Consider the following 130,854-nt stretch of genomic DNA (forward strand, 5'->3'; position numbering starts at 1 on the left):
CTCACTCCAGCTTCCCTGTAGTGCATAGAATGACAGGCAGTACCCTCAAGCAGTAGCAGGAGAAATTCTGACAGGTACAAGGAAAAACGAAAAATAAAATTGAGAGTGGTTAAGCAGTGGAATATGTTAACCAAAGATGTGAAATCTCCATCCTTGCAGACACCTACAAGATGACTGGACAAGGCAAGAAATCCCTTCTGGACAAAAATATTCTGTGATTCTAAGGTCAAGTTCAGCAGAGAGGATATCTGTTCTTTCCCAGGAAAGTAATAAATGGCTACATTTAGTCACTGCTAAGGTCAGCAAAAGCAATAAATCCCTCCCTAGAGCAGCTGAAAATGGATTAAACACTGCCTTCAGCTAACCCAACATTAGAGCTATCACAATCTGTCTACTCTTTGCCACTCATTGTCCAGTGACACATTTTGGCAGTGATGATTTATCAGATAAATTAATCAATTGCAGAGCTGAAATTTACTTTGTTTAGTGAAACTTCCCTGAACATCTCTATCATCTACCTCTAACATCTCTAGCACTCCACCTACTAAGCTCACAATTAGTCTGCCTCAGAGATGAAGGAGTTTTGTGTATCTTCTATCTGTTTAAAACTATGACACATGCACTACTGTACTGGATTACACTGATATTTATGAATATAGGTCTTCATAAAAAAGTAAAATGTAATCTTGCCCTTATTGAAAGGAGTGGTTAAATCCCACTGATTGTAGTAAGGAATGCCCCCTGGTCCCTCTTCATGGAAATGGTGTATGGAGAAGAGTCTAGAGAGAAACACCCATAATTATTTCCAACATCTGAAATAAGGAATGAGTGATGGTTTTCCCAGTCATTTATTCACCAGTAGTAGCTGCAGCAGTTTTATAAATCAGACTCAAAATATCCCACTGAGAAGAAGTGTCAAAAAAATGCCACTGGAGACAGGATTACTGTACCACACGTTAGAAGTCAGAAAGCTCTGCTATTTACCTCTCAAGTGTAGAAATGAAAGGTTGTATGTCCTTGCAAGAATAAGTTTCTTGTTCTGTCAAAAGATACTTTATGCTTTAAAAAGGTTGAATAAAATATTCTGAGTTTAGCATTAATTTATGCATTATCTAGGAAATATTTCTTTTTCTGTATCTAACTTGCTTCTACACCTACAACAGCATTATGTCAGGAATGCCTTCAATTTGAATCTTTTCCAAATGATGACACAAACCAGCTGGATTGTATTTTCATTTCCCAGGAATACTTCCTGGCCCAAAGCATGACTCTAACAGTTTTATCTTTTTTAAATCTGTGAAATAAAACTTGAGCAAAAGGTAATTATTTCCAGGCAAAAATCCCTGCCACATACTATTCGCTATCCAGACAGTGACTGTGGCTGTCTGTAGCCCTGGAGCAATGTCATTTCACCATTTTCAGGTTACCTCCGAACACAGAAAGACTTCCGACACTCTTTAAGAGGACTTCTGTAAGGACTCCTCACTGACTTACAAAATAGTCAGTGTTTGTTTGTTTACTTTCACTTACTTTTCAGAGAGAAAAATGTGGGGCAACACTGGTTTAGCATACTTCATTCTGCCTTAAAGTTTCCTTCACTGAAAATAACCAGTCCTCTCTTCAGTTTTTTTTTTCGCTGCCTTTTTAAACAAACATTTTTATCAGCATTTACCATTAATCTTACCTGAGTGTGACAGTAATGAAGCAATTCACCCATCACTTTCACATTATTTGTTGTGCCATAATAAGGACTGCTTGCCAGATAGAGCTTTCCAGAGCTCTTTGTACTATCAAGACAGCCCACACTGCTCTATTGTACTCAATATACTACTCCAGTATCCTGAAACCGATTAAACCATGTGGTATGTTAAAAAAAGACATACTTTCATTCACATGTTGACTTAGATTCACTGAAGAAATCTAAGATAATTCTATTTGTCATTTGCTTTAGACCATGTTTCATAAAAACCTCAATATTCTTGAAACACATCTTGGATGTAAATTTTTAATAAGACAGGAAATAGTCTTTTCTAGTTTCCCCTCTACAGTCTAGATCTGCCTCTCCAGAGGCAGTCTGGATCTCATATCAAAAAACTCCAAAGTCTTCCGAGACCTGGAAAAGGCTTTGAGATCCAACCCCTGGAGAAGGCTCTCTCTTTCAGTGCCAACTATATGTTTGTAACAAAGATTTTAAACTAGTATTTTCAATTTAACTTTCCAAAACATACTGTATCCATTTACCAAAAGGCATCATGATTTTTAAATTAAGTTCTGGTAGGCTAACTCACCCATCTAAAATGCAGTGTCCCATTCCCGTAGATTCATATAACTTTTCCATTTTTATTGTGAACAGAATGTTTCTTTTACATCTGCCCAATTACTTTTTCTTGTTTTCCTTTGAAACAGAAATATGTTGCCAGTTCCTTGGCTTTGTCACATGTTTAACTATTCCTACTGTTTTTATTTTCCTCCTTCCGAAGATGCTTATTAAAAAGTGTGCTTTTATTCATCTATTATTACTCTGGTTTTACTATTGACAGCAGGAATAGCTCAAGGCAACAAAAATTCAGATGAATGCTTTTTCAGACTACAGAGTTTGCTGCATTTGAATTCATAGATAAAGCACCTGTTTTGATCTAGTTTTCCAAGTCCTTAATGATGAGACTGTCAGTGATGCAATATTTTGTTTTCTTTCCTTACATACACAATGGAACTTTTTTTTTTTTTTTTTTTTTTTTTTTTTTTTTTTTTTTTTTTTTTTACCAAATAAAGAATTTAAAAGCAGACCTTTTACCAGAGTATACTTTACATTTATCTGGCTCTCTTAACTCTGGCTATGAGCAGGACGCAGCAAAAAGGAAATTAGAAATGATGAAATAGTGCCTTAACAGGAGTTGATGTAGACATTCAACATCTAGAATTCCAGATGCTGGCTTATTTTTCCAGACAGACATCTAGTTTTAAAATGACGGTGAGCCAAAGCACACGCCCACTTCACCCAGAAGCTGTGATTTTCAGAAAAAGTAATGGAGTAAAAGAAAAAAATCTTTGGCCTTATCAAGATAAGATAATTAGAAATAAAAACAATGTTTCTTTATTGTCCATACAATTACTTTTTTTTTTTTTCCTGTTATCAACCTCTTCTTTCAAGTCTAATATGAAATGAAAGTGCAGTATGGGTCCTGTCCTTCTGTTGTACAAGTTCAGCTCTTAGATACCAGTAATCCCATTTATCTTTGAATTAAACATGTCACACCTTTCTAAGAAAATAAATAAAATTAGGTCATTAACATCCAAAATACTAAAACAAAAACATATTTAAGCAAAACTGCAATATGGATAATAATCCTTTTTATATGCAAAATATGTAACACCATAAATAACACCAGTGACCACAGCAGATAACCTTACACCATAAATAACACCAGTGACCACAGCAGATAACCTTACAGAATGTTTCCAATTATCAGTTATCAAAATCTTGTTTGCAATTACTATCTTTCACTGTCATCTAGTGTACAAAAATACTTTCTGCAAGGGCTTGGTGAAGAAGAAGAATGCAAGAATGCACAGAAGAATGAAACACTATTTTTTCCCAACTTAATTTAAAAACCTTTAATCAGAAAGTAATTCCTAAGGTTTACTTCTGTCAATCTAGTTACTCAGTCTTGAAAAGTCTGTACTGCTGAACATGCATGGCCAGCAAGGAAATATGAAATGGAGAGGAAATACAGAGCCTTAAAGACCAATACCATTACAGAACGTAGCAGAGCAAGGACTTCAGGGCAGTTGTATCAGGGCTCTAAGGGGTAGAAGAAAGTACAGTCAAAATACGTCTGTCACATTTGAACAAAAGAAATGAGTATCTAGTAAAGAAAAGCATAAAATATATTGCTAAATAAAACCCCAACCCCCCCAATAACTAAAAATTTAATAGCCCAAACAAGAACATACATTAAATATATTTCATATGTTCCCATGAATTGTTCATCTTTTCTACATAAAGCAGCAAGAAAGCAAAAATTTCATTAGCTAGCTCAAGTTCCTGAAAGTATTTTAACTCATTTTCTGCAAAGAAAACAAATTCTTCTATAAGTTTGAAGTATCATTTCCTTGCATTTTTTTAAGCTATGGTTATCTTTGAATAATGAACATGGCAATTTTCAATTGGAACATAACTTGGAATCCATTAAGCACTTCAAACAACTTCAATCCTCTGTGAAATTAAGTATATGTATCTAGCAAAATATCTCTTTATCAGTACTTGAATATTTGATGTCTTGCTGCATTGGACCTCTAAATTTCTGCTTGTTGTTTATTAGTGCATTAGAAATATTCAAGAATATAACTTCTAGAAATAGTAACAGACTTTCAGACAACTTTGCAATCATTTGACTGTAAGAGAAATAGAATAAAATTAAAATGACTTTCTGACTCTTTCTGAATAACTTTCAGTATATCTTCTTGTCTCTTCTGGGATGGCTGTCTTACTCCTAAAAAAAATAAAAGAACTATTTTAAAAATATTTCTTTAAAAATCCAAAAGGAACTGTGAAGACTTATTAAACCATACATCAAGAGTGGATATTCATCCCAGGCCTACTCTACACCATTCATGTTTAAAGAATTTTAAAAAGCGACTCCTATCACCAAACAGAGCTCCCAACACTCGCTTTCCGAGAGATTAAAAACGTAAAGACTAGCAATGACCTCTAGTGTTGTGGTTTCAGTACTGCAAAACACTCTTGCTAGAAATAAACCACAGCATTCTTGGAGCATCCAGGGAATTTCAGACTGTATTACTCAGTTATTAGTGCGGCACACAAGAAGATCCTTTAAAGAAGAGAAAATGTTTTGTCTGTTACCTAAAGCAGCTGAAATGTTGCTATTTCTCCAGTTTAAAAAAAAAAAAAAAGTAGTTTAATGTTTGTGTTGAAATGATGATACAGTGGGTAACTTTCTGTGCTCTTCTTTGCACCAGTTTCAAGAACAAGGATTATGTACCAGGTGAGATGCCACTCTGGCTGGCTTATAAGCCCAGGGCAAGTAGGACAAGGGGAGCACGAGATAGTGAATGAAATTCCAAGAGGAAGAGTAAATAAGAAGGCATTATATTCCACGCTAACACTGTGCACACATATATTGGACCATTTGCAGAGAAGGGACAAAGCAGTGTTACTTTCTAAGATGACCTTCATGCCATTACTGTCCCCTCCACAAGTCCATGTTTTATATTGGTCTTATTAGCCATAAGAGTACAAAAAATAGCCTAGTTACACAAATGTTGTTATAAAATGACAAAATGACCATACTGGGACCTAAACCAATTGCCCATTGAGGCTTGAGAGGAAATGTACTACTTGTCTTTGGTAACACCATAGAATTCTTGGCCTTACTCTTACAGCTCAGACCTTGCCTTAAGATTTTTTTTCTGCATTTATTTAAGAAGCAGGATATTTTTTTTCTCTACCACATATTGAACAAAAATGTCTATAGCTTCAGTGAAACATGAAAAATTGTCTTCAGGGACAAATTGTCATGGCAGAATTTAAAAGGTTGAAAAGATCATACAAAATTCGCTGTGAAATCCTTGTGTGAGTAACTTGATGATTTAGGGGTACTTCCCAAACACAGCTGAACTGAAATTACAAAGTGATCTTCCAAGGTTTTCCAGGGCTTCCTGTCATCACCAAGCACTGAAGAGAGTAATGTTTCTGTGTCTAATTCCACTTTTGGATCTTGCTTACTCTCACTTGTGCACAGATGGAATTTTTTTTTCCTTCTTAACATTTCCTTCATTTTTTCTCTCTAACAACAATATTTAAAACACTGCTGAGTTGTTCCTTTCAGTAAGAGATTTCATGCGCTTTTTATGACTTCGGTTTTGTCTAAATACCTCAATTTTACTGCTACTTTCTATATCAATATGGATATGGTGGTTTATTCAGAGTACACCTGGCAATACTCTGGCCAATCTTTACCTGCAATTTGAGATTATTTTCGTCACCGACTTTCAGAAATGTAATCCTGTAGTTAGACACCATTAAAACCCCAGCCACAGGCTTCACTCTGCTAGCTGTAAATTGGTAGCAGCACTGTGCTGCAAGAACAGAGAGCTCAGATTGGGTTGGTCCATTGTGGATTTTCCCCTTCGCTGGCTCTGCAGCCTTGCCTGAGCCACACAATGTTTCCTACAGAATCACAGAATCATTTGGTTGGAAGAGACCTCCAAGATCATCAAGTACAACCCAACTAAACATGGCACCTCAACTAAACCATGGCACCAAGGGTCACATCTAGTCTTTTCTTAAACACATCCAGAGATGGTGAATCCACCACCTCCCCAGGTAGACAATTCCAATACTTTATTACCCTTTCCGTAAAAAACTTTTTCCTAATATCCAGCCTGTATTTCCCTTTGGCACAGCTTAAGACCATGTCCTCTCATTCTGTCAGTTGCTGTCTGGAGAAAGAGACCAAACCCCACCTGACTACAACCACCTTCCAGGAAGTTGTAGAGCGATAAGGTCACCTCTGAGTCTCCTTTTCTCCAGGTTAAAAACCCCCAGCTCCCTCAGTCATTCCGCACAGGGTTTGTGTTCCAAGCCCCTCACCAGCCTCGTTGCCTCCTCTGGACGCGCTCAAGCGTCTCAACATCCTTCCTAAACTGAGGGGCCAGAACTGGACACAGCACTCAAGGTGTGGCCTGACTAGTGCCCAGTACAGGGGAAGAATGACCTCCCTGCTCCTGCTGGCCACAACATTCCTGATCCAGGCCAGGATGCCGTTGGCCTTCTTGGCCACCAGGGCACACTGCTGGCTCGTGTTCAGCTGCTGTCACCAGCACCCCCCAGGTCCCTTTCTGCCTGGGCACTGTCCAGCCACACCATCCCCAGCCTATAACGCTGCAGGGGGTTATTGTGGCCAAAATGCAGGACTTAGCACTTGGACTTATTAAACTTCACTTGTGTAAATCAAGTTCCCCTCTGCTTTGATGGTCTGAGATCCCATACAGAACATTAGCAGTGTGCGCTCATCCTTAGAATAGCTGCCTGCAGTAAAATCACAAAAACACCCCCCTTCATGCTAGAATACATTTCACAAGCAAGTTAATAGGCATAATGTCCTTAAGGCTATGTGGAGAAAAAAACAACAACAACAACAAGTTTTTTGAGATGGTAGTCGGGAGAATTTCTGAATTACAGATAATTTCATGAAATCCTTGAATTTCTATATGGCATTGGAGAGCAGAATGCAAACCCAAATTTAGGCAGGCTCAGATTATAAAAAGTATTTGGAACAGACCAAGGTTTCTCCTCTTCTGCATCCTAAGCAAACTTAATTGACTTAGCATGTAGAGAAATAATGAACAAATTTTTTATGACAGTTTCTCCAGCACTGTCTTTAAAAAACAACCTCATAACTAAGCTGGAAAAAACCACCAACAATTTCTTCTTTAGATAAATCTAGATTAACTGAATCTTTGTGACTGTTCAGTGACTACCAACAGTTTTTATTTTATATTCAAAACAGATCTATTTTATTAAGATTAGGGACATATGTAAACTTGGCAATTACTTTTGACCAACTTTTCAGAGATCAAAGTACTGAGAAAAATTAAATGAAAACACACATACAAATTAAAATGTAGATGAAAATTGAGTATCTTAGAAAGGATTTAATAAGCAGATAAAACCCCCCAAATTTCACAATCTAGAGAAAGCTACTGCTAAGAGCTTTTCCAGATTCACTACTTATATAAAAATACAGTTCGAAATTAAACATCAGCAGTAACAAAACTAATCAGTATTATGTAACAAAACAGAGGAAAAGAGAAACTGATAGCAGTAATGTGACCTCGGAGCTATGAAACATGGTCCATAGCCAGTCAAGGCAGGGGTCAGTTACGCTTTTTTTTCCCCGAGTCCTAGAACTAAACGCTGACATGAAAAATATGTGCTGCTAATTAAGAAAGTGACTGGACAGAGACGGAATTTAAGTAAGTTGAGCTAACTTGGGGTTTTACGCTGTGGTCCACTAAAGTCAGTATTAATAAAAATGTGAAAATCAGGGAAACTTCAGAAGATTGGAAGTATTTATGTTAGGGCAATGTTCAAAAAGGGCAAATAGATAAGACTGCTTAATCTATAGTCTGATCTGATACCTACAACACACTTTTTTCTTTATGATGCCAATGGTGCAATTCAGTTAATACAGACAGAAGGATTAAGAACAGTAAAAGTTGCTCAGAAAGGTTTTGTGAAAATGGACTCCAACCAGTAAACTTCAATTGACTCTAATTATGTATTTGAGTAAAGCACATACTGCTTACTGAAGTTAATTTATTCCTTGTTAAATAAGAAACAATGCTAAGCTTTATGTACAAATCTGATTTTGTACCTAGAGTATATACAAAAAAAAGAAAATCAATACCCCAAACCAGTATTCAAGGAAGTAGGAATATTGTGCCAGGAGCAGGGATTTTGGGCATCTCTAGCTGAAACCTCAAGCCACAAGCCAGCCAACATCACAGCAGTCACCCTGTAAATGTACATCAGAGGGCCCTCCAGTGAGCCAGACTTGGCATTACAGTTTTGACACAATTTTTCTTTCTTTCTTTCCTGTGCTCAAATAATTGGGTAGATATTGACCTCTATTATCGCTAACTTGCTTACTTCAGTAGAGAATAGTAATTTGTAATTACAAGACATTTGCATGCATCAGTTTCTATTTGGTTGTCCTTCATACACTGGCATAAAAATGTACTAAATGAGGTAATTTTAGAAATTTATTTCAGAAAGACATTAATTTAAGAACCTTGGTATTTCTAACCGCAAAATAGCCTACCACAATCTCCATCTATCTAAAGAATTCCCTGTCTATACAGATTTAAACAATCTATACATGCTTTTAAAATGCATAGGAAACATAAATGATGCAATCAAACCAGCAGCCATCTGAGCTGCTGTATTGGAAAGCTCAAGTGAAGAGCAGATTCCAAAGCTGCAAAACTCTGAAAGAGGACTCTACCAGCACCCACGCTTGATCTCATCAATGAATATAAAAAAGCTCCTAAGAATGAGTAATGAATGCAAGTGCTCTCAGAATAGTCAGTCTTCTTTTTTTCCTTTTTTTTTAAATGATTTAAAACCTATTTTAAATTAGTCCACTCCTACAGTATCTTTTAAAATAATGCAGCTAGGAATTTAGGAATATTTGAAATGTATAGTCTCTTCTGGAAATGCAAAGAATCCCATGTCAGTGTACTTAGTTTATCATTTCAGTTTACTCTGTTAATTGAGGTCAGTGACCTAGTCTTTGAATTGAGACCCTGGGAGCTGTGAAAAAAGGAAGATGATTTTGTTTCTATTCCATTCAGAAATAAAAGTGAAAGAAAAAGGACTGAATACTATAAGTTAGCGGAACAAAGAACAAATAGTATTCAATATGTTAATAGATGATATTTTCAGTCAGTAATCCATCGTTATGTAGGTACATAGTGGGTTTTATTTATTTGATTTAAGGCTCTTTGTAGTTTATTTAAATATATTAATAAAATATATTAAACAAAAATTTTTGGCATCATGAATTTCTAGTTTGTGTTAGTAGACAGGTTGGGAAGGAGAGGGGAATTTATTTAAAACAGGCAATTAGTACTTATTAACAAAATGTAAAAAAACATAAATGGCTAAATTAGTGACTCAGATTAAATGTAACCATACTTTTCTAGCCTCTAAAAATAGACTGCACATTAAAAGTTAAATATAGAAGGAGTGGACATAGTCTAGAAGCATTTGAGTTTAACTCTCTGGAGTGCCTGATGCAGTACATTTCCAGGCCAGCTGCTGTGATGCTGGCTGGCTTGTGGCCCGTGGTTTCAGCTGGAGATGCCTGCTGAAAATCCCTGCTCCTGGCACAGCACTGCCATTTGGATCTGGATTCCCATACTGTTCCATGGGTTATAGTGAGAGAGAAGTCCACTGGCATGTAGGGCTACGGGAGAAGCTGAAGCTTTGTATCCCTTGGTTTACAGATTCTGTCTTTATGGTTACCAAGCCAGGAGAGTGAATGATGCAAATGATGAAAGGATCAGAATATGTCATCTGTGAACAGAAAGATCATTAGAATGCTATTTTCTAAACGGAGACAGTATATTTTTTTTCATGACTGTAAAGAAAAAAATACATCAAGTTTCTAGAAGTACAGGCCAAACAAATTCATGGTATAACTTCTTCAACTGAAATATGTGCATTTGTAAATAATCTTTTGTTAGCAGGAATTAAACTTCAATTTTTAAAGTACGATTTTATATGTGAACAAGGAGAGCTGCATGGATTAACAAGGAGCTCCTGGACAAAAACAGAAAAGGGAAGCCTACAGAGGTGGAAGTGAGGTAAGCTGGAGGGAATACTGGCAAATTGTCCCAGCAATCAGGGATTGGGTTAGGACAACTAAAGCCCTGAAAGAACTAAACCTGCCTAGGGAACTCAAGGACAACAGTAAAAGCTTCTTTAGATACATAAGTAGTAAAAGGAGGACTAGGGAAAATGTGGGTCCTCTCCAGAAGGGAATGGGGAAGCTGGCTACCCAGGACATGGAGAAGGTTGAGGTACTTCATGATGTTTTTTGCCTCAGTCTTCACTGGCAAGTGCTTCAGCCACACCACCTGAGTTGCAGAAGGTAAAGGCAGGGACTAGAAGAATGAAGAACTGCCAGCTGTAGCAGAAGAGCAGGTTTGAGACCATCTAAGGAACCGGAAGGTACACAAGTCCTGATAAGTTGCATCCATGAGTCTTGAGGGAATTAGCACAGAAAGTGGCTGAGCTACTTTCCGTCATATTTGAGAAGTCATGGCAGTCCAGTGAAGTTCCCACTGACTAGAAAAGAGGAAGAAAACCCCTTTAGAAGGGGAAAAAAGGAATACAGGTCTCTGACTAATACCATTTTGCTCGCTAGTGTCTCCCCAATGCCAGTCCTTAGTAAGGCTCTAAGATATAAGAAGCTTTTTACAATGAAGGTTTTAAAATAATGGAACAGCCTGCCTGAGAGGTGGTGTGTGCCCCATCCCTGGAAACATTCAAGGCCAGGTTGGATGGAGCTCTAAGTAACATGGTCAAGTTGAAGGAATCCTTGCCCATGGCAGGAGGGTTGGAAGTAAGTGATCTTTAAGTCCCCTCGAATCCAAACCATTCTATGAACATGACTTCAGTGCTTTAATAGAAAAAACCAAAGCTGATGGACAGTAAAGAATGGGAATTCTATTCTCAGTAACACTAAATATTCAGTGCTGCTTACACAGCTATAACTTTCTATAAATACTACTAACAATATTACTGTTGTTCTACGTAGTCTGCACTGTAATGCTTGTTCGACCTTGCTGTACTCATCAGCTGAGTGCTGAGGAGAAGTGATGGTATTGGAAGGTCCCTTACACAAATGAAGCCTCTTAAATGAAAATGCACAACAAGGGATTTTTACATGATTATTCAGGATGTATGTTTTCCCTTGAGAACTTCTGTCCTTAACCACTTCTGAGGGTATGTCCATTCTGACTTTTTAATCTGAGATATTAATGTCCTTTACCTATTTCTGCAAAGGATCAAGAACTGATCTCATGACCTAGATGTTAAATTGAACCTAACTATCCCCTTCCTGCAAGGAGTTCTGGCAGCAAAGAAGAAAAATCACCTATGCATTCAAAACTTGTGCAGTCAGAACCACTGAAACATTGAGAAGCCACACAATGTTAAAATCACAGGTTAGGAATGATCCATAACGAGGTCAGAGGGAGTGGCATGCTTTCAAAATGGCATCAGCTGTTCTTGAGTCACTGACCATCCAAAAACAAATTAGTGATTGCTTATGGATCAGTCAGTGCTCTTGAAAAGAAGAAAAAGATGAGACAGGACTTGGTGTTTGCCATGGAATTCTGGGCTACATTAAAGGAAAATTGAACTTCTTGAAGTCTCTCTCAAAACATGCAGGAGCATTTGTGTTGTTGGAGACTGGTGTTCACTTTGCACACTCCAGGTCAGAACAGTATTTTGTCCTTTAAAAATATTGGGTTCTGAAGTGGTTGTTTAATTGGAGGAAGACTTAAATTGAAAAGAAATACTGGTTGAAGATCATTTTACAAGATGCTACAAAGCATCAACAGAGAAGGAAGGAACTTGGGTTTGAAGCATCAACCTGACCTAGTAGAGGAATTAACAGAGCTGTTTCCAGTATTTGAAAAGGGGGAAAAAGAAACAAACAAACAAACAAAAAAACCCCCACCCCCAACTAAACAAAAATCATGGGAAATTGATGAAGATAGCAATGTGTCTGGTTTTGACTGGGGCAGAGTTAATTTTCTTCTTAGTATTTGGTACAGTGCTGTGGTTTTTCTATTTCGTGTGAGAATAACATTTATAACACACTGATGGTTTAGTTGTTGCTAAGCAGGGCTTACCCCAAGTCAAGGACTTTCCAGTTTCCCATTCTCTGTTGGTGAATAGGTGCACAAGAAGCCAGGAAGGAGAATGGCCAGGACAGCTGACCTGAACTGGCTCAAGGGATGTTCCATATCATAGTGTCATGCTCAGGGTATGAACTGGGGGAAGTTGAGGCTGGGAGGGGCTGATCACTGCTCAAGGCAGGGCTGGGCATCTGTCAGTGGGTGGTGAGCAACTGATTTAGGCATCCTTGTCTGTTTCAGGTTTTATTTCTCTCTCTTCTTGTTGTCTCTATTACTATTATATTATTTATTTGAATTATTAAACTGTTTCCATCTTAACTCCTGTGTTTTACAATTATTTCCTGCTTCTCTTCCACATCTCACTGCAGAGGGGAGCTGTGTGAGCAAGCAGCTTTGTGGAACTTGGTGGCTGGCTGAGGTTACACCAAGACACAGCAGTAAGGGAAGCAGAAGTACAAAGGGTGAATTTCTGGCAAGCAAAGCTAAAGAAAATAGGAAGGTGTGGGTTTTGAAGTACATTTGGAACTAAATAAATACTGACACTATCAGTCTGTTACCAGCATGCAGATAACAATTGTACAGAAAAACTGCCACCAGACCTCTCTGATACTGTGGGACTGTGTCCCTTGTCCATGACAGTGCCCCTTGCTACCAGCCTTGGCTCCCAGTTTGCTTTCCCTTAAAGAGTAGCCTGCTCTTTTTGCTCTCTGACTACAGCTGCATAAATATGTAGTTTAAGGGACACATTCCTCAGTATGACAAATTTAGGCCTCCAAATTAAAAGCACACAGTGAAAAGCTCCTTCAGACTTCTTGGTTATTTTACAGAATGTGAAAAAATATATAGGTGGATCCTAAACAGTATCTTGAAAGAATAATAACCTACATTTTGTGCAGTACTTTGAAAATGTGAAGAATTCTCAGTAACCCTGATTCAATGCTTTCTTTTTGTATATCCTAGAGCAAAAATTTCTTCAGAAAAAGCTGCTTTTTTTAGGCTAGAAGTGCTAGATATAATATTAAATTTTAGGTTTTGTTCAGACAGGCTCATGAAAAAACCCTGTAATTAGTTGTTTGGCATGAAGTGTTTCTGGAACACTTTGAGAGGAGGCAACATAATGAAATGTTACAAGAACAAGCCAGAACAACCTGCTCTGCTAGCAGCACTTTGCTTACTGCCCAGAACTGAAGTTCTTGCTTCAGTCCTGCCTGAGCTGCCTCTCAAATCAATCAACAGTTGTCCCACACGTGCTGTAAAAACCAGAACCATGCTTTAAGTGCCTGAAGCCTCATTTTATGTAACTGTTGAAAGCCTGACTGGCAGAGGTGTTTTGCCAGAAAACTACAAGCCCTGTCGGCGCTGCTGCTTCAGTGTTTGAAAAGATGCTGCTGCTTCTCTTGCCAATGTCTCAGCTTCTCAAACTTCAGGCGGTCACTCTCAGGAGTTATTCCTCAAGAGAATTTTGATGAGACTTATTTGTGCTTCAGGCTTGCCAAACCTCAAAGATTTTTTTTTCTTTTGACTCCTGATAATAGCATGCATGTCATTTGTTCTGTCAAGTTCTATCTGGATATCATCACTTTCATACTACAGGTTAGTCCTTCATCACAATCAGAAAATTTATGAAGAAGATAGCTGTTTTAGGAGACACAAAAAGCAGAAGTCAACATCTGTAGAACTAAAATAATGCAGCTTTGACATAATCAGTGTTATATTACAGAAAGCTGCCTTGAATTGCTATGATAGAAACTTGTATTATACTTCCCATTACATTACATCTGTTTGGATACTGATGTCTTCCCAGCTCCATTTATAGTTGTAGCTTGAAGTGCTAAAGGTCTCTTTCAGAATTTGGACACATCTCCCAACAACCTGCAGAGCTGGGGAGTACTTGTTTATGGGGTGCCACAAGGTAGAAACTGGGGGCTCTCTTTAAAAGGGCAAAAAATTCCTGTCTGGACAGGCTGTGACTATTCAACCTAGCCTTAAATGTGTCAAACAGGCAGGAAGCTCTTCAACATAGCAGAGGTGGCTCCTACAAGTTTACTGTGAAAACCATAAGCCTGGTACAGCTTCTACCTTAATGTACTGTAAGGCTGCAATTAGGTCACCCCAAAGTCTTTTCTTTTTAGGGATGAACAAAACAAATTCTCTCAACTTTTCCTCATAGGAGAGATCTGCAATCCCTCTACCCAACCTGGTGGCCTCCTCTGGACAATTTCCAGCATGTTGTCCTTCCCGTGCTTGGGACCATGACATGCTTGCACTCTTTTTTGCAATCCTCCTCTTATGTACAGTGTATTCTACATCTGAGTATACCCTGGCTACAACATTATGGTTTGCCATGACCTGCTGCCTATGGTGTATGTTACGGAAGGAGAGGTGAAGGTAGGCAGCAGAGAAAGTACAATCCAGTTGTATGGGGTTCTCAAGGGATCTTGGCTAGAGGATCTCCTTGATGCCAGCATTGTGATCCTCTCCCACTTCTGTGAGTCAAACAAGCCTCTTGCTTGCATTCCTCTCAAATTCACCCTTCTCTGATTTATGTGGAAATGTCCTTATCCCAAAGTTCTGCGGGCCAAGCCCTGGGGCATGGCAGTCTGGCCTGGACAGTGAGTGCACCCAGGGCCACCCTCACTTGCTGGCACAGAGATGAACTGAACATTTGCTAAATTCTGCCTAGTAACTGGAAATGCAAACAGCCATCATTTTAAATGCTGAAATAACAGTCAATGTCTATGGCAGGAAAAGGAATATAGTGACAGAGTGCCCTTGATTCCCTTGCTATGAATCTTTCTCTTTTTATTTCTTTAGAGTTTATCCTTGCTAGCAGGTCTCAACTTTTAGTCTCAAAAATATTCCTGTGTGTTTGGGAAATAGACACTCCCTTTGGTTGGACTGGCCATGGTGATCCCACTTAAGTGACAGGTGATACCTAGAAGTTAGGTAGGAAGCAGTATTCCTGTAGTTGTGTTTGGTAAGTTTCCCTAGTAGAAGCTGACATTTTTCTGTTTGTGCAGAATGTAAGGAAGTTTTGCTAAAAACATCTTTTTTTAAAGATTTTTTTTATAATTCTAAATGCCAATGAAGCACCTAAGTAATTTCAGTTGGTTCTTTATAATAAAACTCAAAACACACTGGACAGATACCTAAACATTTCTGTAGATTTCCTAAACTTTTGATCTCTTGTCATCTCAGATTAAAATGAAATTGAATAAACCTCCTGTTTGGGTAAGGCCAAGGGCCTGACTTCCAAAAGCTGATCATGTCCTGGGCTGGATCAAAAGCAGTGCAGCCAGCAGGGCAAGGGAGGGGATTCTGCTACTTTGCTCTGCTCTGCTGAGACCCCACCTGCAGTGCTACATCCAGCTCTGGGGTCCCACCAAAGGAAGGACATGGACCTGTAGGGAGTGAGTCCAGAGCAGGCCGTCAAATTGATCAGAGGGATGGAGCACCGCTCCCGTGAGGAAAGGCTGAATGAATTGGGATTGCTCAGCTTGGAAAAGAGAAGGCTTCGAGGGCGACCTGATTGTGGCCTTCCGGTACCTTAACTTGGAGAAAACACGGGTCAAGACTATTTGCAAGGGCATGCAGAGACAGGATGAATGTGTTTAAATTGAAAAAGAGTAGGTTTAGATTAGATACTAGGAAAAAATTCTTTAGCGTGACGGTAGTGAAGAAACGAACTGGCTGCCCAGAGATAAGGTGGGAAGATCTTGATCGCATCCCTGGAAGTATTCAGGGCCAGGGTGAATCGAGCTCTGAGCAACCCGGTCTAGCGGTCGGTGTCCCCGCCGTGGGCAGCGGGGGCTGGAACCAGGCGACTCCAGGCGCCCCTTCCAACCCGGACCCCTCCCGGCCTCCGCGCCCGGCGGGGCCCTCCCGCCACCGCCGCTTCCGCCGCGCGGTCCCTCCCGCGGGCCGCCCCCTCCCGGCAGCCCTCGCGCCGGAAGCGGCTGACGACAACAACAAACACCGGCGGCGGCGGCGGCCGCGCCAGGCAGGGCTCCCCCGGTCCCCGCGGCCCCCAGCCCGCCCCCCGGAGCCGCCTCTCCTGGCCCGCCGCTTCTCCCCGCTCAGCCGCGGGCCCCGCCGAGGCGCTGCGCGCCCCCGCGGAGCCGCCGGGCCCGGCCGCGCGGCGCGGGGGGGACGCGCCGCCACCGCCGCAGGATGAGCGGCGCTGCCCGCGCGGGAGCCGGCGGTGAGTGCCCAGCGCTGCCCGGGGACGTGCGGGCTCCCCCCCGCCGCCCCGCTCAGCCCCTCCCAGCCGCGGGAAGGCGGGGACTCCGGTACCGGGAGGGCGGCCTTGGCGAGGGGCGGCGGTCCCGGCGCCGGGCGCGGGGCTGTACCCGTGGGGCGGGCGACAAAGAGCCGGGAGGCGGCGGAGCGGGGGTCGGGGAGGACCGGGATCCTGCGGCTGGAGCCGGTGCGCGGGCGGCGGGGTGACCCCGGCGCAGCTGCTCCAGGGAGGCGGTGGCTGCCAGCCCTCGGAGGGGAGCAGCACCGGGCGGGCCGGGGTGCTCCCTGCCTGCCCAGGGCTCTGTTCGCTGCCAGGGCGAGGGATTCGCGGAGAAGTTACTACAAGGAATGACTCAGCCTGGCAGCGCCTCCGTCCTCGCCGTCGGCGGCGGTCGGGCGAGCGCCGTGCAGAAGCGTTATGTGTTTACAAGCGTTGTTCTGCCTCTCCCTCGGTTGTTTACTTGGTCCTGCTCCCGAGGAAGCATGTGTCCTGAAATGAATTTCCCCTTCGGTTTTTCCTTACGGCTCTTTAGTAGACTTTCAGGATGTTCTGTAGGTCAGTGCTCGCTTTTCTTTCTCGCTGACCCCCCAAAGTAGTGGTTGCCAGTGATCCAGAGATAGAGATACTGATATAAGTGCTGGGAGAATTAAATGAGCTGACCTTTGTAATGCTCGTGTTTCTTAACGTCATCTAGACATGAAATAAAAAGTCACGTCTGGTCCTGAGAAACCCAGAAATGTTAGTTTAGACCTCACGTAACCATGGCTTTTTTTTTTTTTTCTCTCGTGTCATTTGTTTTTGTCTGAAGTAACTACCTGGCATGTCCTGACCATGAGCCATTTCTTGTGGTTCATATTTTAAGCTTTCACCTTTATTTCTTTACGGGAAAGAGTGAAGAGCTTGAGGGGTTCTTTTTTTTTTTGGTTGGTTTGTTGGGGTTTTTTTTGCCCCTTGTATTCACATATAAGTGTGTCAGAAGTAGTTTGTGCTGTCGGGTTTATGGAAGGACACTTCTGGAGGTGTGTACTTAATTGTGTGGTAAAAGGTACCTCAGCAATGCTGGAGAATAACACGAATGGAGAAACATGTTTCAGAAAGTTAAATTTTATACAGCTGAGAAGTACTATGAGAAATAACACTATAAATAGAATCGGAATTGTAGAATGGCCTGTGTTGGAAGGCACCTTAAAGATCATCTAGTTCCAACCTCTGTGCCATGGGCAGGGACACCCTCCCCTCGACTTGGTTGCTCAAAACCCCATCCAACCTGTCTCTGAACACTTCTAGGGATGGGACATCCACAGCTTTTCTGGGCAACTTGTTCTAGTGTCTCGCCATCTTCACAGTAAGGAATTTCTTCCTCATACCCAGTCTAAACTTACAATTTAAAGGTATTGCTCCTTGTCTTTTCCCATATCTACCCTCCTAAGAAGTTCTTCTCTATACATCATGAAAGTACATAATAATAATAATAATAATAATGAAAACATGCACTATTATGGTATATTTGAGTTGTGAATTTTAAGAGTATTTAGTATGTAGTACCTTGGGAAATTTTTAAAAGAGGAAGCACATGAAGAAACAATCTTACTCTTATCTCATGGTCTAATAGAAACTTTTGTGCCAGGAAGCAAATATTAACAAGAAAGAATTTAGATGTTCTAACATCATTAAGTTTATATTAAGGTGTGCAGAGGATACATTTGTACTTACTCTGAATGCTGCCTGGAACTCAAAATGCCTTTATTTTATTATGTTGAGAGTAGTAAAGAAAATTACTTGCTGAAGAACACATGGTGAGGGACTTCAGCTGTGCCAGTTTTAGAGCTGGAAATACCAACGGGATCTTTTGGGATAATGGATTATTGTAAGATAGACCTAATTGTGCTTTGGAAGTACGTTATTGTTGTGTACTCTGTGCAAGAAGCTGTGTGTGTGTTGTAGATCGTAAAACAGCAATCTGTCTTAGTCACAGTTGTGTGGCTCTGGGCTTGTGCTCAGTACAGATTTGGGTTAGTAGTTTCTGAGATCGTGTTCAAGGGGCTGTCTCTCTCCCCATGTCAGGTTACTCTATAATTAGAAGTGTATGCAGCAGACTTGTGGTATGGCTGGAGAGGAGGGCAAGGGTTATTTCGAGGTCTTTTGTGGTGTCCTTTTAAAAAACGATGTGTCCCTGCGTGTTGCCTGAGCACAGCTGTTGTGTAGCCTTGCAGAAACGATGGTGGAACACCTAATTTCTAAACTGAGCTTCAGTTATTTTGGTTTAATAGGGGACTGAGTGTATGTTGGGGATAAGGGAGTAGCACGTGTTGATTTGTTTTTGATAAGAGTGGCAGTTACAGTGGAATCACTGGAAAGAATTTTTCTGTATGTTATCAGTATGTCCTTAAGTCTTTATTTGCTTTTAAACTGGCAGGTACTTTCTTTGAAAGACTGTCTTAGAGTGGTGTGAGGGTCTTGAGACTTAAATTGCACAGGATGGGTTCATTAGCACGTTGAAGTAAAGTGAAAACAAGTTATAATGAAAAACTATAGTGTGTGTACCCAGTTGTTACATGAGCCACTTCAGTCATTTGGATAGGGCCCAAACAGTCATGTGTCTCCTTCTGCATTTGCAATATTGCTCAAGAAAGTTGTGCTCCTGATTTTTGGATCACAGCTCAATGACATTATATGAACAATTTTTGAAGATGAGGAGGGGACAAAAAAAAAATAATATCTTACTGCTTTCAAGGAGCCTATTAATAGTTAGCATTCTGATGCAAAGTTGTTACTCAGTATTACTGAGTAGCAAACACTTGATTACGAGATGCCAACTTTCATAATAATATTGTATTATACTGCAGGGTGTGATTGAATGCAGTGATACCAAACAGGCAAAAAAACCCCCATTAATATGTAAATTGCTAATCCAATTACAACAATTACAGAATGTCTGCTTTCTAGCTGATTTGCCAGACTAATGATTTTGGTGTACAAGTTTAAAGATCTTCACACGAATTGTGTGTTGTAAAAGCCTATAGCACGATTAATATTGATAAAGAAATTGTTATCAATTATTTTTGTGGGGTGATTAACATTCTGTGGTTACTGAGAAAGTCACTTGTCTGTTTAGGAGTTAATTCATAGTGCAGATCCACTCTTTAGTTAGTTTTACTTTAAATTTTAGGTTTTTTAATGTAGCTCAGTTGAAAGGGAAGTTGGAAGACATCATAGCCATGTACCAGCTTTTTCTGTCTTTTCTGTTTGTAAGCAGGGTTGGAAGTGGATATACTCTGTGTTTTCTAGTAGGTCTCAAGTATAACTGTATTGTTAATAATGCATGAATAATATTTCAATACTATTTATTGGAAGTTGTCAATAGAATTGTCTTAACAAATTTATTGATACCACATTTACATTCATAGATTGAGACAGGGCTGGTCAGGAGAAACACCAGGGCTGGTCAGGAGATCAGGAGAAACACCAGGGGTGTCAGGGCAATTCTTGGTTGTCTTCTGTCCATCTCCAGATGTGTATTTTCCCTTTGTTATTCAGGTCTGCACTCCATGATTTAGCAGGGTTCTGAGCTCCAAGCTACCAGCCCAAGCAGCAGCTCAGTGTAGCTTTTTATGACCATCCAAGATGTTGACAGTTTCTTTTGGAAACAGATTTTGCAGCTGGGCCTGCTGTCTTTATTGCATCAAAGTGAAACGATTAGGTGTGCTATATATATAAAGCTCCAGTAGTTTGTGCATCTAGAAAATAAGCTGTGTTAGAATGTGGTAGGCTGCTTTCTATAAATTAGTACAAATAAGTACAAAAAAGACTTGTTTGAGTGCTGTATGATTTTTTTCAGACCTGCGTTAATAGAAAGTAAAACGTAAAACTGCTTTGTTGACTAGTTGGGTTCCATATGTCCTGCATCTGTCTTGCTGTGTAATGCTCTAGGATCAATGAGAAGAATGGGGTGTGAATATCGGAGAGCAGCTCTGCCTAAGTAATGTTCTAATGGGTTTTTAACTGACTTCAGAACATGGATTTATTTTCTCTGTATAAAATAGTTCATGTTTTCTTACCTCTTAGGACTTTCTTTTAAAACAGTATTTTTGTCTTTTCAGGAGAGTAGGAAAGCTGTGGTGGCAATAGTGAAATAGTGTGTTCACTATTTCGATTGCATGTTGCTTTTATTTGGAGGGATTAGATGGAATAAGTATCAATATGATACATCAATCTTCTTTATTTTTCTTGGAAGATGTGTTTGATAGGCCGGTATGGTGTTTTCATTTTGAACAGATTGAAAACGATGTGTATTTTAGAGGTAGAATGCGGTATTGAAGAACTAATTATAGGTAGGGTTTTACTTACATTGTGATTCAAAAAAATCATACCACTCTTAGCAAAACAAAAATCTAAATTCTGTAAGAAGTGCTCTTTGCTGAGGTTGCATTTTTTGAATGTTTGAGGTAGCTGTTTCTGAGTTCCCAAATTCTATTTTGATTTAGTTCTGTGATTGATCATGTTGTGCTCTTTTGTGTTGTAGTTATAGCTGCAGTACCTTTTGCTCTTTATCATTGGAATGGTGGTGTTTTTTCCTGATATTGCAGGGACTTTCAATGTCAGTGGTTTATCTCAAACTTTATTTCCAGTTTGTTAATGCCAAGTAGCTGTGCTGGTATGTCAAAAGTGTGAAAATTTCACCCTTAATTATTGTAGTTGGTTTAGGATAAACAGTTCATACTGACAGAGTGGTGCTTTTATTTATACAGTTTTTCTTCCATCCTCCACAATGTGTATCTTTATTAAATTCAGATGAAGTGAAGATTCTTACATAAGAATATATTGTGTAACAAGACTAGAAACTGTCTTCTAATACATTGTGCTTATGCTATATTGTAAGTGTTCCACTAGTAAATTCAAGCTGACTTCTCTATTTAAAAATATTCTTTACAAGTCCTTGTGTTGTCTACTGATTGAAAGAGACTTTCTCACCCAGTGAATGGCTTGAAAATATGACTCAAAATTCTCAGTTCTGTCTGAATGAAGGGGGGAGGGGTAGTGTGTAAACTTTCCTTTTTATATGAAAGGCTTAGTGGCAAAATAGCTATACATTTCAAAAAGCAGATAAATGTATTGTGACAACATGTATTTGACATGCATGTTGTGGCTCTAAACAGCACAACCAGGGTTCAGTAAGGCAGGAATATAATTGTAATCCCTCAGTCATTGTAAGTTGTGGAGTTTTTTTGGTTTTCTTGGGGTTTCTTTGGTGGTTGTATAGTTCTTTTAGTTGGTAAAACTGCATGAAAGAATTTATCAGCGCATCTTGTTAGCTGTTATAAGCTACCAAAGATTTATAATCCAGGGAAGTAAAGAAAGGCAGATGAAAATTAGAAAAACCTTCTTGAGATTAGAGACAATTTAATATTCTGCAAACTATCCTGCAACTTTTCTCATTACTCAGCACATTGCTGTTATCTGCTTTCACACTGTTGCCAATAGAGATCTGAAGGTGATTTTTAAATATGTGATATGCAAGAAGAGTTAAACTGATTTGAGAAGAATCTAGACACTTCTGAATATGTGTTCCTGGGGAGACTGTGGGGTTATTTCAGCTCTGCATCTTGCTGATGGTCATTCACTTTCAGATACCACTGAAAATACAAGAAGTTTAATGATGGAGGAGGAGGTTGGTGGGTGACGTGAGTTATAAGTTACTTGAAAAAGAGAAATTTAATAAATTCCGTCTTCAGATCATGAAAGTTCAAATACTAATTTTATAATTAATATAGGATAAGAAAAATTTGAAACAAATTTGAAAGTTGCAAACCAGTTAAACAGTTTACCAAGATGGTAATGGATTTTCTTATTACTAGAAAACTTTAATTTTTTTTTTAATCTGATTGATTAGGAATAGAAATTAAGGAAGAACCTGTGACTTTTATGTAGGCAGTCAGACTAAATCAGAAGGATCTTTACTTGCCTTACATTTCATTATTGTCAATCTTTGGCTTTCTTTTCCATCTGTAGTGTTTTCATTCCTGTGAAGTAAATGCCATTTAATCAGTCTTATGTTCTGCATTTTCATCTTTTAAGTAGTTCTGGCCAAGATTTTTCTCTTTTCCACATAAAAGAAAAGAAAAAAAAAGTTGTAGCATTAGGATGTTGTATCTGAAGAGGGAAGAACAGGGGAAATGTCCTCCTAGACTATATTTTGAGAAACTCTGTCCTTGGTTGCATCTCTAATAATTGCAAATTATTAAGTTATCTTAGCCTGCTTTTTAAGAGGGTACTGGTTTGGGTTTGGTTTTTTTTTTTTTACTAGGTTTCCAAGAAGTGATCTATTAGTAACTGAGGATGGCATGGGCAGTTAGAAATGTGAATGACACCTTCTGAAAATTTTCACTCGTCTTCTTGAATGATAATTCTGATGTTGAGTATCCTCTGTATTCATTGGCCTCTTTCCAGCTTTAGTGGAAGTGTAGTTTTGTGGAGTTATGTAATGAGCCAGATCATGGTACCAATTTGAGCTATCAGTATCCTGGAGAGTTGTGCTGTTTCTAACTTATTACAGCAAAGTCATCCAGTTTATTCCACAGAAAAATGGGTAGTTGCACCACTGAACGTTGGTGCCTGGAAAGGATCAGGAGAAGAGCTGGCTGGGGAAAGGGATTCATAAGTCTGGTGCTCTTTCTGTTTGACGGAGTTTGTGGTCTTGGTTGATCAGAGAGAGTGTCAGTGGGAGAAGCGTTGGTGCCGACTTGTCTGAGTTGGGCATAAGAAAGAATGGAATTCTTGTTGTTTGTTTCTTGCAGAATTGTTTGCAAACACTGAAAGATTTTACATGCAAATTATTTTAAAGAGTATGTACCTGCAGGAAGAACCTTCCCACCACTATGGAGTCAGTCAGTAACTTGAGTAAAAACCACCTGAAGCTCCATGCACCCGAGTAGCAATCTTTGCAAAGAGAATGTACCAATCTCTGTAATTCCAGGGAGGCTTGTACTCCACCAGTGCTTTCAAATGGCAAAATTATACATTAAAAAAAGAAACATCTGGCAAAACCTTCAGCTAAATTTATCAAAAACTAAGGCCCAGACAGCTGTGGAAAGACTTGTTTCCATCAGTTAAAAACAAAAGGAAATGAAGAAAAGGGATACTTCTACAGGCTGTGGGCTGTTTCCTAGCAATGAGACTGTCAGAAATCCTAGATTTGTTTTCTGGCTTGTACCTGTTATCTGAGGCACAGAAGTTTCATTTTCTGTCATGTAAGATATGTGAGGTTTTGAAAAATGGGGTAAAATTGTATTTACTATTGGAAGAGGAGAACTTTTGTCTGAGCTGTTACATGGACTGTGCTTTGGCAGCTCTTCACCTCCGTGAAAACAGCAGTGTAAATAGATGCCAGCCGTCAGATTTGAAGCTTTATAATCATGTCCATATGGAATCATGACACAGTGCCTGATAATGGGCTTGTTGCTTCATGAACATGTTTGAAACTATTGCGTTCCTAGAATTCACACTGTAAGTTTTGTCTGAACTTGTGAGAAGCTGCATTGTTTTGGGCCACACCAGTTTCAAAGCCACTCTTTAATGCTCAGTGTTTTCTTGACTGCTCAGATTTGCTTTTGATCTGCTCTTTCACCCTTGATGTTGTTGAGGACCTCTGAAGGTATTGCAGCACCTACTTAGCTGAAGGAGGAGCTTCCATGTAATTCAGAGTTGTAGGAGCAACTCTGAATATGATGGCCATATGTAACTGAAGTATTAGGTTAGTAAAATATAAAATGATTCATCTTAAAGGAGGGGAAGGGGGGATGAAGCCTCTTAGAGTATGAAATACTGAATTACTGACTTTTGAAATTCCTCTTTAGCGAATTGGGAAGTAGGGGTTTAGGAGTGTGCCCTGGTTGCTCTGCAGGATTGCAGCTTGGCTCTTGGGTTGAGTGCAAAAGACTTCCTTTGCTGACCAGCAGCTGAGTTTGAGAGCTGTTCAGAGCACGGTGACTGTTGGAGATGCTGTAATTAAGTAACCGCCTCTGTGCCTGATGCACATCCCAACATATAAATAGAGCTCCAGATGGCACCTTACAGATGTCAGGGATTGACAGCCTTTCTTTAAGACTGCAGTGTGGCTTCAACATGAGGTTTATAGGCTTTGATATAAGGTGGTAATAGGAGATAGGATCTCTACCTTCAGCGATATATATATATATCTTGGTGATTAAATGTGGTCATCTAGTTAAATTTATTTTGGAGGAGTAGGAGAATTAGTCTCTGCAGCTGGGTCAGGAGGAGCCCTACTACTTACTCATCACACCGTTTAGGGTGGGTTTTTTTTATAATTTTTTAGTTTTTCTTTTAAGTTTTTTCAGTGTCTTTTAAAGCATATTTCCTTTCAACAGTTGGCTGTCCAGAAAATGGTATGCATTTGCACTGTATTTTAGAAACATAGCCATTTCCGTTGCATAAAGCATTACTAAAGAACGTGCCCTCACAATGAGGTCATTCTTTCTGTCCTTCTGGTGGTGGTAGTAGTAATGTTCTGCAAAATTAAGGTATTTCTCGTTAGATGCATTAGGTTGCAGTATTGAAGAAAGATCCTTGGAGCCTACTTTTAGACAGGGTCTTACAACTGACCTTAAGAAAGGTGTTAATTGCATTAAATTTAGCTTCAGTTTCTATTTTCATTTTCCTTTGAATTATGTGCTATAAAATACTCTGCTTCTGGGGTCTAAGTTGGAGCAAGAGAGCCTTTTTTGAGAAGGGCACTTGAAAAAAAAACAAAGAAAGTGGAGGTAGAAGGCCAGTTTATAGAAGAAAACAAAATGAATTTTAAGGAATATTCTGCATTGGTCTTGCAACTTTGTCTTTTACAGAGTTGGTTAAGTCAAGCTGAAGCAGAAAATCATGCTCTGAAAGGTGAAATCTCAGGAACTGTAGCATCTGAGAGGCAAACCTTAAGATTTGCGGTATGGAAATGAAGCACAATTTAATAACATGGTAATGTGCTCCGAAGTTGACTCCATCTCGAGAGGTCATAAAGGTACATTGGCCTTGAGGGGAGATGTTACCCAGATAAGATATTTACTGAATGAGGAATAGCACTTGAGTCTTTTTAAGCATGTCACAGACTTATCAGCCTTTGCCTCAGATGAGTTGCCCTTTTGACAGGCAGAAATTCTGTGGTGGTGTCCTGTGAGATTCCTGACCGTGGTAATTGGGGGCAGCATTTATGACTCATAGAGGAGACGCTCTTGCTACCTGTAGTGTCGCCTCAGCGCTTCTGCAGTAAGGGAAGTGAAACTTCATCAGCAGCACACAGAGGGTGATCACACAGAAGTATGTGATTGTCTAATAGCAGTGTGGGAATGCAGGCACTGTGTGAACTATCTTGCCTTGATCAGGTAATTCAGCTAGTTCTGTCTGCTTTCAGGCTTGAGCCCATTTTGACCTGGAGGTAAACACAGAGGGAAAAGAATTTGGGCCTCTTGGTTCTATATCACCTGGCAGATGTAGCATTGATAAGAACAACACTTAGCATACAGATGTGGAGCAACACTTCCCTGCTCTTCCCTGGGAACAAAAGGCAAGATACTATATACTGCTTGTGTGTTGCTGTAGTGGATGGAATTTTACACCACTGGGTTTAAAGGAAAGCTATTACTTTGGCATAGTTCAATTTAAACTTTGTGGTGTTAGGGAAAAATTTATCAGTACCTCTGTTTGCTCAAGTTTAGTTTGTAATCCAGATTATAAAGAAAGTATGGGAAACAAGATGTCAGAAGCATGAGTGTGGACCATTAAGATAAGGTAATACAGAGGGAACTTAATGGCTAAGGTGAAGTCGATTAATATCCCATTAAACCCAAGCAGCATAAACGTTGATTTCTGTCTTTGTCCTGCTCTGAATGCCATGATTCAGTGTTCGAGTTTGTGAAGTTGGAAAGAATTGTACCATGAAACAATGGAGCAGTCAGCATTGGGTAATTAGAAGCAGAGATACTGCATTTAAGGGCAGAAATGGATGGTTAATGTAGCCGTAGGATCATTTGTAGCGTGCTGTGAAACCTATGATGCCTGTGCTGTAATGAGAGAAAGAGTCTGTAAACAGACATTAGTTTGCTTTTAGAGATGTAACAATGAGCAAGTTCTGAAATGAGATACATCTCAAAACTTGTAAACAGCAAGTATTTAAAGTGTTGAAGGTACTGATCAACACTGACTTCAAAAGTAGTTGGTTGTTGAAGAGTTTATATTATATAGGAAAAGATTGCAGTAATTGCATTGCCGTGTAAATAGTGTTTAGAGTGGTGAAATACATGTTACAACCAGCACAGTGTATTCATGGCTGGTTTTGGTGTTTTATTACCTAATGTGACAATATGCATATTTTCAATTAATTATGGGAACTTTTTATACTTTGTTCCATTCTTATATTTTTATCATCTCATTTATTTTCTTGTATTTATATCTACCATATTCTGTCTGATCTGGCGGCTGTTACAGAAAATTTCAAATGTTCAGCTATTTTTTAATGGTGTTACTGATACTTCATGGCAGTTGGTCATACAGACTTCTATCCCATTGTGTGAAGGATTTAGTTTATATGATAGCATGAGTCTAATGCTGCAAGTCACACAGTTTTAACAAATAATCTGGGTGGATTAGTAATTTGTGGTTTTGTTTGATTACATAGGTAGCAGCTCTGTCTTTAGTAGCTGTCAAATTGTGTAGTTATTGAAGCTCTATTAAAAAAAAGAAAATAATTTCAGCAGCATAACACTAAAAGCCTTGAAACTTGTAACACAACGTAAACGTTTAAAGCTAAAAGTAAATAAAGCCTGATACTCTCCTAATGGCTGTTGTGGTAATACAAACAGAAGAAGAACAGAATGTGTATGGGTATACTCTGTTGAAGCTTGATGGTGTGACTTATGCTCCAAGACAATGTTAAGAACTTGTGTTACTGCTGGATGATGACAATATTCTGGAACATTGGGGTCAATCTTAAAGGCTAATTTGTGATATGTGGCTGACCTTGTCTGTAATAATCTGCAATAACCTGACCTTTGAAAGAAAAGAAACTTAGGCAGCTGTGGTAGGTTTTACTCACATCCCCTGTAACTTTGTTTACAATCCAGGCAGATGTTGTCCAGAGACGCAAGACTAGGGAGAGCTCTCAAAATTAATTTTCTTTCAGTGGTGAAGACAGGCAGCTGGAGAGAGGCACTTGACACAGTTCTTGCTGAAGGGAGGAAGGGCTGCAGTATGTCTCTGTTGGACATCAGTGAATCTGCAAGAGGTTGCTGTTTAAGCCATGTGTTCTCTGGAGTCTTGCTTTATGTCATTCTCCTCTTCTGAAAGTGTTCACTGAAACTTGTAACAGCCTTTAGAGTGGGTGAATTCTGTGGAATTTTGTGAATTCTACCTTCTTTTTTTTTGAAGAGTAACTTAATACAAATTTGTCCTACCTGCACTAGTGTAGTTCTTTTCCCCCAGCATTGTCTGATGAAATGTTGGGTGAAGAAACACCACTTGGTTTTTTGTCTTAGTGGTTGCAAAGGAATTATAAGGCCAGAGATTGTGTTGTGTTCCAAATTTGTGGCAGAAGTATTTCAGTAGTTTCATGTTAATGTGCATTACTTTGACCTAAAGCAAGTATTCATAAATTAATTTTGCTCCTGGACAGCTTCTGACAGCTGATAGCTAAACGGGAGGAAGACACTTCAGTTACAGTTTTTTTTTAATGGTAGCACTTAAGCACACTGGGTATTTCCCTTGTATTGTACCTTTGCTTCTGATAAAATGTCATGTGTGCATTTTGCATAGAAGTGAAGAGGGAGTGGACAAAAGGGAGGAAGAGAGTCCTTCTGTTCCATGACCATTAAATAATTTTTTCATTTATTAAGGTTTTCAATTGTGGAATGGAGTGTTTTTGCGCTATCTGTAGTAGCATAGGTTGTATAAAATGGTTTACATGTTCTAACGGTTTTCAGGCTTCAGCAAGCCTATTTTTAGTAATGGATTATCACCCTTTATAGTGCCTGATCATCTTCTCAGAAAGCTTGCTAGGGCATTAACATGATAGAAATAATGTTTGCTTGCAGTTTGGAGTTTGTGCACTTACTTCACTGCCCTGTGCCAAACAGTTCATCCACATGTTTTTTTGCCAAGGCTCCTTCTCCTTTGGCACTGCTCATTAAGTGAACACAGTTAAAATGGACTAGGGTAGCCTGAAAAGGTCACCTTTGCTGATCTGGCTCATTTTGGTTGTTGTAGTTTCCATTGTAGTTTAAAAAGCAGCTTTGGGAGAGGAAGCCCCTGGCAAAGATGCGGTGACAAGCAGCTGGGGGTGGTTACATCTTCAGTTTATTTAAAAAAAGAGATAGAATAAATAAATATAACATATCTTCAAAGTAGTTGAATGGCTTAGCAAAATAGGTTACTTTTCAGGTAAGGAAGGTGATACTAATTCCTGAAGGAATCTGTGGGAGACAGCTGCTGGATAAAGTTGTTCATTCAACAGCAGTGGCATGTATACCTTCTAATGCTGGATTTTCTTGGATAAGTTGCATTGTTAAGACTTTCTGTATTGCTCTCAGCATCACTGTATTAGCATTCTGCATCAGTTCTGGAAAATAATTTCAGTTAATGGAAAAGCGAGAAGTTCTTTATAGTGAACTAAATTTCTCTCCTTGTAAATACTCAAAAGTATGATTAACAGTTACTTTAAACAAAAATGATGGGCAGAAGTATTCAGATGTATAACAGATCTGGACAGACTTGTGACTGGATAGCATTGTTAATTAACAAAACCCCAAACAACTACCACATAATTATTCTTCTGGCACTAACATAAGCTGATTTCTGTATTAAATGCAATTATGATCATAAAATCCTGACATTTTAGTAGTAATTGCATTCTGAATCTTTTCTTTGCAGATCTTCTCTGGCTTTGAACAGCCATGCTACTCTGTTGCCAAAAATCAAGTAAAGCGAATGTGTGCAGTTACTCTCCTCTTGAATTTGAAGAAGGTGGTAGCTCTGTATAATGCCTGAAGGTAATTCTTTCTTTGTCTGAACCTAAAAAATGTTAGAGACTCCTGATGTCAGGCAGATGCTGTCATAAATATTGTTCTTAATTACGTTTCTTTTTTCTGTGTTTTAGTTAGGTTTAGTGTTATGGTATGGATGGCTAAATGCTTGATTAAAGTTTTGCTTTGTATCTGTCTTGGACACATTCTTTCTTAAATATTGCTTTAGCTTGGATAGTAATGTTCATATGAAAACTAGGTACTATACAAGCCTTTTACTATGCTTAGATGGAAAAGAGTTTGGTTTTTTGTTGTTTTATTTTTTGGGGGGTTCTTTTTCTGCTGTGTGGTCTGTGGTGCTTGCTTGAAACATTGTATTATTTAATGCTGGTTTCTAATGCTACCTGGATCACAGTTACTATTACTCTTTGGGACAAGAAGGGTGCGTGAGACTGATCAATTCTGAAACGTGGTCCAAAGAATTTATTAATAAAATAAGGAACTTTTAGCTTGTTCTTGGTGTTCAGCAGTTTTTACCTGTCTAATAACTTAGTTTACAGAGTATGTTGTTCTTTTTCTAATTCAAAATGAAGTTGATGCCACTGAGTACAGTAGAGTTCAGGTGTAAGGACAACAAAACTCTCTTCAGATAAAATTATTTAATTGGTTGTCCTTTATTTCATGTGCTTCTGTTTCTGAAGCCTTTTTGTGAAAATGCCTGTTTTAAATAGGACTATAATTAATTCTTGAAAAATGTGGGGATAACTGCTCTCTTGTAAGCAAACTCGTGACGTTCCGGAATAAATATTCTGATAAAAACCTCTCCCCCCCTCATAATAATGGCATGTTTGTTGTTTTTCTCTGTGGTCTGTCAATTTTTCTGTGTGTGGACAAAGAGATAAATGCAAATTCAGACTAATTTTTGAGTAATATGATTAGCTGCATGGACCCTGTGTGAGTGTCCTAATAATATTTCAAGGAAGAAGGGATGACTTATTTTGCCTGTGTAGTAATTTAATCCAAAAAGTCATTTTTATAATGATATAAAAATATTGCTTAGTGGCTAAAATTTACAGCTTTTTGTAATTCCTTCCACGTAAAAGTCTCAGGTCATTAGTGACTGCAGTGCTTGTATTTCTGCAGCAGCTTTGGTAGTGTGGTGGAAATTACTCATAAGCTTCCTAGCTCCTAAGGAGAAGAGAAAAAGGCTCGGAACTATAAAGTGCTTCAGTTATAGAATCTCAAATTAAATCTCAGTCTTTTATGAGGTTGAAGTTTTTCATCTGTCACATACACTGGAAAAACATGTGCAGGGAGTTACTCATCCAGGTTCTTGTTAGGTACAGGACTGAAAATGTGTGTTAACCTGCACATTCTTGTTTGAATACTTCATGTTTGCTGTTAGTAACAAAGAAAGAAGCTACAAATCTGGCTATCACTGATAACAGAAGAAAATGGTTTTTTAAGCTATTACTTATTGTAGAGAAATACAAAAAGGAATTTTGCCTTTTTTTTTTATTTTTTTTTATTTTTTTTTATTTTTTTTTTTTGCCAGTTCTTCAGTTTCTGAGGGAAAAAATATGGTTAGGGGTAGCAGTGAGCAGCTAGAGTTAGTAGCTGTAAGTTGAGGAATTACTAGGTTGTGCTGCTGTTTATAAAATCTAGAAAAGATGTCTGGTAATTACTGTCTGGGGCTTTAAAAAGGTATGTATCTATCTATCTATATATATATATATTATATATATATATATATATATATATATAATTGAGAAAAGCCAGGTAATGATTTGGGATGATGGCTTCTGCAATTGAAAGTCGTATTTTCTTTTTTATTTTTTTCTAATTTAGTTTCTTTTATTCTTCTCAGTGTATTTTCTCATGTGTTCTCCTAACTCTCTGTATATGCAGAGACTTACCTTGCCTGTGTTTCTGGCTAGAGGAACAGCATCTCTGTCTTTGGTAATGAATAAAGAACTCTGGAATGTGGGCACTGATGTATTCATAAACTATATGTCTAAAAGTGTTTTTGAAAGCGTGTTTGTCTTTTTCATAACTCCTATGAAACTAACACTTGACATTTTTGTTTCAGTTTCTAAATGATTTTAGCAGTGGAAGTTATAAACTTCAGAGACCTAAAGAAATCATCATGAAGCTATATGTGTTTTTGGTCAACACTGGAACTACCCTTACATTTGATACTGAACTTGCTGTACAAAAGTAAGAGAGTAAATGAATTGTGTATTGTTTGTTTTAAATTCAAAAGTGTGTTTACTTTTACATACTGAGTGTTTGATAGATTAAGATTAGATTGGGTTTTTTATTATGTTGTAGTTTTCCTCTAGATTTTCTGGTATTTCAGTGAAATTTGGTTGTGTGGGGTTTTTGTTTGTTTGTTTGTTTGTTTGGGTTTGTTGGTGTTTTGTTTGTTTTGTTTTGTTTTGTTTTTGTTTTTGTGGTTAGCATTTTCAACACCTTGCCTGCGTGTGTGATTCCATGAAAGAGTTACTTACTCTTTCCACGAGAACTTACTTATTTTCTGGGACAGTGGCAGAGAATGACCTGCTCCTCACTGAGTGTGGTGTTGAAAAAACTGTCAGAATGACTTCTGATCTTTTCTTGAAGAGTATTTTTATTTGGGATTTCTCTATAAAAGACTTATTTTTTACTGTGTGTCATCATAGAGGTTGTTCTTTCTCTTGTCAGTTATGCTTATTCTGAAAAAAATGTGTTTCGGAATGGTTTTAGATTGGATGCTAAAGAATTGGCATGAAGGTTTTTGTTTCGTGGCTAGATGGGTAAAGTTGGTTTTGTGCTATGTTGTAAGAAAGATTCCAAACTGTTAAATGTGATTTCATGTGTAAACCATGAACTTCTGAGTGCCCAACTGCCTGAAGCCTGATCACTATTAGAGGATCACAGTTAAGTCCCAACAAATTTACTGTTTGTGGGTTTTTTCCACTACATACTAAAAGCATCTTGCAAATGTATAGATGCTTTTTTAGAAAATTCGTATTGTATGCTTTTTCATTGTTCTCATGTGCAAGACACCTTGGGGGTAGCAAGAGCCAAGCTTACCTACTCTCTTCATATTCTGTCAGTGGTTAGTGTGTTGTAAGTAATTGGGCAAGAAAGATTTCTGCCATGGATTTTTTTTTTCTAATTCATTGTTTCCTTTCTCCTGAATTCCTATTTGTAATTTTCATGACTGAAGAAAGACTGTCCAGACTGTTTTTGTGTGCTCTTCTCTGAAGCCAACTGACAATCAGGCTATTACTGAGCATGAAATAGTGTTTCAGCCGTTCTGTTTCTATTGGGTCATTTACAGATGTGCCCACACCCCTGTAAGCTGGCTGATACATTTAGGCATTACGTTTCTAAATCATGGTGAGTGAAATGCAGTATCTAAGCTGCCATGCCAGGCTCTTAATAATTTGTTATGGGCCCACTTTTTGCTCAGTTGAATTGTTTTTTGAGAAAGTTTTCCAACAACTGAACCACACAAAATCAAATACTCTTCAGCTGAACAGTGTAACTGCTTATTCTGTGTATCTGCATGTATAGACTTGCTCTTTCTAGTAAGACTAACTTTCTTGGGTTCTTCGCCTGTCTCCTTGTACATGGGCAGGCCAAGTTATCTTCATAAAGACCATGGAGGTGATAGGTGAATGGTTACTCTAACACAGCTAGCAAGTACAAGCTTGTGCTCATGAGAGGTTTGTAATACATTTATGATGTCATGCTGAATCATGGTTGTTTTAAATAACAGATCTTTATGATCTTTTTCAAGTTACAGTAACACTGTTATGTTTCCTGCCAGTTATATCAAAACTATTGATGCTTATATTATTCACTTCATACTCTGAAGCTTTTTTATACCTTTGCACAGGTGCTGCCAAAGTGTGTTATGTTAGCTGGGGTCAGTAACTGTATCAGATTAGTAAATTCTTGTTTACTTTGCTGTTTACAAGTGTCTTAATAACAAAGTCTAGAGCTATCTAAAATATGCAGTAATGTTAAGATGTCATCAGTTAGAATTAAGTGTGTGAGGCTGGTGAATTAAAATCTTAAATGGTCTACTGATACACAGTTTCTATGTTAAAGTAATAACTATTACTTTATATTAATTTGTTGTATATATATCGATTGTTGAATATCCTGTTATTGCTAAGTGCTTTATGGTACTTCATGTACAGTGAATCAGTCAGAGTTTATTAGGTGGAATTGTGGTCATGTTATGAATAATGAAGTGTTGATAGTCTTGACTTCTAGGGCTTTAGCAAGTCAGCTGTTTGGTCATAAAGTATAAATTCAAGGTAAACAATATGACTTAGAGTTGTTATCCTAAATGCTTTGTGTGACCTAATACAGAATTTCCGCATGCTAACAGATCTTGGAAAAAGTATTGCTGATGACTTATCAGCAATGCAGAAGCTGTTTTCTTTTAGCTGATAGCTTATTAACTGTATATCCAGAATGCAACACATCACAGCACTTAGAAATATGTAATTGTGCAGGATAAAAGTATTTCTTTTTAAAATGTTCTGCTTTGATACAGACAAGTCACCTGTGTCTCTTACAGAAATATGTAAAATTAGAGACAAAAGTAATCTGATAGCATCATCTTCTCTTCCCATTTTTTTTCAGTGTGGCTGATCTGAAACATGCAATTCAAACAAAGTATAAGATTGCCATTCAGCACCAAGTATTGGTTGTCAATGGAGGAGAGTGTATGGCACCAGACAGAAGAGTGTGTAGTTACAGTGCTGGAACAGTAAGTATGCTGCTCATGCTGCATTCTTAGACTAAACTTTCATTTATAGGGGAAGAAAAAGATTCATTACTAAGGGATTTTAAGTATTTTTCCATAGTGTGTTATTTGCTGGATTTCTTTGATTTTAAGAACAGATGTTTATGTATTCAGCTTCTAAGTGTAGATTTTAAATTGTTCTCAAGAAACGTTAGCCACATGAGGAAATAATTGATGATTCAACAGTAAGTTGCCTTTACTCAGTGTTTGGTTTTGTTTCCTTTTTGAGTGTAGGACACCAACCCAATTTTTTTATTCAACAAAGAAATGATCTTGTGTGAACGTCCACCAGCTATCCCCAAAACCACATTTTCAGCAGAGAATGAGATGGAATTGAAAGTAGAAGAATCTCTTATGATGCCTGCAGTGTTTCACACAGTAGCATCACGAACACAACTTGCTGTGGTAAGTAGATTGTTACTGGATTTGCACACCAAAGGAAAATATGTCAGAGGGAAAGCTTGATGTAAAATATGAAGTAGTTTCTTCAAAAGGTGGTAAGAATGTTGTGTTAGTGATGATGTACTCTTCAGAGCCTTTGTCTCAGAGTTTCAAGGTAAGTTTTGAAATGTGCTTGCTTCTTCAGCATGTTCAGAGCTTCTTTCAGAACTGCAGTGTAAGACACCTTTTGGATGTGTACGTTTGTAGTATTTGCAAAACTAAAGCGATCAAGTTGCTTTGGTCCATGCCTTAATGCACTGCCTTATTTTCGGTGTCCTCAGTCTGCCTCAACCTGATATGAGAAAAGTAACTTTGGAAGTGTTGTTAACTCAAGTAGAAAATTAGCACTGTAATTTTTAAAAGCATCTTTCCAAGCTTCTGTTCCATGTTTTATGTCTAAGCAGCTGGTGAGGAATTAATAAAACTGAAGCTTTTTCCCACAATTTAGGTTGCTTATTATTGAGTACTGCCTCTTACTTGCATATTGCGTATATTTACTTGCAAACTGGTCAGAAGTCAAATTTGATTATTTCTGTGTTGTTTCGATGGGGAAAAGTCGCTCCCTGCAACGTGGTCAGTAAGATATCAAGTGTGCATGCAGTGAAAACGAGCTGCATGCTCAAGACACTGACACAATGCCTTCAGTAGCTGGACTGATTATGTTTCTGTATTAAAAACTGATCTCATTTTCTTTACAAATTTTACCTTTAAATGGATTAAATATTTTTCGTATCTCTAAAAAATATTTAAGCTTCCAGTGGCTGGCAGCAGGAGAACAGTTGTGTGGAGCGCGTCACACAAAATGCGTAGTGATACGTTTTTCGTCTTAGTAATAAAATTTCTTAGTTTCAGTGACAACTTTAATGCAGTCAAGGAGAACATTTAGCAGTTCAAGTGGCTGGGGTTTAATACTATACAGCAGAATTTAGAGAAAAGTGTTAACTGTTGCATGTAGAACAGGGATTTTCGTTTCCCCCTTGGCATCCTGGCCTGTCAGGAGGGGGGAAGTTCTCCTGAATAATGTGAAATAATGTGACCTTGACATACTGTCTGATTTAAAGCAAGGATTGAGTCCAGTAAACTCTCTCTCTCTCCCCTACCTGTTGACAGTTAGAGCTGCCTTTGTAAATAGGACCTTGAGTTTTTAGGTATCTGAGTCATATGACTGTCATAGAGGAGAGAGGATATCAGTGTGCATTCAGCTAAGGAGTAGGAGGTTTCCACTTGTGCTCTGTGAAGAGTGTGAGGGTTCTGGTTTTACCAGCTGAAACTGAAAGTGCTTTAAAACTGTTTTCTGTGAAGTATTAAGAGGAGATTATAAAGTAAGCAAAGAGGTTATAAAGATAGTTTCTAGATACTTAGCATGGTTTGATATGAAGGGGGGGCCATAGTAATTGCTACAGTGTTTGTTTTGGTGAGGGTAATGGAAGTGAAAGATGATGATACTCAGTCTCATGTTTCTCACTGATGTTTTATCTGTTTCCTCTTTTCTGTGCCCCATTTTCTGCTCTTAAGTTCTTAATTTGGCTTTCAGTTTGGTAAAATCACTATACAATGATGGAACATGTTTAGTCCCTCTGAAGTAAGCTTTTTTATTCCAAAGTTTTATTAAAAATACTCCTATTTAGACTTGAAAATAATTGTTGGTGCTGCCTACTCTTCCCCCTTTGATTCTGAAGATTGTATTAATATGCAGTGCATGCAAGTTTATGGCAGTGTTTATGCCTTTAAATATGTTACCTAGATCTTTACTGGCTCATTCTGGTGGCAAGTCTATAATACTGTTAATACTTAGCTACAGACTCTGGATAGTTTATATAGAGAGAGTGATTGTGAGGTAATTTGCAAGGAAAAAAGAAATCTTTCCATACTTAGTGTTGCCTATTAGTAGTATTGCAGGATGGGGGGGAGGAATTGTCTTTAAACATGGATCCAAGTAGAATGGAGGTGTTATTTTTAGCCTGCAGGTTTATTTTCAGGAAGGTTATTATTTGTTCCCCACTTTTGACTCTTCTTCCCTGCTTATAAAATGGTTATAGTGATGGTATTTGTTTTCTCATTAGAAACTTGGAAATTTATTTAAAGATTAAATAGGTAGTAATATTCTTAAATCTGATTTACCTTTAGATCCACAGTTAATTTTATCCAAGATTTTAAATGTTCTAAAGCTATAGATTCTGTGTTAGGCTGTGAAAATGAATTGAGTTCTTCTCGGTATGTCGGGAGACTGACAAATCTGTCACATGTGATAGAAAATTAGTAAATAGTCTGTTGTGATTTTTAGATGTACCAAGGTGCAAAAACTGTATAAAGAAGTATTGCAGTATTGTACTGAAGTTGTTTTTCATGATGCCTGAATATGATGCTTGAAAAATACAGAAGAAACTGAGGGAGGACTGGGACTGTGGTTGGAGCATTAATCTTCTCTAAGGTTTGCCGTAAGCCTCTTGCCTGGGAGGAAGAAGGAACGTGGTATATTAATCCTTCTCAAAATTGATTAAGATCTGGAGAGAGGTAGAGAGGCTCTGAACCTCTATGGTTGTGTGATTGATGCACCCAAAGCCACACTGAGAGTACTGTATGGGAGAGTTCCTGGAAAACAGACAGGAAAAATCCAAGCTTTGTTGTTTTATTAATTCTAGAGAAATGGTAACCTGCTTTACCAAAAAAGCAGTATGGAAGTACTTGATGATGGAGAGGTTTTTGCCTGTCATAATTTAGAGCATTTTAATTAATTAAATTTGATTAATTAATATTTACTACTAATACAGGTGCTAATACATGATGATAATGTAGTATGTAGTAGGAAAATAATGGTTGCATTCTAAATTATTGCTCATGAAAAAGTCTTACCTGTTCTTGTCAACAAGAAGCAGTGATATTAAGAGAAGGGGGAGAATATTTGATAGCTAGTTGTTTCTATTTAATCTGATATGTGCTGGGCCCAGAGACTATAGGATATGATCTTTAAAATCAGATTTGATATCAAGATGCAACCATACAGTAAAATATGGTCTCTAATTTTTTTTCATCTCAATGAAAGTAGTTCTAGTGTCTCCTTTAACAAGTATTTTTATGAATCCATGCTATTGTGGCTTCTTCATCTTTTTTTACATGTCTCAATATAATTGACCATTATTGACTTAAATTATGCTTTTGCTTTCTGCTTCTTTTTTTTTTTCCATAATCTGTTATTACTACTCAGGTATGACTAGAAGTCATATTTTCATTCATTGTGGAGGTCCTGGCATTCTTATGGCCTCTTGCTTATATATTTATAGGATATAAATATATGTAAAAGCAGCCATTTAACCCTCCCAATTAACACTAATTTTTTGAGTTACATGTAGCCTTTTTTTAGATTTCATAACTCACAAACAAAAATTATTCCTGTGGGGAACTTACCTTGCATTTGGTTTTCTGTGGCACTCTGTCATATCAAGATACATCCATTTTCTGTTTCTTTCTGTTTTCATGATTTAAACATCTATTACAGATTTTCTTAAGTTTCTGTTCACTAGCCATGATCTCATTGTGCAGAATTCACAGCATAAAAATTAGGTAGCTTTAAAGAAGCTACATCTGTTCCCTTAACTTGTTCCTTTACCATTTAAATTGAAATCCCTGCCATAGGTTTTTTCCTTTGCAATATGATGTCTTTGTTTATATGTTTTTTTAAAAAGCTCAACTTCATAAAGTAAAATCAACTTTCTAAGCCTGCTTTCATTTTATGACTTGGCATTCTGGTTTCTCCTGGGCTAAAAGCTTACCTTTTAGATGTCTATGGCTGAAAGGTTCCAGGTTGCCTTTTTTACAACTAGCCTGGTCTCTCACCTTTCTTGCAGTTGAGCAGTTCTTTCCTTGAGCTGCAGTACATGGACAATGAGATGCACGCCAGCTGAGAAGGCAAGCTGTTCTCTACACAGTATGTTGTGCAATAGGCTGTGTTGTGTCAATCTTGTGGTCTTTTAACACCACTGCTTAAAATAGCCTTTAGGAAAGGATTTTTTTTGAAGTGGTCTAACTGAAGTTCCCATGTCATTTTTCTGAGAAGGCTATTGAACTTTTTGTGGTTGGGTATGTTTCACATTTCATGGGATGCTGCTGCTGTCATGACCAAACTCAATTCCTGTGAGTTCTTCTTTGAGAACAGGAAATGAGGATGAGAAACTATGTGGTCATTTCATTTGGATGCGTAAAACCGCAGCTGTAGTCATAGTACATAGTCACAGATCATACTCAGTTTAGTTTCAAACACTTCAAATGTTTAAGCCAAGAAGTATAGTCATGCTTCCTGAAAGCTGTGGATCTACTGTTCAGAGAAATGCTCTTTTCTCTAGAAAAGTTACTTTGAGACTCTCTGGAAAGAATTACTTTAAAATATTAATGTTCTTCAAGGCGTGTAGTGTTTGAAATAATTGTGTGGCCAAATTAATTTTGGCTAAATTATTCATGTAATTGTCAGACAAACTTCTGGCTCCTTCTTAGAAGTCCAGTTTTCTCTGTAACTCAGATTAGTGATCAGTCTCAGTCTTTTAAAGTAATTGAGCAGGGTGAGGTAGAATGCGTTTTAGTTTATCCTAAGATATAATGGAAGATCTGCTCCAAGGTAGATCTTTCTAAATGCTTCTGTAGCTTTTTTTTTCTTTCTTTTTTTTTAATTTTTTTTTTTACCTTTGTAACCAAAACTTTTAAGCTTTTCAAAAATTGCTCAGAAGGAAAAGAGTTGGGTGACTTGGAATCAAGGTAGTTAACACTTGGTTAACGTGGTTAATCAAGCAAGTTAACACTTGGTTCGTACCATGGTTTGACTCCCTGAATGTGGTGGTTTATGTCACTTCTCAGTGTGTTTTTGATGGTAAATTCTGTCACTTGACTTCTCCAAACCTGCTTATAATATCAGAGAGAACTAGTGAAAGCAGTACTGAAGAAAGTCATTAATCTGTGGTTTACAAAATAGCTTTTTCTGTGCCATGGTGGTGAAATAAGTACTTTCTGGATAGGAAATGAGTGGACTGTGTGGACAAATGTCCAAAGGATGCAGTCACCAAAAATAACCAATATTTAAGGAGAATGGAATAATCAGCTATCTACTGAAAGGAGAGGAGTTGCCATGAAGTATCAGTCTCCCTCACAGTGAAGCTAACTGCTCCAATTACAGGTTTTAAAAACTGAAATCTTGAACTGTGTCTTAATCTAGTGGGTTCACTGATGTTATGGCTGTGTAGGTATTAGAGATAATGGTTGCTACTTGTGGTAAACAAGGTAGCAGTTTCTTGTGGTGAGAGCTTTGTTTGCTGTTACAGTACATGAATTTGTGGAATTTCACTTTCAAGGATCATTTATATTGGTCTGAGGTTGATTTTTATGGTGATTGAAACCTGTAAGGAGTCCCTTTTACAGGATTTCAGACACATGGCAATAGAGGACTTTGATGACTTATTTCCTTCTGCCACAGGGTTTTAGAGAATGGAAAGAACCCTTCATTTCCTGAGAACTTTGTTCTTTAGAGGTAAGTCAAAAAAAACAAAAAGACCTTTGTCAGATTTTGCTTATTCAGAAGACCAGAATTCTGACAGTAGGATGCAGAGACAGTCTTGAAATTGATCCTAAACACTTCACTAGTTAATTTCTGCTTTAGATAAAACAATACTTCATTGCTTCTACTGATTTTGGTTGAAAACTAGAAAACAGAATTCATTATAATCAGAAGAATCACCTAAATTTAAGTTGCAATTCTCAAATGAAATAAGTCAACTAAACACTCTGTTACAGCACCCAGCCAAAGATTAAATGCGTTCTGGTGGCCCTGTGGATTTCTTGAAAAACTGGGTAGTGAAGATGTCATTATTTACTCTTCAACATAACAGCGTATGGAGGTTAGTCTGGGGCTCAGTACTCATCTTCTGGTAGTGGTGCTCTTTTAGGTCCTCATTCCAGTGGTGCAGTGAGGCCGTTGGTGTTCTAGGTATGCTGCTGAAGCCCAGTGGGATGAATGTAGCCCTACAAGGCAACTGAAGTTAACTTTTGTGCTCTGTGAAGCATTGGGCATCTGCCAGTAAGACTTGAGTGCGTCTGTGAATAGTCAATGACAAAAGCAAGCCTGTTGTTAGTCAGGCTTCATTTTCTATGCTGGAGCTGGCAACCTTACTCAGAGGCATTAAAACATATGTTGGTTGCAGGCCTTTCCTTCTGTGCCTGATATAATTCAGTTTTTAGACTTTATTCGTTTAGCAGAGAGCTGCTTAATTCTTTCTTTGCATAGAGCCATACAGTTATATGAAATTGGTCTAGATCCTTCTAAAGTAGCCTCAGTATCTCACAAAAATGTTGTCTATGGAGGTAGACAGCAGGTAGGAAAAACAAGCCACATTACCTGAAGGTCTACTTCAGAAGTGATGGCAAGATAAGAAAGGTACATTTGTGTAGCTTTTAATTTCATAACTTCAAAGAAAATAGTTAAAGTTATAATTTATATAAACATAGATATTACAAAGGAAGCAAAACAACTTCTCTGTTTTTTCTTGCTGCATGTTTTCGCATTCTGAAAGCAGGATTGACTAAAATAAAACTAAATATTGGTTTAAATATTGGTTTATAGTGTTCTAGTATGCACTAGTATCTACTTAGTACAGTCTAAGACTGAAAGAGTTCTGGCATGTGGACAAATAGTTACTACGTGTGGTTTGACCTTCATCTGAAGGTCCAAACATCCATCTGTTTGGAACCTCCTGAATTCAGAGTAATATTCTTTACTATTTGAATGTAATGAGCTTATTTCATGATATGGCTTAAGAAACCAGCATCAGAAGCAGTACTGTGTTTCTGTGGACTCTAATTGCATTCAGGTTCATCCACACTGACAGAATTCTCCTGTTTGCCTCCCACTACCTAGACAGAATTTCTTAGGCACATGTAAAAAATAACTTTGAGAGGATGATAATATGGGATGCTGTTGTAATACCTTGCGTATGTGCCCTGAAACATGTCTGTTCATTTGTACAATCTGACTTTGTAGTCTGTTAGCATATGGGTAAGTTTGAAAACATGTTACTTGAAAGAAACTGAGCTAATAAATTTTGGTCTCAGAGTTACCTCAGAAAAAAAAATCTTTCATCTCTGAGAGACATAGTATGTCTCAATGCTTATGATTGAGATGATTTTTGAGCAATATTTATGATGGCTTTCATAAGGGGATTTTTATTTTAATGTCTTTGTCTCCTATGTATACATTAAGAAGCTGCAGCTCATCTGACAATGAATTCCTGGTTGAATACTTAGATGGTATTGGGGTATTTTTATATAATGGGGTATGGGTATGTATCTGTTTATACGAGAGATTCTGACATTTATTAGATTGTCCTTTTGTTACATGGTTTCAGAAAAATGAACAAATATTAATTTGCTACCTGGAAAATACTGTTTGCTCTTGCTTTTCTAAGAGCCAGACTGCTGGGATAGGAGCTCCTGGTTTGTTTAAATTTGAGTAAATTGCCACAGGTTACACATGTAGATGCAGAGTATCAGTGAGTTTTCAGTTGTGTAACAAGCAATCTCAATTGTGAGGATTTTTTTTTTCTTCTTGTAACTTCTGTTTTGTGTTTGAAAGTGTTTTGCTGAGGAAACAAGCTTGTTAAAACTAAAATCTTAAATTAGCAACACTTAGGTTCTGAAAGGAGTATCAAATGTGACATATAATAAAGCTTCATGGGGCAGCTCTAACTTGTAACTTTTGACTTCAGTTGTGAACACAATAAATAGATCTAGCTGAAAAAGCAAACATTGCCCACTAGTTAAGAATGTCTCAGGGTGGAAAGTTTGGTCATATGAAGCCTAGTACATACTTTAACGTGTTAAACATTTGAGCTGTGCTGTGCTAAGTGAGTGTGTTCAAAGGAAAATAGAACTGGCAAAAACCTCTACTCATGGCATTTAAAGAAACAGCTGACTCCAGTCTTTACTTTGCCTGGTTGATATTCGTTTGGAGGAAATGCATAAAAAGACTTTATGATTAGTTTTGATTTTGTAAGTTGCTTATGTTGTTTTAAACTGCTTGAAACTATTGTGTGTTTTTGTATATGCTCTCACTTCTGGAATTGTGGCTCATAGTGGTTTGGAGTGGTATGGCTCCTCATTCGGAGGAAGGTTGAACTTTGAGAGAGAATAATTTTTGTGAATTGAAAGTAAAGTGTTTGTGTACATTTCCAGGATGTACATTAGAATGCGGCAGAGACATTCAGTTACCTTTTCATGTTCTTGGTATACTTCTTTAGTGTATCTTAGGGTAAAACAGCCTGTTCTTTTGGTTCTTAATATGATAACTGAGGAGGCAGTAATTCTGCTTTTTTTAATATGTTGTGGAATTTGCCTTTGAATAACTTGTATACAAAGTGAATTGAAGACAGTAAAAAAAAAAAGTTTAGATGTTCAAGTTAATATTGCATTAGTCAACTTATGTACATTTAAATTGTATAGCCAAACTGGGGATAGTCTGGAGAAAATAACTTGCAGGTTTCAGCATTGTCTGGATACCATTCAGTTGTGTTATTGGTTGATTTTTGACTTAGGAAGCAAGAGGTTCTGCAGCAATTAAAATAACCATTCTTTTCAAACTGGAAATCATCATTCTCACCTGCACAGGAAGCTGCCAAAGTTCAGAAAACAAGAAGAGAAATACTATCTTTGCTACAAAGTGGTAGGAATTTGTAATAACAACTTTGGATTTCGTTGGAGTTCATATATAACTGTTTTGAATATTCATTGTTCATCTGCTGATAGCTTAGCTATTAGTGATTTGAAGGACAGTAGAATTTTGTCATGCTGCTTGAAACAAGGCTTGGACTTCTGAAATAGGGAGGATGGTCATAACTTTCAGGTTTTGTCAATATCAATTGTGAAATATTTCTTTAAAATGCTGTACAATCTTCTGGCTTATTTCAGAATGTAAGTATTGTTGGTCCCTAAATTTTTTTTGAGTGTGCATATGTGCTGCTAACCAAGTGTTCAGCAACAAATGCATTATGGAATATACACGTGTTAGGTTTTTAACATTGCTTTCTCACTGTATTTTGTATAACTTATTTTTCTATGCATGGTTTTTTCACATGTATTTCTCTCCTGTAGCACAAGAGAGTTGTGTTCAATCCTGGTTTAACAGCATGCTCAACTTCCAAAAGTGAAAAAACCTTTTTCACGTAGGTTAGATGGATACTAAAACCTAAAGTACAGCTATGCGCAGGAAAGTACTTTTCAAGGAGACTGTGACTTGTGATGTTTTGAGCTGAAAGATTTATTGTATGACTTTTTTATTACTTTCTGATGTTTTAGTAGGCCCTTTGAGGGGAACAGCCTTTTTCTTAAATTCCTAAACTTAAAAAGAGTTTCTCTTCATACTAGTTGAAACTTTGAAATTGATTGTAATGGGCATTGCTGTTAGTACACTTTTATTAATATCTGGTAATTGCTGTATGTAGATCTCTGTTTTAACTTTGCCAGGTGGGCTGGTAAACTCTTGAGGCAGTAAAATGTCTCTGTGTCATCCAGTATTTGAACAGAAAAGCTTCCACGTTGGTTTGCAGATGCCAAGTTTCAGGGTATGTTTTAGAGTTTTGTGGACACTGTACTGCTGCTTGTCAGGTTGCATCTGGGTTATTAATCAATGAAAGACTGAAATTATTTGCCGTGCTGTTTCCTCATGCATCTCTTCTTGCACCTGGTCCACCTGTGCTTTTCGCTGACTGATTGTGCATTTTATTGCCTTCTTCTGAGCTTCTACTTGGCTCATCAAAAGTGTTCTCCTCATTGGACCTTGATCTCCAGTTTTCTTCTATCATGTTATTAGTACAAGGGTTATTATTTGTGTGTGTGTGCCCTGAATATTTTATATTATCTGTGTTTAATTTTATAGGGTGGTTTTGGAGCTATGATTTTCACCTCTCTGTTATGAAGATACTTCCCAGTAAATAGTGCATACTTTTTTGTCATGTAATTAACTTCTTTTATTCTTAAATTTTAAAAACCATGTTAATTTTCTATGAAGTTTTCAGGTGTGCAAATTTTTAGCTGTCAAAATTTCAAACTTTTATGTTAATATCTTCAATAAAGTTACAACAATAGCCTGATTTTGTTGATTGTTTTTCAGGAAATGTATGAGGTTGCCAAGAAGCTTTGCTCCTTTTGTGAAGGTCTTGTACATGACGAACATCTTCAGCATCAAGGCTGGGCTGCCATAATGGCCAACTTAGAAGATTGTACATACTCGTACCAAAAGCTGCTTCTCAAGTTTGAAAATGTGTATTCAAGCTATTTGCAGTCCATAGATGATATCAAATTGAAACTTACACAGTAAGTTTGCAATTAAATTCATTCTTAGTCTCCAAATTTAATCTATTTTAAACTTAGGTTTTTTAAGTGTTTTGTGTCTGGTGCTTCTTCTGCTTAACCAAGCATGTATTTGTTTAATTCTGTGTCATGGAGAACATTCTTTTTGTTCTATGCCAGTTACTTTTTTTAACTGACATTTTTCCTTGTATTTGTCAGCACAAAGAAACCTGTATTGAGTTATGTGGAAGATAAGCTAGTTAATGAACAGCTGCTTAAGAGCTGGAGTCATTCCAAATGTGCCCTACAAAAAGCTGGATAACAAATTTAGACATTAACATTTTTAAACAACCATTTACACTTTTGAATTAATTGGTTTTTAATAACTTGAACTGATATTTAGAATTACAATGTGTTGAAAGTATGAAGTCATAACACAGACTTTGATTTAATTTGTATACCTTTGAAAGGGATAAGGGGGCATGAATGTAGATATCTATATAGAGAAAGAGATAGGTACATATATATGGATGTGGGGGCTGTGTGTCTTTACTTGTGTCCTGCAAACTCTTTAGGGTGTTACTTCAAAGAAAATCTTTTACATCTTTGTAGCCACTGTAGTATTATGGTATTTCTGTGAATGCTTTGCTTAACAGAATATAAATAGAGATTGGGCCCTTAAAAAATTAAACATAAACGTGTTTGTCTTTAAAAAAAAAAAAAAAAAGAGTGGAGCTTCCTAGCTTTTACCAGATAGAAACTATTCAAACTCTGCAAAAGTAGTCAGGCAGAGGACTCTCAAAGCTCTGATAATAAGCGTTAATATCCATGCAGATAGGAAACGTAAGTCCCAGTTGTGTGTTTAAACAAAGAAGTAAGTGGATGTCTCTCAGTTTATCAAACTGTCCTTTTTTTTCATTCAGTATAAGCTTGGAAGTGTAGAAGATGTCATATTCAGCAGTGGAAGAGAGCAAAAGCTCTGACTTCTTTAGCTGTCCTTCCATGATGTTGATATTCAACACAGAAGTTTTAGAGGGTAGTTGCAAAATAATTTTAAAATCTGCTTCAATTCTAAAATTAATAGCAGTTCATATTGTGGGTGATTTTTATCTGGGATTTTTTGTCATGTTGCTTCTAGATACTGATGGATTTTTTTCTTTTGACTTTTTAAAAAAAGCTTGGGTTCTGCTGTTTCTATCATGGCCAAGATACCACTGCTGGAGTGCCTAACAAGACATAGTTATAGAGAGTGTTTAGGAAGACTGGAGTCTTCACCTGAATATGGAGGAGCAGAAAGTGAAGAAACTGAAGACGGGAAATCTGCTGAACTGGTGCTTTATCCTGATGGATCTAAAGTGAACAGTAAATCAATGTTAGCATCATTTTGCAAGTCAGTTGAACATTCAGCTCTGGAAGGCACAGATGCTGAAAATGTAAAAGATGATAAGGAATCTAGTCAAAATGCTGCTGTCCAGGACAGTGAAATGTCGGTAGAAGTGAAAGATGATGATCAGCCTTCCTTCAATGTGTCTTTGTTAGACTGGATAAATGTTCAAGATAGACCTAACGATGTTGAATCCCTGGTCAGAAAATGTTTTGATTCCATGAGCAGGGTAAGTTAATAATTTGTTTTAAAATCAAATTGCATTGTATTGAATGCTGCTGCTCTTTTTCCCAGATGCAGGTGCTTTTGAAGTGACTGACTCAACTCTTCTGTAACTTGTTTCTTGGATGACTTTCTGAATAAAAGCCAAAGCAGAGACTGGGGTGGGATAAGTGTGGGGAAAGTGTTTTATGAGTGTGGATGTTAAGAATTTGATCTTTAGGAAGATGTATAATTTTATGAATGCTTGTTATCTTGCTCATTTTTCAAATAGCCATTTCTTTTGAAAGCCAAAAGCTTCTTGTAGCATATAAGCAAAATGACACTACTATTATTTCTTTGCCTTTTCTATAAAAACTACATTTATAATAAAAATAAAGATTTTCCTGGACCAAAACTAGTGTTGAGTTCAAAATAGTTAAGCCTTTATTAAAATATAGGAAAAATCTATATGGTCAATTAGGATAAATTTATATTCTGTATCTCTGCATTCTTTATTAGCTGATACAGAAGTTCTCAGAAGGACTGACAGTCAGTTTATATTTCTGCTTCTGGAACAATACAACAGTACTCACTTTACTTTCAAAATTAATATTTTAATCAGTGAGCATTATAACCTTTTAAAATTCTTTTGCCTATAATTTTCCTTCTCTTTGCTTTCACTGTAGCTGAAATTTCTTACATTGTCTAGCGTTTTTTGCATAGGTATAATATACTATTACAACACAACATACCTTGATCAAAGAAAACAATTTCTATTGTCTTTGATGCTTTATTTCCTCTGTAAGTTAGGACTGGAAGACTGGATCATTGATAGCTAAAACCCATCCCCATCTGTTGTAGGGAATATCATGGTGTCTCTATGCATTGATATTTTGATTCTGTCTTAAAATTAATTGGAGAATTTGGCTTACTTTTAAGGGCTGTCTTAAGATTTTAGTAGTGCAGAAAAGGCTGAGGAAAAGACTGGACATTACAAGTTTGTTTTTCTTTTCTTTAATAAAACACAAGAATTGATTTTTTTGTGTATGAGACTTCCTAATGGCTGAAGTCTGAGACAGTCCTCTGTCCTGTTCATTCAGTAACACTGTAAGGCACTTTCTACTATTTTAAAACAAGAGTAACAGAACCCACTAGAAGGGTTGTGAGATAATAAATTCAATTTCTACGTAATACTAACAGAATACAAATTAGGGAGTAATCCTGAATAGGATGGCAGTGAAGATGATCCTGTAAAATCAATCTGGTTAAATCCTTCTGTTACTGTTTCTTGAAGATGGACAAGTGACTTGAGAAAAGACCAAGATTCATAAGACATTGCATGCGAAAGGTTAACCTTTGTTTTCAGAGAATTTAGATGTATTTTGTCACATTAATAACAGCACTAATTGTTCATTTGAAGGAGTTCTGGGCTAATGACTAGACTTCAGTACTTTCCCATGAAGTTTTTGGTTGGCTGGTTGGTGGGTTGTTGTTGTTGTTTTGGGGGTTTTTTGTTTGTTTTTGTGGGGGGGGGTGTTGTTTGTTTGGTTTGGTTTTTTGTTTGAAGTAAATGGAAGACCTATTCTTTATAGTTAGTCCTTAATTTTTAATGTTTCCCCTCTCCAGATTCCTCTCTCTACCCCCTCAGAAGGTTGTTTCCAGAATGAAGTGCTGTATGTGAAAACTTAGTTAAATAGTAGATTGAGGGAAAAATATACTTTTACTTACGTTACTATGGAGTCAAATAAATGCCTTTTTTTTGAGGGTGGGGTTGATTTGTGTGCTCTGTAAGTGGCATAAACCCTGCGTGTTGATGAAATAAGGCAGTGCTCACAAATAGCATCCTTTTCACTGGGTTTTCTTGTAAGAGATGGCATACCATAACCATTTTGGATAAATCTGAGCAAATTTGTTCATCTTCTGCTATCACCTAATGGTTTTTACCATGTTCTTAACTAATGTATTTCAGATTTACACTAAACTCTGACCTTTGTAAGAAGTAGCAATTACCTATGTTGTTTCTAGAATTCTTATTTTAATTTACTATGCTTATAGTGAAGCTTGAAGAGCCACCCTTAATATCTGTGGACATTGGTAGACTCCTAACGTTTCAAATACTTCTTTTTTGTGGATAATGGTGTGCAATGGAATATTATGAATTAACTTTTAAAATATGTTTCCGTTAGGAAAAAACCTCTAGCTAAAAGTATGACAAATATGCTATTTTTCCATGGGGTCTTTTCCAGTTGCTTAGAAATGATCTGCTTTTTTAAGTAGTTGATTAAAACACTCATTTAGTGGGAAAAGATTGATGGTTTATGCAGCTTTTTCTCACTACCTCCCTCCACACTTTCCATTGAGACACATTCATTTTTGGTTTTGAATGTATCTGTATGGACTCTGTCACAGGTTGGACTGTCTATTAGCTATAAAGTGCCTCTTGCTCTTGCACCTCACGTTGTCATCTCAGCCAGGTTGAGATCCAGGTTGCTGTGATGGTCTACTTGGAATACTTCAGAAAAATTCGTGCTTTGATATAGAATCCATAGACTCATTTACTCAGAATTCTGAAACTGATGATAGATGTAGTCATACATTAGATTAAAAAAAAAAGAAAATACTGAGGTTAAAAAAACCTCATTTAGCTAACTTAAATCACCTTTCAGTGTGTCAGCTACTAATAAATTTCTTTATTTTAGCTTGATCCAAGGATCATCCAACCCTTTCTGGCTGAATGTCGCCAAACTATCGCCAAACTAGATAATCAGAATATGAAGGCTATTAAAGGTCTTGAGGATAGACTCTATGCATTGGACCAGATGATAGCAAGCTGCAGCAGACTGGTGAATGAACAAAAAGAACTTGCTCAGGTAATACACAGTTTTGTGTGCAGCACTGGAAGATGGTAGGTTTTTGATATGTTTGCTGTTAAAGTTACAATGAATCAGTTGCATGTCTTTATGCAAGATAGTTTTCAACATATCACACTTGGATTGGTCAATAAGGTGCTATTTCGTTATAGTTTGACATTTAAATACTGACAGTTTTTACATCTTGTCATGTTTTCACATGGTTTAAAGCTGCAGCTAGAAAATCAGAACTTTAGTTAGAGATATGGAGTGAGACTTAAGTAGATCGATTTTAATTTTGAAGGGAAATACTGAATCCTTGGTAATTTGTCACTCAGTGATGCAGGATCAGGGAATAGGTTAATGGTTGATCATCGGTATTGTAGTAAGGAGAAAAGGTAGTATGCCTTCACTGGACTGTGTCATTGTAAGTGATAAGAAATTTAGTTAAAGACTATATTTAAAATACATATTTTATATGTAGCTCCTATTTTTAACAAACACTCCAGTATCATATGAAAGTTATTTTAATAAATACACTTTTTGTAAAGAGCGTCAGTTAAATTGATAATTATAATTTTCCTTTAATGTCTTGTTTGGTGCTGAAAATAAATGAAGGTCTATTTGGCAATACATGATGATGTTCAGATTTTCACCATGATCCTGGAGTTGAGACTCTGAAGAAAGGCCTGAGTTTCTTACTCCTGCTTGCACACTGATATATTTTTAGTAGGAATAAATGAACAGTCTTGCCTCCCTATTTTGAGGGGGGTTAGAGGCCCCTTTTGAGGAGGACAGTGCTGGGCTGAGTTGTATAGGATCATGCTCCCTGTTGCCTCTTTGGTCTGATTTGTGGAGGTGGATACAAGCAGTACTTCTGGCAGCATTGTTTAGAGGTGGAGCCCATCTCTAGATAAATCCAGTGAGTCATTTTAGAAGTAAGTTTGTGCTAAGTGTTTATATTGTAGGCCAGTGCTAAACTCAAGTGAATTTAGCATGGTGGCTAAGCTAGACTTCCCATCCCTATGCTTGGTTGCCCTATATTGTGAGTAGTGCTTTTAGCTATTTTTTCCTTCACTTAGAGCTTACCTCAAGTTTGCAAATCCCACTTTGGAGTGAGAAGCCTAGCAGTCAGCTGGAAAGAGAATTTGTCACCTCACTTAAATGCTACTGTAAATGTAGAATTTGTACCTTTTCAGGACTTGGCAGAGACTTAAACTTACAAATCTTCATCCTTGCCATTCGTTTATTTTTTCGAATTGTCTCTTCCTTTACTTATGATGTAAGGGTGCATTCTGCCTGCAAATAAAATATGTGGCTCTTGAGAAGATTTCGTTTCACATATGAATTTCTTTATGCAAGAAATATAAATTCTTTAGCCCACAGTAGTATTGAACATGATCTAGGTTGATGTTAAGTCTTGCAAATGCCAGAAGTTAAGAAGATGGTTGTTAGCAGAAGTTAGAATGATGGTTGATCCCCTCCATCCTAATAATTATTTTTCTCCTTGATTAAGTTTTGTGGTCTGACTGGTGTTGGTTAGTTGTGTAATGTTCTAATAGGGTTGTGTTGGTAACTATTTGGGAGTGAAATATGGAACAAGATGGATTTGGACTGAGTTACAGAATGGAAAGAAAGCAACTTTGACACTTACTTTCTTCATGTATCATTCTGTTATACTTTGAAACAGTTACAGTAAGTTTGTTAAAATTCTTGTATTCTTAAAGAAGATGTATCACTTTCATGCCTTTTGATTGTCAGGAAGCTTGTGTAACAAATGTCTCTCTTCCTTTAGGGATTTTTGGCTAATCAGAAGAGAGCTGAGAACTTGAAAGATCCTTCTGTGCTGCCTGATTTGTGTTTGAGTCATGCAAATCAGCTGATGATTATGTTAACTAATCACAGAAAACTGTTAGATATTAAACAGAAGTGTACCACTGCCAAACAGGAGCTTGCAAATAATCTGCAAGTCAGACTGAAGTAAGTTAACTTTTCAACTTTATATTACTTCCACTTGCAGTAAGGCTGTGTAGGGAATATGTCTTTTAAGGAAATGATTACTGTGAAAACGTAAAGAATCTTGTAGTGTCTCTGTTAGTATATATTCCGAATTACTCTCTGTTAGTATATATTCCTGATTGCTTAATGTCAACTTGTTTGTATTTGTTGTTTCAATTTGGGTTCACTTCTGTCAATGAAAGAATTTTTTATGTTTTTTACTATTTGTGGGGTATACCTTCACCTTAAGTCTTCTCTGGTGGCAAAGTTGCTGCCGTGTTTCCCCTCAAGCACACCAGTTCATCACCTTCTCAGTAGTTATCCTGTGGTTTAATTATATTGATGTATGTGCTTGATATTTATCTATTGATTGTATGATAAAGGAAATTGAAGATGTGGTTACAAGATGTGAGAATTTGTTACAGAGGCCATTTGCTTGTAGTGTGTGAGGGCATTGTGTTAACTTCCCAAACAATGTTGTGTTCCTATTTCTTTGACAGCATTCCAAGCTTTATTACTTCTTGCTAAAGCTTTTCAATGAGTATTTTATAAATAAAACTAGTCTTTTTTTTGCTCAGGATATATCATCTTTTTTTAATTCTACTGGAGAAAGCTGCATTATTACTGCTCCTAGGCTTATTTATGCTCAGAACTTGTCAAAAGCATGTCTTGACTGAAATGGTGGTGGGTGTTCATTTTTAATCACTGATGTTGATATTCTCTATTATGACAAATTAATAGGAAACTGTTTGGTGACCACTCAATTCTGAATAGCTTGGCGCTTTCAGTTAGCCTGTTGTTGTCCCATGTGAAATGATGTCATTGTTCATTTCATCCAGACATGTTGCTAATCTAATTTGAATGGAAAAAAAAACATTGTTAAGATGTGGTCATCTGAAGTGCAATCTACTTTTGTAGGTGGTGTTGTTTTGTGATGCTTCATGCTGACCAAGATGGAGAGAAACTACAAGCACTGCTTCGTCTTGTAACAGAGCTCCTAGAAAGGGTCAAAGTTGTAGAGGCTCTCAGCACTGTTCCTCAGATGTACTGTTTAGCTGTTGTTGAGGTTGTGAGGAGAAAAATGTTCATAAAACACTACAGAGAGGTAAGTAAATAAAACTTTGAGACTGAACCTTTGTATCAGCATATAAATTAACAACTAACTATGTATTTTCCCCTTTCATAGTGGGCAGGTGCTTTAATAAAAGATGGGAAACATCTATATGAAGCTGAAAAAGCAAAAAGGGAATCTTTTGGTAAACTCTTTAGTAAGTACTTTCTCTTCTGTGAAGTCGAATTGTGTTAGAGTATATCTCTTTTCTTTGTAGTTAAAATAATTTTCATCATATTCTAATTTCAATACCTGAACGTTTTCTTTTACTTAAATAGGGAGTGCATGCTGGTCCTATTACAAAGAAATTTTTTTCTATTAATCAACTCAATTAACTATTTCATATAGATTATCCAAAATAACATGAAAGTTGTGATTAATGGTTGTAAAAGACATGGTTTCTCATTATCACATTTAAATACAGTTTGTGCTTAAACATGCCTTGTGAGCTTTATTGTTCTTTTAAATAACACTTCTAAAACTGTTACTGAATATTTGGGTACTCCTATGACTTCCTCTGTACTACTCCAGAAAAATCCAAGAATTAAGACCCTTGTCTCTTAAAACTTCATCAGAAGTTTTAAAATAATAATTAAAAATAATCAAAATCTTTTTAGTAGAATCTTTATTTTTTCTGCAAAGTCTGCAACTTAGGTTCTGCACGAACAGCTAAAATAAGAAAACTGAGTGAAAGTTTATCAATTTTTTTTGGAAAGGAGATGAGGAAGATTACAGTGAAAATTTCTAAAATAAGTTGAGGCTTTTGCCTATGTGAACATTAAGCAAAAAGAGGCTTCTGTGAAGGGAGTTCTGCTTGAATGGTGCGTTTTGCCTGAAGTTCTGTGGTCATTTGCAATTTTATCTAGCCATCAATATAAGTAGTGATGCTTCCAAATGTAGTTCAGCTGTTAAACTGCAGTAACTTTAGTTGCAACTTGAGATGTTGCATTTCTTCCTTTAAATAAGTTGTTTGTTTGGATTTCTTTCTTCAGGGAAGTCTTTTCTAAGGAATCGTTTGTTTAGAGGACTTGACTCCTGGCCTCCATCCTTTTGTGTATGTACTCATATCTTTGGGTTTATTTAATTTCTATATAGTTTCATAAATTAAAAACCTGGGCTTAATTCAGTGAAGCTATGTCTTTTGCATTGCTCTGACACAGATGAAAAAGCTGGGAGCTAGTGTTCTCTGCCATTTCAAGTGACCTGTATTAACATTGGTTTGTAACTTACAGTGCAGTGGGAGAGGAAATGTCAACTCTCCTTTTTAGCAGTCCGTTTTTTAGGCTGTGGTATTGAAAAGAAATTACTCTTAATGGTCAGAAAAAAGATGCCAGGAGGAATAATTTGATCATCTAATTGCCTTGTGAATAATAGAGCAATAAAATTAATTGGATGGTGAAAGCAAGTAAAAGGTTTCCATGTAATCACTGAATGAGTGGAAAAGCATTTTTGCCTCTTAATTGGCTGATAACATGAGGGCACTGTAATTAAGCATTGCCTGTTAGCTTTGATTTCATACAGTTTGGTTAACCTGAAGTAAGATAACTCCCTGATTCTAATGTTGCCATCTCACTTTGCCTTTTTAACGTCTTCAGCTTCTCCTTTTCAGCTTTTTTTTTTTTTTAATTGGATACTTGGAAAATAAGAATGCTACTTGTCAATGTTTCAAATACTGAACTGAATTAATATTTGTATCTGTAGCAGCACAATTAATAAAGCTTCAATGCCATCTCTCATCCCTTAACTTCTAAATGCATCCTTAATCTTTATGAAACTTGGAAGTAGGGAGGAAGTTGAACTAGATGCTCACTGTAGGTCCCTTCCCTGGAATACTCTGTTCTACTGCTGCCCAAGCACTGTGGATAGTTAATCGTTACAAGTGTAAGGGGGTTTTTTAGGGGCACAGGACCAGACATGGTTTCCTAAAAATTAAAAAGCCTTTGCATAAGAGATCAGTTTACTGCTAACGTTTCTATGTTATTTATTAAGCTCTTTTTAATCCTTCTTTAGTAATCTGATACTTTACAGCATTGTGTAAATTAGTATCTTCTTTACAGACACGAAAACCTCGCAGATTTGACAGTGAGCTTCCAGATATCTCGTTGAGTGACTTGCAGTTTTTGCAGTCTTTCTGTCCTTCAGAAGTACAGCCATTACTCAGGTAAGGCACCTTTTTACACTTTGCGTATTATGGAAATAACTTTCTTGGGGATCCCACCTCCCTCAGTTCTCCACCCCCTTAGGTCATTTTACGTAAAGAACAAACAAGGTTATTTTCTGATCTCCTATCATTCTTAAGCTATGATCTTCACTAACTTAATGCAGGTAAATATGTGCTCAAGCTCTGATGATTTGAACATAACTATTCTGTATTGAGATGTAAAGGATTTGGGATGTTCCTTTGATCTGCCTCAGAGCTAAAAAGCAAAAAAAAATTGCCATCAGTTTTAAACTGAAATAAACTCATAACTATGTTTTGTCAGATCAGAATGAGATTTGATTCTTTTTGCTTTTGCCCTTTCTTCTGTGGTATTCTGGAGGAAATAAAATAAATGTCTTTAGCTCAGCATGAAATCTTAGAGATTTTCTGTATTCAATTACTACTTTTTCTCCGATTTTATTAAACTGATTTTGCTAAAAAGTGTATTCTCTTAAGTGCCTCTGCTGTCTATGGAAATCCATCATTTTGAGTAGAAGCTCTAATCCTATGTTTCTTACTTCCTAACAATGAGGCAGACGTGCATATGTAGACAGGAAAGCTACTGGTTTGTCTCACAAGCAATTTACAGGGCTAATTCCTTATCTAGAACTTGGAGATATCTTTGTGAAAAAGATGACTGTAAGTGTGAGCTTCCAAACTCAGAGCAGTCAAGGTGGAGAAATGCCAACCAAGATAATGGGCCAGAAATGGGCAGTAGCAAATTCTGTGTAAGGTTCTGCCTAGGAGAAGCTCTATCAGCATGACCACAGTCAGATGTTGTCTGTATCATTATCCTCCTCCTAAAAGAGATCTCCAGTTAGAGATTTGAGATTTGCTGTGGTTCCTTTTTTTTGGGTTGTTTTTGGGGTTTTTTTTTTAAGCCCTGGGGCCAGAGTTCCACAAAGTTGGGATTGCATTTACAAAAGTAAATGCAAGAGGAGAATGCTTCACTGCCGTCTGTCAGGTTCACCAACAGTGTCAGCCTAATACCTGTTCCTGGTGCATAAGGCAGGAGCTGAATTCACTGCTTTTTTTCTCCTGTATTTTGGACTGGCATTCTTTTTGATTCAGAATTCCTGACTATCTTTATGGTGGTCTTGGTGGAGTTAACAGGTGTAGTGAGCTTAGTCAGCTTGACAGTGGATTTGCCATAGGTCATTTTTTAACTGATGTACTCTTTTAATTTCTCTTGTTCTGCTCCTTGGCTTGCTCCTTACCAATTTTGTGGGGAAAAAGGTATTACTATAGGATCTTATTCCTAATGTTTGCCTGATTTTTTTAATTCGTGAGAATTTTACAGCCTTCTTGGAAGTTTATACTGAGTTCAGGAAGAAATTTGCCCCGCTACTGTCAGAAAATGAGACACTGACTTAAGATGTTTTAGTTTGAATTGTAGTGACATAACTTTCCACTTGATGGCAATAGAGGTGGGATTATGTCATTCCTCCTGGTTTCTGGGCTCAGGGTTGCATTTGGTGAAAAATACAGAGGATAGTGGTGAACTTGCAGCTGGAGTGGGCAGAAGCTGTTGCACACCTTGGGTAGATGTTGATCTTCAGAAGAAACTTGATAGCATTAATATCTTTGGAGTTTTCATTTAACATGTAAAGAGCAAGCAATAAGCGAAACTGAGACCCAGCACAAAATCCTTTTCTATCAGCACTAAACCTCTCAGCTGTGTAACTAAAATGATGTTTTGATTTACTTACAATGCTTCAGTCTTCTGAAATTATGGGTTTGAGCAGTTACTGAAATCTTAATTCTGCAAAAATACACTTGATGCCAGTTGCCCTATATATGGAATAGAGAATGCAGAATACATGAAGTGTAATCTACTTTTACTGTATTGTTAGTCTCAATGAACTCTTGCTTCATGTTTTCAGCTTGTCTTGCAACACTTGAAATGTGATCAGGACACATTAATCAGTTGTTTAATTTAGGTTACCTATAATGAAAATAAAATAGTAGAGAATTAATTGCCTCTTCAAAGGAAGAGCTGGGTTGGAGAGAATCCAACTGGAGACAAAATATAGTCATTTGCCAACACAAGTGCTTCAATTAGAGATCCAATCACTTCTGTTACTGTCATTGGAACTCTAGGTACTACTGACAAATGCTTTCCTTGGGAGAAAAGACTGGAATTACTTGCTCATCACTGTTTATTGTTATGGACTCCTTAAAAGTGCTCAAGTTTCTCATTTTAAAGAAAAATACCAGGGAGTCCTTGTAGACTTTTTTTTTTCTATATAAAATAGATGAAATTAAGTACAGACCTTATACAGAGGGAAGCTTAGTGTTTTTGAAATACACATATTATAATTTAATAGATTGGAGTATTAAACTAACAGTGTGGAAAAAAAGTAATCCTGTACTGTTTTTAAGGGTTCCCATACTTTGTGACTTTGAACCTCTTCACCAGCATGTACGTGCTCTACATAACCTGGTCAAGGCAGCACAGAGTTTGGATGAAATGTCACAAACCATTACAGACCTGCTGAATGAACAAAAGGTATTTTTGCTTTTCTTTATCAATCAAAAAGACAATATTATATTTAAAACAGTAGAATATTTTCATAATATTGTTTTATCAAACACTTTAGAATGCATCTTTGTTTTTCTTGATATAAAGTTTAACTGCGTAAGTTTCCTTTCTAATCATGAACTAGTAAATATTCTGAGAATATGTAACAGATGTTCGTATTCCACAGAAATTGTAGAAGTAGAATTGCACTATTTATATTCCTGTTTTATGTCATATTCAAATCTTCTGTCTGCAGAATGTGTGCATTCTGCTTTCATTGCTTTAGTTTGTATTCAGTGAATTTTTTACTTCTCTAGATTTCAGCATTGTTTCTTAGGCCCTTTTGGCGCAAGCAGTTAAGGAGATTTTAGGGCTTTGGCTGGCTGTTGTACAGTCTTTTTCTTTGAGTATAGAAGGAACAGATGGTAAAAAGATTTCTTCTTAGCTTTACTCAGCCTGTCAAAAAGATTCCTTCCCCTAAAAACTGTGTTTCTGCCAATCACTTCTGCTTCTGTGTATGCAGCCTCTAATTTTTATAATACACCCAGTAGGTTCCTTTTAGCTTCTGGCTGTGGCCTCTCTCAGGGAAATGCTGGGTGAATTAAGCAAAGCTTAAGATTTTTTGTGAAGTTGACTGCTTCAAACTGGGTTTATTTTGCTGTAGAAAATCAGTAGGTTTTTCCAGGGACTGGGTTATTGTCTGCAGTATAAATTGTTGTATGCACTTGCCTGACTGGAAGCATCTTATATAACAGATAAGGCTGTGAGCATGTTTACTTTTAAATAGCAATTTCCTGCTTAAACAGTGACATGAAGTTCTCTCTTTATTTCTCTGGGATTTAGATAGGAGATTTATTGCAAATCTTTTATTTGTGTAAAATATGAAATCTGGACTGCTCTTTGTCCTGTAATATAGAAAAGGTGTGTCAATTTCCCAGCTATTTTCTCTCTTTTTGAAGAGTGTTTTTCAAATGAACAGCCATTAAGAATGAGAATATTAGGGCCTGAATGCTGTAACAGCCATTGAAATTGGTGGAAGTGAAATTCTGTGAAATCTTGACATTTTTTGAATATGCCCTTACAACAGACCTTGTTCTCAAATGTAGAAGTTTGCTCCTAATATGGAACATCCTGAAATTGATCTCATAAAAGATCAGGAATAATGACAGTTGTTCTGATAAATTAATTTTTTCACTAAAGTTTGCAGTGTCAGAAGAATGTGAAATTTAGGTTTTAATTCAAAATATGCATAATAACAGTAGAAAGATAAACAGGAAATATGCCGGAAGTCTTTGTAGTTTCTCCTTCTTTCTTCAGACATGCTTATCTGAAAAATTTTTGTCAGTATCTGGCTGTACAGGAAAAGATGTGTGCCAAATCAGGAAAATACACTCTTTTCTTTTACTTTGGTTTGACTAATTTGGATTCTTCACTCACACAGAAATGTCAGGTGCTTAGACAGATTTGGATAATTGTCTCTTTCCTTAGAGTAAATTGCATTGCACAGTCAGAGCTGGGCCATTCATGATGTCATCTTGAAAATGCCCATCTCTGTATGTCATTTCAATGATTCATTTGAACTGTTTTTGGAATTGAAGCAAACAGATTTCTCAGAGATTTTTTTCTTTTCAAAGGCAGTGTTCTTGTTGCTACTTGATGAAAAACACAAGATCTTCCTCTGTGTTGCTTTGCTCTGCAGATAATATAGGACTGTTTTTTTAAATTATAGTGCTTTTGCCTGTGTAGAATTACTGAAGTAATTTTTAAAATGCTCCTTTTTGTATCTTCCATATTGCTGGGAATTCACAGTAAACAATCAGAAGGATGAATAAACATTTTAATAATTGTCCTGATGATGCCTACATCTTCATGCATCCACTTGTTCTGGTGGTGAACTGTCCCAGCTTGGTGCAGAGTTGGCAATAACTGTGCAGGTGCTGAGTGTTGCCCATATTATTACTCTCATACTCTCCCAAGGAGACACATTCAACCCCAGTGTTTCCATACTTCTGGCAGCAGAAGCCTGGTTCTTCAAATTTGACTGGGATCCTTTCCCTGGATTGTGGGTAGTGCAGCAGTTGAATTTTATCTGGGTCAAGTGGAAGTTCATCCTACTGCATCACCGACAGCAACTGTCTTTTAATAGTTGCTTTAGGCAGGAGGGAAAAGTTGTGACTACAAACAAGTGAGGAAAGAGCAAGTCAGAGGAGATGGAATACCTTAGTGGGGGTGTTGAGACTATTTCTTTTCAAGTGTCTCCATAACTCTTACTATTTCAGCTTTCAAGTTCATAAAACGTTAATGATAACTTTGCTTTAGTATTACATCGGAGTAGTTAAAGGACATTTTTGTGGCTATTTGTTTAATTTGTTAATACTTCAAAATCTGTTTGCATTTTTAAGACTTTCTGCTCATTCTTTGTTATTTAATACCCTCACATCAAAGATGTGCTGTGTCCTCCTATTTCCATAATACAAAGTTTAGCAGATCAGCAATTGGGTTAAAGATGTCCAGGAAAAGCTACAATGCTCATGGGCAAGATGATTAAGGTATCTTCCCAACAGTTAGTAGGTAATTAACGTTGCAATCCTTTGGTATTAAATTTTTGTTTTTATAACAGAAGCTGGCGTTTCAAATCAGATCATAAATCTACCATTTCTTCAAGCTGAGTTTGGAATTGAAACACCGCTTGTAATCTTTCTGAGAAATTTACCATTCCCTGACTATTGTTTTTGTAGGAACATAATTAGAGCAAAGCACGTAATCCAATAATACCTGAGAACTTGGAAAGTAATTCTGCTTTTCTGTCTCTATTTTTTTATTGTTTGCTCTTGACTCCTTGTCTTGGTTTAGGGCGAATTTGGGAGAAAACTCCTGAATAAGGTTCTTTGGGGAAGCAAATTTAAATGACTTCTCTACTTAACTGGTCTGGGAAAAATCTTCTTCGGAAAAAAGTGAAAAAAACTGTTCATTTAACTAACAAAGTGCCTACAAACACAAAAAAATTAATAATACGAAACAATAAAACCTTTCGTTGTTGTAAAGTGAAATTTAATAAGTCTTTGCTATGGGTAGCTCAGCTCACTGAGTCTCTTGTTAGTTCCTCTGGTGCTGGAAAAATGCTGTCCTGGGCCCTGGTGGGCCACAGGTGCCAGCTTCTGGTGCTCTTTTAGGTTTTTCAGTTCAGAGCAGGTTTAAACAGTCTTAAGAAAGAGGAAAAAACAGTCTAGGGAGCTGCTGTGCTTCAGCTAGCTAAGGCTAATTAAAAGCAAAGGAGATTTCTGTCCCACTGCCTGTCTGTGCTTCAGATGAACAGTCTCGAGGAGGAATGTAGAGGAGTGGATGCTGTTTTTTAAACAAACTCTGCTTTTTTTTTTCTCTCCTTTTGCTCTCAGAACTAGTTTTAAAGGTACAGAACTTAACCTACAGCATAAACAGAACAGACAGTTGGGGATACAAGCATCAAAAAGTCACCCCAGCACATTCATCTTCCTTAGTCATTCCAAAAATTAGTGTATGACATGTGCACATATTACTGCCTGTAGATTGTAAACAAGCGAGATGGCAGGCATAGGCTTATCAGTAAACAAAGTTTACTTAGTTGCAACCACTCAAAATTTGAGGTTTAACTCTTCTCTCACAGTAATCTGGTGCTCTCATTAGACACCCAGCACACAGCAGCCACTGCTGAGGCATGTAGTGTGTTACAGCCCCAGGTCAGGAGGAAACAGAGTTCGTTATTGTTCCGCAGAGCGACAATTTTTTTTTGCTTTATGCTATATCCTTACTCTACTTTCTAGGATGATTCTGCAGGGTTGCCAAAAGTAGATACTATCATTCCTTTGCATGTGGATTTATGGATTTCCCATATTCAAAGTCTTTGAAGTGTGTGCTTCATATCTGTGATGCTAGTTTTTGTTATTGTGAAAGCTCTGGTTTAATGCTAATCTAATGCTTGATGTTTGTTGCTTAGAGGATGCTTTGAACCCAGGCATGCATCAGCATACACAGTACCCTTCAACATCTATTTTTGTAAGCTTTCATAGACAAAAAACAAGTTGAAATTAAATCTGAGGGAAATGCTTCACCTGGGTTAATAGAATCATTTAAAACGGAGCATTTCCTTTTCATTTTTTTGTCTCATGTCCTGTTCACTTTTCATAAATACAATATTCTGTATGCAATGGCCGCAAGTTTTTTTTACAATGTATTTAAAAATCTTTATATGATTTAGTTTCATGAAGTTGCAAAGGCTAAGGGAGCTGAGGGGCAAATGCAACTCTTCTAAATAGGTGAGCGTTGAAACTGGAAATAGATTATTCTTAAATCATAACTGAGAATTGTTAAACACGCTACATCTCCATTAAGAGAACATTTGCTTGGTACGGAGGAAGATAGGATCCCTTTTTGAGTAACAATCATTTTTACAAGATCAAGAAAGCAAAAACCAGCTATTTATATGGCAGCAGATCAACAATGCCTGTCACTTCTGGGATTTTTGGAGTTCTGTTGCTGGACATTTATTGCCAAGCTCCTCTAACTGTCGCCAATCAAGTAGCTGAATTCAATGGGTGGCAGAAGTTTCTTCAGTAATAGGTAACATAGTAAAGAACACCAGACACGCATTTTAGGTGCATTGAGGCAGTGTGGATGGTTTGGGAAAGAGGCATGAGCAGGATTACAGAATTATCAGCTTGGAGGCAGTGTTGGCTTTTTGAAGAGGAGCACCACAAGATTTCCAGCACTTTGAGACTGAACATCTTATGGGAATTTTCTACTGGAAAAATTCCCATGAGTTTTTCTTCAGGTATTATTTGTTTTCAAGGTGGTCACGTTTCTGAGATGAATAAAATCAAGTTATTAGTGATAAAGGATGGGGGAGTGAGGTAAAGGTTGAGCCATGATGTTACAGAGAATACACCTGGGATCTTTCAGTGCATGGATACGTTCAGAAACTTTGCATCTCTTCCAGTTTGTGTTCCTGATGATCCTGTGCAAACTCCTTCATTCTCTGTGTCACAGCTACTTGCCTTATGTATTTTAACTGTGTGTGTTTCATTGTAATTTTCCTAGAAAAAATTGCTTTGCTATCCATCCTATTACAAACTTTCTCAGGAATGCGTCCTTGGTGGATACTAAGGCTGTACATTGCTTTTTGGCTTACACTGGAATGTGTTCTGTACTTGCTGAAGTTTAAGGTTTATGTTTTGTCCTAAGAACCTACAGATGTATCACTGGCATTAGGGCTTCCATATTCCATGTTGTATATGATAGTTAATAGCATAAGGTACTAAAGGAGTTTTGAATAACAGTATTGGCAATAACAGAATGAAAATATTTTAGTAGCAAAATTATTAGGAAAACTGAAATAAGTAGGCTGTAAGGAACCAAAGCCTATGTCTGACTGGTAAGATACAGTTGGGTATGCTCTACATAGGACTTTTGGCTAGGTGAACTTTTAGTATTTATGTGTTTACAAATGATGCTTTTCTGAAACTTGATGGAAGATCTTCTTGACTTTCTGCAATTTTTACTTAAGTTTTAGTTGCACATAATTTGGATTGTTACAAATAATAAGGCTGATTTTTTAAAGTTCTCATTTTGCCTGGTGGTTTTGAATTAATTTTCAATATTAACAGTTCTGCTTATCAGTTTGTGTTTATTTCTTGTTTTATAACTTGCAGGCCTCCAATAGTCAAGCATCGCCACAATCTGCTACAACCCCAAGGATGGAAAGTACTACAGGAACCGCAATTGCTACCTCTTCAAGAACTCCTCCATCACTCAGTCTTCAGGGTCCCCTGTGTCCTCCTGTGTGTCCCCCAGCTCCATTAGAAGAGTTGTCTCCAGACAGCATTGATGCTCACACGTTCGACTTTGAAACAATTGCCCATCCGAACTTGGAGCAAGCTCTTAAGCAAGGATCGTTAGACTTGGATTCATTAGCAGAGAGTCCAGAATCTGACTTTATGTCAGCAGTAAATGAATTTGTAATAGAAGAAAATCCAGTGTCTCCTAATGTCATAAGTGACCCACAAAGCCCAGAAATGATGGTGGAATCACTTTATTCTTCAGTTATCAATGCAATAGACAGTAGACGTATGCAAGATACAAGCTCTTGTGTAAAGGACATTTCAGTAGAAAATGCTTCTCTCAGTGTTTGTGTGGAGAAGTGTAGGGTTATTGCTCTAGACTCAAAGGTACATTTAAGAGGTATAAAAGAAGATCTTTGCCATTTCAGAACACTTGTACAAAGAGAACAGTGTGACTTTTCTAATTCTTTAAAATGTACTTCCTTAGAAATAGTAAATACAATTGAAAAGGTAAAACTTTCACTTGAAAAAGCACTAAATGATAAGCATCAAAATGAATTACAGTCTTTAAAAAGTGAGTATGAAAGTAAAATTAATAAATTATTGGAGGATGGTGAAGAAAATAAAAAGAAAATCAAAAAGTTAAAAGGTGACCTGTTAGGCCTTGAGGAAGTTATTCAGAATAAGAATGATGAATTTGCAATAGTAAAGAATGAGAAAGAAGCTGTAGTTTGCCTTCAGAATGAAAAAGACCAGAAATTACTTGAATTGGAATGCCAAATGGAGACACAAAATTCTGAAATCAAGGAACTGAGGCAGTCACGTGAAATAGTACTTGAAGACTTGAAAAAACTTCATGTTGAAAACAAAGAGAAGCTACAACTCCTGAGGGCAGAACTTGAGAGTTTAGAGCAAAGCCATTTAAAAGAACTGGAAAGCAACCTACAAGCCAGGCATTTACAGGAATTTGAGAAGGTCCTAGCTGAGCACAAGGACTGTTTGGATAAATTAAAAAAGGAGAACCAGCACAGACTTGAACAAATGCAGGAATCTCATGAAGTAGTTATGCAAGAGAAACAACAACAAGTAGAAGAGTTACAACTCAAGGTTTCAGATCTGTCTGATTTGAGGTGCAAACTAGAAGTTGAACTTGCCCTGAAAGAGGCAGAAACTGATGAAATGAAGCTTCTTTTGGAAGAAAGCAGAAACCAGCAACAAGAGACCTTGAAGTCTCAGATTGACAAGGAAACTGAAAGCTTAAGAAAGGAGATAGATAAATTAAATAATAAAATACTAATCAGCAGTGAAGAATATCAAGTGGGCTTATCAGAACTAAGGACTCTGATGACAATTGAGAAAGATCAGTGCATTTCTGAGCTAGTAAATAGATATGAAGAAGAATCAAATTTGCTTAGAACTGAATTAAATAAAATAACTCTTCTTCATCAAAAAACTGCTGAGGCAGAAAAAAGACTTTCAGAGCAAATAAAAGAACTGCAAAGTAAGTTAGAGTTGGAAATGAGTGCCCTAGAGAAGGAAAAAACAGAAAAATTGTCTCTCTGTGAGCAGCAGGAAAAATATGAAGCCATTATCCATAAGCTAAAGGAAGAGAAAGAACTGTTAGTATCTAACCAAGAACAAGACAGGCAGTTGCTCATTCAGAAGCTCAATTGTGAAAAAGAGGATGCAGTTCAAACTGCTTGTAAGGAGTTTGAATTACAGAGGGAAGCTGCTGAAAAAGGGCTTTTGGAAAAAATACAACAACTTGAGATGCAAGTGAATCAGAGGTACTGTAAGAATTAAGTTACTGTGTTTTCCTAGTATTTTAATCAATATGGTATATTCATGACAGGCTGTGCAGTAACTAAAATTCTTGTATTTGTAGTAACGTTTATCTGTATTGGTTTCTATATTTACATTTCAAGTTGCATCCATTTTATAGGTAGTGATGTTCCCACGTCTGTAGTTCATGTCAAAGATTGTATAATATGTTATACAGGACAATTTCAAGACAGCAATGAAGGTTTTATATTTTAGTCACGTGAAAGGAGTGTTCCCACGTGAGAGCATGCAGTGGCTGGCTTTTAGGGTAGCCTGATAACTTTCTTGGCTAACTGTAAACCAGGTTGGTGATAATGGTGGCATGAAAACTTGAGTGAGAATTTATACGGGATTGACTGAGAGCTGTCCCATGGCCACATGGACTTCCATTGACTTCTGCTGCCCCACTTATGTATTTCAGGTCTTCAGTTTGAACTTCATAATGAAACACAAAGGTGCAGCATAATCCTAAAGAGCATCCTAACATCACCATTTTTCTTTGTTAATTTCTGCTGAGGTTTTCCATTTTAAAAATATATTTTTCCCTTGCCAAGAATGCATAAAATTATTCTTTCTGACTTCTCATATCTTATGTACTTACAAGTTTGTAATGCCTGCCATCAGCCTAGATTATGTTGTTATAGAATGGAAATATTTGAAATTTTCAATGCGGTTTAGGCTCAGCAACAGTATTCTTTTTTAAATGCTAGTATTTATCATTTATGTTTTTGTAGTGTGAATCAATGCAGCAGATAGATCTTGTTTGTAAAATTTCTTCATAGAGGAATTTTTTTCCCTGGTATTAGGCTATACCAAGTACATGAAATGGGAAAAGATCAATAAAATGGATTGAATGGACTTAAAAGCAAGAATACTGCAAAAAAATGATTATAGACTTAAGTTAGCTTTTAAATTTTGAGCATCAGTGTACTGTTAAAAAAAAACAACAAAACAGTAGGAGAAGGGAGGTTATGCAGTGTCCAACAGCATAGTCCAAGGGAAATGGGAATATCTGCTTCACTGGAATTGTCTGCTACCTCAAGATTTTCACATGCAAGCAAATCCATCATTACGTGATGCTTTGTTAGTGCCTGTGTTTGCTTCTCAGTGTATAAAGGAATGCATCAAGAAAGTATTGCTTCTTTGAATTAAGACTGGGATGTAATGAAACTTAAGAACAGCCCTTCTTAATTGAAGAGAATATTCTCTTAATGAAATATGGTGAAATGAGAAGAAAAATGTTAAATTCTGCATTCTTTTCCTTTTCTGTATATTAATGTATTGTAGGAAAGCTTGACTCAACAGGAAAAAGATGTAGCTCTGTCATCAGACTTTTTAAAAATCCGCCTACACTTAAATTTGAACTTGTGAGCACAGCTGTGTATATTCTTATCCAAACTGGATAAAACAAATAATGTATTTCAAAGAAATATTATCTACTTCAATCTAAAGAAGTGTTGTTAGTTTGTTACAAGTTCTGTCAAGTAATTTAATTTTTAGTGTGACATTGAAATATATTTTGCCTCCTAAGGCTTCTTTTTATGCCTTTATTCTGCTGTTAGTTTTTTTGCTCTAGGAATCAAGATACACTGTTTTATCTCCCAAGGGCATATATGTTAAGTAAACCTGTCCTAATATTTCAAACTCATTATTTAGTTGTTTGATTTTTGAATTCCTAAAACCCCAGGCTGTGTCAGTAACTCAGGTTGGTTTGTTATCCTCACTCACTGTTTAGCAGTTAACTTGTAATGGTAGGAAACAACTTTTATTTGGCATGTGAGTGTATGTTTGGTGGTTTCTGCAAGAGTAATGTTACGTTAGCCATTCAGAAGGTACAGACAGATAGAGGGATTGTTAAATTTGATGTGAATATTGCTCTGGTGTCAGGAATTTAGTTTTTGAACTTTCATGAAAACTAACAAAAATATTTAGAGGCCGCAAAAAATGTTTGCTATCCATGCATACAGTATAAAAATTAGCATGGTTTGGTGTGTCTGAAAATCAGGTAATTTTGATTAGGAAAGATAATAAAACTGCCAGGCATTTGTAGTTCCATTTATTCTTTTTGCACTATGTAGTAGTGTAAAACAGTAGAGAAAACCATAATATCTTTAATGATTTGTTGTTGAGCATTTTGAAACAATTTTATGGTTAGGTAAAATATCTATAATACTGTAAAGAAGATTAAAATTAGAATAGGAATCCCAACTTCTTTGAAGATGGATTACTGCTTTGGTATCTTCCAGTCTTGGTATTGTCCAGCCACTTCTGTCAGACCACCATAAGCAGTGAAGCTTCTCCACAGAGGACATGTCCTCTCTCTCTCTTAGCTAGGCTTCATTTAGAAATAAACTGCACTTTATTCAATCACAAAAATGTTTTCTCAGTGGCACAAAAAAAGATTTGCCTGAGTTTTTCATGATGTTCTTTTCTCTACTTATTTTTACTTCTGACTTCAAGAACGTCAGAGGCTGTTTAGCCGCTCAGAGAACTTCAGTTGGCTTTCAGAGCTCTTTTATTGAAAGCTTCTTATGGGCTTTTTGAGTGCTTAGCTGCTGCATAATAGTTTGTATATTCAGTATATGCCCATGTGGTAGATCAGTTGCAGTACTGTTAAGTACATCCTTTGTCACTTTAGAGCAGTGCAAGTGTTTGCTTGCAAAGAAACCCCAGTCTGAAGATACATGCTTTAGATATCTTGAAAACAATAAAGTTACACGTTGTCACCATTGCTATAGTGATAAGACCTGTTCAGATTAAATATTTAAACCTACTGCCTGGTACAGTGATGAGGTATAAAAACTGGTAATGTGCTAGCATCCCTTGCAGAACAACAATATCCTTTACTTGGCTGTCATTTCCAAGCAGTAGTCCAGGCAATCCATCTGAGAGGCAGGTGATTCCTGCTTTGGTTTAGTTCAGCTAAGAGCTTTGGGTTTAAATATGAATAATTTTAATATCAATATGATTTAAATATGATTCTGCTGCAGATGGATAATAGAAATTTTAAATAATGCAATTTTTCACAATTGTTACCCAATGAAGGGATTTCTCTAGTCTAAAGTTCTTCAGGGGGGTTCTTGATAACTCAAGCCAAAACACAGAAGAGTGTAATTAATTTTTGTTTCAGTGGTGAAAAATACTTGGCCTGTGTAACATTGTTTCAAAAGCCATTTGAGGTCATTATCCTTCCTGCCTTTGTGACTGTTGATGGTTTCTTCATGATCATTACTGCTGTCCTCCAGATTTTGCGATCCAGAGTTTTGAATTTCACGTCTGGATTCCTTAGCATCAGATTTACTGCTGAATTGTTTTCCTTACGTGATATTTCTGAAGACTTTGCACTTTGACATACTAAGTATCTTTGTGAAGTTGATAATTGTTTGTTCTTTTTGCAACTTTTCACACCTTCTGTTACATTAGTAAAAGGATAAACAAAAGTCCTCCCCCACAACAAAACTTAAACATTGGAGCCCGCGTGCCACACTAAAAACATAATGCCCGAGAGCAAGAACTGGTGAGATGCTCATGATTAAAACGTAGAATTGAAGTTAGAAATGCCTTAATTGTAATATAGTATTTATTGAATATTTCAGAAATAATGTCTCAAAATGAACGTCTGACTTTTTTTATGTGTGCTTATTTCATGTATTGTGGGGCTTGGTATATGCTGCACATTTAAAGCCTAAACGTTTTCTTTTAAGTCCTCCTGTGGAATCATCTGCTGAATCAAACTTAGTTGCTGAACTTCAGGAGAAGCTTCAGGAAGAAAAAATGAAGTTCTTAGAACAACTTGAAGAGCAAGAGAAAAGAAAGAATGAAGAAATGCAGAACATCAGAACATCACTCACTGCAGAGCAGCAGGTAAAGCTGTTTTTTTTCTAATTATTTTTGCTCCCATGACAATTGTGTTCTTTTGCTGCTTTGAAGTTAAGAGTACAGTTTTCTCTTTTTCTCTGTAACAGTTCCACAGTCTAAACTTGTGTGATTATCTGAAGCCAGGATAGGATGTGTTAATGAAATTAAGCATTTAAGCATTTAAAAAAAAACCAAAACAAAGAAACGAACAAAAACCACTAGGAAAAAAAAAAAAAGCCAAACCAATTACCAAAAACTGGCAATCCAGATTCAGTTTTTGTGACTTCTTTTGCTTAAGTGCTTGAAATTTATATTCATTCATCTCTTTAACTGCAGAAAGATATCAGGTATCTCAAAATTTGTGGACAGCACTAAATTAATTATTTGAAATACTAATTGTTTTGGGATGCTGCTTACTGGCTTTGAAAGTTTATTACCATGGATAGGTGGTGTTTTGAGGTTCAAAGCATAAATATATTGTATTTTGAGGTTCAAAGTATGTTGCATTTTGCATAATAAACCTAAAGCTGTGTACTCTTTATCTTGATAAAAAATCACGTTGCACTGGATTAATATTTTACGTCTGTATTCATACATTTTTTTTTCCTTTCTAAACACCTTCACCTTTTAGTTTCTGTAGATGAGTCTTGAGTTCTTAAATTAAATCTCTGTTAGCAACAGCTATTATCTGCAGCTTTGTTGCATTTAAATACTGAGAAAGGATTTTCTGTTTTAAGCACTTCTCCTTACTGTAGCTGTGATAGGATCAAATAAGGACAAAGAGACAAGGGTGGTGATCAGCCAGCTTGGTGAATGAATGCTATGAATCACTTGGTGCAGGGAACACAAAATTGCTGGTGGCTATAAAGAGAGGAGTATTATTGCAATTGGGCTGCAAGCATTAATACTGAAGTTAGCCTTACTTAGTAAATTGAATAGGGAATTTTTCCTACATTGCTAATCATTAGATTTATTTTTCCATCACATTATTCCTTAGTATTCCATTTTCCTCGTTATCTAATAGTATTCTTCATTTTTGCAGCAGAGCATGGAAGGGAAGGTTCTGAGGCATTGACAGCAAATTCCAGGGAAAGCTGGAGCTTTTTTAAAAAACAACAAATGACCTGCCTCCCCCCCCAAAAAAAGACCCCAACCAAAGCAAACAAATACCCCAAATCCAGAAAAACATTGTATCAGTGACTGCTGACAGTTTACTTCACTGGCTCTAGTGATTACTGAATATTTTGGGTATTTAGCCTTGCCTTTGTGTTTTTTGGGTTTTGTTTTCTTTTCTCTGTGAAGTTTCCTTAGAGGTGTCACTTATGCTTGTGGCAGGAGAGTTTGGTTGTGCAGGCATATAACGAAAGCTGCTCTGCCTTATATAAGGTGTGTAGCCCACCAAATAGTTTGCATTTTAAGGCTGAGAGTTGATAGGCACATACCAAGACAGTCTTCAAATTCACAGAAAAATTAAAATCAATTAGAAATGTCCTTTTAATAGGTAGTTCTTGGTAGGTTTTGTTTGTCTCAGCAGCAGCACTTCAGGAGTAAAAGGGCACAATGGTCAGTAGAAGGATTGAAGAAGTGGAGAGCTTTGTCAGACTGGTACTGAAGGCTGTGCTGGCCTCTTTTTATGTTCACCTATTTCAAGCTATTAACCATGATTCCCATGTATCTTTTGCAATAGTTAATTGTTCACTGAAGAATTAATGCATGACTTGAAATGTATTTTTAATTCAGTTTATAGTGTATTGATAATGGTATTTTTTTTCCATTGTATGTAACACATCTGGATGCAGTTCAGCTTAATATTAATAACTTGAACCCTCCAAGTAACTGTTTTAAATATAGAATGTTCAATTATTTTACATTAACTGGAATATAAAGTATTATATTTAAAGAAAAAATGACAACTTAGGATTTTGAAAAATTAGTTCTTTATTATTGTACTACTTGTATGTATCAGACTTGAGGGAATGAGATATTTAATAAAATTAATGTTAAAAAAATTTACAGACAAACATAAAAATAAAATTTACAGGCATTTTATCTCTTCACCAAAGCAATAAGTAAAAAAGTTTTAATTTCTTGTTTAATTTTAATGTAGAAAACTGAAATGCATGCTGTCTTTTGTAATATTTTGCATTACATTTTTACAGTACATTCATTATTTCAGTAATAATTCCTTTCTGTTTTCAGACTAACTTTAACACTGTTCTGGCAAGAGAGAAAATGAAAAAAGAAAACATAATTAATGATCTTAGTGACAAATTAAAAGTGCTTACACAACAGCAAGAAAAAGATAAGGGTAAGCAAAGTTCTGAAGAAGTATTCATCTTTTCTAGTAGGACTGTTCCATTCGTTGCAGATTGGTTTTGATCATTAGTGTTGCTGTAATTAAAAGAAATTCTGTTTATTTGTGTCACAGATTTGATTGAAACACTTTCTGAAGATCGAGCTCGCTTACTGGAAGAGAAGAAGAAGCTTGAAGAAGAAGTTAATAAACTGAGAAGTAGTAGTTTTTCTCCATCAGCCTACTTGGCAGCAGCGCCAGAAGCTTGTGGAGCCTGTGCAGCTGATGTGCCCGCTGACGCAGAGAGATTGGTTGCTGACCTTGGGGCTGAAGGGAGGATGGACTCCACGATGGAAACCAGTATGATGGCTGTGCAGTAAGTATGGGCCATTAGAGTAGAAATGCACAAAGCATGCTCTCATTCCGGAAGTGTGTGCTCTTGGGTGGTGTGAAGTACAGATGAGCATGTTTAACTCTCCTCCTGCCTTTGATGCTCTTCCTGAAAATATTCTTCTAAACATACATGTGTATGCAATTGTGATGTGGCAATCATTAGGAATGTGTGGGTTTGATGACTTTGAAGTATGCAGCTTCAAGATGAAACTTGGCCCCACAATCATGATGTAAAAGAATATGCCTAAGTATACAAAGTGTAAGTCAAACAGAAGGAAAACTATAATGGTGAATGAGCTGGGAGGCTGCATGTTAATGACGCATCTTTTGAACAGTGTCTCACTTTTATGCTTCTGGAGTTTTAAAGAACTCCAGAATACCTTTCACAGAAGTAAAGAAACCTGCCTGGGGACCACAAAAGAGGAGCAGCAAGGCTTTTACCAGAGGAGCAAGAGCAGAATTTTTAGATGTACTTACATTGACCTTAGTCGGTGTCCATCACAACCAATGCTGCCCTACCCAGACCGCTTAACAGCTTGGTGGAAGTGAAGATGAAAACAGTTTGTTCTTGTCAATCTAAACTAATGGCACTGATAATAAAACAAGGAAGTACCCTATCTTTAGAAAAAGAGCTGTTTCTTATAATAATCATTTTAGTCCTGCATTCTTAAAACTGATGTACAAAAAAAATTAAGGTGAGCTTGTGAACAAAAAAAATTATGACTCAATGTATGATCAGACAGAAACTTTCACAGGTTTCTGTTGACTACTTCCTATTACATGAGAGCTAAACAGCCTTTTAACTGAACAGAAGTAATGATTAGTATGGTTTAATTATAATCTGTTAGCTTTGCTGAGTATTTTGATTGGATTTATAGCATGTTTCCTCCCAACACTTGTGCATTTTCTCAATCAAATCAGTTTGGACCAGAAATTACATGGTTTCTTCCTTATTTGAACTGCTTTTAAAGTACATTGTTAACTGTTCTAGGAATTACTGTTTATGTTCTTAAGAAATTACTTGGATGTTAGCATTATTTTATCATGCCCCCGTGCTCAGTTTATCCCACAGATGAGGCAACAAGTAGCAAGTTCACATTAGTGTCTCTACCAGAGAGCACCAGGGCACTTCAGACTACTCCCCAGTAGCCTTTGAGCTACAGACCAGGAAAATGGGACATAACAGAGCTTAATTGCAGTATCGGGAGTTAACTGTCAAAGCGTGTGGGGTGTATCTTTCATCCTGGTGTCTTGAAAACAATGCAAAATGCCCCCATGCAAGGTATGCCCCCATGTAGCTTGATAAACTAATCAATGGCTGAAAATTCACTGCCTTGTTGCAGCAAGGAACCTCCTTGGTTTAAAGAAAAGAAAAAGTAATCCAAAACACCAGCCAAAAATATTGATGCTGATTTCTAATCTGTCTTTCTATACTGTTCCCTTTGTACTAGCAAATACACAACACTCTTCACAGTGAAGATGGCCAGTGGGTGTGGGAAAAACAATTTTTGATTATGAAGAAAATGTTAATTTTTAACCTGACCATTTTCTTTCTCTTTTAGTGAAAATGTTCATATGTCTGAAGAAAAGCAGAGGATAATGTTATTAGAAAGAGTGAGTAGATGTTTGTTTGTGAGGTTAAATGTTATGACTAACTACATTAAAAAGTATGTACATGTGAAGTTGTGCTGTGGTCAGTTACATGCTCTGATGCAATATAGTGTCTGCAAGGACTATAAATATTACTTCAAGGAATGTTTTTCCATTGTACTCTTGGATCACTGTAATTCACTAAAGTAATTCAAGATAACTTAAAACACTTTTGGCCTATCCTATGTAGGCTTTAGTATGAATGACTCAGGTGTAATACCCCTTCTTAGGAGTGACAGATCATTGTTTCAGAGAATTTCTGTAGAACAAAGGTTACAATTTTTTTTCTAATTAAGACATACAAAACAGCTGGACAGGATTTAAGATTGATTTACCAGTTTCTCATGAAAATGGGTAATTTCTCCTCATAAGCTGTATTCTTGGTAAAATATGAGATTAACCCATAGTGGTTACACTGGAGTATATCAGATTCTAGTAATTTTTAACTGTCCAGTCGTATCTAACTTCATCTCAGTTGTCTTTTTAAAGTTGACTTTTTATTAAAAAAAAAAAGTGTCCCGGATCACTTGAGCTAAAATCTGGGACCAAATAAAGAACAGGAATGCTTTCTGTTAAGGATTGTGACACTGCATAATGCAACTATCTGGATGTTTCTGACTATGAGCGCATTTTTTCTATCATCTGATTACAAAGAATTTGTAAGCTATAACGTAGTAATATATTACATTTCTATTGCTGTTCCAACATTGACATGTTTTTCTAACTGAAAGAGAAGTATGAGTATGGAGGTAAAACCTTAGCAATGGGATTTGTAGCACTAGTATAATTACTAGATTTAAGGGGGTTTTTGCATGTCTTTGTTCAAAAGATGTTTTAATAGTTGTTTTAGAACTGAAAGATGTTGTATTGTACTAGTTGGGCTCTAGTCATATCAGAACTTCCTAAAAAAATCTTTGTACTGTATAAGGTATAATACCCAGTTAATCAGATTAAGATTTTCTTTTAGACTTTGCAGTTGAAAGAAGAGGAAAATAAGAGATTAAATCAAAGATTGGTGAGTATTTGTGCAATCCATTTTTTAAGCCTCATGAAAAAATAAGAAAAGCTTAAAAACGTTAAGTTTATTAAAATCCAAGAATGTTTTTTATTAATTTAAAAAATATTTTAAGTGTTAAGGCAAGTGGTAAATAGGTAACCTGATAACCTTCTAGAGGTACTTGAGCTTAGTCTTCTCATGGAAAAAGATTCACAGGACTGGAGAGTGACTTCTTCCCAAAAAACACAGACCATCCAAAGTTGGGGTATAAGGGGGTGTTAATTTCCAGGGCATCGTGACTCAGTTTTCAGCAGCAACAGATTGAAGGCCAGTTTACAAGAATATAAATATGTCTGCATTTTAAGCACAATTGTTAGTTAACAATAACTTACAGATTGTTTTGGGAAAACTGCACCTCCCAGCTTTGCAAGGTGTGAAACTGTAATTCTGCCCAGCAGCTGGAAATACAGGCAGCCACCATACAAAATGCTCAAATACAGTAAATGCCTATGGAAGGAAAAATAATTTAGGGACAGAGAGCCCTTGATTCCTGTACTCTAAATTCTTATCCTTTTATTTATTCTCGCTTTATCCTTGCTAGCAGGTCTCAATTTTTAGGTCTTAAACAATTTCCTGTGTGTATAGGAAACAGACACATCCTTTGGTTAGACTGGCCATGGTGATCTCACTTTTTTTTAAGTGATAGGTGATACCTAGAGGTTTGGTCGGAACTACTGTCTGTGTAGTGAGAAGTTACGCTTCGTACCGGGCCTAAGAAAGGATTGCAGAACATCAAAAAGTACAATTTTTAAAGGATTATTTTTAATTCAGAATGTCAGTGAAGTACACAGAATTTATTTAAGTGTAGTTTTTACAGTACTACTCAAAATACACCCGGACAAGTTTTCTAAACCTCTCTGCAGATTTCCTGAATCAAACTCTTGATCTCTCATGTTAGAGTAAAATAAAATGGAAGAAACACTGTGTACAAGACAAATAGAAGATTATTCTTGTTATGATTAATGCAAAGCCATGTAAGAGAAATTGGTGGTTCATTGTTCTCTAAAGCAATTCAGATTTGATTTCTAAATGGGCATAGGAGATTCATATCTTTTCAATTCCTTATGTATAAAATGAGTTTTTACATAGATAAGTTTATTATTTGTCTCTTTGTCCTTCTTTTCCTCATCCCCTCCTTTCAAATGCACTTCTAAAATTGAAATGTACATCACAACACTTAAATACCAATGTTTGTTTCTGTTGAGGTACTTCAGATAAGGAGCTCAGGAGGCATTCTGTGTGGAAAAGAGTATCTTCATAGGTCACTGGCTTTTGCAGAATTGTGAATTACTTCTACAAGGAAAAGAAAGGGACTCCTTTTAATACTTGAAATATTATTACAGTATTTTGGTCACAGTAAATGAATTACTGAGAAAAGGAACCATTTTTTCTGTATAAAGGCTATTACAATTGGACTCAAAAAACATTCCTTACTAGATTTTAACGTAATTACTCTCAGCATTCTAATTTGTTCTGTTTTTCTTGAAGTTAGAAATTAAGGGAAAATCAGAAATCAAGCTATTTTATGTTTTCACTTAACAGTTGTTCCAGTTTAAAAAAAAAACAGCAAGAATATATCTGGTCTGTATATCTGAAGAGAACTCTCACCAAACACTTTTGTGAACAGTCTAAGCAAATTTGACAAATTTCATGCTAGCTGCAACTTTTTCAAGAAAGAAAGGTAGCCTCTAAAAAAAAAATCTGAAGTTGGATCCTGTAAAGAAAACTGCTGAAAATGTCATTAGAATTTGAGAGCTTTGTGTGATGTACTGCATTCAATTTGGACCCATTCTTTGAAGAAATTAAGAAAATGAGCTGTGAATAGGCTTCAAGCTTGTATGAAGACAGGCTGGTACTGCCTTTGGGGAAGGCAGGGGGCAAGATTGACAATAGAAAGGAAATTTGCTGTAGGGAACAATATCGGAGTTACAGCTGAAAAATCACGTGCTAAACTTCAAGTGTGAGCAATCTAGGTTTGAATAGCACGTACAAATGGTCCGGGAAGTAGGAATGGATGGAAAATCTGCAGGACCTCTAGTCAGAGTTTCTGTGGGGCAATTATGAATTGTCTTTTGTAAGGAGATTATCAGAGGGTAATGGAACTGATACATTTACATCTGAACACCTTCCCCAGCTACTTGCCTGCATGTGGGATAGGTATTCATTTGGAGATAGAAGTAGCATTAATTACCCATTATCATTTCTTGTTATCACAGTTATTGTAGAAACTTCGTGTGCGCTTATATTTATTGTTAGGTCTAGTTTGTAATACTGAAGTTAGTCCATGTCCCAGTATTTTATTAATTTAAACAAAGGCAAATACACATATAGAAGATAATTCTTATGTCCAAAATCTTAGAGAATTGAACCTCTGTTTGATCTTAGTAAATTTGACTCCAGTTTTGTTCCAGAGAGCGTTACCCTATTGATTACAATAAACTTTAGATTTTGTGGTAGTTTGTAGAAAAACCGAGAGACTATGTTGAGCTCAACATCTAGAGTTTAAGTGTAACAAACACGTTTAATCCCTGGTGTTCTACCATCAGCCCTTTCTAGTGCCAGTGACTTCTCTGTTAGAATGGACAGTTTTGTCATAAGTCTTGCATATGCCTAGACTAAATATTCACTGGCACTGATATAAAAAGCCCCTCCCAGTTTTAAATAATGAGGGAGAAGTTAGTTATGCAGGAACTTTTATAATCAAAGGTAGCTATTAAAAAAAAAATGAAGTACAATAATAAAAACCAAAACCAAATCACAAACAACCAAACCCACTATAGAACAGGATGACAAAAGTATGGTGGGTTTTCTGAGTGAATATAAAATCTGCAAGACTAGGCACTGTTTGAAATCAATAAAAAATCATCTTGCTATATTCTTACCTGCAATGTAATTTCATCGTAGCTTGCCAGTACTTTATAACTTTTCTCTTTTTCATAGATGTCCCAAAGCATGTCGTCAGTATCCTCAAGACATTCTGAAAAAATAGCAATTAGAGAGTAAGTACATGCTAATTTTCATATAAAGGAATGGATATGCTTTTTTTTTTTTTTTTTACAATTCTTCTATTCTTGCTCTGTGTTGAAAAGATGTATAGATCGCTATAATTTAGCCATCAGCTATCAAACCATCCCAGTTGAGCATAAATCAAATTTTATAAACAATATAATGGTCTTTTTTAATTCTCTTCAGTGACTTTCTTGAATTCTGTACTTCACCATGGGATTTCTAGAGTTCTGAGGCTTTTTTTAGATTACATTTTTGTTTATCTGTAACCTTGAAGTCATGCTAAGAGAAAGGAAATCTATTCATCCTGAAAACGCATAGTGCTGTATTATATTTCAAGAGAAGTCTTACCTTCCTGAAGTCCTCAAAGTTCTTGTCTTACTCTAACAGAACGAAATAAAATTAACTCGAACATTTTGCTAGGTATTATCAATCTATTAGCAGCTGCGTATAGAATTGTTGCAGGAAAAAAGAAGTATTCTTGTAAAATGTGAAAGCTAAAGACAACTTCTTCATTAATATTAATCTTATAAATTACTTGAGTATTATAAAAAATCTTTTGAGAATTAAAACCTGCACAGATTTTTCTGTTAATGTTTTCTAAATTACACCAGTTTCCATTTTTGCTGTAACAAGATCAGCAGGTGAAGAATGGGTTTTTTCCCTCTAACATCTGAAAATTGTCACAAGTGTCTTGGTAGTTTTTGAGGAGGAAAATGATATGAAAGAAGAATTCATCTGTCCAGTAGAGATGTTTTTAAATCAATGTAGCCTGTCTTCATAGTAAGTCCAGGCAGAAAAGTTTGGAGTCTTGTTTATTTAATCCAAAAATGAACTTTAAAGATGATGACCTAAATTTCTCTAGATTTAATCAATTGACTGACTGTGTATCTGTAGTCTCCTTCTATGGAGAAGTTTTTCACTTTCTTTGCACTTCCTCCCTCATCATCAGAGAAGTAGTAGTATTTATTCTTAGAGCTCCCTTGTGATCTAATTCTTAATTTGTAGCTATTTTAGACTTAATTTCATTAATGGGTAAATAATTTCCTTGCAACACTTTACACCCTGGAACAAGAAGTTTGGAGACAGAAGCTGTTCTTTGAATTCTGTTACTGAAACTTGGCATGAGAACTTGGTGGCTTCTTGTGTTACCTTGGTGTCAGGAAGAAGCAGAGTTTTAAAGCTTTTTACACACAGTCACCACAGTGTTATTTGGGTCTTCATCATTTGATCAAAGATGAACAGTTCATCCTTTCTTTGTCTTATATGCTTAAACTTTTAAAATTGAGAGCTTCATAAATGTTATTGCTATGTTTTTCTGTGTTCAAATTTGCTTCAGTTTAAAACAACAAAGGAATATTTGTAAACACTGCTACAGTGGTGGTTACCTTAAGTAATAAGGTGAATAAAAAAATACAAAATTGAAACATTACTATTTAGTTATGTAGTTTTGATTATATTTTAAAGCAAAACCGAACTGTTCTTTTGAAAAAAATAATTTGAGCTGATGGGTATAGAAAATTTCAGAAACACTTTTAAAAGATATCCTGCTTTTATTGACTTCAGAAAATAGGAAATGTGTATGAGTTGGCATAGCAAATGGAAATGTCTTGCTGCTGTTCAACTTAGTCTGTCATGTAATAGATGGGGGAAAAAATGTAATGTCATTAATATAGTTTTAAGCTTCTGTGCTTTTTTTAGTTCAATTCTATGGTTTTTTTTTTTCCCCCCAGTTTTCAGGTTGGCGATTTGGTTCTCATTATCTTGGATGAAAGGCATGACAACTATGTGTTGTTTACTGTTAGTCCAACCTTGTATTTCTTGCACTCAGAGTCCCTTGCAGCATTGGATCTCAAACCAGGTGAGTGTGGTAAGTGTCAGTTTTTTTTCTAATTATTGTCTCCTCTTACAACTAACACTCTTAACTTTCTAACACTAAGTGATTTTTGTAAGTATGTATGTGATAAATATAAGAAGTATGTAATAGTTGTCAGCTGTCTTTGCAGCTTTTGCTGCTTGTTCTGATGCAAAATATTTTTCAAAGCAGAACATTTTGAATTAAAAATTTATGTAGATGTTAGTATTTTGGAAAGCTTGGGGAAAATATCTGCATCTTCAAAGTAAACTGTAAAAAAAAAAATGAAAAAGGAGAGTATGCCAATTTGGTACACACACAGAGTATGTTAACATTCCCATCAGGCTGCTTTAACTACTCAGAATAAATAATAAATAAAAAAACATAGACAATAGTATATGCGAATTTGCGAGCAATATTTTTGCTCATAGTTTTTCCACCAAATTAAAATGGTATTTATTCTAAATTTTCAGAGAAGACTTTCTGTATTATTTTGTTTATGTTCAAGTTGATTGCACATTTACTTTTTTTTTCTCCCTTAATTTTCAAGGCTTTTTGTTGACTTTTTTTGGCATCTATCTAAACTTAGATAAATCGAAATCTTTTTAAATGAGGAAAAATAACAATGCTTTGCACTAAACCATGAGCTGCATGAAGTGGATTCATGGAAATGTCTTTAAACTATCATGGTTTTTTGCAAACCCACCTGTGCTCCCGGCTTCATAAACACATCTGAGAATATGCATCAAATGAAAATTTGTATTAATTCCAATTTATCAGTAGAAGTTTATATGCTATTGCATATCACAAACTGTCAAATAATTTCACTGAGCAAACTTACTGTGGATTGCAGTTATGATAAAAGATGATAGATCTTGAATAATTGTGTGGTCTCCAGAAGACCACTAAACCCTAACTGGATTCGGAGTTTGCTGAAGGATATGTGCCATGTGTCGTCTGTGAAACATAAGGGGAAAATGCCTGTCTTGCTTCCAGATGTAATATATTGTGAACTCTGGCATTAGTAGTGCATACATAACTGTGTGAAATATGGTAGACTCTTCTTACTAGTTTTTTACATATATAATGTAAAAGCCATGTCAGTTTGTACATTACTGTGAGTACTTAGTTCACTGCCCTGTCTGTTTTCAAATGGACCAGCTTGCTCTGGTCCTTACCAATCCCTGAACAGAGTTAATCTCAAATCTGGGAAAACTGCACATAAAGCAAATATCAAGACTTATCAATTCAGGAAACCATGTCTTGATTCTAGTCCTGCATCGGGGAAGTGGGGAAAATGAAATTCGGAGCAATAGTTCTATTTGTGATAGGTCAAAATTGGTGTTGGCCTAGGTACTGCAAATTATTGTTCTAAGGGCCACCAAAATGTTGCATTTAAACCTGGCCTTACCTAGTGTTTGTTCATTTATTTAAACTGAGTTTTTAAAACAAATTCTGCATTTAATGAAAATATAATGTAATATCCTGGTGCTTGTAGTCACTTATCCAAAATATTAAATATGTTTTTCCTTTAGCATCAGGTGCATCTAGGAGACCTTGGGTGCTGGGAAAAGTGATGGAAAAGGAATATTGCCAGGCAAAAAAGGTAAGAAAATAGTAGTGAGAAATCATCTGTGATTAATAGAGAAGAAAGTCAGTTTTAGTATTTCCAATAATTGACAAATTCTCTCTGCATAAGAATTTAGATGAAAATTGTTCTAAGTTCTGCTATTCCTGCTTTTCTTTTGAGTCAGTGATTAGCAAGAGTAGGGGAAGCAGAAGAGTTGAGCGAGTAGTGGGTTGGGTATTTGCATCCACACTGTCCAGAGCCTTTCCAGACTCCTAAGGGACTCCTGACTACTGAGTAGTGGCAATCAGTTTGAGCTTAAAAATACAAAAATCAGTAGAATAATTCCATGTTTTAATTTTTTTATTCTTTTTTTGTAGGCACAAAACAGATTCAAAGTTCCTTTGGGTACAAAATTCTACAGAGTGAAAGCAGTACCATGGAACAAGAAAGTATAACACAACAAAGTTTTAGTTCAATTCTGTCTCCATTCTTTTTTGACTTGTCCTTCAGTGCTCGTTCATCGCTCCAAATACCAGGCCATCTTTTTATACTGAGGTCATGTGACAAGATACGTCATTGATGTACTGCTTTTACTTTTTAACAGGTGACATTTTAGAAATTCATCAAAAACTCTGGCCCTAACTGCTTCGATTTTTTTACCCAGATAACTTTAAGAGTGTGGACCAAATGAGTTCATTTTCTCGAAGGGCAACCACATGAAACATGGTTTGTTTGCCATGTTAATTGCCTGTTAAATATACATTAGCTTGTATTTAGATGTTAAATGTTAGTTACCATTATTACCAGCATATGTCCTTTTGTGAAATCATTATCAAAGTACTTGCACTCTTTAACAGATTCTTTATATGTGTAAAATTCATCAACTATTTAAAGAGGGTGTTCATTGCATGCAGATAATCATATAATTTTTCTTCAACATGAGTTTGCCTCAGTAGATGAATAAAAATAACTACTGCAGCTTGTTTCATTACATGAAAATGCTCTTTAATGTTAAAAAACCCTTGTAATTTGATGGACTGATTTTGATAATCAGTCACAGTTAGATCTGCAATCTTCAAAAGCACTTTCGATGGATTGATCACACAGATTCTGAAGGGAAGACACCTGTGCTCTTTATTCAAGGTGAAGCACTTGTTCTTCCCAACAAAACAGAAGTCTTGTATTAATCTATTTAGAAAAATCATATTGATGAAATTGTATTTCATGGTTGAGTTTCAGGAAAAAACTCATTGTACATTAACCATACAAGAGTCATTTAAGTAACAAATTATTGTAATTGTAAAAGACATGTAGAATTTTAAAACAATAAAGATTTGAAACTGTATGTGTTTGAAGTATTTGTGTGCCTTTTAAATGCTATCTCTAATATTTATTTCATGTTAATCTGTTGTATCTTCTCTGTGATTTCTCCAGTGGTTTGGTTACATAGAAATACCCAAATTTTCTATGAGAGGTAGTAATTTTCAAAACCATTTGGGAATTACAAGAACTACCTTGTAATCATAAAAATGAATTTAAGTAGACTGAAAATTTAATTTTGTCAGCATATTAAATGGATGAAGGACTTTTTTTAGTAGTTATACTGCCTACATTTTTAAAATGTAGTTTTATTTATTTTATTTTTAATAACAGTATAAAATGTATTATAAATATGTAGCCAATGGGAAATGAAATTATGAGTTCAGCTTCAGCTATAAGCTTATGCCTAGGATTCAATCCGTAGAGTTATTCAGCTGTGATTTATATTCAGGCGTGGAGTGGAAGAGGAAGAGATAAAGAAATGACCACATGAAAATCTCAATGCTTCTGCTCGTATGTTGCAAATAATACTTCTCCAGACTAACTAGTCCAGTTGACTACCCAGAAACATCTGTATATGCTTTATTTAAAATTTTGTTCCATAAAAATTTTAAGTTCAAATTTTTATGAAATGCATGGGCTTGTAACTGTATCATATCTTTGATTAAATAAATCTGGAGCAATTGATCTGTGAAAAACAGAATGTCATTTCATCAAGTTGTTTTCTTACCTGGTTGTTAAATTTACTAGTTGATGTACTGACTTTTTAAAATCAGTTTTCAAATGTGCCTTGTTCTTCAAGAATCGTATTACCATAGTTGAGTACTGCCCAGTGTCAAATGTGTAAATATCATAGATCAGTAGGACAGGTTTATTGCATAAAAAAGCAAGCCAGAGAAACGACCCATGATACAATGGGTTTTTTAATCATTGAATTTTTTACCTTCAGCAAAATGGGAATTCAGTTCTGTCTGCAATTTGGTGAAGTCTTTCCTTAAGTCGGCTGAGTCACAAGTGGTAAGAAGTTGCATACATAGTGTAACTCATTTCTTTTAAAATGACAAATATTTAGAAGCCTTGATGTTTTTTACCCATTGACAAAACTTTCCCAACCTCGCATACTACTGCTGTGAATATTATAAGTCTTCCAGGGATTAGTTTTCTCTTTGAAGCCATCAGGCTTTGCTAAGAGGCACTGAATCCTTCCATTTCTGGGAGGGCAGTTGTTCCTTCAGTAGCAGTAATGAATCTGTGTAGCAATGGGCAATCCGGTGCTGTAACCTAAGACCCCACTCTTTTGTTATTGAGTAGTCTACTTCAAAGGTAAGTAAAATACTGCCTAGAATTTTCTCTGTGGAGGATGGATGTGTTGTCAATCTGATGCCTTAGGAAGGCTGATTGAAACAGAAACTGGACAGAACTAGAGAATAAAGGAAGTATTTATTGAAAGGCCTCTAGGATCCACCTTGGGTAGGACAGGAGCCTGACCAGGGCTACAGCCAAGGTGGACTTAGAATGGTGACAAAATGGCTAACTGGTCATGAGATCTTACACTTTTATAAGTTTTGGTCTATTTACATATTGGGGTTTTATTGTCTGATTACAGCTTCAGGTTGTGAGGCCTCATCCTTCTTGTTTTCTCTCTTAGTTCACCGTTGTTTATGCTGTTGGGCTGAAAGTTGTCCTTGGTCCTCAGCAGGAAAAGCATTTGTTTTGTCTGCCTACTGTATGAAGAGAGTTTGCTAGCACTTAATATGAGGTTCAGAGCTACATCTAAGCAGTACAGAATCTGAAAATATGAAGGCTAAAACTTAAGGCATCATTGCATACACATTTAAAGCTCAAGGCATTAAGTTCTTCCAGGTTGGATAAAACTGCTGATTTGAGGATGGCCCTACAAGACAGAGTACCTATATACAAAAATAGGCATTTTTCTTATACCGTGAGTCATTAAGCACTAAGGTTTATGTGACTTTCTGCTTTGTGTTTATGAGATACAGTGAAGTTCATTTGTTGCAGGCTCTGAGATGGTGCCCTGAGTGCTGAAGTGAGGTGAGTACAGAACTCATGCTGAGAATTAACCTCCATGCCAAAAAACTCAAAAAACCTCAGGAATTCCTTCATCCTTGTCTGTAAAAACATCTAAACTTTCTAGTCTTGTTTTACTGTTGCCTAGGGCAAAAATACATGCTTTTAAGCTTATATATGGACAGTAGCAGTGATGATTCATGGTACTATGAAAGTTGGCTTGATTTCTAGTTTAAGATAAAGACATGACTGAGGTTTATATAACTCAGAAACACATGTACAATATATGAAAGTGAACTTGGGAAGCACCTAAATAAATTGATTAAAATAAAGTGCTCTAATGCAAACTATGAGGGAAGAAAAACTCCTTCCCTGCTGATATCTGCCACTTAAAAGAATTCCAGGATATATCTGTTATTGTTACATGACATCATATTTAAAAATATAAATAAACAGCAGTGGCTTTGGGTTTTAGGAATATTTGTCATGTGTTTCATTTTATAATCTTTATGTATATTCAGAATGGAAATTCTGTCAAACAAACTCCTAACGTATTCAGTAATGATTCTGAACAGTCATTGAGAAAAATGTAGTTTACATATTTTTTGTATGTCACAGCCTTACTAGTTCTTGAAAGTATGTTTGTTATGTACCACCTATGTGCTTCATCTTGCTCCATAATAAAACTCTGTGTATAGCTGTATAATTTGGATGAGGAGCATGGTCAGGAGGGATGGGGGAGAAGTTGGAAGATAAATTTGATTATCTCAGATTTCCCTAATTCCTTTGTAGAGCAGCATGTTGGAAACTAAGCAAATACTTACAAAAAAAAAAAAAAAAGCCTCTTGTGCTACTGCTAATACATATTTATACCAAAGTCTGGCTTTGGAGAGAGGAAACTTATTTTTCTGAACTGTGGAAAAGGAAAATGAATGGTAGAGAAAGTTGATTGAAAGCAAATGCTGTCCTGCAGACTTAACACAGAAGGGATGTGATAATTTAAAAGGGTTTTTTTCCAGTGTTCCTGGAAAGCTATATCCATTTGAATGCTCTGAGAAGCATATCAGTTTTTGCACTGCTCTGCAGTTGGTCTCCTGTCAGGAGCTTGTGCTGTTTAGAATTCAGCTGTGTTGCATTTGAATCTTAAGATGGTCTGAGCAAGACCATTTTTACACTGAAGTATACACTTTTCCCTAAGTTACCTATGTTGCATAGTAGAACTGGGAAGTCTGCCCTCTGCAAAATTATTATGTGCCTTTTTGCAGCGCTAGTTTTCTTTGTGACCTACATTTGCACCCTTGTTTTGTGGAGTTTAGCTTGAAGCCAGATTGGCTGTAAGTAGCTATGGCAAGAATTGATTAGTGATCCTTGTTATGGCAAGAATTTGGAGTGCTGTTTCAGTCCTATAATCTTTTTCATTAATAAATTGTAATGCAGGGAATTACTGCTTAGTGCCAGATTAATAATTCCAGGAGTGGAGCATTCTCCATACAAGAATTCCCTTACCTTCTCTAGCCTTTTATACTTCGGTGATCTGTCTCAGTGCTGCATTTTAAGGTCTTTCGCTCACTTTCAAAGCCATTCTGCAGTCCTGAAGCAACAATGATAAATGATAAAGGGTAAACAGTTACTTCCTTTAGCACTCACTCACATTAACAGCATCCACATAAAATACTGGGGAGCATGCGAAAGTCTAGTCCCCAGTCTCCAAATGCTGGCTAAGAATTGAGTTCATTGTTGAAGCTCTCAAGCAGCATCAGATTTAGAGAACAGTTGAGGTTGTTAGGAGCCTCCTGAGGTTGTCTTGCCCACCTCTCTGCTGGGGCTAGACTTCTGTGACATTTTTAATAAAGGTCTTCTGTTTGCAACATTCAGTTTAGTCCTTTGTTTTGAAACCTGGATTGAAATGGCTGTTTTAATTTGAGTAATTTTTAAATTCACCCATATTTCTGGCTCAGTTTTCTGAAATTAATCACGGGTGGCATCTGTACTTTCCTTTTCCTGACTTTTGCTTCTTGGACTTAAATTCACTGTCTGTTAGACTTTTTACACAAAATAAATTAATAAGTTGCAGATTTTTCTTCTGCAGTGGGAAGAGCTAGTTTCTTACCTCCTAGTCAAATATTGGTAATGTTTGCAAAAGGGTGTTAACAAAGAACTTACTTTCATCACTCTCAGATTAATAAGTTGTGTATCTGCCCCAGATCTCTGCGTGAGATCTACCTGTTCTGAACACATGGGTGCATGCTTGTACACACAACTTTAGCAAATACTGCAACAAGCAGCAGTTTTGGGCCTGTTTTCCTGTGCTGGGAGTACTAAAGGTGCAGAAAGAATTGATAGAATAGGTAATGCCTCGTTTTAATTTTTTAATGGAGATTAGGCACAGAGCTGTGAACTACATATTACCAAAACATTCTGCTCTGTTGGAATTTTACACTTACAAGTTGATGCATTGCATAGTCATAATCAAGGTCATCATAATGTTTATGTATCAGTTATAAAGGAGGGACAAAACAATGGCCTGAAGATCCTAGATCCTTTAGGGGTAGCAGTCTGTTTTAAGTACCAGTCCATCTCTGAGCCTGTTAATTTAAGCAGTTGAAATACCAGCACTTAATGTCTAATATAATCAAAGTGCTAATGAGGAGACTGCTAAGCTATGCTTCTTGTGGGGTGCTGGTCAGCATTAATTGTCTGCCGCGTCTCTTGTGAATGGTGGGATGTATTTTTAGCAATGATTTAACAATGATTGAAATGGTAGAAAAAGGATACACTTACACTGAATATAGTACTGGATACAAGCGATAATTTTGTAGACAATGAATAGCTTTTTAAGCTTCAGAATAGACCTTTATTTTATGTAACTATACAGAAAAAAAAAGGTATTTATTTTCAGTTGAAATCAGCTGACTAAAACCAACTGTCTGCTTTAAAAGGCTGTAAGCTAGAAATAGCCTTTTTTGGTATATACTAAGATTTCTTGAATTGGACTGAAGTAATTTTTCAGAGATTGTATTTTTAAAGTATTTAATCAACAAAACAGCTAAGCAGTAAAATATTTTCTTTTAATTTTAGACCATGTAATACTAATAATATTTCTGTTCCTTATGTTTGTCACTCTTACTTATAAGTGGATTTTTGGAAGGTCAAATAATTTGCCCCAGATGTGATACATGCAGTCAAATATGCTTCTGTTGACATTCTAACACTATGTTGTAGAGTTTGAAAAAAAAATCCGAATTAACAGTAGAATGTAAATATATATACAGTGTTGTTGCTGCTCTGGAACACCAGATCTTTTGAATGTAGGTATAGGATAGGGTGACTGATAATGGTTTTAAACTAAAAGAGGGTAGATTTAAACCAGATAAAAACAATTTTTTATGATGAGGGTGGTGGAATGCTGGGACAGGTTGCCCAGAGAGGTGGTGCGTGCCTAATCCCTGGGAACATTGAGTGTCAGAGTGGATGGGACTCTGAGCAACCTGATCTAGTTAAAGATGTCCACTCACATTGTGTGGGTCTTGGACTAGACATCCTGTAAAAAGACCCTGCCAATGCAGAATATTCCACAATTCTATATATGATTACAGTATGTGTGTATATACTGGGAAGGCATATACTTCAATTTTCACAGTTTTTAAGCACTGAAAAATTGAGAAATGTTAGCTTATGACTGCTTGTCATACTTGGATTTTATATCCCTGAGGATGCGCTTTTCAATTAGCTAATGAGGTGCTCTTTTCCTGCACTTGTGCTTCCACATCTGTTCTCAGTTATGCATTAAAACCTTGCCTTGAACATATGATTACATTCTTGTCCTTTTTACGGTGGTAGATTGTGAGTAGAATGCTTCCTATGTATCTCTCACGTAAGACCTGATTTTCTCCAGATAATTTACTTACTTTTGGTACCTGACAACCAGGGTGACCAATTTGAGATACTTGGGCTGCTCTTTCAGACCATAGCAGTGTTATATCTTCAAATCCTGTGCTTTTGGTCTCTCCATTAAATAAGCGAGAAGGTAAAGCAGTATGTTCAAAGCCATGTGACACCTCAAGTAAATTTTTCAGCCTTGTTTCACTGCCCTGTTTGACACTTGTGATGCTCAGGCACCTCTGGAAACTGTGTGTTGGTATCCGTGTGAGTCAGTTCTTACTCTGTAAACCAGTTTTCCATATTAATACAAGACGCACAGTTGTAATGTGGTGTGTTTGTGTTAAATCACATACTTAGTTTTTTTCTTTGACTGAGACCTAATACACAAAAAAATCAACTTTTTACAATTGTGTACCTGAAAATGACAACTTCTATTTGATTTCTGTCTAGAGATCTGCTTTATATTAGACATCCATAATGTATTAAAAAAGAAAAAAAAATCAATTTTGGTGCTTCTCCATCTACCAGATTATTTCTTTGCTAAGCTACAAATGTAGTCTTGAACTTTCTGTTCCTATAGTCACCTAGAAATCGCCTTGAGAAATTTTGTTTAAGTTATGACCCAATACTGCACAGGAATCAGGATAAGCCATGATTATTACATGATGCCTTTCGAATGGCTATTTTAATCTTTCTTCTGCTTTTTTAGTGTCACTTGTCCTCTTCCCAACTCTTCAGTGAGTTCAGAAAGAAGAACTTACCACTGGCAAATCAAGTCTATTCCCAGTATCTCTCTATGGTTAAATGAATCAAATGTGTTATTCTCATTGTGTAGATGAATCACATTTTCCATTGCATGTAGGTAATTTAACCTATTCACTGGTGACAAAAAAAAAAAAAAAAAAAAAAAAAAAAAAAAAAAAAAAAATGCTGTGCAGAAGCTTTGATGCCCTGGTGCTGGAGTTAGTTGGTTAGCATGTAGTACAAAGTTCTTTTTTGGAAAATTTCAACTCTTAGGAGCTTGAAAAGTTCCAGATGTACATGGAAGCTACTGTGAGTAGAGATGCCACAGTGTGGTCTGGCCTGAAAGGGGCCATATGCTCTTAAGGGAAGACACCTCACTACTAACTGCTGGGCCATTGATTAAATAGTTTTCTCCAAGGGGTCTTAGTGTTTGAGGTTTGGTTGGGGTTTTTGGGTTTTTTCTCCTTTACTGCAAGAATTAACCATCAAGAAAACAATGCTTTCTGTGCAGAGAAATAGCTGTTTAGTAAGCATTGGTAGCATCAGTCTCCTGCCTACAAAACATTCTTGTAACCAAGTATTTTAATGGATACGTTAAGAAATTATGAGAAGGAGAAATGTTAAAATGGTTTTATTTTCTGTAATGACAAAAAATAGTGTATTTTAAACTTTTTTCCCAATTTATTTTGTTATGTTGTGTTCCTTTACTCATCAGACAGTGATTTATTTATTGGTTTTGTGTTTCTCAGGCAACTGTAATCAATACATCTGTTATCTATCTTTTGTTTTAAATGGGCTACAACAATTTATTCTGCAGGAATATCTTGGGATGTCACGGACTCTCAGCCTAGCTTAGGTAATTTTGTAACTTCACTGGCAATCAAATTTTGAGACAAAAATCATTATTTTAGAGATAGCATTGTCTGTTCCCTCTTTGGTTCCTATGACAGCTATGGAGGATGAAATCATAAACCTATTCAGGTGTTCAGTGCATAATTTGATTTTTTCCTAACTACAGAAATTTTTGTTCAAACATCCTCAATATTGATACAGAGAACCAAAATTATACTAGGAAGTATTGTTATTGTAAGGAAAACAAATCTGTAAAGTATGTCTTGTACTTCTAAGCATAGGTTACTATAAATAGGAAGAGAATCTAAAGAAGGGATTGTTCAGTCATTGCCCAGTAGATGTTCTTGGAAAGTTGATTTAAAAGATGAGGTGAGAAAAATGACAAATTTGCTATGTTGTAATGGCTACATTTCTCATTTGCTGAACTTGGCATGTGGACCAGTGACAGAAGAATATCCCTAAGGGTTTATGATAACCATCTTCACTGGTGACTTTTTGCTTTCTGCTTGCCATAGAATTTAGATCATCTTCCATAAATACTCTTTACCTGCCTTTCATGTTTTCAATTGCTCCAGACTTGTTATATTTAACCTGTTTTATTATTTCTCTGGGTTGGTGGGATTTTGTTTTTTTTCCATGGGGGATTTCTGCAGAAACCGAGTTGCTCTGCAATGTGCTAGATGTTGTTTTCCTTTATGGCCACACCTTATTGTGTCAGTAAACATGTCACAGAGGAGGAGTGCTGGATGTGTGCTCAGGAGCAGTGGACCTCAGGGGGATCAGAGCTCTGATGCTGACAGTGGCCTGTGATCATACAGCACAGGGTCACAGGCAGGTTCTTGAGGATGCTGTTTTCCTGCAGGTCTTTTCTTGCATTGATCCAGGCTTCTGTGACTGTTCTGACCCTGGATGTAGGGGTGAGGAAGACAACATCAGGAAGAGGAGGGGGTTAAAATAGGTGTGCCAGAAGCTTCCTGTGATTCCTCTTAATGTTAATCCCAGAAATTTGTACCCAAATGGGAAACCCAGTTTAGCACAGGTTTTAGAGCCTTGGCCAGGGGAACTCAAAGTAATTTCTGAAAATGTTCTTGAAGTTTAACCCTGAAGCATGTCCTGTGCAGGATTACTGGTAAAGCAGTTCTGCGCATGTTCTCAAAGAAAGTAAACTCAGGACACTGTTTAAAGCTCACCCCCTTTTTATACAAAGTATGATGCTGCAAGAGGTAGAGATTTATGAGCCCCCTCAAAACTGCAGCTCTGACATTTCCAAATCACAAATATTCAGTTCCAATGACTTGGGCTTGTGGCATTTCCATATCCATAACACACCTCCAGAAGTCTCCACATTTTTAGCTTCCTAAAATAGTTGAATAGTTTCAACAGGATGCTGTCTATCACTGTTGCATAGCCTCCATTGAGTTCTTTCCGAGAGAATTTTTTTTTTAAGGCTATGATCACGGTTATTAGACAAATGACAGAGCAGTGGTAGCACTTTCATTTCTGCATACTTAGTTACTCCTTTTTAAACAAGCATGTGATTATGCTTCCACATGAAAGTGGAAGGAGTTGATTTAGTGGTTATTTTCATTTGAAAACCTTTTTAGATGTGGGGGGGAAAAAAAAAAAAAGGAAATTCCAACTCAGGGGAGGTCTATTATTAAATTTTGAATGCATAAAATGAATTGTGGTAAGTTGCTATTTTAACTGTGTCCCGAGAATCCAGGAGTCTTTTTATAGCACAAAATCTGTGGGTTACTTCAATAAAAAGAAAAAAAAAAGGGCATGCTAGTATTCTTATGCAATTGTTTGACATAAGTAATGTTTAAATTACTTTTTAAATATATAGAATTAGGTACTTTCTTATTTTATTCTTTATTAGGTGCTTTTTGCTTTTAAAACCAGATTTAAAAAAATAAAATTCTCTTTTCTTGTACTGCATCCAATTGTGTATGCAGGGTAGTTAAACAGTCATTTTGAGGGTTTGAGACAACTTCTGGTTGGGTTTGGTGCTCAGTAAAAGTAGACAAAAAATGTGGAAATCCCCTTCAATGGAATTCCCTGCTTTCTGCGCTTCTTCCTTTGACTAAGGCAATATGAGCCATGCCTCTAACATATGTTTCTATATAGTTTATGTAGCATGAAAACAGCAGTGCTGTGTGGATGTCTGTGTTACTCTGTGGTATTTTGAATGTGCTTAATGTAAAGCTGATAATTCCCCTTGTCTGTTTCTGTCTGACTTGAGATTAGTCCTTTCATCACACCAGCTTCCTCTAGGCCTGCTTTTAAAAGTTGCATGTGTTGAAGACAGACATAAAGAAAGAGTAATTTCCTGCAAGGAAATCATTTAGCCTCTGTTTCCTCTCCACCAAGTTCTAGTTTCGACTTGTGATTGAAAATATATTCTATTTTGAAAGTTATATAAAAAGAATCATAAGGGAAGAATGGGTCTACACAATCTTTGTGCTTTGGAAGGAGCAAAACCTACAGCTTTTTGAGAAATAAAGAGTTTTGGAGCAAATTCCAAGGGGAGAGCTACACAAAATGGATAAAGTAACTTGCTGACTATCAGACTAGAAAATACTTTCCTATGAATAAGTAACAATATTTTAGTATACTTAGAGGATACTTTCTTAAGGATAAGAAACACTGTTTTACTATACTGTAGTTTCACTTCTTAAATCTGTTTCTCATCATTCCAGTCACCTCTCTGTATGACTTTTTGGTAGGTGGAAATAAGGGTCTCAATTGAGTTGCTTCTCCAGGTCCCTCTTTCATAAAAACCAGGCCTTACAAGTCTGCAGCTGCTGAGCATATTTTTCCTGTTCTCCAGTTTGACAATTTTTCCACCTTCTTAGCCTTCATTTCTTTTCCTGGTCTCCTGATTTCTCATCTCTATTATTTGATTCTGTGAGGAAATATATATTAATTTTTTTTTTTTGCTTTGAAGAAATTGTAGCACTTGCTACCCCAAAGTGCTTAACTGTGAAAGAAGACAACAAGCAGTGCCCTGCCAGGCAGCTGAGGTCATCTTCTGATGGTTTGCTTCTGACCTGAAGACTTCACACTCTTTGATGGCAAATTTAAGGAGAAAATGGATGCTTGCATTTCAGTTTTAACATCTATTAAAACTATGAAGAGCAGGGAAAAAAAAAAAAAAAAAGTTCGTTTTCTTCAAGGTAAAAGTGAAAATTGATTATATTCATAGCGTTAACTAATTGGAAAAGCTACAATACTTGTAAGAAATACCAGAGTGGAAATAATGCTATTCAGGTTTGAGGTAAATATTACCAATGTATTACAGATTCTAGAATGACCCTGGAAGTTCACAGATAAGATGTTTTGACTTCGAAGGAGGAAGGAAATTCTCATTCATTTTTCCGTGGCCCAGAAGGAGAATTGAGGGAAGGTGGCTGGGTACAGACTGGTGGGAGAAGTGAGGGCAGTGGTGAGTGGGACCCCAGGGTGAGCCAGGGGATCTCTGGGGGCTGGGTGGCACTGCTGGTGTGTTCTTCTGCACGGATGGAAAGATGACATCCTGAAATATCAGCCACGTACGCGGCTGTAGCACTGCTCAGTGCAGGCTGTGCTGCTTTTTGCCTGTGCTGAAGGTGAGGGATGTTTCCTGAAGGCTCCCAGGTGCTTCACTGAGTATTCCAATGGATTCTCATTTTCCCAGTGTCTCTGGTTTTCTAGTATGGAAGAAGGTTCCCATAATCCTCACTGTTCCTAAGGTACAAATATATAGAGGAGTTAATAAAGACATCTGATCCTTCACGGGGCTGTCTCTCCAAAGCAGAATGACATTCCCTCACATGTTACATAAAGTTACATTAAAATAATATGCGGAAGTCTCTGACCTGTTCAGAAGTTTGAGGAGGTCTTTCCAAATACAGCTTTGGCTAGACATCCTGAAGAAATGCTCAAGGTTCTGCTGTACATGTTAAAAATATAAAGATCAAAGCAAGCAAGAAAATCCCAGGCTAGTGGCTTAGGAAAGATCAGTGTTATGCTGACTGGTTTGTGGGCAAAAACGGGTCCTTGCCTTACACTTTGACCTTTAATTTCTTGTACTATTACCCTTGTTTAGGCTTTGGTGAAATGTTACCTACTACAAAGAAACATCACTAGGACTTCAGATGAAGGATAGTCCAATGTTTGTAATGAGTCACAGTTCGAGCACGAAGTACAGGGCTTTGCAGAGAAGTTCAGGCTTAGATGTGTGATTCCTTTGGGATTCCTCATCCCAAAGCAATGGGGGGAAGAAAATTTCCATAGCCTTCAAAGATCTAGGATCTGTACCCTCAAGTGTTTTTTTGCCATTTTCTGATTTGTTTAAAGGAAAACCCAGAATAACTGTGTTTGAAACCTACCCATCTGCAGTTCATCTAACACTCAAGTGTGAAAACATGCAGTGGGTAAAAGTTTAAAAAAAAAAAAAGGATCAGTCAATCCTTGGTTTTTTAGGATGCCAGCAGCTGATACTGTGACAGTAGCATGATGAATGCAGAGCGAAAGGTGGTGCTTTATGATAACAGTGTTTACAAATAAGATACCTTCATTTTCTTATGAGATTATCTTCAGAGAAGGGCAAACAGAGGATTAAATTGCTTCAAGACACACAAGAAAGTGAATTAAAAGTGCCAGATCTTCTGTCCTGCTGAAGGAAAGCATCTCTCTTACTTTGAGGCCCAGTGCCAAATGCAATTAATGTAATGTCTCCTGATGGCAAAGCAGTGCTATTTAAATAACAAATCCAGGCACCAGCAAAACATCACCTATAAACTGAATTTAGAAGACTGATCCTAACAATTCAGAGTTTGGAATGTTTTTGTCAATTTTTGGGTGGCATATAATTACCTTTTTTAAAAAAATCTCTTGCCTATAATAGGAATTAGTAAATTTACACAACTGTTTCTTTCTTAGTGGGAGAAAAGGGTAGAGATTATTCTTTGGGAAAGCAGTCACAACTGGATGGGCATCTGTGAGAAAAGCAATTTTTTTTTGATGCTTTATAGGTCTGAATATCACAACCACAACAGTGAGAAATTCCCATGGAGTTATGGAACTAATATTAAAACTGCTGTTTCTTTGAAATACTGTTTTCCAAATTAGGAAAAAATTGTCTGGGACAGGAAATATGAGCCAAAAGACAACTGATTAAATTGACTTTGATATTTTTTTTTCATTATTCATGAGAAGCCTTATCTTTAGTAAGAATGGTTTCTATTAGTGTCTTGCTGAGATGAACCTTTGACTGCTCTAACATCTGTAATGCCATGGACAAGGTTGTTTGTTAACTGATATGGAGTGTTCTGCAAGAATTCAAGCAGTCCTGGATATTAAACACACCATGGGAGATGTTGCAAGATCATGCAGCTTGGTCAGAAAAATGGTGCAGCAGCCTTTCTCCAACATCTTTAAAACAATGAAGGAATCAGCAACCATTTACAAAATAAATAGATGCGCCAAAATAAAAATACTCTTGGTGAGAAAGACTGTCTTTTGGAATTTTATAAAGCTGTATATATGCTTTACCTAATTTAATATTTGTTTTTTCAAAAATTTAAAAAAATCGAATCTCATCTCTGAAAAAGAATTTTAAATTTACACAAAATATGTTCTTAAAAATCATCCTGCATATCTCATACTTGAAGAAAGGTATTGAAAGAGGAAAAGAAAAAGAGAAGAAAAAAGCTGATGATAATTTATCTTGGGGAAAAATAAAACAGTCATGTAAAAATCTCTTGGCATTATGTTGTGAGATTAAACAAGTGCACATTCATTATAATGATCTTAAGCATCTAGATAACTATTTTGGGAGCTGACCCTTCAGAGCAGTCTTCCACTACAAGATAATTAGATGAAGTGTCTTCAGAAACAAAAACAGCCATGGGGCAATGAATGTTAGCTAGAATTTATGTCCTTGGAGTAATCTTTGTGGTGAGAAAATGTCCCAATTATGGAAAAATATGAATTTATCGTTAGTAATTCAGTAGAAGTCCTTGTGTTAAAAAGTAAATAATGCAAAACATAATAATAGTTTTTTCTTTAGACTGACTTATTTCTACAGTGTTCAGGAAAGGCTTTAGAATAACTTTCTTCAGCCAGCATGAGGAATTCTTCCATCTGCCAGAAAAGCAAGGGATAACTTTTCTTGCTGCTGTTCTACTGAGTATTTTCATACTTATTTATGCACTTTTAATTTTACAGTGTTTAAGTCAAAAAACTGATTAGGTCACTTAATTTGGTCTTAGTTTGGCACTCTACAGGCCATTATATTTTTTCTCTATTAGGACGGAACAGAACTCAACTTGCCTAAATAAAAATATCTTTAAGCATGAGTCTGTCTTCCATGGGGACACTTGGACTTGATGTCAAGGCTGCCACTAATTCATAAGTATTTGTGACAGTGATTAATCCTACCTTCTAAAAATAAGAGAAAAAAAAATGGGCCTGACTTCTAAATCCAATGCACATGGCTTATTTTCCAGCTCATATTTTAGTTTTGCTGTCAGTGGTCCAGGGTATTTTAGAGAGGGCCTGTTGCACTCACAAAATGCTTGAGTGATCCTATGTTGAGCAGGAAAGCATCTCCCCTTCCTGAAGGTCTTTGTCTTATTGTGGTTTTTTGACTGGCTTGCATAGATTGATCTCTAGAAATATGTAAGGTATTGGTGGTTTTTTGTTTGTTTGGGGTTTTTTTCTGTCTGTGGAAATCTAAGATACATTCACAAAAATCTACCAACCAGACCATTGCTCTAAGCAGATGCAGCTCCAAGGGCAGAGAGTCCCCCTCTCTTGGGAGGGTCATGTAGTCTAGTTCCTGTGTCTGCTGTGTGTGCCTTTGCCCGTGCTCCTTTGGTGTTTGTACAGTCTCCAACTCTGTGACTACAAGTGCCAGAGCTGACTGCCAATCCTGAGGGTGGATTTCAAACCATCTCTAGGGCAGATCTGCATTGGCTCAGTGCTCTGTTGCCAGGGGAGGAAATAGTTGAAGGTGCTCCCATTGTGTTGAATGTGCAGACGTCATACTGAAGTATTTATTTAGAAATGATAGAAATTAGAATATCTTTAAAATTAGTCTCTATTGTATTCAAAAGCAGTATCTAAAACTGATAATACTGGCAATATACAAATACTGACAAAAAGTGACTCTAAGTGTCAGTACTCACCTGACTGACAAACCAATCGGGAGATTTTTTTCCCCCAAGTTCCATTAGATGTGGTGGTAAAATTATTTATCAGTCTCTTCATGCTGGCCTTCTTGAAACATGATGAACATGACAGGCTGGGTTCATTGTTTGGGTTTTCTTCCCCTTAACTGTATTTGAAGCTATATTTACACTTTTGATCTTTCTCTGGTTGGTTTTGTTAAGTAAAATGAAAAAAAATTGCCTAATTATTGTGATAGTATAGGGAATATTCAGGAGCCACTTAAACACAGATGACGGGCTTCTTGACAGCCAATGAATGCCAAAGCTTCCCAGACCTTAGGATTTGAGCCTTAGTGGAACACAATGCCAATGCTGGGAAGGAGCAATTGAGTGGGAGGTAGTGTGGTTCTCTTCTGTGAGCATCTTTGCAGCTGCTGCAGATGTCAAATGTGCTGAGATCTCCAAACAGGCTACATCTCCTGTGACACTTATGCTGTGGGAGGTAAAAAATATCCAGTACAATATGAGAGGTTCCTAGAAGCTGTGAAAGATGAAAATATGCCTTTAAAAAAAAAAATAGTTCTCTCAGATATTAATCCATCCAGAGAATTTGTCACTGGGGTAGCAACAGCCCTATTTAGCAAGAGATAAACTTCCCTTTTTCCTAAACATCACGGGCGTTATGGAATTTGCAGCTTAAACAGCTGAAAGGAACAGCTGAGGTATTTGAGGAACTGCATTGCATAGACAAGTAGGGTCATAACTTATTAAAACATTTGCAAAACACATTCCAGTGAGATGAAGTTAAACAGTTGGAGCATCTTCCCACATAAGAGAGACATCGCGGGGCAGAATGGGTAATCATGGAAATAGGCTGCTCAGACACATTCCTCGGATTGTTGAATCCACTTTTGATACCTCTGAGCTCACTATCACTAGCTTTTAGGGCAAATTCAATTGGTATTACAGGAAGTGATGCTGGAGCTTATGTAAGAATGTTTCCCCCCCCGGCATCACACTGTATGTGATTGTAGGCTGCCTTGAAAGCATATGTTTTGGTCAGAAATAGAGCAGTGTGCAACATACACTTCCTGAACATCCTGCATATATATAGCACAGGTGGGAAAGATGAACTCAGTTGTCCTCTAGTTCAATGGCAGCTTGAAAACTGGTCTGGCTGTCCTAGTGCAGTGATGTAATATTGGCAATGGTAAGCAGGAGCAGAGCCAGAGGTTTCAAGATAGCACACCAAGAGCTCCAAGTCTGCTTCCCTGTGCCCTATCCAATGCACAAACAGTGCAGCAGCATGGTAATTGCTCTCTCCCCTTCCATCCCTGTTAGCTATGGCATTTTGAGGGGATAGAGCACTGGATGGTGTATCCTCCAAAGAACAGGCAGAATAGGTGGGAAGATTCTCTCCCTCACTTCCTAAGAAAACAGTGCAGCCTCATGTAGTGAAAGTGCTTGCCCTGCAATGGCAAACGGCAAATGTAATGTTCACAGTGGTGCAGAAATATGTCCTGTTGGTGAAGATGAGAGTGAGAAGTTCTCTGTAGTCTCAGAGGTCTTCAGCGTGCTGAAAACACAAATCTCTTCAAAAAGCTGCAGGCACTGTTCTGAGGGCATGTTAGAGAGATTTCCTTTATTTGTCTTGTGTCACAAAGTTGTTCTGAATATTAAATAATAATCACTGTCCTGCACAGAATATATTCCAACTCTATACTCTTCACAATTAAACATTTAACCACATTAAATTTATTTAATCACCTCATTTCCTAACTGCAGAACACAAGTGCATCATCATTGCTTGAACGCTTAGTTGAATAATGCTTGTACACAATAATGAGTAAAATCTGCAAAGAAATCAATGAATACTGTAACTGGAAGTGAACAAAAAAGCAGAGATCCTGGTTGTAATTGGCCAGTTCCTTAAGACGTGCAGAGTTAGGATTAGTTGCTCTTAAATCAGCAATACACTTCTGCAAGGCTGGGCGCTGATAAACGTCACATGCTGTTGTATTATGTGTAAAGAATTGATTGTTTTTCTGGCTCTAAGGCTAATTGCTATTAGGCCAAATGAGCTATCAAGGTGATATGATAGAAGCCCTGTTGAATATTTATACAGAATTAAATTAAATACGCATGTGCCACTTCCTCTACAAAGAACATAAGGGAAAATATGACTAATACATAGGAGCAAAGATTAGTTTACTCGTCAGTTCTTGATCATGATATAGATGGAATTTCCTTCCATAAAAACAGCATGACAAAGAGTTCATGAATATTTTCATCAGTAGTTAATGTTTCCATTCCCAGAGGAGAGCTCTAGGCCCACAAAAAAGAAAGGCTGCTACATTTAAGGTTCAAGGGAATGTCATCACAAAAGGTAAACTGTCTGTAAGAAACTTCCAGCTTTGATAGTTTAACCTCGTTAGAGACAAGTGCATCCCAGGTGTGAAGTGCTTCATAGTACAGGCCTGACCCGTATTTATAAAAATGTTCAGCTAATGCAGCACTTTGTTATATTGGAAATCTATGCTGGGCTCCACTGAGAGCAATGAGAGTTTGTAGGTGGGGGGCAGTATTTTGTTTCCATTTTGTTATCATTTTTCATGTGGAAGGTGAAACTTCTACATTTCTACAAGTGCGGGGACATATTTTCAGAGAAAGTCATGATGAACTTTGATGCATTTACTGTCTGACATTTGGATTTTTTCATAAATATAATAGATTCAAATATAGGTTAGTAAGTAACATGCAGGTGCAACATATACAATTTGATTTTGGTTGTGTCATAAAAATAATTGACCTGGTTTAATAGTTTAAAATAATAGAATAATGATAGTTCTCATGAGTAAATATGAATTAGTTAATTACAATCTGACTTTGAAGCCTTGTGTAAACTGTTTATGCAGTAAGCTGGTTTGAAATAGCATTATCAAGTATTTGGAGCTCTGTTAGCTTCTGCCAAAATGACTTATTTTTGATCATCCTTGTGTATTTTTCTCAGGCTTTTTATACCTTCCTCTTGAAACTGGGAGGGATAGGCAAATAGAATTGGAAGGAATTTACCCAAATATGGCTTATAAATAGTGCTGCAGTAGATCTGCAGAAACTAGCACGTAAGTGCTAATACTAAATGAAGGAGAAGGGTGAGAGTAAAGTTGGAACAATATTCTGGAAAGTGGATATTTAGCAGAATGAGCTAGAGATGACACAGGTGGGGGGAATAGTTTTACAAATGTATTATGGGAAAAGCCTGGCAGCCTTCAAAATGTGATAATGAGAAAATCAGCAAGTTTCTATAAAGGGAAAACATCCACAACCATCTAGAAATATTTTTATTTTCAGTTGAGTGCTGTGACATCTTTTCCACAGAAGGAGTACAGAAACTGAGGAAGTTCTTATTATAACTGCTGAGCAAACCCAAATGGGCAAACCCTTTTTTTTTTTTTTCCAAATACATGCAAACTCTAATGGCAAACAGCAAAGTTCTAAAAAATTTAGATAATTAAATTATAGGATCACAGAGAGTTCTAAGGCAGTCTTAAGGAGCATTGTGCTACATTTCCATTGTTTATATTATTTTAATATCTCTACTTAAGAGACAGCTGGCCTATGTCTGTAGACCATGTTAATACATAGCCTGTTCCTATTCTGTTTCACGTGCAGTGTGGTCCCAGAAGCAGCCAGAATATATCTGGAGTGGGATACAGAATAAATGTATCCAGAAAAAGCAGGGGGTCTCTGGGCTCCCCTACTGATGCAGTGCACTGTGACATGAGCACTCATGCCCCTGATGCCCACTGAAAGTTTATCCTGCCTGTTTGTCCTGCCTGTTTGCCCAGGATTCCCAAAAGTTCATGAAAATAACAGTCATGATGGGAAATAAAAACCGTGAGCAGAATGATATCTGGGCTCCTCTGGCTGGGTTGCTGGACACCAGTTGAAATCTATTTTCCTTGTCTCAGTTTGGAGATATTTTGTTGCTAAATGTTGCACTATGTGAGTGAGCAACAAGGCCCAAAACCAGAGCATGAAGGAGTAGAACAGAATCACATCAATACAGTTATATACAAATACAATCATAAATTATTATCTTGCTCAAAATCAAATAATTGTAGTGGATTTAATTACATACCATTATCAGCCACTTGAGGGCTAAAACATTAATTTTTTTATAAATAAGAAAGATGCTGCTTTTTGCCTTCTTGAGCAGCAAGAATTATCTAGGTCCACTGCAGTTTTGTTTGCCTTGTAAACCCTGGGCACATGCACTGGAAATATGCTTTATTTGCAGAATCTGTATTTTTGAAGCATCTACTGAGAAAAAGCAGAAACTAGCTGTAAATGCTTTTCCTGCACTTCATAGCCTAAACATACAGACTGTTGTCTTGATTGAGCAGCAACATCTGTTACTCTGGGCAAACAGATGTGTGAAGTATATTAGCAGTTGGGAAGTATCAAAAAAGGTGAAGATAAGGCTTCAGCAGCTTCAGAGGCAGGAAAGAAACTGGGCCAAATGAACAAGGCATGCAAAAGAGAAAAAAATATACTGTGCGAACTGGTTAATTTGGAATGATAAAGGAAAGTTCTGGGAAGAAAAGCACAATATTGTGAGGCCTGGCTTATATTCTGTTATCTTCAATCACATTCCTTATTTCTAAGAGAGCTGACAACTTAGAGGTTTCCCAGGAATCCTTTCATAGTTCTGGGTGCTGATTTATGCTGAATCTCAAGGGTTTGCTATGAAGGAGATGTTGGATTAGTTGAACAATAGCTGGGTATAATTCTTGGCCATGTTATAACAATTTATGGTATGAAAGTCTGGCTCCAGGAGATCAAATAGTAAGTTTTTATTTGATATCAGGACTTTGCTCTGTTTTTCATTTTTTTTCACAGCTTGATCAGAGAAGAGGAAGAAAAAGAAAGAAGTGCTGGTATGCCAAATGTTTGCAGTGTCATTAGAACTGAGAACTGCCAACCCTTGTAATCTTGTGATTACTTTAAACAAAAAACCCCTTGAACTGTGGAATTTAATGCTTTATGGGTGTTTGTAAACCTGGAAAATTAGCTTGACTAAATGTTTTCATTCCAGATTAGTAGATTGAAATTTAATTAAGAAAAAAATTATTATGCTTTTAAGTGTATGAAGGGATGCTGATCCATAGTACTGGAATGCTTGGAAAAGACAGTCTTGGATCTCCCCAGGATTCTCAAATCCTGATGTCTTTCAAAACAGTCTTCCTGGTGGTGCAAAAGGTTGGCTAAAGGTCTTTGTCTTTCTATCCAAGTCCAGCATGAAAAACTTAGTGTTCAGACAAAATTATCAAATCAGTAAGTATAGCTCAGAACTTCTAAAAGTTTTGATCTGTTCTGTTTTCCCTTTGCAGTGCTTAAAAAAATGAATACTGGGAGATATTTTGATACATTTCTTCCTTGGGGTGAGGATTCCTGACCCTTATATGATGCACTGGTTCTTTGTGTGTCTTTGAGAGCATTTTAGTCTCAAGGCTGCGAGTTAGAAACAAATGCTGGCAATAGTTGCTCTGCTTCTGGGCACCCTGGAGGGGGTTAGCAGAAAAGTTAAAACTAGAATTGAGCTGGCATATAGGAAATACATCTTGGATTAGGTCCAAACCTTACCTAATCCCATACCACATCTCCAGCAATGATTAATGTCATATATGTCAGACAAAAATGGGATTACGTGGTCTTGGCTAATGCACAGACATTTGAAGGCTTATTCTGAGTTGTAATCATTTGAAATTTGCTTAAATCCTGAAGACTATGGTTTAATGTCTCAGTTGTAATGAGTGATACTGTGGATGTTCCTGTCATCTGCAGAAATGACCACTCTCTCCTCAAACTTTGTAGATGTCTTGACCCTAACAGTTTTTCATTGCATCCATACTCTAACCACACTTGGGGTGAAAACAGTTTTGGAAGTCTGCTTTGTCCTGTATTAACAGTGAAGGAGCAGAGAAATTTCTTGACTACATGCTCTAGAGCACTGGTTCTTCCTGTGATAGTCTGTATGCTGTTACAGTGGCACCAAATTTTCCTCTTGTTTTTAGGATATTTCATATGATCAGGGGGTTTTATTTCTTGTTTTATCATTTGCAGGGCATCACTTAGCCTTCCTATGTCTGTCTGCTCATGTCTGACACTGATTTTCAGGATTGTCTAAGGTGGGAGGAATTTGTTAAGCCAGGCCCATTGCAGATAGATTCTGCAGTGTAAAGGCAGGTTTTCAGGTACCTCTTCAAAGGCAGAATAAGGGCTTTTTAGCTCAGAAAGAGCAGCGAAAAAGGTCTTGAAGACAAAGATGTGGGAGAGTGAGAGGCAATTCAGTGACAAGAACTCAGAGCAAGGATGTCTCTGGTGCTGGGAGGGACAGAGCAAGCAGAAAATTTTACAGGCACCCAATCTGGGATGAAAGATATGAGAAAAAACTATTATAAAGTGTGATGCTGAAGTAAATTTTCATATTATTTGCTTTCATCCTCCTGTAACGGTTCCCAATTTCATACCAAAAAATGTACCCCGTTTTTTCAGGAGTCAATAAAGACTATAAATAGTGCAATGTTTTATATTATCAAGATAGTGTTAGACAACTGCAGATCACCAGCTACAGAAAAAAAAATTCTAAAACTTCTGCATGAACTTCATTGACAAAATTTTTAAGTATGGTCTTGAGAGGTGGCATTTGCCCTTCATTGATTTGAAAGCATTCAATTAGGAAATGGTAAATGGCTTCTCCATTCTGAAGAACAGTGGTTTTTCAGGCAGCTCTTGCATTTTGGTCTGTTGAGCTATCTATGCTAATTTGTGTAAAAAGGTTTGTATTGTCTCATTGAAATACAACCAGCAGTTAACTGAAACCATTTCCAACCACAGTCAAACTTTTGTTGCCTATTTTTTGTATAATAGTTACAGCTAAGGGGCCGTTTTTGTTTGTGGTAATGTTTCAGCCTCTTTCAAAGAATCACACGTGGGTGCCTGGGGTGTCTGAAATTGGTTTTTAGACCATGTACAGCTATTTGAATAATTTCTTTACTCTTTCACAGTAGGAGAATGATACAGGTTAACATGTGGCCAGAGTGTAATGAACCACGTGTAAATGTATGAATCTCTGAGGGTCCAGCCCTTGCAGATTGGCTTAAAATAATTTTAGCCAGACTGCTCTTCAGAGATGTTGTGTAAAGCAAAAGGTTTAATAAATGAAAAATAACAAAATAACAAATGTTACAGAAAACAAAAGAAAAGCCCCCCACAGGTGTCTGAGAAACCTCTGACATCCTGCTAGAAACACTCCAAAAAGCCCCTTACTTACTTTGTGCTCCTTCCTAAATATTAAATGTTTTCGGAGGAAAATTTTGGCTTGCTGCCAATAGGGAGAGATACAGGATTTGAAGAATGGCAAAAAGGTTCAATGGATGCTTCTCTCTTGGCACTGAGCCAATCACTGTCAGAAGGATATTGAAGTTCTTTACCTTGTAAGAAATGCAAGGGGTGAGTCTTAAACTTTTCCCTATATGGAAAACACTGGCTGGGTGTGGGAAATGCATTCCTGCAGGAGAATGCTATTCCCAGCAACCCTGAATGTGCCTGAAAAACTTGTCAGGCCTGTCACATGAGGGTAATTGCAATGCTCCTTGCTTTGCAAACCACTGTTACCAGCCAGGTGGGTGACTTGACTGGCCAGTCTTGTGACACTGTGATGCATCTGAGGGCAGCAGAAACCTGTGTCTAAGGCTGCTGTAGAGCTACATATGGGCAGCAATTATTCACTTGGTTTCTTGTTCCAAAATGCAGGACAACCAAGTGCAATTAGGAGGCAGCAAATGTAAAGCAAAAGCAAGTATGTTTCTCTACATAAAGTGTAGTAAAATTGTGTTGTTTACTGCAGTGAGATATGTCTGTACATAAAGGTGTGAATACAACTGCTCTGTGGGGTGCTGGAAATTAGGCAAAGACAGTGTTCATACTTAAATTCCTTCTCTTCTTTTTTGTTACTGGCCATCATGAGAACTAACTGGGGCAAAGCACCTGAGCAAAGGACCTTTGGACCTTATGTTTATTCCTAGTTTCTTAGCTTGACAAGGTGGAGCTTTGCAGGAGTTTAATTATTTCACACACGACCATTTAAGAATTATTATTGGCTTCTCTGGTTTTTTTTCACAAGTGTTTCACCAGATAAGTGCTTGTGATTCTCTATAAAGTAAATTAAATGAAACCAAGCAAACCAACCAACCCCCTTCCTCAAAGTACCCTACAAAGTACCCCTCAAAGTATCCTGTGGTTGCAGCTATACATTAATTATCTTCTCACTTGTGTTGTAGTGATGCTATGGGCACAGAAGCAACTGCCCATCTGACAGTTCAGGATCCAACAGTGCTCTTTCAAAGCACCAGTGAAAGCACCTGCAAATAATAAAGGTGAAAACTGCCTACCTAAAGTATGTAATATTTCTAGGTACCCAGTGAGGTGCCATGCTTTATCTGGAAGCAATTTAGTACCAAGCATTTTAAAGAGGAAACTTCTTTCTCTCTTCAGTATCCTTTGAAAAAAAAAAAAAAGGAAAAAAGGAGAAACTCTTAAAACAGTAAATTCAAATAAAGTGTTGTGCAGTTTTTCTCTGATCTATTGCTCTCACAGCATTTTCCAGATGATTCTCAGTGTGAAAATTACTGCACCCCTATGCTTATCAAATGTCTTGCTTTTACTTCAGTGTGGGTCCTGGGTCAGTTAGAACAATCTGTAGGGCTCCAGGCAGCAATGAGATGGGCTGAGTTTATGCTTATCCAGTGAAACCAGCCTAAGTCAAAAGTTCTCAGACATCACCTGAGAAATCCTTGAAGTTCCCATTGCATGTGACCATTTTCCATACATCTCTAAGGAAAGACAGTCACACAAGCAATGACTAAAACATCAACAATGCTGTTAAGAGATGAGTCTCTGTTAGTGGCCTTCTGGTTTCTCTGCGGGTTCTACCGAGCTTAATTCTGGACCACAAGGGGACAATGAGGAAAAGGCATTTGAATCGGTTTTTTTACCTTTGGTCTATGTGTGTATTTCTGTCTAGATTATGGACCAGTTTATGCAAATAAAATAAATTGAGAAATCAATATATGCCAGAGACTATTAAAATCTCAAGGGCTTAGCAATATCTGTAAGAATGCTCACAATTTTATATGGTGTTGCCAGTATTATAAAAACTTGCCATTAACTTGAAAAAAACAAGCTCTGTCTTTTCTAAGTCACAACCAGGTTTTAACACTGAGCAAAACATTCCTGCTGAGTGAGCCCAACTCTTTGAAAAAAACAACACAAATGGAAGTTACTGTAATTGTGTGAGATCTGAAATACAGCCTGTTTGATTAAGTGTTTAATATCCTTCTTTAGCTAGTTGCCTGTTTACTTGCTGTGATACTGCATCTTTTGTGGGGCTGTTAAAGCTCTAAAACACAATTCTAATCCTACACACAGTTCTAAATCTAATTCTGATAAACACAGTTTAGATCCAGTGCTTAAGCCTTAAGGTTATGAATCGTCTGGTGAAACAAGGAGCAGAAACCTATTACCTTCTGGGCACTGCAGGTGGTATTTCAGAAGCTTGTGGGCTTGTTGCTCACTTTAAGTGGTGACTTTAAGACTTTATATTTGTACAAAAGTAAGAATTAAACCTCCACCAGTTCAAAACTTGAAGTGTGTTTCAACTGCAATAGAAACAGGCAGAGCAGGTTAAAACTCAGCTGCATATTCTGAATTGGATAAAAATAATTTTGCTAGTTGCAATGGATATTTTGGTGCTGTAAAAATCATCCCTCTTCTAACCACCTTTAACTCTTCTAAGAAAATTCAAATATTTATTGACATTTTTAACAGAAATTGCTACAATTAAATTGGGAGGAGAAAAATTCTTCAAAATATTGGTTGGTTTTATGTACAAATTACAAAAACATTCAAACAGAGACTTATAATTTAGAGAAAAAATAGCAAATTGTGAATGATTGAAGGAAGTTTAGTAGGAGTGATTCCTGCTGAGCTTTGTGTTCTGGCACTTCACTGAAAAGACATCCTTCCCTAGGCAATCCTTTACTATTTCAATTCTTTTTTATGTCTTATAAATCATAGTGAACTAGGTAATTTCCTGCCATGGTCTTAGTTGCTATAAGCTTCTGAGTTCTCTGACTGTTAACTGAGGCAATTACACACTTTAAATTAATGGCTAAACTGACTAAATTGACATGTAGAAAATAAGTGTGTCTTTTCATACGGGAGGCACTTAATGATTTATCACAAGGATGTTCTTAAATTTGTGGGGTTTTGAAGAAATTAAAAATATTACAAGAAGAGAAAAATATAAAACATTGCATTTTACAGAATAGGGAAAAAAGTCATTTTCCACATAAAAATTAACAGGAGGATTCGTCATTGCTGTCTTTAGTGTTATTTGGCACTGCAGAAATCTATTTACTATATCTAAGTGTACACTTGTTCTAAAACTACCATATTCAATTCAATATTCAAATATTCTTTGACAAGCAAAATTTTTTGGTGAATCTTATGGTTTGGCCTCTTCATCAAGAAATTAGATTTTACTCACACCACTTTTATTTTGTCACCTTTTAGATGGATATGTTGAATAGTGTGAGTTTGGAAAAAAGAGACTGCAAAGTTTACCATTTGAGGTATTTAATATATAAATCAGAGGCATTTGGAGGCCACATTCTGCCTTAATTACAAAGATTGTAAAATGGCAATTATTGCTTGCCTTGACAGCTCTGTGTTTCATAGGAAACCGCTTACAGGCTGATGACCTTTCTTTATCTCTGCCATGTTGGATAAGCCAGAATGTAGACAAAGGTCTGAACTTCAGTTTTTTGAAGGCAATCCTTCTTCCAGAAAGAAGCCACAGCCTGCCCTGCTCCCTGTTTCCAATGTGAAATCATACATTAATCCCGCTGGAAAAATAACAAAAAGGAACTTCTGAATTCTGGAGGCTGCTATCTATTTAGGGAGCAGGTATAACAGGGAAGAGTTTTACAGACTTCCTCCAGATGATCTTTAGGGAATGGCTCATGCCCTGTGTAATGCAGTCAATTCTTGGCCTTAAAGGATTCAAGGGTTCCATTTCCTCTTAGACAGTCCATCCTCTGTGCAAAAATTGTCACTGTTCTGCCTTATCATTTGAAAAATTAACTGATCACCAAATTTCCCCCACTTTTATGGGTTTTGGCCTTTAAAAATATGGACTTAATTAACTCTGTCAGTACACATATGTCCTCATGTGTTTAAAACTGATGATGCCATTTCTAAAAGTCTTTTTCCAAACTCTACCTGATGACACCTCTTTGAAGGTATTTTTTCTTTTGGTTCAAACTTCATCTCAAAGAAGTTCTAAAATTTATACCAGTCCCTTGCTCCTGAAGGCCCCCATTAAGCCAAGGCATTTGGTGATTGTATAGAGCATGAGTAGCTCCAGTGCAGGCAGCAGGACCGTGAATTTTCAGGGCATTTTGTGCTTTGAAGGCTGGAGTAGTTTGCTGGCACTAATGCACATTAATGTGTCTGACCTTAAAGGCTTTATGGTTCCATTTGACCAATAAGGTAGAGAAAGTTTAGGGTCCTAAACTTATTTTCTCTCCTCTCAATTCAATTGTGTTGATTCCTTGTCCCCCATAAGTTGTCTTAGACCAGAATGTAGCTGTGAATTCATCAGGCAGGTCTGAGTTGCTCCTGCTTTGTATTTTTGTAAGCAAGCAAGTACTTCCCTCCTGAATTCAGTTGCTGCTGAACTGGTCTTTTCCACACTAACTCAACTAACAATGCAGAAAAAACCAATTCTTTTATTTCAAAGGACATGATTGTTAAAGTTGATGAAGGATAGTGGTTTGGATGCTCACTGACACAGACTGCTCTTTCAAGGTAAAGGAAAGCTTTATTTTTAAAGTTTAGCTACCTTTTATTGGCTTTTTACTCCATAATCATACTGTGGTAAAAATAAACAAAGTCAGTTTTTAGGAATGATAAATCCTTTAGAAAACTTATCTTATAGAAAAAAAATGTCTATAAGAGAAAAAAAATCTCAGATGAAGTTATTAATAGTTCTCTATCTGTAAGACCAATCATGGTACCAGATCAGAAAGAACAAGTGATGATGTTTTGTTTTGCTTTTATTGTTGATAAAACTGGAAGAGAATAGGGTGCTATCTTCTCTTCTTACCCTTAGAAAAATTTCTGTTGATCTGGAGCCCTGTACTGAAAAGGAGAAAAGTGGGCCCAGTTGAACAGTCCAAAAGAAACTGATAGGACTTCTAGCTGTGACTGACTGTGCACTGTCTTTTGCAGAATGTCTTTGTACTGTTACTCTCAGTGGCTCCAGAAGGAGCTTCTGGGATGCTTTCTGTAACAGGAATAGGCCACCTGGTTTATTTGCTTGATAAAAGAAAGCGTTTAGTGCCATTGATCTGATATGGAAACAGAAGAAGGTAAATAAGATAAGCAAAAGATAGTTTACCTAGGTATGAGAAATAACTAGAATTTCTATAAATTATGAGTCTGTGAAGATTCTATGATGTTTTATGAGATTCAGGCCCAGAAAAAAAAAGCCTTTTCCACTAACTTTCAGATCCACTTGTGTTTTGTTACATATATTTTCAGTATCTTCTTTTCAGACTAAGGATTACTTTTAAATCAAAGTGATGTGGTTTCAACAGTGAAAGCATCACACATTTTCAGCTATTTTGCCATAACTTTCTTTTCAACACAGTGTTTTGCAAGGGAGTTTGCAGTGTGATGAACTCTGAGGAGTTTTTCTTTCTGTTCATTTGAAGGTGTCTACCACAGAAAGAATGTGAGAGCATTTCTCTTCAGACATGTTATCCACAGATCTGGGTAAAATTGCTATGTAAAAAGGTTCCATGTGAAGTAAAAGAAATCAGACCAAAGAGTCTTGACTTGAATAGTCAGCTAAGTAATCAGGAAGTTTGCTCTTCTGTTAAATATATTCTCATGTGAGATGGAAAAAAAGTTAATAAGAAATAGGGGAAAGAAATGTAGCTGTATCCCTCATAACAAAATTTGATTGATTTTTTCAAAGTAAGAATTAGAAAAATGTGAGTATTTTACCTTTACAACATAGTTGCTGTTGTTAAGGGACTATTAAAAGCTGTGAAAAAACTTGATGTATTTTAAATATCTCAGTTTTATTCATCAGCACTGGAAACAAAACACTACTTTGTTATGATCAAGATTTTGCATATTAAGACTATAATAATAGAAAAATAGATGAGGATTGTTATAAGAAAAGTATCACTTTTTGTGGTTTTAGTGAAATGGATGACAGTTAATCTCTGGCATGGTACACATCTGAGGATACTTTACATACTAAACTACTTCTTCAAAGGTGAATTTAAAGGTGAGCCTAATTGAGAATTTAGGTACTATAAATTTAAGAGAGGACTGGCCCATGGCTTAGTTGGGGGCACTTTGTGCCCAGTTCCTGTTTGCTGCTGACCTAAGAAATTCAGGGTTTTAATTTGGCTCATGACTTTTTTGGCCATTTTTGAACTTCTTAGCAGTTATGGCTGAATCTATGTGTAGATACCCATGTGTGATTTAGGAAATACTTCTCTTTGTCTTAGGTATGGAAATCACCTCTCCTCTGACACTCCCATTGCTGGGGACGTCTGTGAGCACCAGGACCCAGGGAATGAACTCAGTGTGCTCCTGCCCAGGCACTCAGTAACCCAGAGAAAACTGGTGTGTGACTGAGATATTTCCCATCTTAGCAGTTCTCAACTCCATTAGGAAATGGTGATACCGATTAGCTTGGGGTTTCACTGACCCCTTAGGGGAACTGGGTGCTGCAGGCTCAGGCAGTTCAAGAAAAACAGGGATAAGTCTGGGAGCTTTCATGGGGAGAAGGGAGGAGATGGGTGGGGATTTCTTCTTCCTCTTTGCCCAATCACCCTCTCACAAAGGGAGAGGACAACGAGTGTATTCAAGAGAGCAAACACGGACAGACATGAACATGTCAGCTGAACAAATGCCTTGAAATTGATTACATGCTTAGAGTCACAGTGGCTAACCAGTTGTGGCCTAGACTTTTCAGGGCATTGCCCTTATCAATCAAGGACAACAGGAACACCCTTCAACAAGTGAACAGCCACTTTCATCTGCGAAGAATGCCACAAGCAAATTAGGGGTATTGTAAACAACACTGGGTTTATGTGTTTGACATCAATGCTAATTAAGAAAATGGTTTCTGTTTTTTTCTATTTAATTTCAGCTGTTTGTGTTGTTCTTTCTGGAGTGTGTTGCTGATATCTGTATGTTGCTGACAAAACAAACTGAATTTACGTTGCTGAAATCATCACAATGAGTCATTAAAATCATTAAAATGAGTCAATAATATGAGTCATCAAGTAAGAGAACTACACCTGCAACCAGCTCCTGCCCCTATGTTATGCAATTAAATTTTTGATGATGGGCTTTAAACTTATGGCTGTCACATTGAAGTGTTTCTTAACAGCTCATACTGCCACTGGAGTTGTAATATTTAGTACTGCTGAATGAATCTTTGTGATTGAATTAAACTGTTAGTCACAGAAAATAGAAATGCCACACAGAAAGGGACCCTTGTTGCTCAAAGTGAAGTGTTCTTTTGAGAAAGTTGTAAAAAGCCTATGCTTGGGCAGAAATTATTGGTATATCAGAATCAGCTTTCAAGACTAGTATATATGATGAAGATATATCCTGCTTTCTTGGCTGGAGTTTATTTACGCCTTCATTCTTGCACTGGTAAACTTCTTTATTTATGTGAATTGAAACAGTTTCACTTTTTTGGGGAGGGAAATGATATTTGAAATTATATGTTGTATGTATTTGTATTATATAAACTAAACACTTGAGGTTTTTTAGGAAGGGAACTACACTTTATAGGTACCTGTAAAATGCCTGCCATACCTCTTTCTCCCTCTTGTAGTTGGTGCCTTATTAATTAAAAAAACCCAACAAGTATTATCTGTATTTATGTGTTGGGTATTATTTGCAAAACACTGAAGATTAGAAGTTTCAAAACTTCTGAATGATCGAAGATGCATCATCCATTTTAACAAAAATGTGGTCTGTGCATCACTGGAGTATTTTTCTGACCATAAGTTGCAATATTTAAAATTTCAAATTTGCAAACTTGCTTATGTAAATACTGACTTCAATTCTTTTTCTCTTTGCAGATTTTTTTTAATACTTTGCTTGATTTCAGGGACTTAAACATAGTTTTTGTTGTCCACCTTTACAAAGCCATTCATGAAAAAATGGCTTTAGGTATTGGCATCAGCTTTTGGGAAGGTTAGACTAGAAGAAAAATAATTGTTCAACCATTCTTTTTCTATTATTCTAGTAGTCTCTTTCCAGATTTTCCCTGTTAGTACTCTGAGATATAAACAAGCTTGTAAGAAAAAATGCATTTCCAATTCTTAGCTGATTAATTAGAAGAAAATTAAAAATGAAAAAATGAAAAAGCCCAGTAGATCAACATATTCTTTTAAAAGAGTTTGGGCTGTTTCATAAGTGGTTTAAGATGGTGGGGATGGGATCTGCATCTTTCCTGTGCCTGCCCAATGCTTTTTCTCGAGTGGGTTTAAGAAGTTATCTCAGGAATTAAGAAGTTTTATCCTTTCTTGCAGTTTGTTCAGCAGAAATTTATACCATGCAACAAAATGCCTTTTCTAGACATTACACATTTGTTCTATGAGTCTCATACATAGTCCGTCAAATCACAGAGAGGTACCAAAGGGAACTGCACTTTCTTCTGTGCTAAGCTTCTATTTTAAAAGTGATTTACAATTCCTAGACAGAAAATCAGAGCAATAGAGATATGAAATTTATTATTGTGATCATATCACCTTTCTCAGTGGACTTCTGAATCCTTAGTAAGTAAAAGAGTAAAAATCCATCTTTCATGGGTAGTATGTAATCTGCACAGTGATAGCAATCATTCATTTTACTTTGGCTTGCATAAACAGGGAGATACCATTTCTTTGGGAAAATATCAGGTGGTGACATCATTTGGAGCTTTCTAGAGCAAACACTGTGCTTTTAGTCCATTTTTACCAGTCACATACCATGAAGCAGAATAGGGGTTTGGCCACTAAGTAATGATCTTTTTCTCCATATCTGTTTGCTACTCAAGTACACTGTTTATAGATGGACATGTAATGAAAGTCGTGCTTTGGATTAACATCCAATACATCTAGGACAGAAGTGGGAAGGAGAAAAAAGAGGATTTTGAGAAAACTAATTTTTGGAGGAACCCTTTCAGTAAGGCTCTTTGTGAAGCTAGAGTCAAATTTGCTAAGCTAAGGCAAAGCAGCACCAGCAAAAGCCCCAGATCTGTGAAAATGCTGATACTTTTACATTAAATTCCCTTTCTTTTCTAACTGCTAGTGTCAGAATATTTCAAGTAAATACATCTTCCAAAAATAATGCCTCTAGCTGAATTCTCTGTCTTGCTTTATATCTGCTTTCAAGTTAAATAACGCAAGACAGAAATCAAGAGGACTTTTATTCCTATTTTTTTCACAGTCTTAATATTTCAAAAGTCTTAAGGGAAATTCTCAAAGGACTCTAATAAGCAATTTCAGTAATACAGCAATGCTATGGATTCTTGGCTTTTCTGAAAGGTGGACTATGATTTAAGAGACAGATGTCTTTTTATTTGCCTCAGTCTTCTATTAAGGGGTTTCTGCCTTCCTGGAAAAATGCTTATTTCTATCATTGATTGATGTCTTCAGTGAATTACATTTTAAAACCTGGTTCAAGGGTTAGGTAATTCTTAGTGATATGATTTAATATTTCTAGACAGTGACTTTTGCTTTTAAAACCTAAAATATTATAGATTTTTGGAGATGGTGCAGACTGCTGTTTTACCAGGCATAACCAGAGCCAAGCCTGCAGCAACGGTCATGAGAATTTTTTTGCAGAAAAAACCCAACCCCATATACTAAAAGAGCAGAAAGCTTCTCCTGGATTCTTATTATGTCAGAAGGAAAAAACCAATCATGGTCACTTGTCCTCCATGAAGATGGGTGTTACTTAAGGGAAGAGAACATTTGAAGAAGATTGGATAATAGTCTTTAGTTTTGTTAAAGGTAGATGTGGAAGAGTAAGCACTCACCCTATTTTAATTGGGATTAGTAGTAATAGGTTTAAATTGTAATAAGTGACAATAAATTTTATAGAGTAAAACTTTCTTACAGCATTGAAGTAGTTTGTTTTAAGAGATGGGAGAATCCCCCAGCACTGTAGGCTCTTCAGAAGAGAGCACTTGTAGACTACAAGCTTCTGTCAGAAATGCCAGTGCTGTATTTGAGAAGGCTGAGAGACCAGATGTTATGTGATGATCACTTCCAGCCCTACTTTCTTATGGGAAGAGGGAACTTGAGAACTGCATGTAGAAAGAGTAAAACTCCTCCAAAAGAGGAGAGTGGAGAGTTTGCTTCCCATGGTGCCAGTGCTAGACTATTAACCCATATGTAAGACAAGTGGGAGAGCAGCATTATGACCTGTAATGGAAGGATGACAAGGAAGGCTGTACCATTTCTCTACTGTGCCTGCAAGGCGTAAGGTCCCTCTGCGTTCATCTGTGCTAATGGAAGAGGAAGCATTTCCTAGCTGCAGGCTACCTCCAGAGAAGGCACTGACACAATTCCTGCGCACGCAGCAGTGCCATCCCTGTAGGCATCAGGCTCTGAGAACTCAGCTATTGCTCCTGGCTCTCAGCAGTGACCGCCTGGCCGAGAATGGCACAACTGTGCTTACACAAAGTCTCTCTGCTGAGGATCTCAGGGCGCTACTCAAGCAATTTTACCCCATTTTGCAGAGAAAGGAAATGGCTCACAGAGTGCCTGAGTGACAGCTCAAGACCACACAAAAGCAGTCAGGTCCTCACTCCCTGTCAACCTTGGGTAAAACACAGGAGTTTGCTCTGTAGTTTTTTCCTGAATGAAGCATACTATTGTCCCTATTGTTGAATGGACCAGTGCTGTATTCCCAGGAGACCCTCAAAGAAACTTGTTGAGACTTCTTCAAGTTTTAGCATTCCTTACAAGCGTTGATTAATTCCAGCCTCAATAAATGCAGAACAGCAAAAAAAAAAAAAAAAAAAAAAAAGCCAAAAAAAAAAAAAAAAAAAAAAAAAGCCCTCTCCCTGCAGGTATTTAAAAGGCTTGTGGATGTGGCACTTGGGAACACGGTTTAGTGATGAGTATGGTGGTGCTGAGTTGAAGGTTCAACCTCATTATCTTAGAGGTATTTTCCAACCCTTAGAGTTCTGTGATTTTCTACTACTAAACATAATGCCAAACTAGGAAGATTCTTTTAGGATGTGTTTAAAACAACAGTGGAACTACACAAAATTAAAGGAAATGGGTGATTTTAAGTACATTTTACTGAGTGTAGTGATGTTGCTATGATTTTGAGACACTGAATTTTTGCAAAAGTATTTCACAATCAGGTTTCTTCCTTTGTATAGTCCATCAGCCTTGTTCCATATCTGGTTCTGGAGTTTATATTAACTGTGGTGGACTCCAGTAAAACGTGTCAAATTTAAACTAGAGCTACATTAAAAGTTTTGGTGAAACTGAAAGCTAAGAATTTACAGGAAAGTGCACTGTGCAAACCCAGTCTGAAGTTCAATTTGCACAATTCCCATTTTTCCCCTGGATGTTACTCCAGATCCCTTGCCTTCCTTTATGAGGTGAATGAACCTTTGTTTCTTTAGGCACCTGCTGCTTGTGCTATTTCTGTGCCTCACAGTCAGTGCAACAGGTAGTTAAATGTTTGTAACGCCTTTCCTGATCTGGAGTTTACATTGCTACCAACTATGATGGGTGACTAAAGAGAAAATCTGTCCCAGGTCCTTTTTGAAAGAAAAGTGGCAAGAGAAGTGAGTCAGAGGGAATGCGATGGTTGTGAAACTTAATTTCCTAGCACCTATTTTCTGAAATAAAGATCATCTGACTTGACCATCCTCTTGATCAGACCTGATCAGAACTCAAAAGGAAGTGGATCAGGGATGTTTAGTCTCAAAGGCAACAGATGAGTTGCCTACTAGGGAATTACTTTTTCTCCCGGAGTCCTATTTAGGGCATTTGGATTCTCAAATGAATGTTGGTATGTTAGCCATGTAAACCTTTTTTTTTTTTTTTTTTTTTTTTTTTTTTTTTTTTTTTTTTTTTTTTGTCATCCAGCTGTATATCCCTAAGGTCTGAGGCTGTAATATTACTGTTTTGACCACCTTTTTTCTAATTGCAGCAGCTCGTACTCTAAATAACTTGGTCAACTCTAGATCTAATATTTTCAAAATTTATTTAGAGTTTGTAACTATTTTTCCCAGATGATTATTTTGTTTTAGTAGTGTGATTTTTATTGCATTTACCTTTACTAAACTTTGTAGGCTAGAACCATGCATAGTGTTTTAATAGAAAGTACTTTGAGTTTTTAGCCTCTATTTATATGCCTGAGAATGTGTTTATTCTTCTAAGATTTAATTCCTGTTTATGGAAAGATTGTGTTGTGTTTTAATATTAATGTGTTAATATGAAATGTTCACAGTTCACAAATGAGATTTTTCTAATTACAGCCATAGCAAGTTAGCCAGAAGCTAGGAGAGAAAGGGATTACATATCTGTCATGACTGAACAAGTCTGTGTTATCACCAGGATAACTAATCTAGGACAGATCCTATATGACAGTTACAAATTTTAAGTGAAATAGTAAAATGCATTTGTTATTTTATGACATGTTGAATTTGATCTTTTATTTTAACATAGCCATTCCTTTGTAATGAGTAGATTTAAACCTAGACCCAAGTCTTCTGTAAACTTTATTTTAGCTATGTCAGTGAATAGAACACACAAGAGGAAAGGAAGCTTTAAAAAGCTACTGAAGGAGCTAAACCCACTACAGTTAACATAGTGTTAGGGATGAGCATCCGATGGAACTTCTTGTTGTGACCTGGAAATGATCCTGACTTGTGAAATGGTCATAGCTTTGGTCTCAGCTTGTATTACTTTGCCTTCACTCCCATCCCAGTGCATTTGGTAAAAGACAACAACTCTCAAATATTAGCTCAACTAATGTTTCAATTACGTATTTTTCCAACTCCAATGCAATCTCTGTTGTAAAACAGGGATGGACAGAGGAGCTTTGATCTTTGAAATCCGTGGCGTGATTTGCTTTTCTAAAGAGATACCAACCAGGGCCCAAAATACATTTCTGTCAGTGACTAACTACTCTGGGTTCATTTTCTCTTTCAAAAGCCTGTGTGTTATGCATGGTACTTCATTAAATAGGAGGCTGTTCCTCACCCAAATATAGGTCATATATATATATAGCTGAGCTTGCACAGTGTCCCCTCTGTGCTTGCCTCACTAAATCAAGAACCATATGGTTAGAGCAACAGATTGTTTGACACCTGTGCTCAATTACCAATCTTGGTTTGCTAATCTTTGTTATGAATGTATTGATTCTAATATTTAAGTCCATTATGAAATACGTTTATTATAGATCTCAATATAGAATTAAATATCTAATGTTTTCCTACTTTTCCAAGGATTCAAAATTTTAAAATGTGTTTTCAGATTCTTAATGACTTCTTTTCCATTCAGATTTATCTTAGATTGCAGCAAGAGCTCTGGCACTCTGATCTTGAAGTCAGTAAAACCATAAGCATTCTTCTGAAGCCAATTAGATGAAGAGCATGTATGTTTCAGAGCTTCTGTAACAGGTTAAAAAATTATGTATATTCTTAGGTTTCTGAAACAAAAAACCCTCAAGAGGATTTAAAGCATGCAGTAACAACTCTGGAATCATTCAGAGGTGAATGAGAAACCAATGGAATTCATAAATAAACAAAAGTACTGCTGTTCTGGCAACTCTTCTGGCACAGTCTGGAGACTCAAGCTATCATCAAGGCAGTCTGTAGCTGGAGTTTAGGAGAACTCCTTTCTAAAAAGCTCAGAGAAAAATGGTTGACAGTAATCAAGGTTCACATGAAAAAAGGCATTCTGAACTGAGAAAACATCCTGGCATCTTGTCTTGATGGCTTTAAGTTTGTGTCATAAATTCCATTATTTATGGATGTCATGCACTGAGTCAGCTGTGAAAGTCTGGGCCACAGCTAAGTTAAAATTTTACACTGGAATAAAATCTAGTGAAACACATGTCAAAACTAAGATCTGTGGCTCTGGCTGGTTCTTTAGACTCAAAGCAGAAAAGAGGTCTAATGAGAAAGTAAACACAAATTTCTAAATGAAGAGAAACTAGGCAATATATGCACACTCATTTTTTAAAGCTTCCTGGGTAATTAGTTTTGAAAACTAAGGCAGGAGGGCAGAGACAATTCAACTCACTCTCTTTGTCTTCTGTTTCAGATTCTACCCCTACTTTTCCATTCTCTTCTCCTTTTGAATGGTATTGAAGGGGAAAGGATGTTGAATATTACTGGTACCAACTATGAAACAGGTGCAATAAAGGAAGGAGATTTTATAAAGGACACCGGATGCAAGTTTTGTGTTTTGGGTTCAAATTTTGCCCAATTCAGCTGAGCCTGTCATGTTAGAGGCATCCTAAAAATACAATGGATTATTTGCTATTTTCCTTTAGTCTTTCGTGAGCTGTTTGTAACATGGTAATTATTAGTTCTCCTGAGCATACCCAGACTAGATCAGTTTTCATGGGATGCAGTATCAGATTACATCTGTTTCTACTTCCAAACAAAGTAAGGGAGGTTCAGTTTGAAGTTACTTCTGTATCTCATACTTCCACGTCTAAACTGTCACAGCTTGAATTTCATTATTTGGGTTGTAGTGAGTGAAAGAATAAAATTGGGCTTCTCTTAGTTTCATTGAGTTGGGGAGAACCTATAAATAACTTAGAAATTTTGCTGTATTTTATCATGTGCCATTTATATGAACATAAATTTAACAAAAGGCAATTCAGTTATGTTTAATAAATTTCAGTATTTCATAAATGTAATGGAAGGAAATTATGCCATATTCATTGTTGTTAACATTGCTAAAACTAAAGCTTTTAGAAGATGACCTTGAACAACGTCCCTTTTGCATTGCTTATCTGTGGTTCCATGATCTCCTCGACTGAAGTGTTCACTTGTGGCCTTAATGTATAATACGATAACTAAACTGCTAAAAAATTGCTGTCATCACCATCTCTGGCGTTTAGATATTCTTGGGGTGACTATCAGGAGAGAGGCCTGAGGTTAAAAATTAAAAATCATGGGTTTTTTTTCCAAGAAAAAACCTTGCATAGATGATTTCATTAGCTCCCGTCATTTCTAGTTACCACTGTGGTACCAATCTCTCTGGTTTGTCTTTTAAGTCTGTTCATTCACTTCAAAGTCCAGACTCTTCTCCAGCAGAGTTCCTGTCCATTTGAAGATGCTCACTCATCTTCTACTGCAGTTTTGTCCCTCCTTTTTTTTCTGCTGCTTCTGGCAATGTTTCTGGCTTTGTCCATTGTGTCTATCTAGCTGCAGTTTCCTCCTTCTTCCTTGAATCTTATGTGCACCCAATGCTTTCTGTCTCCTCACACATAAGTGTTCAGAATCCCTCTTGACATTTCTGTCGCAATGTTTTCAAATCATCTTAATAGGTTTGTTCTCTCCTTTACCAGGAAATACAATGAACTCTTTCAATGTTTAGATTAAGGAGACAATGCAGAGTACAGAGTGGAGGCAGCTTCAGAGGAAAGAGGCAGGGATATGATGACAACAGATTAAACATATGCTCATTCATGTTAGCCTCTTCTCTTTTTAGGACAAATTAAACCAGGTTCCTTGAAAGGGAACCTAACCTTTAGGTACTAGTCTTTTGTGTTTCAAGGTAAGGATGGAAGCAACCAAGTACAAAATTGTATTTTCTGCCACACAGGCAAAACTGTACTTCTTTTAGAGGAACAATATAAACTTTTCAGTGGTAAAAATAGCAGTTTAAATGGATGTAGTGAGATGTTTCCTACAAAGGTTGGTCCAAACAGTTGGTGTAAAGATAGCCTGTAGCAAGGTAAAGCTGGTCTACAGCTGGACAAAATGAGTCTGATCATAACCGACCCAATTTGGCTAACCTGGCTTGTTCCTAGGGCAACAAAGAACTCAGTCAATCCCATCTAAACCCTGTATGTGAACACATCACTGGCCAGAGATCTGGGCAGTGCAGAGATTCCCAACCAGTAGGTTTTCCAAGCCCAGGAAATTCAAACTCACTATAAAAGGAAGCTTAGAATGATAAATGAGGCTGTGTATCTCATCATCAAGAGGACTCCAATAATGAGTTCTGTCTCCCCACTGACGATGGTCATGCAACAATAGTCTTTTTTTTTCCTGAATTTACTGTGCAAAGAAAGAAAGAGAAAAAAAAAAGATTCTGTGTCTTACAAACTTATTCAGAACTCTTTAAATTTTGTACACATTTGTACATGTTTTAAGACATTTCTTTGTGTAGTCAGTGACATTTTCAGATGCGTTTTCCTGAAGGTTTGTTTCAGTCTTCCTTTAAATGTTTTCTTATGTATGGCTGCATTCTCTGAATTAGGGGAAATGGGAACATTCAAGCCTTTCAACAAAAATGGACCAGGCATACTTTGCTTTCTATAACATCTTTGGCTTCTAGATGGGTATGTTTGTGCAAATATCAAAATAGCTGGGTTTTGGTGAAATTTTGGATCTAAATGAAAACCCCACTATATCAGTTGATTCATTACTAAGCTGCATAGAGAAAATTACCATCTATGCGTTTGCAATAATGCATTAGAAGCTTGGTAGGTGAGAAATGCCTGTGCATCCTTACCATGATCCATCTTAAACCCCAGAAATGTTCCCATCCTAAGACACCAAAATTACTAAATAGTCCTCCTCACATATTTACTAGTTCATTGTTGCGGCAGCCTTCTTGTTAGAGGGTAGAAATGAGCCAAGATACAGGCTTCTTGTTTATCACAGCATGAAAAGGGTCCTGGTTTATTTCTCTTTACAGCTCAGCCACCCTGACTGCAACCATTCACTGACTCTGGCTACAGCAAGCTCCTGCTGTAGGTTTCCCTTTCAGCCTCTGACTGCTGGGTTATTTCCTGCTAAACTAGGACTGCAGGTATTAGTTTGCAGACTCTGAATGCAGGCTTCTACCTAGCTAGACTATGACTGCAGGTTCCAACACCAGGCTCTGACTGCAGACCCAGAATAGGCTCACTGCAGTGATTCTCGCTCCTCAGGATCCTTCTCCTTCATGAGTCTCTTGTTCCCTCTTCCTCAAGGCCCCTCCTCCTTCATAATCACCTCACATCAGCTAACCCCCTCCCTTTTATCACACTTATCTTTATTGGGTATAGCTGTGACTCATCAGGGGCAAGGCTGTATTGGGTAATTAACACAACTGTTACTTATCAGGGACAAGGTCACCTGTATTCCCTTCTCCTAGAGTTCACTTTAATCAGTACTTCAGATGAGACCTGGAGAACCTAATTCTTTGAGTAGAGGAGACCTTTGTAAATAGAGAATGTGTGCTGGATCCAAATTCAGTCAGTTGTATTAGAAATGAAGCATAAATTCAAGTTGGTACTTGCAGTACTATAGGTACACATCCCTTTAGTCTTTCTGTAAGTCTCTGATGTGGATCTTCAGCCATCACCAGTTGCTCTAGAAAGTCAGACATTTATCTCAAGGTTGGAAAATAGGTGTTTCTTCTTATGATGTTCATATCCATGATGCTTGTTCTGTAGTTAGGAAAACATTAATGCAGTCTAAATGGTGGTGGAAAAGAGAAAAGGGGTATTGAAAGGATAAAATGAGTCAATGACTTGGGAAATTTTTAGAAAGGAGAAGTGTGCTCACCTCCTGTGATTTCCTGTGAATTTGCAGCTGTACAGATCGGAGCAGCTGTCAAATTTCAAAGCTTTTTATTTTCAAGCAGGAAAGGGAGCTAGCTTTGATTTTCTTCATTCCAAGTAATTTTTTAACCACAGTATTAATAAGCAGAAATATGCTGCCATTGTTGCATCTCTCTTGTATGTGTGCAAATACTCATCTGAGAGTTGGCTTGTTCAACTCAGAAGAGAAGCTCTTAATTTGTTAGTTTTGCTGGAACTGTGGTACAGTGACAATGTCTGGCTGATTATCAAATATATAAGGACTCTATAAAAACAGAACTGCCTTCAGACTACAGATGGAACCATGATTAGGTGACAAATAAGTGTGGTATTTTGAGGATCTAGAGATTTGACTTAGACATTTTACTTCTCCTTTAAATACCTAAGTCCCTAAATGGATCTGTGGTGATTAGTCAATTCAAAGGCTCCTGAAGACTCAAGAAATGTTTGTGAAAGGTTCATTTTCCTCTAAGAAAGATGAAAATATTTACAGTGGAAAGTAAACAACTGAGAGTGGTCATGGAAGTAGTTAAAATAAAGAAAATAGTTAACTCCTTTACCAAATCTATGGGATGTTTTCATATAGACTGAAATGCATTGGAAGAAGATACATCTGTCAGATAATATTTGAGCTGAAGTCACCTTGTGTCTTGGCAAGCTGTACAAATGCTGAAAGAGAAAATTTTGAATGTGTTGCATATTTCTCCATTTGCATACTCAGACCTTTCAAGAGGCTGGCTGATCCTTGTGAAAGAGTGAGTGTTTGCATGCTCTGAGTCACTCAAGAAAGCACATCCGTACTTCTTTGAGTTACAGAGGACTGAAGCCCAGTAGGTACCGCCTGGATCAGAAAAAACCCCACCAGTGACTTGGTGAGGATTTGCTTTTCTGTTGCTTTCACACTGATGGCACAGCTAATTTCTGTTTCGCTTATAGGAAGTGAGTGAAAGAAGAAATTTTGAATGTATCTCATATACCAGATGAGGAGATCCTTTTCATCACCAGGGACACAAACAATTCCCCATTCTCATCCCCCAAAGCTTCCTGTCCATCAAGTCTGCTTTTGACTACCTCTCCAAAGAGAGTGGCTAGTGCCTGCTGAGTCACCTTTGGCCACTGTCCATGAAGCAAAATGGACAAAAAAGACATGTCAGACACCAGGAAGGGAAGACATGCCTACAAACCATGTGATATGAAGTAGCAAAGGAAGTACACCTGCTTGTGTGCCTCCTGAGGAGAGAGGAGGAGTGTACTGGGAAGGCCTCAGTCCAGTCGGCTGACACCAGGCCGTGAAATTGACTTCAAAGGAAGCACCAAAAGAGGTTTCCTTAATCCGAGGACTAGCTGATATTGGAACACATGAAAGTATGGAAATGTTCTGGTTAAAACCCCAACAGTAATAACTTCAGGATTTGTAGGATCTGCCTTAATATCTACCCAGCTCCTGACACTTGATTTGTTACACAATTTTTATTCCTGAAGGAAACTGAGTGATCACTGCCATCTATTGGCAACAAATAAGCTAACATTACTATCCCACTGAGAAAATGCACTAGAAATTACACAATTGACCTGAAATTGAACGTTCTACTGCTAAAGTTGTTTTTTGTTTTGTTTTAAATGGGAGAATTGCCCCAGGTGAAATGTGCACTTCTTATGCTACTTTTTTTTGTCTTAGTTGGATGTTTTTGTCTCTAACAACACAAATCTTCATTATAACATTCACATAAGATTGTGCTCCTGTTTCCAACAAACAACTCACTAGGACAGCTCCAGGGGATTAAAAAATTTGAAATTTCTAAGTATGAGATAACTGAGGGAAAAAAATTGTGCTCATGACACCAATCTTGTGAGCAGAAACACCATGAGATCTTCTAAAAGAAATGCACTGATTGTCAGAGTTTTGTTTATTATTATCAAACTGATCTTAAGAGAAAAGACAGGAAAACCCTTGCTGCATGAGTGTTCTACCAATTTAAACACGTAAAGGAGAACTGACCCTACCAGAAAATATGAAATTAATCACAGGCAAAACAGAATAAGTGACAAACTCCTTATTAATATCTTAAATATTTATCTTTGATGTCTGAATATTTGTACAGAACTAGAAAATGTAATAATGCACTATGTTTCTCAACACCTTTATTTTGAATGTTCAATGTTCAAAAAGATTTTCAAACCTACATATAAATAATTCAAAACTAATTTTAGGCACATCCTCAATGGCTCAGTGTCTATAAATTTATTAGAAGTTGGAGCTATTTACACTAGAAAGGCAAAATAATAATTTACCATGAGTGATGCCATAACTGAAGTTGTGTTGTAACTAACACAAAAATAATTTTTTCTCCTGCATGTAAATTTATACTTCAGCGACATTATTGTGACTACAGATTGGAGAATTAATCAAAACAAACTTGGAAGAAATGATTTTTTTTCCAATTTTTAGTCAATGGCGTATGGGCCTTCCTAAACACATTGAAGGTTGCTAGTTCCTCTTGAAAATCAACTGATGTATTTTTTTCAGAAGCCCCAAATTTCATCTATATTTGTGTTCCAATTATAGATTGAAATTTGAATTACTTCAGCTGACATCCTTTCCTCTAAACAATTGCTGTAGATTCATCAAGTAAGATGAGACCTGATATTCTATAAAAAAGCAGAATGGTGATTCAAATAGCCTAAAATTTCATTTCTCATTCATTTAAGATGAATGTTTTTCAGGTGCTTGGAGCAGTAAAGAAAACTTTGTCAACTTGAACCACAATGAAATTTAAGACTACTAGCTTGCAGGAGGAAACCACTCAGCACAGACCAAAGATTTCAAGGTCTTGTGCTATGGAAGCACAAGGAAAAAAAGCTGCCTGACAAGCTTTATGAATGGTTGTTTGAATTCTGTAAGAGAAGATTTTCATAGAGTTGTAATCCTTTTATCTTGAAAGGATTGTTGCCTAAATTATTGCTAACAAAATCAAGAGTGGGAGGCAACAGAGGCCTGCTAGTATTAAGGGGATCAAAGCATGCTGGCGTCAATAGATATATTTATGTTGCAGGTTTACTGTATTAAATTATTGAGGTATTTCACAAGAGAAAAAAAAAGTTGCTATCAATAAAAGAAATATTATATTGTAAACTTTGGTTTGAACTTATTTCTCTTTAAAAAGAAAGTCTTCTTAATTTGCCATTATCTAATAAATTCGCTGTCAACAGCAAAATGGGAGGAGCTGTCAATTCCTTCAGGGGCAGAGGCTCTGCAGAGACACCTCGATAAATTAGAGGCCTGGGGAATCACCAACACTATGAAGTTCAACAAGGAATATGCTGGATTCTGCACCTGGGATGGAGCAACCCTGGACGCACGTAGACTGAGGAGAAAGATGGTGAAGAGCAGCAATGCAGAAAGGGATCTGGGGGTCCTGGTTGGTGACAAGCTGAATATCAGTCAGCAGTGCCCTGGCAGCCAGGAGGGCCAACCGTGTCCTGAGGGGGCATCAGGCACAGCATCACCAGCTGGGGAAAGGGAGGGGATTGTCCTGCTCTGCTCTGCACTGGGATGGCTTCACCCCGAGTGCTGGGGGCAGTGTTGGTTACAACAATATAGGAAAGATATTTAGGTATTAGAGAGCATTGAAAGAAGGGCTAAGAGCATGGTGAAGGGTCTGAAGGGGAAACCTTATCAGAGGAGGCTGAGGTTGCTTGGTCTGCTTGGCCTGGAGAAGAGGAAACACAGGGGAAACCTCATTTCAGTCTACGACTTCCTTGAGAAGGGAAGAGGAGGGACAGGTGACAATCTCTTCACTCTCGTGACCAGTGACAGGACCCAAAGGAATGGCCTGAAGTTGTATCAGGGGATGTTTAGGATATCAGGATAAAAGGATATCAGGAAAAAGTTTTTCACCCAGAATGTGGCTGAATACTGCAAAAGACTCCCCAGGGAAGTGGTCACAGCACCAGGCCTGACAGAGTTACAGGAGTGTTTGGACAACACTCTCAGGCAAACGGTGTGACCCTTGGGGTGTCCTGCATAAAGTTACGAGTTGGACTCAGGGATCCTGGTGGGTCCTTTACAACACAGCATATTCTATGAAATAAGATTCAATTATTTTTTTTCTTTAAAAGAAAATAAAATATAACATTTTCTGTACTTGTTTAGGCTTAGGGGAAGGAGTGATTTCCTTATCCAAGACAACAAATCTTCATATGAGGAGGTTTCCTGAATCATTTACACTTTTTTTAGGTTATAATTTCTCCTCGCTCTGCATACAAGGGGAAGAAAACAGTTTATAAAATGCAGTAATTGTGGCTTTGTATTGTTTGTCCTTTGGGCCAGTCACCTTTGCTTTCAAGACACAGAATCACACAGAACCACAGAATGGATCAGGTGGGAAGTGACCACAGTTGGCCATGTGGTCCAGCCTCCCTGTTCAAGTAGGGTCATCCTGGAGAACATTGAACAGGATTGTATCCAGATGGTTCTTGAATATCTTCGGGGGGGAGATTCCACAACATTCTGGGCACTGTTACAGTGCATGGTCACCCACCTGTAGACACCTGTGTGTCTCTGCCTCAGTCTCCTCTCTTCCCCCCTACTCTGCAGTGGTTAGACAAAAACACTGTCTGGTTGGTCCAGCCAGCCAGGACTGCATTCCTCAAAACTCTGCTTGTGCTTTTGGCCAGCTGAAAGCCACATCCTCAGGATATTTCTATGGCTCTGCTGGCCATCAGAGCCACCTCCATCATTAGCTGCCAGAATGGAGAGCTTGCTCCACTGTCTGAAGCAGTGTTGTACATATTACAGAATTTTCAGCCTTTGCTGTTGTTTGTTTTTTTTAGTATTTCCATTAATTTGCCCTTTGGTTTAAAGAACCAGGATCAGAAAGTCCTCAGAAAAAGTTTATGATCCTCTCTGTTCATGCTTTATTTTTTTTTTCTCAAAGTTGCCAAACCAAGGAATGCTTTTTCTTACAAATAGGAACACGAGAAATGTAAGAGCAAACATTGCTGACATGGAAATCTTACTTCACATAAATATATATTTTTAAATTTAATTAAATTCCTTCAACTTATTTCCTTTTGCCTTCCTATTTTCCTCATACTTAATAAAGCTTGAAAAAGCATTTAGTGATGCTTGTTTAATGCAGGACTAAAAAAGCTCTGCTCTGTCAATTTAACCTCATGCCCTGGATCATATTTTTGTTGTAATAATATGCAGTGACATCATCATACCATTTTTTATAATCAGCTGGGGTCCCTGAAATTCTCTTGCCTAATTTTGGCCTTTAGTTGCCTCCTTAGAAACTTCATAGTAGAGAACTGCAAAAATTCATTTTGGTTAGCTGGAATAAGGACCTAATTTCTCACAAAAATACCATTTTAAAATAGGTGTACATATATGCAGACACGTGTATATGACTTTTTTTTGCTAATACGTAGACATATGTACACACATGAAAATATTTCATCCTGGATCTCAATGAAAAGTCAGAAACCTGTCATTTTTCATGGGAATGACATCCTTTTTATGTCTCCCTTGATTTGCTAGTTGACAAGCTCCTTTTCTTCCTATCCCTCCAACTGCTTTCCTGGATGTTCAGCTGCCCAGCTGCCATGCTGGCTTGCTGGCTGCCTGAGGAGCCAGCTGCTCCAACAGGGAAGTGCAGGATTATAGGGAGCAGGCAACCTCCCCACCCTGCTGCCAACTGGCTGGAGGCTTGTGTAAGGAAACCTATATTATTTCTGTTGTATTTTTACTGCAGGATCAGTGTGTGCTGTTTAATCCATACTCTCCGATGGAGCAGCAATCCTTCAGGGAAAAAAGTTATTTTCCTCAGTGAAACAAGTAATTTTCTGTGGCATGCAGGAGTGAGCGCTCTTTACAAATGCACGCTTTAGCTGCAACTGCTCTCATGTGTGCTCAGCACACTTCCAGGGTGTGCCAATGTATCAGAAACGTATTCAGATAGGGCCCAAGAAAAACTGAAAAAGACCCATAGAGGTCCTGAAAGCTGACAATGGTAAAAGACACTCGTGAATTTCAAGGAATGAGCAAGCAGGGCATTTCAGAAACATAGGAATGATCTCAGAGAATGGGAAGAATGTGGGGGGAATTCCTGATGAGCCAGTGTCTTCAGCTTTTAGACATGGAAAGCTCTGTGTGTGTCATGCTTCAGAAATGCCCAGAGTCAATTTCTAAAAGCTTAAGGTCATTGCATGAGTAGAGGATAGCTAAAGAACGTCACCCCTGGTTATGCAACAGCAAAGCCAAGTTCATAATCTTTCACTTACCTCAGTAGCAAACCAAATTCCTCTATAATGCCTGATGCCAGAGAAAATGTTATGCTTTGGGATTTTTTTCAGCTAGTAAATGACATAAAATCCAACTAACACACCAACCAAAATCTATTTAACACAACTCATATTTGAGATGAGTGCATCAAAAGAATCTGACCTGTCCATATATGTTTCAGGTATGTATTTGGTGACATTTTGACAGTGGTCTTTCTCCATAAATTATTATATTTGAAGTGGTATTTCTCTTGTAAACACCTCTCCTTCAGTTTATAAAAGTTGTTTGCTTGGGTTTTATAACTCCCATTTTCAGATGTACAATTCCAACTTAAGTCTCTCTGTGAAATGACCCCTTCATTTTCTAAGAAAATACAGTGAATATAATATTTAAACCAATACCTCAGCTTCTTCCCCTTCATATGTCAAACACATGTTTTTTGCTTTGCATAATTTCCTTTCCTACCACAACCCACAATTCTTTTCTTCTTGTCTACCTCATGTATTCCAATTCCTTCATTTCCTCTAAATTTGCTTCAATTTCTTCACTTTATAAAAAAGGTGTGGAGCAGAACTTCCTTCCTTCAGCCTATTCAGCCTATTCTGTCTTTCCATTTCTTTCTTCTTGCCCTTCTCATTTCACTGTAAGAAGTCTTCCTTCCTTTTCACATTCAACTTTTTAAATTCTTCTTAATCACCTCCTCCTACTCTGCATTGACTCAGACTTTCTTTTGCTCCTCTTTTAACCCTTCTGTGCCCTGCGTCTTTCCTCCTCCCTGCACCACTGCTCCTCACTGCACTCACTCAACATTCTTTTCAAATTTTTTTCCACCTCCTCCACTAGCTTGTTATCTTCCCTAGTTAATTTCTCTCCTTGACTCATTCAGTGTTATTATTGTTAATAATAATAGTAGAAAAGAGGCTTTCCATAGAAAGCAAAAGAGGTCTCTGCGAATGACAATATAAAAAGAGATTATAGAGACAGAGGTGAGGTGAATAGAACTGAAGAAGGCAATGGCTCCTAATGGGACAATTAAGTCCTTGTATCATTTTGTTGTTTGAGTAATCTACTGAGGAAAAACTGGGCTAGGGATTAAAGTACCTGTAAAGCTCACTTTAGATAGGTAGCTGTTTCAGGTAACCAAATGGGAGTGCTTCGACTGTGTCACTGGAGCCATTTGTCAGAGACATCCATATTCTTCTTTCTTTTCCAGTATTGCCTGCAGTATTTATTCTCCTGCCTTGCAGAGCTGACACTTTGTAATACAAAGCAAAAAAAGGTTTGTCTTTTTTTTTTTTTTTTTTTTTTTTTTAACTCTAGATAGCTCTTCAAACATTTATTAGGGCTTACATCCAAATAAGTTAAACCTGCTGAAATCAGATTTAGTAAAGGCCCATATGTTGCAGAGAGGCAGTGTGGCAGGCTATCCCTAATCTTAGTCTTCCTCCTCAAACAGCTAAGGGTCTTTGTCTGGGCCAAAGAGATCTGCTTATCTTAGATCCACTAGCTTTAGTAACACGTTTTTTCACAGTGTTTTATAAACTGTCTAATCATCACATCTGGCAGATAAAATATTTAATAGGTTTTTTTTTTAAATTTTATTTAGAAGTGTAAGGAAGAAAGGGCTTGGGAAATGCAGTCTTTGCCTAGCTTTCTGCTGGGTTTTGCATGTCTTGCTGTTGCCTACCAGGTGAGTAGGCAGCACAGGAGGAGCCCAGTGCAGTTTGCTTAGCAGCATATTCAAATTCCTGCAATGATAATGGGATGAGAGTTGTGAAGGCAGGAAAAGGAGATGAGACAGGAGAGATGGAGCAGTAGTGAATGCAGTCCTGGGTTCACTTCCTGCTGAGTCAATTCTGTCTTGACCCGGGAAGAACAGAAGAGCACGGCATCCCTCACAAAGGTCTTTAGTTCCTTTGCTCTCCGTGCACTGATGAATTGCTTTGTCTGCCTTTGTCTTTTATATTTAGAAAAATATAAGGATATCTTGAACTCTTATTTGTCAAAATGGTTGAAATGTCCAGGGCACTCAAACATTGTTGAGATGGGCAGAGGGCACGACAGTCTCATCTGGACCAACAAATTTATGAACACTATGACAGCAATGCTCTGGAAGAGGCACTCCTGCTCTCCTTTGCTACCATCAATTCACTGACATCTCCATGGTATCTGCTTCTGCATATTCTTCCCAAGAGGAGTTGTGACCCATATAGTGGGCCTGGCAGGGGTTACTTGAGCCAGTTCAGCTTCTTTTTTTCTAACTCAGGTTATTCTACGACTCTATGATCATGGTGTGCCTCATATTATTCCTGCCCATTATTTTAAAGGATTGATAGATATTTGTTGTTGGTTTTTTTTTTTTTTTTTCTGTATTTTCTGCTCCATTTGGTCCTTTCTATATTAGAAGTGGTCCCATTTTGACAGAGAGATGACACTGATGTAAAGAATGTTACCTGAATTGTGGAGCCCCTTCAGTGGTGAACAGAAAAGTATCCAGTGGAAGCTATTAGGTAGGCACAGCTTAGCTCCCATAGAGTCTCACTGCCCGGACTTGTGGCAAAAGATGCAGTAATTCAGAATAAGGAATGCACAACCTCAGCACAACTTCCAGTTTTATTATTAGTTTCAACTAGACTGAAAATAATCTCCAACAATACACCGTGTAATTAACACAGCTTGATTTTCTGTCAGTCAATCTTTATTCTTTTAAAAATGTCCAAGTCAATTTGGAAAAAGAACACCATAGGAAAAAAAAAATGCATCACCACCACTGAAAT

The 130,854-nt window shown here is 37.1% G+C and overlaps 1 protein-coding gene across 2 annotated transcripts; it reads left to right on the forward strand.

Moving 5' to 3' along the window:
* The first annotated feature begins 16,639 nt into the window (after window positions 1–16,639).
* On the forward strand, window positions 16,640–82,205 carry RB1CC1 (RB1 inducible coiled-coil 1). Of its 2 annotated transcripts, none has more exons than XM_066181430.1 (24): window positions 16,640–16,657; window positions 29,621–29,739; window positions 31,802–31,929; window positions 34,357–34,483; window positions 34,754–34,924; window positions 45,102–45,304; window positions 46,458–46,893; window positions 49,565–49,735; window positions 51,510–51,694; window positions 52,631–52,817; window positions 52,899–52,980; window positions 53,816–53,877; window positions 54,881–54,984; window positions 57,406–57,532; window positions 63,229–65,144; window positions 68,883–69,042; window positions 71,236–71,344; window positions 71,465–71,705; window positions 73,285–73,336; window positions 74,340–74,387; window positions 77,370–77,428; window positions 79,169–79,305; window positions 80,826–80,896; window positions 81,238–82,205. In XM_066181430.1, the coding sequence occupies exons 3-24, from the start codon at window positions 31,859–31,861 to the stop codon at window positions 81,313–81,315; spliced, it is 4,797 nt and encodes a 1,598-aa protein (XP_066037527.1). In that variant the 5' UTR covers window positions 16,640–16,657; window positions 29,621–29,739; window positions 31,802–31,858; the 3' UTR covers window positions 81,316–82,205. The 2 variants fall into 2 exon arrangements, with proteins under 2 accessions (XP_066037527.1, XP_066037535.1); XM_066181438.1 differs by having other exon boundaries at window positions 79,169–79,296.
* Window positions 82,206–130,854: the final 48,649 nt, after the last annotated feature.

The sequence above is a fragment of the Chamaea fasciata genome, unplaced genomic scaffold (assembly GCF_029207755.1).
Source record: "Chamaea fasciata isolate MVZ Bird 193981 ecotype frontalis unplaced genomic scaffold, bChaFas1.0.hap1 SCAF_1, whole genome shotgun sequence".
NCBI lineage: Eukaryota > Metazoa > Chordata > Aves > Passeriformes > Sylviidae > Chamaea > Chamaea fasciata.

Bases quoted from the DNA above. Each gene is read 5' to 3' on its own strand.
- RB1CC1 (XM_066181430.1), top strand. From the start codon at position 31,859: ATGAAGCTATATGTGTTTTTGGTCAACACTGGAACTACCCTTACATTT. The intron at 45,305-46,457 runs GTAAGTTTGCAA...TTTTAAAAAAAG, and splicing joins ATCAAATTGAAACTTACACA to CTTGGGTTCTGCTGTTTCTA. The intron at 54,985-57,405 runs GTAAGGCACCTT...ACTGTTTTTAAG, and splicing joins GAAGTACAGCCATTACTCAG to GGTTCCCATACTTTGTGACT.